Raw genomic sequence first — 122028 nt, forward strand, 5'->3', positions numbered from 1 at the left:
AAAACAGATCAAGAAAGAGGAGATGGGTATAGACCATGGAGCTTGGTAACCTAGCCTTGGTTAAGGATTTAACTAAAGACCAACTAATTCCGTGGAGAAGCCGAAAACTTGGTAGCAGATTGCTCCAAGTCTATCATCGGCCAAAATTAAGGGTCTGTTTGAGTGAAAGTATTTTCAATTTGGTTAGGGGAAAATAACTTAGTCAACGAAAAATTTACTCACAAAATAAAAAAAGTGGATTCCTAAATCGAAAGAGGTAAAAACATTGTTGAAAATTGCTCATCTTCAATTTTTTAATACATTAATATTTAATATTAGTTAATTATTTATATTTATATATATTATCTTTTATTTTCTTTCTTCTTATATTTTCTTCTTTCTCCACCACCATCTAGATCCTAGCGAGCTTGAGCTCGCCGAGGCTGTCGCCGGCTAGTCGTCAATGGAGAAAGAAGGAAAAGAAAAAAAAATAAAAATTTATTTAAAAATTTGATTTTTTTTCCTTTTTGCCTGAAATAAAGTGATGAAATTGAGATCATTTTTCAAATGAGATCCAAATATTAGAAAATATTGTCTATCGTATATCATTAAATAAAAAAAAACTAACCATTTTTTCGAAAAATAATTTCTTTTAACATGAAAATTTCCCCAAATAAACGCATTCTAAATAACAAAAAATGACCGTTGCCAGTCACCTCAATCAAGAAGAGAAGAGTGGACTTATAAACAATGAAGTAATACCAAAGGTGACCCATAAAAATGGGCAGCGACTTGACTGGTCCGTCCCCACCATCAATAATATCTCAGTCTCAATTCTTTTCCTGCCACTAAAGGATGGATTGCGCACTAGTCGTAAACCTGCTCCTTGTCTGCCATTACTAGGAGAAGGCAGTAAATAAAGTAAGAACTTTTAACGTGCAAGTCGCCAATCACCGCTAATGGGTGAAGCATGCTGACTCGGCGAGACAGAGACGTTGAGGAAAGGAGACCCTCGATTTGCATTATTTCGGTAGAGTACTTTTAGGTTTAAAACAACAAATTTTTTATGCTGGTGTCCTGAAATCAAGTACTTCGGTTTCCTCTCCGCTCAGTACACTTCGCTTCAACCATCCGAGCGCTCTTGCTTAATCCTCCGCCGCTCCCGAACCAAGCCACGCCCATCGCAGAGCTCTTTCTTGGAGCCTTCCTTCAGGTGCTGTTCGATAGGTTGGCCTCTCGCGAGCTGCTCGACTTCGCACGGCGCGAAGGGATCGATGAGCTGCTGAAGAAATGGGATAAGTTGCTGACCAGTATCGATCAGGTGCTGGTTGATGCAGAGGACAAGCAACTGACTGGCGATCGCGGGGTGAAGTTGTGGCTTGAGGATCTCAGGGACTTAGCCTACGACATCGAAGGCTTACTTGATGAGTTCACCACAGAATCCGCTGAAAACAAGTCCAAGGCAAAACCCGGCACTAGCAAGGCCCGTTCCCTTCTTCCGAGTTGTTGCTTCAAATTGAGCCCGAGAGCTATTATGGTCGACCACAAAATGAGATCCAAGATAAAAGATATGGACCGCAGATTACAGGACATCATAACTCGGAAAAATAGTCTCAACCTCAGAGAGAATAATGGGCAGCGATCAGCACACTGCCGACTAGATAAGCTGCTTCCCACTACGCATTTGTCAGAGCCTTGTTTTGTTAGTAGGGAGGTCGAAAAAATGGAGATCCTCAGATCACTGACCGGAGAAGAAGACAATAGAACATGTGCAGATCTACAAGTGATTCCCATAGTAGGGATGGGGGTGTTGGGAAGACAGCTCTGGCTCAGCAAGTCTACAACGATCCTAGAGTCACTTGCTATTTTGAGAAAAAAGCTTGGGCTTGCGTTTCCGATGAGTTCGATGTGCTTGCTATTACAAAGACAATACTAGAGGCAACCAACGGCCAATTGCCTTGCGAAGGTAAGGACTTGGATTGGCTTCAAGATAAGCTCAGGGAAAATCTTTCGGGGAAGAAGTTTCTTGTCGTATTAGACGATGTTTGGAACGAGAAGTATGGACATTGGACTTCCCTCTTGAAGCCTCTTCAATCGGGAGCAAAGGGAAGCACGATAATCGTCACGACTCGTAACCACGGTGTTGCTTCAATGACTCGTAACCACCGTGTTGCTTCAATGGCCGGTGCTCTACCGACAAATCTCAAAGAGTTGCCCCTACATGCTTGTATGACTTTGTTTGCATTTCATGCTCTTGGAGTCGAAAATTTCGATCAGCATCCCGATCTTGAAGTACTAGGTCGGAAAATAGTTGAAAAATGCAAGGGGTTGCCATTAGCGGTGAAGACATTGGCCGGGATGCTGCGCACTGAAGTCAATCCACATACATGGGAAGCAATATTGAACAGCAAAATTTGGGACCTACCAGAAGAGAGAAATGAGATCCTTCCGGCTTTGAAACTTAGCTATCTCCATCTCCCTTCCAATCTAAGGAGATGTTTTGCTTACTGCGCTATATTTCCCAAGGACTATGAAATCCAACGGGACGAGTTGATTCGCTGGTGGATTGCAGAGGGCTTGGTGGAGGCAAAAGGAGGAAAGAGCCGTTGGAATGCAGGTTTAGATTATTACAACGAGCTAGTGTCTAGATCGCTATTTCAAAAGTCGAGTAGTGATGGGTCACGATTCTTGATGCATGATCTTGTGAATGGCCTTGCAAAGCTAGTTGCAGGTGCAACTTATTTTGATTCGGGGGAGTTTGAGGGTGATCACACTAATGCATCTTTAACTCGTCACGCTTCATTCATTCGAAGCAATGACATTGTGCTAGAAAGACTGAAGATATATCATCAAATGCAGGGACTTAGGAGCTTCATATCGTTAGAGAAGGAATCTGGGTACTATGATAGGTCCTATTTGTCCCAGAAAGTGCTATCTGACTTGTTGTCCGAATTGAAGTACTTGAGGGTGCTTTCTTTAAGCCGCTATTACATCAGCGAGGTACCGGATTGCATTGGCAGATTGAGACACCTACGGCACCTTAATTTGTCGTATACCGATATTGAAACGCTTCCAAAGTCAGTTGCTGCATTGTACAACCTAGAAGTTTTGATATTGCGGGGCTGTTACAAACTTGTCGAATTACTTGAAGATTTGGAGAAACTGATCAATTTAAGATTTCTCGACATCACTGACACTCCAAGCCTAAGAGCGATGCCGTTGTGTATAGGCAATTTGGTGGGTCTTGAGATGTTGTCCAAGTTTATAGTGCGAGCAAAAAATGGCTCGAGGTTGAAGGAGTTAAAAAGCCTTGGGAATCTTGAAGGGGAACTGTGCATCTCTGATTTGCATATGGTTCAAGAAGCCAAAGATGCCAACGATGCCTGTTTACACACGAAGAAGGGACTACGCCGATTAACCATGCGATGGACTGAAGATTTTGCTGGTTTCCGAAACGAAGAGCTTGAAGCAAAAGTCCTCGACTTTCTTCGCCCTCACAAGAACCTTGAAAACCTCGCAATATCCTACTATGGTGGCCTACAATTCCCGTCGTGGTTGGCGAGACCCTCTCATGTTAACATAGTGCGTTTACGTTTACATGGGTGTCGTAGGGCCAAAGCATTACCGTCACTCGGGCAGCTATCTTCGCTCAGAGAACTGGTCATCGAAGGTCTAAATGCTATACACACGGTAGGGCCAGAATTTTACGGAACTAAGTGTCCTTTTCCGTCCCTAATAACTTTGGAATTCAAGTACATGCCATTGTGGGAGGACTGGTCTGATTACTTCGGCACTGAAGATGTCGGAGTTGTATTTCCCCGTCTTGAGCATCTCGTCATTACGGATTGTCCTAAGTTGATAGGAAGATTGCCTAGTCAACTGAACTCCCTCGCAAAGCTCGAAATCGACTCCTGCCCGTGTATGGATGCCACGCCCTCTGTCATTAGCCTTCCATCTCTCAATGAATTGAAGTTTGGAGGTTGTAAGGAGGGGGTGCTGAAGAGTTTGGTAAACCTGACGTCTGTAACCGCTCTTTACATAGAAGATGTGGTTGATCTGACTTACTTAAATCATGGATTTACAAGCTCCTTAATCAAGCTGGAGAAGTTGGGGATGGAAAGATGTGAAGAGTTAATTTACATGTGGCAGGACAGAGATGTAATTCGAGATCTCACTTGTCTAAAGAGCTTATTCGTCCAAAGTTGTCCTGGACTCGTATCTCTTGCAGCTGGAGAAGAAGATATAGAGTTGCCCGTCAACCTCGAGACTATCAGTGTGTGGAGTTGTGACAATTTGGAGAAGCTACCAAGCAAGATGCACGCCCTCTCCTCTCTGAGAGATTTGGCCATTGAGGAGTGTCCAAAACTCGCATCATTTCCCGAAACAGGTATACCGACCTCAGTGATATCATTAAATATTACAGACTGCGAGATTTTGCAATCTTTACCCATCATAGGAGGATTAAGTAGTCATCCGGAGGAACCAAGCAGCAGCAGCAGCAGCAGCAGCAGCAGCAGAAATAACCACGTTGACATGACGTCTCGTCTGCAAGACTTAAGAATCAGCGAATGCGATTCTCTGCCAGCCTCTCCATTCAGCGAGGGTAGATTTTTACCTACGACCCTCAGGACACTTGCAATTGGGGGATGCAGGGGAGTGGAGTCGCTGGCGGAGATAAATGTAGACCGTCTCCAGTCGCTTCAAGAGATTTCCATTAGCTTTTGCGAGAATTTGAGGAGCTTACCCCAGGGCCTGCACACACTGTCCCACCTCACTTCCTTGACATTGATGAGATGTCCTGGTCTGGAGCTGGAGTGCTTCCCTCCTCTTCCACCCGGCATCACGAGCTTTCGTCTTGAGGGGTGTCCGAAGATCAAAGCGTTACCTAATCAGTTGCATCGACTCACATGTCTCCGTGATCTGGAAATTCAAAGGTGTGAGAGTATGACTCGATTCCCCGACGGAGGATTGCCGCCCCAGCTACAGAGACTTTGGGTAAGGGATTGCGGGAATATGAAGCACCCGGTGAGGGAGTGGCTGACCCCCCTCACCTCCCTTCAATTACTGTACATCGACGGCAGCAGCATTGGAGGAGGAGGAGTGGGAGAGGAGGAGGATCTTGTGCTTCCGCTCCCTTCCTCTCTGCTCGACCTCAGTATCTACGATATGCCTAACCTGGAGAGACTGTCCATCACTGTCCCTCCCTCTCTACGGAGATTATGGATCTACGATTGCCCGAAGCTGAGGGAGTTGCCCAAGGATGAGGATGGTCATGGCCATGGCCTCCCTCCCACCCTTGAATTTTTGTGGATCTCAGGATGTCCGATCCTGGAGGAGCGATGCAGGAAAGGGACCGGCTGCTATTGGCCCCTCATCCGCCATATCCCACAAGTTACATTCGACTATAGTGGGTCCTCCATTACTACTTGAAAGAGTCGGAGGTGGGGGGGTTGTTGGTTGGTTTGTGGACACAAATCATGTTTGAGCAGGCAGGTGCGTGACTGGCAATTGGCATCAGATCAGATCAATACTTGTTGATGTCATTCATTCCCATCTCACTAACTTTGGATTCCTTCATTTCTCTTCTTCTCTTTTTATTTTGTAAATTTATTTAAAAATATCGCAAAAAGTAGCGCAATGTTTACTTATTGTCCCCCCCCCCCTTTCCTTTTTTTCTTTTTGTGGTCAAAATAAAACAATGCAACTGATGTTTATTATCAAACTATTCAAATATTCATTTTTTTCTTTTAATGACGAACGAACAAAAATTCCAGACCTTATTTGGGGGGTTGGGTGGGTTCTTTTTTTTTTGGACAACAGTGGTGGGTTCATTTTGAAGGGAAAATAACCCAAATTAGGTCCTTTAAAAGTAAAGTTCTTTTATCCTTTGGTGTCAAATTTTCTCTCCAATAATAAAGAATTGGAGTGTTTTCAGAATCTCATTTCCGATTACGAAAAGATTTTTCTTTTCTTTTTTTTGCATTCATCTTAATGGATTATACTGGATTTTTCATTTTGAACTATCGACTTATCAATAACCATCCAAATAATGTTTTCGTGTAAAAAAAAAAAATGATTTCCTTTGCCTTCCGTAAACAAAATGAAAAGAAAATAATTGTTATTGTGCGTGTAACCCAACAGCCTCGTGGTTATTAGGGCATAGGGATTTGTTCAACATTTTCCCCGAGCGAGGAGAACAGCCCATTTGCTATTTTGACGGTAAATATCAATCTACATAACCATGTGAAAACCGACTCACATTTTGGTGCTCATGGGAGGGGCCATTAAGTCATAATTGGATAACCGATACTCAGTATCGACCCTTAGATATCTCAATGTTGAGCAAACGCCCCCGATATTAGATGTCGGCAATCTAATTGCTACAAGGGCTCCGCTAGCAGCATAGCATTCTTTGGGTGATTGTAAGAGTAACAGCACGTTGGCGAGCTACAAATTTTTTAAGGAGCGGACCTCATAATAATTTCTAATCCGTTATTACTCTTTTTTTTTTTTTTGGTAGCCCAAAACAAGCCGTTAATTTCACGCGATTCCCCGATGGAGGATTGCCGCCCCAGCTACAGAAAATTAGCATACGGAAATGCGGGAGTATGAAGCAGCCGGTGAGAGAGTGGCTTACCCCCCTCACCTCCCTTGAAGTACTGGACATCGACGGCAGCAGCATTGGAGGAGGAGTGGGAGAGGAGGAGGATCTTGTGCTTCCGCTCCCTTCCTCTCTGCTCCATCTCCGTCTCAAGACTGTCCATCACTCTCCCTCCCTCTCTCCGGACCTTGAAGATCAACAATTGCCCGAAGCCGAGGGAGTTGCCCAAGGATGAGGATGGCCATGGCCATGGCCTCCCTCCCTCCCTAGAAAGACTCGAGATCGATGGATGTCCAATTCGTAGGTGTGAAGGCGAAGTAACATTTTTTGCCCAGCAGTCACCTTAGTGAGAATTGTAATCTTCATTGGTTTCAAATAGAATTGCCCAGCAGTCACCTTAGCGTTCCATTTGTTCTAAACAACTCAAAAATGTCCACATGGGGTCCTCCCGTGCTTAAAGTGTAAATCATTGAATTTGCGGCAGCCGTTGTAACCCTCATTATCAAGCCATTTCGAATATACTCTGCTCGTCAATTTCTGCTGCTATGATAGACAATTGCTTTCACAGTTGTAACTTGTGAGTACACTCCTGTCGATTGTCGCATATCCTTTGTTTATTATTCAACATTGCTAATAAGACTATGGCAGTGATTCGACTAAAGGGTGACTAAAATCGGAGGGATTACGGCGTGAAGCGATTTGGCATTCAATTTTGAACAATTGCATTCATGCATGATACAAGTCATACTTCCTTTCTTTTGAGTTTCTTGGAAGAAATTGAAATTACACAAATACTGGCTATTGATATAGAAATGGAGAGAGTGCGGCTACAAGATGGACCTGCTAGTTGAGGATGTTAAAATTCCTAGTTTCATCTTCAGGATTCAAAAAGATACCATGGATTCATCTTTGTTTGATGCCTTTCTCTGTGATGGACCATCCGTTGTCTACAATTTATCAACTTGGTCTGTGACTAATGTTGATCAACATCAGAATACTTCTGTGAAATTATGTAGAGATGATGCAATGAGCCTAGCTAAACACAAGGAGTGTCTACCCCAAGACACCACTCTTTAATTTGAAAAACAGTGCTCTACCTAGAGATGACGTCCTTCCGTTCATTTAAGTCCGGGGATAATATTGAGCATTTTCATATAGTCCAGAGATTGAATTGAATATATACCAAAAGTGCGAGCATCATATTAAACAAATTAAAAATTCAGGAATAACATTATATATTGAGCTACAATCCGGAATGCATTTGCCGGTCCATCCATGTACAAATTCCCATTTGCATCGATGTTGAGTTTATGATGGACGCTCAAATTGACCCCGTGAATTCCAAATCGAGCATCAAAAAATGAAATCTCAAATCATTGAAATCTTCAAATGATGCCAAAATTTAGTACTCCATTGAAGTCACGCATCATACACATATTGTCCAATGGTCGGAGACGCAACCAAGCGCGTAAGGCACTGTCGGGTACGGCATCGTTGGGGGCATATGGCGGAGGAAACTTCAAGGACTCTGCCATGATAATGTCAAATTTTAAAATCAAGAAAGCTCTGTTCTTTGGACTCCCCTGTTCGACTCCTACTGTAACGTCAAAGTCCAGACCAGACACCAAAGCCAATGACTCCAAAGGGTAACTTAGGTAATTGAACGAGCAGAAAAGAAATGGAAAGTCCCCAGCACCGAACTTACAACAATCCCCTGCTCCAAACTAGGATGACATGTCTTTGATTCGATCATTAACCTACATCTAGTCCCGACGAAAACTACCGCCTCACTGCAACATAAACATGAAAGACAGCCAGCCTCGTCCGCTTAAGATCAGTTTCATGATTCTTCTATCTCACGTGGCAACAAGCCAAACAAAATAAGGTGAAATAGACTAAGTATAGTAAAGTATCTTCATTTTGCATACTTAAAGAGGGAGCTGAAACATTCACAAGAAGGAGACATGGATGCTTCAATCAAATTCAAGAGCGGCAGCATTATCTTCCTCCTGCTAACAGGAAGCTTCTTTGCCCTGGTTTTCTCAGAGGTCCAGGTCAGCGTCAAGAACCGGCTGGGAGCAGCAAGAACATGACCCCCCATTGCCAGTCCAAAGATGACAATCTGGGCCAGCAGGCTGTTGCAGATGGAGGAGAGTTCGGGTGGGGTTTCAATGTGAATGAGTGGGGTATAACTCTGTATTATTGTGACATGGGATGGGAAAATTTGCAGGACTACAACTTCGATGTGTATTCGCATGCTAGAGACTCGGTTCACGGTGATACTGTGTTTGTGGCATGTCTCTGAGGAGGGCATGTATGGCTTGAATGGGCAAACTGGGTTTTGGCAGTACATTTACCAGTGGCCAAGTTGACACGTTTTGGCGAAAAAGAAATTGCAATTGTGAAGGAGGATTCGGTAAGTATTGAATTTGACCCTTCTATTTTGCCCAAATAAAGTGACTTTATCTTGAACTCAGTTTGGATCTTTCATTTCACATATGAATGTCTGAATGCTCTCTGAACATCATAAGTAATGCTGCATCATCCTTTGAAAGAGCATTGCCATAAGAATCACCAAAACTTTTTATTCAGAATATGTCAAGTTCAGCAAAGCCACCATGTTATTTTTCAATCCACCCCCCTAGCTATTACACTGTGATCTCAGAGAGAGGTAAGTTCCACACTCACAGACCACAGCAAAAGACTTCAGTTAAATCTACTTCATTCTGTTTGACAGAAGGTGCGGAAATCATTGCTGCATCTCATTTGCAATGAGCTGAAAAGGGAGCAAATCCAATACATATACTGATGTATTCGCATTTGAATCGAGAGTTCTCTTGACAAAGACAAGACGATCAGAATGAACAAAAACCAGAATTCAAAATTGAAGACCATGTTCTCGGGCTGCTTCAGCGAGAGCTTCCACACGTCCATGATAGGGATATCCACCCCGGTCGAAGGCTACCTTCGTGATTCCTTTCTCCAAGCATGACTTCGCGAGGATTTCACCCACTCTCCTTGCCACTTCCTGATGCCATCAAGTTACAAGGATGAGAGTTTCTTTAGCAAAGCACACAAAGAAAAGCAGTTCAAATTGATTTCACAGAGGATCTACATTCTGGAAAGAAATAAATCACAAGCTGTGGCAGAATTTCTTATCATACTTAGTGTCTCAAAATGCACATGGATTGCAGAAAGAAATACACAGGAGACCAGGCACTTCTTTATCTGAGTCCCACATTTTTTTTTTCTCTTTCGTTTCATTTTGAAAATCTATAGTTTTCTATACAAGGACGGTGACAGTACATGCAGCGAATTAAAGTTCATTTGGATACTCACGATGGTAGGACCAGAACTGCAGTCGAATTCCTCGGAGACGGGCTTCTGCATCGTTGATACTGCAGCAAGCGTGTGCATCTTAGTGTCATCAATCACCTGGACATAAAGGTGCTTGTTGGAACGGAATACACATAATCTCGGCCTCTCCGGGGTCCCCTGAACCTGCAACACCCGGAATACTTCAATTTCAAACTTAAAAAAAAAAAGTTACTGCTTTGATTTCACGACTTGCCAGAACAACTCCAGTGCTTTAACCATAATGCCATAGCATGGTCTCCAACAAGTAGAAACTCAGAATCACTTGAAAATTTGTCATGTGAATCCAACACCCAATGATGTAGGAACACAGGATAAGGTATTACCACGACACATCTAGTTGAAAGAAATTAAACGACTAATCAATAAACCCCCAATGCGTAGACTGTGTGATCAAGTGCTCCGTTTGAATGTGGCAGCTATCGTGATCCAATCACAGCATCTTTCACTCAAAGCAACTTTGAGGTCACACCTGCCCATGGTGGCTAGGAACCTTAGCCTATGTACATTGACAAGACGGGTTTGCACGGCGCAGAAGATCCAGATAACCATGTTAACCTCAGTGGAGGATGAACTAGTACATTTTCCTCTTCTTCTCGATTTCTTTATCCTAGCTCAGCAACCCTATATGCCATTCACAGAATTGACAAACAAAACACCAAGTAGAATTCGACAGCGCAAGCTCAGAGCTATCATTCAGATTCTAGCCCACAAGAACACGCTCTCAACGCTCTCATCCTCAAAATCACTCCTCACCCCAAACGAAAACCACATGAACCCAACTAATGCCCGCGGCTGCACCCACCGATTGGAACAGAGACTCGCCAGGAAACCAAATCGAACCACCCGCCTAAAAGCAAATGAACCCAACCAGTGCCTTACTAGAGGGCCCAACCATCCTGAACTGGGACGGGGCATCATTTCAATCAGTGTATAAAAGCAGGAGACCGAGAAGACACCTTCTTCCTGATGCGAGAATGGCGGGCGAGCCGGTCTTCTCTCCTGGTTCTGACTTGGGCTTCGACGGCGAAGAGAGACTGGCGCTGTGGCCGCTGCATTGGGACTGTTCCGACGGATTTAGGGCAGTTTGAGACCGAGAGAAGATTTTGGGAGGAACCCAGAAAGGGACTCTGGTTGAGGAACGATATTGAAGTAGACGCAGCCATGGCTTATCGCTATGCAAGTGCAGGAGAGAGCGATAGTGACGAAGAAGAAGCACTTTTCGCTCTTCGTTTCCGCGACGCCTTATCCTTTTTGACGCATTATTTTCGGATTTAAAAATTCATTAGGGAAAATTGCAGTATGGTCCTCCTAATTTTTTGTGGGTTCAATTTTGGTCCTTGTGCCAATTTTCGCGACAAATTTGATTCAATTCCATCTAACATCTATCACATTTCCATTCAAATCTTACTTATGAACACTGAATTGCCAAACGAATGCTTGAGGTAAATGCTAAACGATTTGACCCAAAGAAAAAACTCCTAGGAAAATTCTAGAGTTGAGCAGCCTACTCAACACTACAGGCCATCAGATTTGAAGTAAAAAAGTCCCATCCGTTGAATCAATAATAATAGACAGGTGTCTCTCTTATAAACGGAAAAAATTATAAAAAAAAATCATAAATATATTGTACTATTACTAATTTAGTTCTAACACTTTTAATTTTGTCAATTCAATCATAAACATTTTTCATTTGGGCCAATTTACTTATAAATCTTCTTTTTGTGTCATTTCAATTCTAAACCTTTAGTCCGTCCAACCAAATTTGACTAACCGGCCCTAATAGGGCAGCTTTTAATAATATTTAAATTTTTTTTTCAAATTCTTTTTTTCTTTTCTTTATTTTCCTATTTTTATTGTTCCATCTTCTTCCTCCAACCGATGAGGCTCTCACCGGCCCTAGCCTCTCTCGGATCGCCGATCCGACAATAGGCTAGAGGAAGAAAGATGAACAAAAAATCTAAAAAGAAAGAAAAGAAAAAAAAAATTAAACTATTATTAAAATTGCTCTGTTAGTGCAATCGAGTTCATGTCAACGCCAACCGGCCAAAGTTGGCCAAATGGACTAAATTGGCCTAAACGCAAAATATTTAATACTTGAATTGGCACAAAAAAAGGTTAGGATTGAATTGACACAAATGAAAAAGATTTAGAACTGAATATGTAAAATTAAAAGGTTTAAGACTGAATTGGCAAAAGTGCAATAGGTTTCGGACTTTTTTGACAATTTTCCCATTATAAAAGGCATCACCGGTACATGTGACAAGACAAATTACTATGGTTAGAGGTGTAATTATCAAGAACAGTATTGAGGAAAATTACAATATTGTTGGATAATTAAAAGGGTTACTAAGAGTATTACGGAAATTTATCATGAAAATTTAATTAGTATAATAAGCTACTGATTTTGACCATTTGAGGAAAATAATGGTATTCTTGAATAATTACTAGCGACAACATTCGAAAGTTACAAAGTGTAAAGCGATCCACGATTATTGAGGTCGGTACAGATTACAAGTCCCTTTTGCTGCCGAATACGTGAAAAAGAAGAACACTAACTATAGGTGCAGTCCAGAGACTATACCAAGATCAGTTAAATCACAATTGCTGGAGAGGACAACGACTATGACAATAAGGTATGACCTTTAAGGGGAAATTACAACACCGTTGAAGGGAATAACATCTCTTAAAGACAAAGTAATTTACCTTAGAGTAAGTAATATAATTTACCTTTGAAACGAGTAATTTAGCTCCAAAGTACCTTTGAAATAAGTAATTTAGCTTGAAAGTAAAGCTCGTAAACCAGCTTATTTGTATCGTAGATGCAAAATGAAGTTCATAAATTATATTTTGTGTTTGTAAGTTTATACGTTCATGGCATACAGCAGGGGATACTGTCCCGTCCTTTCCTATCATTGCTTATTCATTAACATAATAGAGCAACTTCAGACAATAGACAATAGATGCCTCTGAGACTTCTTAAGCCGGTCTGAATCCTCAAGAGCATCGATCTTCCCCGACAACGAACAGAATAAAGACCGAGAAATAAGGGTTTCCAACCTTGACAAACTCTTCATTGCATGAACTCTTCTGTGATTCTCACACAACAACCCCCCCAACTCCCCCCCTTCCTCCCCCTTTTCCCCCTTCCTCTTTCTTCTTCTACATGTAGATGCAAAATGGGAGAACCAGAATCTCACCGAACAACCCGCTTTCCTTTTTCACTTCTTGCCGGGCACTGTTCCTCTGTCGCCTGCACAAAAGAAAGAATGGACTGATGGAATCTGCTGCTGGCACTACTACAGGCATGACCTCCATCCCTCTAAGAGCATGGATGTCTCAACTCATCGACTCATAAGCAGCTGGCACGTCATGCAAGGGATGGCCTTTCTGGTTTCTCTCCATTATCCTTCTCGCCAGGGAGACTTGCTTCCCAACTGCAAAGACGAACGCTTTGCCTTTCCCTCCGGCGCCTCTCGCTGTTCTTCCAACACGGCGGACATATTCACTCGGATCGCGCGGGAAGTCGAACAGAATGACATGATCCACTCCGGTAAAGTCAATTCCTCGTGACGCCCTGCCACGTGGTTGAAAAATCATCAGGGTCTTGCAAATATTTACGGAAAGATGAGATTGACATGTCTTTGGTAAATTCGTATGTGCCTAGCGACCCCGCCAAGAGTTAAAAGCAGCCGCCTTTCATTTGACACTGTCACAAACAGTGCTGTTAAAAGCACAAGGCGCTGTTAAGAGGCTCAGACCCCACACAATGCCTCAGGCGCTACGCTGAACAGTGAAAGGTGCAAAGTAAAAAGTCGGGATTCATCTATCAACAAACAAATTATTAGGTCTTTCATACTTAGAAGTTAGAATCACAAGTTTGAGGTCTGCATCGTAGCACATACTACACTGGTGCAAGATGTTGCGAGGGTCTACAAGTCAACGAGGAATTAGAACGGAGAGACTAGAGATGAGTAGATCGACCTTCATTTTTTGTTTCTGTCCTTCTTCACGAGCTTTGGAGGACAATGGAACAAGAGAGAACAACTGTGGCCGTTTTGAGATAAAAGAAGCTAAAAATCTCTCGGCTTCTCAGAGTCTAGTAGCTGTCCTCCACTTCCAACAGCTCTTTCAGAAAGACAGATACCTATTCTCTTCTTTATTTTTGCTAGGGATAAAAAGGTCAAAGAAAAAAAATGTTAAAACTAGACAAATCTTTTCTGAGGCAATACCTCAGAGGAGGAGCACCGCACCTCAGGTGCTTACCTTAAACGAAGAAACCTTGCTTGAGATGAGGCGAGGAGCAGAGGCTTCCTATCTCAGTCATTACTATTTTCATCTAATTCTTGTTGACACTGACTACACTATTAAATGTGCAAGCTTGAACTGAGAACTGAAGGCCTGGTTCTTGGCAGGTCATGCATGGTTTAACTAAAGGCTTAATTTTAGGGATCAAGCTCGGCCGCTGACCAGATCTATCTCTAGAAGTATAGGTTGATTGGTATCGAACAAGCAACAATAAATACCTGTCGGTACAAACCAAAAACAAGGAGACCTCTTTAGATGGAGAAGCAGCAAACTCTTTCATATTTGCCTGTCGCGACTCTTGTGAAACAGCAGCATGAAATGGTAGAGCTCGTGTACTAGCGCCTTTCCTGTCAATGCGTTTCAATGCATTTTCAACTTTTCGACATGTCTCAATCTGCACATGGAGAAGGAGAAGGATGAGTTAAAAGTGATGATGAGTCCTCATCCAGGGAGCTTCGGAGCCTTCTCTTAAACTCCAGGTCAGGAGTGAGAGAGAAGTAAAGTAATGATGAGTCAATTTCAAGCAGCCTATACTCAAAAATCAACATACCTTGTTACAAAAGACAATTGTTTTGGTTACTGGGCTTTCTTCCGCAAGCTGAATGAGAGCAGACTTCTTATTCAGGAATGCAGTATCTGGAGTCTTTTCACTGTCTTCGTTTCCACTACAATCTATGAGAAACTGGACATGACATGTAACAGTTAAATTCTCCTCTATTACAATGGTATTCAGTTAGTTTGTACACTACGTCTGCACAAAGTTAAATTCTCAACAAAAAGGCAAAATGAAATAGAAAGAATTTTCGGGAAAACTGCATAAACTCTTCTGCAAATTGATGAAAGAATAGGACCCTAATTTAATCCTCAATCAACTCAGCACAATCAATGAACTTTCAGAGACTTCTCCTGATTTTATTTCTCTTCACCTTCAAGCAATTTTAATGGCTTACAGAATGCTGGTGGCTTCTTTAGATAGTATAGACAGCTTTTGGCTAAAAGAATAGTATAGACTACCGATACACGTGCTAAGAGTCATTGAAGGAAAAAATTTTGTTCAACTCTTCATCGACTTTCCATCTACCCCCATCATATGCAGTAACAATCCCTCCAAACACGCCCCCCCCCTCCTCCTCCTCCTCCTCCTCCTCCTCCTCTCTCTCCTCCTTCACCAAAATCCAAAGAATCAAGATAAAAACATGCTCCATCACTTTAGGGAGCATAAACGACAGATCAGTTTTGAGTAATATATGGTCCAAAAGCATCCAGAAAAAAGTACATACACGGAAGTGAATCTTTTTGTGCCTAAATTAGATAGCACTAATGTATCCATCGGCAAATAATGGAAAGGGAAATAATACAGCTTTAGACCAACCTCTTCAAGGTGAGGGCTTGTCCGATGAATGCCAGGTCCCATGATCACTTCACAGTCGGGAAGAATTTCAACTATATTGTTATATATATCTACTGGCAATGTGGCTGTCACAAACAGATACTGTGTGGTGACAGGTGAAGAATTGATTATGCTTTGAAAAGCTGCTTCAAACTCCTCATCATTGCAGAGAATGTCCACCTCATCCAAAATCACGCTGCATCGTAAAGCCATAAATTATAGCAGCAGTTGCAAAACAATCTGCAATGTGTATAAAGAAACCATTCTGCTCTTTCTCTGTAGTATAGCATGTACCAAAATCCGCTGAATGCCAAAATCATCCAAGCTTTGATGTCATCAAATTCTTAGGGGGCGAATCCATTAACAAAAGATTTTTTTAACTTCAGATCCTATATCGAACAATACGATGAGTGGAGCTTTCTGGATTTATCGCCAGTCATTTCTCAAGGAAATCTATTGGGGCTAACGAACAGCGATATATCTAGCATTTTTGTAAATCAAAGCAAAGGTCTCCATAACTCAATCCAGAAAATCAAGATTCAGCTCTATGCATGCAAGAATAGAAATTTCGCTAATCTTTTCCTTTCTTCAAAGAATGGTGATGATACATGGTGGAAGTACTGATTCTAGAAAACAGTGGCATGATCACATTCGTTACTCAAAAACATATGACAAGACAACGATTTTGAATAGCTCGTGACCCAAACTCATTCATGCAACATTACACGATGCATAGGCTTACCATCTAAGATCCTTCAACTCCAAAAAGCCTTCTTTAACAAGAAAAATAAAGCGACCAGGAGTGGCTATTAGGACGTCAACACCTTCTTCTATATTTTCCAACTGAGTTTTCTGCCTGAAACCCCCCGTTGCAACCATAGACCGGAATGGAGCCCCAAACTTTGATATGGATCGGCAGTTACTCAAAACCTGCATAAACTGACTATAGATATTACGTATCAATCATGGGGGTGCAAAAATTACGTTATGTTTTGTCATCCGCTAGCAAAAACAAGCATTGCTGTACATAAAACCAACTACAGAGTATCTCCAAATTCAGAACACCTCCATTTTCAAAAGCTCCAAGGAGATTATCAGTTTTGCCACATGAGTGGATTACGCACATCATATAGGCAACTGTGCCACTCAAATTGATATATGTCTTTCTAGGAACCCAATACAATCTTTCAGATTGCAACACTTAGGAATCTCTATTTCTCTTTGAAAGAAGAGATGACAATTGGAGCATTACAGGTAAAAGTTGTTAAAAACAGGTTGACTGCCACTGAAAATGAATTGGATTACTTTTTTACCACGAATTTGCTGCTTAAGCAATAGCCTATCACAGTACAGGATGAGAGCTTAAAATGGCTATAAACTAGTAAAAGTTGGTGCTCTGCTGGGCTTGCTCAGCAAGTAAGGGTAAAAGAAAAGGCACAAGAAAAGATACCAACCACCAACCTGTGAAGCTAACTCAGCAGTTGGCACCAAAATGACAACTCGAGGTCTTCTTGAGAAGGATTTACTAAGTCCTTGCAGCTCTTCTTGCCTGAGATGTTGGACTATTGGCGCAAGATAAGCCAGCGTTTTTCCTGAACCACTCTGATCAGCTATAATACAAGTCTTTCCCTCAATTACTGGTTTGAATGCCATTGCCTGCAGTCATTCATAGTTAGCATCAATCTGAGCTGCAGTACACTAGGAGAAAATCTTCCTTTTGCCAAGGTGTAGATAGAACATCTTGATGTAATTACTTATCAATACCCAATGCAAAGGAAAAGACAAAAACCAATCCTATAGGTTGGCCCTTCAATGACTTCCACATCCATCAACTCCAAATTCACACTTATAGATCAAATATTAATGATGACAAACGCAAGCTTACCTCTAAAATTATACAGAAACAAGGTCATCATTGATTTGAAGCTAAATGCGGATATCATGCAGACAGTAGATAAGAAAATGATTAGAACGTGCTCAAGTTTAGTATATTGCCAACTAAAACAGCAGTAAGGAAGTAACAACCAAGTTCCTTCCATTTGCCCAGCAAAAAAAGAGAAAGAAACAAGCTGAAACCTTTGAGTAGGTCATACTATTGATGTACCTGAATATGCGAGGGGCGCAGAAAACCCTGCTTACTCAAAGATTCAATCATATAGTCACTACAACCCAAATCTTCAAAGGATTTTCGACTGTGGAAGACACTATTGGAGGGAACTTTCCTATGCAAGTTTAGATCTTTTGACTCAGATCTAAAGTCGTCCAGGGAAACCCCCCTGCCCCATCCTCTGAAATCTCCATTAGAACTACGAACTGAATGCTCTGTTCCAACTACTCTGGTGGAAGATATGCCATGTTTATCGGACTCCATTCGGCGCGCCGAATGATCAACATCTTCAGTGTCAGTCCTTGCAGCAGCGTCTCTGGCAGCTTTGGATTGGTAAGCACCTGAATCCTTTCCTCCAAGTCCAACGATAGCTGCTTTATTCTTTTTCCCCCGTTGTTCCAATTTGGCATAAGAGCAATCAGGCACATCAAAAGGTACATTTTCTGCTGCTGGTTCATAATCTTTGTGACTTGGTTGCTTTAGCTTGGAAGATTTTTCAGCAAGAGCCTTGACTCTCTGCGATTTCAATCGTCCAAAACTTCTGCCTAAACCACTTGCACTTGCTGCAGGAGAATCATCTTTTGGCAGGGTTGACCCATGATGATTGCCTGCAAAAGAAGAAATGATTGTCAGACTTCACTCTATCGCTGGAAAAACAAAATCATCTCCAAGCTCTGACTGTACACATTACACATAGGGATTGAGTGCGCTACAAGAAAGTCTAACACAGATTGAAATGGGGAAAGAAATTTCTAACTTGTTCACATATATTCGTTTTCAACCCAAACTAAGAAAACCAAAATCATTTGCCCAAGACTCTATGATTCGGATGAGCTCCAAAAGAAAATCTAATGTTGGATTTCTTATACATCTGAACACAATGGTTCAGCCGTGGCTCTTGTGCAGCACGAAAACCTCACGACAAATTGCTCGAGTTGCTCCCAGCGGCTAGGATACCGATCATTAACAATGTAAACACAAAAACCCAACAAATAAAAGAAAAGTCATCATCAGACCAAACCACATTAGTTATTCAACTTCACATTCACTTCAACCACGTCTACAGCTGAATGCAAACTATACAAGCTATAGCTCAATTACTGAGATAATCTAACCTAGCATTCAGCTTCCACTGTCGATTTTTTTTTTCTTTCCTTTTTCTTTTCCCCTTTTCGCTAAAGCTAACAATGAAGTTACCTGCCACGCTCTTAGAACCAAAATGAGTACGAAAGTAAGAAACAAATCTCCTTCATCTGCCACGCTCTTAAGACCAATACCCATCATCACATGAACAGAGACTCAATTCGCAGCGAAGCATCACCTCCACTAGAACCGCCACGGCCCCCGCCCGCGCTCTTCCTCAGGGGCTTCCACCGGAGGACATCCTCGGACGGAACAGGAGAGTCGGCCGGGTCGTCGCTACCGCCCCAGACGATGAACCGCTCGCCCGTCTCGTCGTCGATCAGCTGGTAGGCCCCCGGAGTCTCCAAGGGCGTCCTCGAGTAGCCCCCCGACCGGACAGCGAAATTACGGGTCCCGCCACCGGGAAGGCGGCGAGCGCCGAAGGCCCGAGAGGCGAAGGGACGGGGACGGGGACGGAAAGAGAAAGGGGACGCGACTGAGTTGGAGCTGGAGTTGGAGGGGAAGGGTGTGGAGTTAAGGCTGATTGGAGGAAGAGCTTTCGCTAGCATCATTGTGCATGCCCAGAAGGAGATGATGAAGATGATGAAGAAGAAGAGAAGATAGCGGGAGACGCCCAAGCAAGCACTGCCGGGTCGGGCTAAGGTCCGAAAAGAAATTAAAAGCGGGTTCGGATTAACCTTATCTCTCTCCTCCTTATTTAGGTTCTTTGACGAAAATTGACTTACAAAAAAATATATTTCGAATTTTCCTACATTCGATTCGTGAAAAATAAATAAATCAAAGAAAATATTTTTCACTTATAAAAACGGTACCTTCAAAAATAAGAAAATATGGAAACATTTTACTTATATTTCTTTCCTCTGCTCTTTCAAATTCATTTTCTTTTTAATTATTTTAATTTTTTCTTTTTATTTTCTAACTTTTTTCGATAACTTTTATTTTTCATGTGTATCTTTTCTTTTATTCTTTTTTTTTCCTCTGCCAATTGTCGATCAGAGTTGCCGGCTACGGGCGAGGCACATGCTCGCCCAAGGCAGCTGAGAATTTAGTAACAAAATATAAATGAATAAAATAAGAAAATATTAACAAGAGTACACGGAGGAAGATCAAATCTGATTTTCCATATTGGATGTTGGAATATATTTTCTAGTTCATTTTCAGGTTTAAGCCGAATATTAAAAAATACTGTCATTTCCCTAAAAAATGATTTCTCATCAAATATTTTCTAGAAATATCTCATTTTTCATGAAACGAACCGAGCCTTAATTTAATTTTTTTTATGCAAGGCACTTTGATGTTTTCTTAAACCCGAAACACCTATAAATCTTAATTTTTTCTTATATTGAGACATGAAGTTACATAAAAATTATCCATAACTTTCTTTTATGAATCTTGGGATATATTAGAAGGACTCGTAATATATAAAAATCTAAAAGGATCCATTGTATTGTTTAAATAATTAATCGATGAAAAATGGTTGCATTATCAACAACAATTATTTTTAAATATTTTCGTGAACAATGAAAAAAATCAATTCATTCATTTTTGTAAGTAATATAAGCGATTATTTTTAGGAAAATATTTTCCAAATCATTTACTTTCCGCTAAACAAATGGAACCAAACTCAAATAATAAGTTATGATGATTTGTATTGCTTGAAATAATTAGTAGGTGAAAAATATTTTATTATGGATGATAATTTACTTTAAACGTTTTCGTCAACGATGAGAATGATTTCCTTCGTTCGTTTTCGCAAGTTATACAAGCAATTATTTTTTAAGAAACTAATTCGAAAGTAATTAATTTTTGGTGAAACAAACGAAGAGACTATAACTTTTCTGAGAGTATTTCCGCAAAATTTATATGTTTTCCCTCGTTAGTCGAGGACGCGATTGAATAAGTTCGAAAGTCTGGGGTCTCTCCTAATACGGAGTATTCCGATTAAAGAAATACGTTTGTAAAGTACCCTGCCCTTGCAAAATTGGAACGTGCACTCATTTTTGGATAAAAGCTCGTCTTATGTCCCTACTTCATCGGGGTTAACGTATTACATCGAGTGATTACACGGAGGGAAATGAGCCGATCAAACGTAAAAAGATATCAAAATGCGAATGTAAGATCGAGAGAGATGCATTATCTATGAGTGATATGATGGATCCCTGGTCATATATTTATTGTAATTGTGTCATTCAATTGTAAACTTTCTTCTTTTTATCAGTTGAGCCTTAAATCTTTTTACAATTGTGTTAATTCAGTTTATTTGATAGGCCAAGATCGACGTGGCAAATTTGTAATAATATTTTAATATTTTTCAAAATTTTAATTATTTTTTTATGTTTTTATAATTTTTATGTCTTTTTTCCTTTTCTTTTTTTATGGTTTGGACCGGCCAATGGCCGACGACCTCCACCAGTCCTTGAGCGAGGGCTTGCGGCCAGAGCCCAAATCTAGGTGAGGGTCACAAGCCCTCGGTCGATGGTCAGCCGGCCCAAACCCTAAAAAACAAGAAAAGGAAAAAAAATTATTAAAATATAAAATAATAATTAAAAACTTTGAAAAAATATTGAAATATTATGAAAAGTTTGCCACATCGATCTTGATCGGCCAAATGGATTGAATTGATATAATTGCAAAAGGTTTGAACTCAATTAGTAAAAAAAAAAATTATGACTAAATTGACACAATTATAACAAACTTAGCACTTTTTTTTTTTTTTTTATAATCCTCCCATGGGTCCTGTATCTTAAGGTCATAGATTCGAAAAATTTCCAAAGAATTGAGTGATTTGTTCCCAAGGCCCATTGCCAAAGACCTCGTAGATAGGCCCAATGCCTTTGAATCTAGTTCAGAAGATGAATGACCCCAAGAAGGCCCTCAACGAGTGGAACGGAATTTTCTCTCCAAACAAAATATTCACAGGAAAAAATAGACCATACAAATCGAGCTAATGGGGAACCGAAAAAATTATACTATTTAATATGTGATCGAAGTAGATAGAGTTGATTAAAATGCAAAAATTATAAAAAAAAAATTGAGTATTTTCTTGTATTACATAGCATACATCTCGCTATTTTCTTAATTTATGACCGACGTGATGTCTTGGAGTGAACTTACGATCTAGACTATCAGAGAAACTGTACATAATGACAGCAAGTTATGGGGATTGTTTGTTGGTATGTCTTTGATCATTTTTCTAGCCATGCTCCCCAGTTTGATATGGAGAATTTTATTTTGATTATCCGAAGTTAATTACCATCATTGTGAAACGGAGTACAATTCAAACATAAAAAAGTTCGTGGGTCCAATGAGAGTTGCACCTTGCTCTACTAAAGAATGAAACGAACTATACACGACACAAAATCTATCCGGCTCTCTTGAATTTTAATCAAAAACCGATCAGGTTGCGTTTGGGAACCACAATTTCAAAGGCCTTTAGGCCGCTAAAGATCCTTGAGCAAATGCCAGGGTGTTTTGCAATTTATTTTTTATTTGGAGTGCTTTGGGGAGATGCATTGCATTTTCAAGGTACTCTAAAATCTCCCTCCCTAATGCAGTGGAAGTCTTACTCAACTTTGGGCTTTCCTATTTCTAGGAATGGTAATGCATTTTCTTCTTCCAATTTGTTCTATCTAAACTTCCAAATTTTCGGTTTTACCCTCGCCATTTCCACCTTTTGCAACGTTGCCGACGAGCTTCGCCCGAGGTCACACAACTCCTACAAGGGCCGTTGACCCTAGGCGATGGTTGCCGGTGCCAGATCCGGCTTGTTAGCGTCCGTCTGTCACAAGTAGATTTTATCTTTATTTGTTTTTCATTTAAAATATACAGCTAAAGTCCTTTGCAAGGCCAATTCTTTCTAAGTAGGATCGGTTTGTTAGAAAGAAGATTGTTTCATGAAAATTGTTTTCCGGCTTCCGAGCGTTTGGATGACAAAAAACTAATCTATCTATCGAGAACATACTAAAAAACAATTAAGGTTAGATCAAGGAAAAACAACTTTCTTTTATGATAAGAAGCAGAATAATTTCTCCAAACCACCAAACAAATGAAAACTAAAAATTTTCTTAATACTAATTTTAATGGAAGATATTTCCTTTATTACGGATTTTCCAGTGAAACGAACTCGCCATTAAATCAACGTTGATTCCCAATACACTTTTCAATTGCACTTCACGAAATACTATTTGCGCTCCAAAGACCTATTAACATACATGTTTTTACATTCCCCCGAAAATCGAACCAAACGCGATTTCGACTTTCAAGCACATATTTTCATCCTCATGGCGTCCCCAATCCAAGCGCAAATGCCTGTCTTTGAGCTTATCGGGAAGGTAAATTGGTCGAGATGCACGTAAAACGTAACCAAGTTTCGCAATGAAACACGAGAATTAAAATTAGCCCAAAAAAAGAAGAAAAAAAAAATCAAAAACACCATCTTTTCAGAGAGAATAAAATTCATTTCCGCGATGGGCCAATAAATCCCTTTTCTTATGAAAAGTTTCAAAAAGTTCAAACCATGATGAGTTCCCATTTTTGTAAATGGGTGTGGGGGGGCCTAAATTTTCCACATCGTGTGGTCGTTAATTCCGACATGCACAGCAGCTGTAAGGCACGAGGAGCGAAAATTAAGGAACCTGATATTTGTCTGCGCGTGACAGTATTACATCTCTATAGAAATAGAAAAATCAACTTGAGAAGAATTTAATTTCTATGGTGAAAGTGTTGCCATGCGCGCCCTTAGCTTTCGAAAATAACGAACACAACGTTGGTTATTGCTCTCGAGCCACCATCGGGTCTTTCTCTTTGAAGTAGACCTAGTAAAGGAGCACCGCTGAGACAACGTTCGTAGACCTCACGGGCTGGCTTTTCCGGACATTGATGGCAGTCGTGGTCCTCTATCTTTCTCTAGCAAGTGCACGCACCATGAGATGTGAGGATCACAACCGCCATGGGCTAATCACAGTCCTCGTGCAACCGTCACGAAACGGTAATGTGTATTAAAACATCAAACAAAGTGCATAACAAGCTGGCTTTGATACCGTGTCAGAATGTCCGATTTAAAAGCTCGAGACTACGTGTATATCAAAAGTATATTAAGTCGTGGACAAAAGACGCGAGATGCTTTGACCATTTGATCACATCCGTTCATGACATATCAATAGCAACATTTCTCATCTCCTTCCAAAGCTTTTACAGATATCGGTGACGGCGACGTCTTCTGAGCGATCCATGTCCCATCAAATTGGAGCCGCCCGAGCAGATGGAGCGAGAGTGACGCTCAACTCTCTCCCTTAAAAAAGCGTTTCCCCCTAATCTGTCGGTGCCCCTTGTATGTTCCTCTCCCTCGAGTTTATGCCGTAACTTTATTTTCGCATTTTGGCGGGAAGTTATAATTCTTTTTTCATGTTTGTAACACTTTTCTCTTTTATAAATGATAATTCATCATGAAAATTAACTTCTCACCCAAAGAGTTGGCGCCTTTGGATACGACCGACGATTTTCGGCACAACTCTTGTCCACAAACCCGGTTAAACGCATTTGGAATGAGTTTAATCTTAACTGCGACACAAATGATGCACATGTGATTGGCTCGTTCATCACATATCAATCATATTTAATTCGACGGCTAATGTATGCATCATCTATACCGACACATTTAAAAGAACGATTTTCTGCTTCATTAAAAAAAAGGGGGATTATTTTCACCATGCAGCAAGAGAGTAAAAAAAAAATTGTTGTTAGTTTTCGGGTAATTTGGTAGTGACTCACCCACATCTTATGAAATATCAATTTTTTGGCGGTTTGCAAATTATTAATTGTCGTCTTTTATTAATTTTTGTTTGCCTTACTCAGTAGGGTCTTAAATTTACATAGTCTCCTACAAATTTACCAATCTTTATTTCAGCAACTTACCAAGTTTTTTCCTCCTAAATTACCGGTTAGTTGTGGGCTACCCACTATCATTTGCATCACTTATCAACTTCTGTTTATCTTTCTTACGAACGTTTTGAATTTATCAAACTTGTATGAATTTATAACTTTTATCAATATGACTTACCGGTTTTTCTCTCATTAGGTTGTCCATTAGTTTCAGTTTGCCAATTCTTATTTAAATTTTGTTGCCCACTTTTAGTTCATTTATTTAGTTTACCAATTTTTTGTATCAAGTTACCAATTTTTAATTGCCTTACTTGCAAAACCGTCAAAATTTATCAAATATTTTTACAAAAATAACAAACCTTGCTAAATGTCAAGCTAAATAAAGTCTAGATATTTATTTTTAAACTTCGAAAACATAATGGGTTCTTTTAATAATTCGCGATCATTTCATTAAAATAGGATTGACTCGCTTTTTCACGGCAACGGTATATTAATTAGCAAAAATAGACACATAAGGAAATGTGGTTTTAATCGAGAAATAAGGTTCTGAACATATGACTGGACTTTAATTCTTATATGACTAAATAATATCATTCTATACAAATACACTACTTCCACACATCTTTTTTTTTTTTTTTTCCCTCTTTCTGTCCATCTTGGAGCTTCTTCAACCATGTAAATAGCACTGTGCAAGAAACGTGACATCTCATCCGATCCCAACCCACCCCCGCCCCCGCCCCCCCCCCCACCCTCACCATCATTTTCAACAATTATTACAGTCCAAAGATCCCGTGCTCGCATAATAATGCCTCGTAGACTCCAGTTATGTCCTAGCCATGTAAGGGGCAAGCGCGAGATCACAGCCACGAGGTTGCACGATATCAGCTCCCTTCTCTCTCTCTCTCTCTTTTTCTCTCGCTTGTTGTTTTCTTGCTCGCTACAGTCTTGTCTGTCAGCTCTTTTTCTTTGGTATTCTGTCCCAGAAAATGTCAATGTAAGAAATGGGTGTGCTTCTTGATCGCCTCCCTCAATTTGTTTGCACTTCACAGTCATTTTTGAGCTGATGTTTCCCCTTTTCAATGTCGGTTTGGCTGCATTCGATGACAAAGTCGTCTTTATCAAAGAGGAACCTCTGGTTCAAAACAAGAGACCGCCATTTTTTTGGCCACTGTATCTCGCTCGCTACTGTCACTGTTACAACACGACATTGCTCTTTCTCTCTGTCTCTGTCTCTGTCTCCAGCTCAAAAGCAAGTGAAAATATGATTAAAAAAAAATGGCCTCTGCTCTTAAATAAGCAGTTGGACATTTCCTTATATAAAGCAACACGGCTTCACTCTCTCATGTCCGTGTGCTTTGTTGCAGAGTGAGAATCGTAGGGTTCCGACAAAGAAAGATGAAGCCTTTTGGCTCTGTGATGTTCATGGCATTGATGTTCATGAACTGGGCAAATGGGTACGAGGACTTGAACATGACAGGGCTGCTCTATAACTACAGTGACGCCAAATATGGCATCAGTGGGAGGCCATTGATGGTGGGTCTTACACTTATTTATGGTGCTGCTGCCAAAGGTGCAGGTAGAGAGAGTACTGGATTCGATTTTATTTATTTACTTTTGTTTGAATTTTTGAATTCAAATACCTGTTGTTGCTTATTCTTTTCAGATTGTTCAAAAACTTCTAAAATTTGCAGGTAGAGCAAAAACCCTTTTCCCATCTCAAATGTTCCCTTTGCTAAATTTTGGTTTGTATCTCTGTTTGAGTGCTTCAACCTTGGGAAGTATGTTTGCTAGTTTCTTGCTTTTCTTGTTTAGATGGGAACAATGCATGGGTTTGGAATTGCTGATGCTTTGGTTGCCTGTGAAAGTAACTAGCTTCGGAATAGTTCATGATTAGATTGAATGGACGTGCTGCATTGGTGGCGAATAGTTGAATGTGGATGAATTTAGATGACACATGCACATTTGAATGGTTTGATTTACATGAATTTGAACATGGATTATGCAGTCTGCCTTGATGGGAGTTTACCAGGTTATCACCTCCACCGAGGATACGGATCGGGTGCTAATAGTTGGCTCATTCAGTTGGAGGTATGTCATTAATCCTCCACAGAGCAGTAATGGGTTAGCTCTTTCTTTTCCCCCTCAGAATCACTATTGCGGTTTATCGGTTCAGCGACTTGTTGATGCAGATCGATATTGTCCTTCTGTGTTGATTCGGGCGGCTAAGTTTTGTTTCTTCATTTTATTGGTCTGCATGTTATTACCTACCTAAATTTGTTCTGCTTTACCAGTTGGTCTTATCGTTGAAGGCAAGGTTGGCGGTGTTTTGACATCATTGAGTGTGGTTTGCGGGTCGAATTATGAAACTTGAGATGGAAATTTATTAGTTGGCGTGGCAGATATTATGGCGCTTCTTCTGCACTTGATTTGAAGTGTTTTATACGGTGTTAGGCTTAATAATCCGGAGAATTGCCTGAGCCTGTGATATATTTTCGCACACAAGTGTATGAACATCAGTTCACAAACAAGGGCATTGATGTGAACTTTCACAATTTAGAGCCTCTGTGATGCCAGTTTCAATTCTTGCTTGAACTTAGGCATTCTCTTTAGGCCCTTATTTGAGAAAACGAATGCACTTCGGGTCCTTATTTGGAATTTTCCCTCTCTTTTATGTGGATGACAGGGAGGAGGATGGTGCGACACAATCAGAGACTGCGTCTACCGTAAGAAGACCCGCCGTGGTTCGTCAACATACATGGAGCGGCAGATTCCATTTACTGGGATATTGAGTGACAAAGCTGCTGAAAATCCTGGTTATTTCTGAATCTCATATTTAGTTTGTCCACTTCCAACTCTTTTTTCTGTATGTCTCTCTTTTCTTAGCAAAAGAGTTACTTATGAGCAATTCTCGATTCAAATATAACCCTTGCAGATTTTTTCAATTGGAACAGAGTCAAAATCCGTTACTGCGACGGAGCATCTTTTAGTGGGGACAGTCAAAATCAGGTCAGTACAAATGTATGAGCATGAAAATCTTCAGATTTAGCTACAGCACAGAGAACTCGACGAATTGCCCATGATATGGCTTTCGACTACAGACTTTGAGAATGTCCTTTTATCCTTTTTATGAACATAAATTTTGAAGAACAAAAGAACAGAATTTACATTTATGGGCACTGCTGCTGATTCGTATTCTCCTATTGAATGGTTTTTTCTGCATGTGCACGCAAACAATGTTACTGCTTGTTCCTTCGTGTCCTTATTTGCCTAAAGTTTCACAGGCTTAACTTTTCTGCTGCATAAACTCTTATTGAACTTTCCTCCTTTGAGTAGAGGAATCAAATTCGTTTTCTCATACATAATGTTTTTTAGGATTTCTTAAACATGATGGCTTAATAAGAAGTATTTTCGATGTATTTGCGGTCTCAGGCAGCCCAATTATATTTTCGAGGACAACGCATTTGGTCAGCTGCAATGGAAGAGTTAATGTCGGAGGGAATGCACTATGCTAATCAGGTTCTCATGAAGGGTCTCGCTAAATCACCTTTCCTTCTTTCTTGCACATCTTATGAAGCCTTTTCTTTCTGCTATTCTGTTCTTTTTCCAATTTTTTTACCTTTTTGGCACTCCAGGCTCTTCTTTCCGGGTGTAGTGCGGGTGGCGTGGCTTCTATACTGCACTGTGATGAGTTCCGGAATCTTTTCTCCAGTAACACAAGAGTCAAGTGCCTGAGTGACGGTGGAATGTTCCTCGACGCGTAAGTACAGTCTCCCGACTTTTTTTTTTGTCTCTAGTCTTGATAGATTTTCACTTTGCTACCGAATGCTTGTACTGATTGCGTTGCAAATTCCAGGATGGATGTGTCGGGGCGGCGCACTTTAAGAAGAATGTTCAGAGGAGTGGTCAACCTACAGGTGCCCTTTTTGTGTTTCGGTTATCATTGCATCATACTGCTTTCCACTTTAAAGAGTGTCCTAACCATCATCATGTCTCAAGAAGAAAGCAGCTCTTTTTGCTGGTAAAATAGACTTATGCTCATGGACCGCAAACTTAGAAAGCCAGAGAGATGATTATCTGTGCTAAAGAAATCGAAACTGAGATTGCGGAAAAAAGAGGGGGTGATTGTTTCCTCTTCCTGGAATTCTGGAACACGTCAAACTGTCAGATGGCTGTGATCTGTACTCATACACAGTCCTGTGTTTTCTTTCATGATGCATCTTTAAGTTAATTGGACAGTACTCAGTGTCGGTGACATCATAATGAGGAAACATTGGCTTCCTGTGTTTTTACAGGGAGTCCAAAAGAACCTACCATGGAGCTGTACCGACCGTCTGAATCCCACCTTGGTCATTTTCCGTCCCTAGTTTTACCGTACACGTTGGTTCGGCGATTCCTATTCGTGATCCAGTCGTTCTTAAATGTTTCCCTCTTTTTTCAGTGTTTCTTTCCACAGCATCTGATTGGCACTGTCAGGACCCCGCTGTTTCTCGTAAACGCAGCTTATGATACCTGGCAGGTACGTCCCAATTCAAAACAAGTTGTCCAATTCAGCCATACCTTTCTATCTGTGCTTGTTCTCTCTTGCTTAATCCGTGGTCCGACATGCATCTTCTCACAGATGATTTGAGGACCAATTCATCAGGTTGCTATAGCTTTCTGCCTCCGATTGGACATGAAGTCCGAATAACCAACTTTGGTTTCTTGAATGATGTTCGTTGGTTTAATCAGGTCTTGGCCAGTCTAGCTCCTCCATCGGCAGATCCTCGCGGCTACTGGAGCCAATGCAGAAAGAACCATGCCTATTGTACCGCCCCTCAGATCAATTTTCTGCAAGGTCTGCCCTCATACCGTTATCTCCGTCCTTGCATTTTTGTGTCTTCCCCCCTTCATATGATGTCGGAAAAATGAATGCTTTCTAGTATGCATCATTTCAGCCGGCTTCAATTGCTTGAAGTACAATAACGAGAGCTCTGTTGCGTGATTTATCCGACAAAGCAGATTTTCGGTATCAAATGCTGAGAGCCCTTACCAGCTTCTCGAGGTCCAGCAAAAACGGGCTCTTCGTAAATTCTTGCTTCTCTCATTGCCAGACCGAGAGGCAGGACACGTGGTTCGCCCCGAAGTCGCCCCACATTGGAAACAAGGTACTTCGACTCGTGATACGATTGCTCTTTGCTCAATTGCAGCATGTCCGCCTAACAAAATCACACGATCTGCTCACCAGCATCCCATTCTCGCCTCTTAGTTTCTAGATTATTAACCGTATTGTTCACGCATCGGGCGTTTCGTGGAAGCAGGGCATCGCAGAGTCGGTCGGGAACTGGTATTTCAATCGAGGCGGCGTCAAGGCTATCGACTGTCCATACCCTTGCGACAATACCTGCCATAATCTGGTGTTCCGCTGATCATCGAATCGCTAGCTGTCGGCGCTTCGACATGTCGTAACTCTCGATTTGACATCACTTCGAAACAACTGTACATCGCGAAAGAGAATAAGAGAGCTTGCTAAGAGGCAGGTTCAGTGATCAGCAAGCTGATGCATTGATTTGAACACTTCTTGTGATGAACACTAAGATTGTACTTTCAAATGACCTCTCCGGATTACTTATGAGCCCACTTTGAGTAATTCATGCTATAAGAATTTATTTATAATGAGTAATTTTTTTTATAACAAATTTTGAAAAACCAAAAAGAAAAAATAAAGCCAAAACACGTCATTCCTCTTCGTTTGCCCGAGATTCAAAATCGTCCATCTGTTTTTTTTTTTTTTTCAAAAAGGATGATTACACCAATGATAATGTAATTTTTATTTTTGTGATAATTACAAAATTTGTTACAAAAGAGACAATTACACAATATTTAATTTGTTTAATATGATCCTTGAGGTTTTAGTACATGTTCAATATTATCTCCGAACTTTTAATTTGTTCAATTTGATGCCTCAACTTTTGATACATTATCAGAATAGTCCTTGTACTATGTCAAAATGTTTGATGTTGTCCTTGAAGTGGAATAATTACATTGCGCATTTTCATGTAGTCCAAAGATTAGATTGACCATGTACCAAAAATTGAAGGACCAAATACAACAAATTAAAAGCTCATGAATCATATTGAACAAATTAAAAAGGTGTTACGACATTGCATATCAAATCAAAGTTAGGGATCTTTTGTGTCTGTTTTGCTGGAATTTCTCCGGAGCACACTATCTTTCACTGAAATTTGTTCTTCAGCATTAAGTGATAAAGGTCCTGTGGAGATCTTAGACAGCAAAGATCTAGATAATCAGAAAATTAACACGTGAAATTTGCAAAGATTTCGATAGAAGTATACGAATATGGTCTCTGCCTGAGTTTAACTCAATGGAAAGGCTTAATAAGTACGACTCAAAGGATATCGGTACATGGGAACTTGAAAGAAATTACACAAACGTAAATCAAACCCAAGTTTGACTCGAGAGGACACCTTGGTAAGCACAATTCATCTCAAAAGATAACGAATCAAAAGTACCCAAAACTATTTCGAAGTTTAACTTAACGACAATGCCTAAATACGCATTGATAATATGCTAGAGTTTGACTCGATAGTGTAAAATCTAAGATAAAGATAAACGTCGGAATTTGATTCGACGACGAGAATTTGAAAGCTACGGTTAATGAAAGTAAAATGCAGTGTGATAAGAAAAGATAGGATAAATTTTGTTGATTTATTTAGGAGCCTTCTTCTATGGATGCTTGGTGGTATTTATAATGATAAGAAAGGTAATTGCCCTTCGACGGTTATAGCTTTTGGTGTGTTGAATGATAGCTATCACGTTTATTGTTTCCCCCGAGCTCTCTTGACCAGTTCCTCAAATAGTTATTGGATTTGGGCATAGCACTGTTGATAACTTCAGACCTTTGCAGCAATTTTAACCCTTTTCTCGGACTTGTTGTGCCCATGTTCTCCATCTACGTATCTTTCGAAACGAATTTTCAATAACTGTCGACAGCGTCTAGGTTCTTGTATTGACTCAGCTCCTTCCTTTTCGTCCATGTACTCACGTCTTGCGCGCTTTAAGGATTCCCAATTCGTATTTTCAGAAAACTATCTATCGATCGATAACCGCTCTTCCGCTAAATAATTCAAGAGCAAATATTCATCTTTTCTAGCGCTCTTTGGAAAGTATTTGGATCTTAAGTAGGATTTCCTTTTGGAATCGATGCTTGAAGTTTGCATATTCTGCTACTCTGGACACGTGGCATTGTTCTTCATCGGTCTTGGTGATTTGTTTAATGTTTCTCTACTAATCGATATTTGTAAAGATCCTCACATGTTTTGCATATGACTTCCATGTTTCTCGCCACTGTCGAGGCGCTTGCTCCTCACATGTTTAGTGCGTGTGCCGATTTCCGACGTGCGTAGCACATTTATCGATGGATAGATTGTTTTGAGTGCCGACAGTATCATTTTCTCTTATAAAAACGATCTACCTACTTTTGAAAAGCTAAATATGGCCGCCGACATGCTAAGTTTGCAGTCAGAAAAGTTAAGGTGGCGATTTGTGAACACATGCATAGTTTTTTTCTAGATATATTTATTGCTGAAGCGGTTACACAAAATTAAACAATACAAAAGTATTACCTTGTTATAAAGTTGAAGCAAAAATTTAAGAAAAAAGTAAAAAAAGAAAATTAACGGAAGTGAGTACCACAATAATTCTCTCCACTCAATTGTGACCACTGCGGTCATGATCTCCCGTTCACGGTGGCCACCACGATAGAGAAACGGCAAAACGAGATCTAGATCTCAGGACGGATCCCATCTCCGAGGTGGCTACTGCGACAATAGCAACGGCCGATCTCAATGGCAGATCATTCAAAATTATTTATTTTTTCGTGGACAAGTGTGTAAAAGAGGAGATTTAGAAAAAGAAATGCAAAAATTATAATAGAAAGTGCGAGCAAAATCGATTAAACTCAGAATCGCTTTTTCAGTTAAAAGAAAGAGTCCAATTCAATGAGTTTAAGGCGTTTAAGTGACAAGTCCGTGGCAGTAAGTAGTAACTAGTAAAATCGGTCATTAGAATTTAGCACAGTGCCCAAAAAAAAAAAGCAGTGGTAATTTTTCGGAAAAACAAAGGGTTCATCTCTTAATAAAATAAAACATAGGGACTATTTCCGAATTTCGGAGAAATGTAAATTAGCCCGTGCTCCTTTTCACATCCTCCATCTTTCTCCTACTTGGGTAAAAGGCCACATTCTTACCCTAATTGCAGTTCCAGTCCCTCTGAAGTCCCAACTTCAAACTTGAAACCCCCGAGCTTCCGCGGAGATCCAACTCCATCTCCTCCGTCTTCCCAATTCTCTCTCTCTCTCTCTCTCTCTCTCGCCGACGAGACGAAGACGACAACAATGGCGTCGCCTCTCTCCCTCGCCCCGCTCGAGGAGCCTCCGGAGGACGCGCTCTCCTCGTCCTCCATCCACTTCGGCACCCCCGAGGCCCTCGCCCACGTCCGGACCCTCACCGACGTCGGGGCCATGACCCGCCTCCTCCACGAGTGCATCGCCTACCAGCGGGCCCTCGACCTCGACCTCGACTCCCTCCTCTCCCGCCGCGCCGACCTCGACCGCCACCTCCTCCACCTCCAGAAGTCCTCCCAAGTCCTCGACATCGTCAGGTCCGACTCCGACCACATGCTCTCCAACGTCCGCTCCACCTCCCTCCTCGCCGACCAGGTCAGCGGCAAGGTCCGCGAGCTCGATCTCGCCCAGTCCCGCGTCAACTCCACGCTCCTCCACCTTGACGCCATCGTGGAGAGGAACGAGTGCATCGAGGGGGCGAGGAAGGCGCTGGACCACGAGGACTACGAGTCCGCCGCCAAGTGCGTCGAGAGGTTCCTCCAGATCGATGCCAAGTATGGGCGGGATCCGCGCGGGTGGGACCAGATGATGGCCTCCAAGAAGCAGCTCGAGGGGATCGTGAGGAAGCGGCTGGCTGCCGCGGTGGATCAGCGGGATCACGCCACGGTTCTACGCTTCATTCGGCTCTATTGCCCGCTGGGGTTGGAGGACGAAGGGCTTCAGGCGTACGTTGGCTATTTGAAGAAGGTGATTGGGATGCGATCAAGGATCGAGTTCGAGCAATTGGTGGAATTGACGCACGATCAGCACAACAATCAGGTTAACTTTGTCGGGTGTTTGACCAATTTGTTTAAGGATATTGTATTGGCAATCGAGGAGAACAATGAGGTTTTGAAGAGTCTTTGCGGAGAGGATGGTATTGTGTACGCTATCTGCGAGCTCCAAGAGGAGTGTGATTCGCGGGGTTTGCTGGTTTTGAAGAAGTATATGGAATATAGGAAATTGGGGAAGATATCTTCTGAGATCAATGCACAAAACATGAACTTGCTTGCTGTTGGAGCTCCGCAAGGGCCGGATCCCAGAGAGATTGAGTTGTATTTGGAGGAGATATTGTCCCTTATGCAATTGGGCGAGGATTACACTGAATTCATGCTTTCGAAGATCAAGGGGTTGACTTCAGTTGATCCCGACTTGCTGCCACGGGCAACAAAGGCATTTAGGAGTGGGAGCTTTAGTAAAGTCGTTCAAGAAATCACCGGGTATTATGTCATTCTAGAGGGCTTCTTCATGGTAGAGAATGTGAGGAAGGCTATCAGCATAGATGAGCATGTTCCTGATAGCCTTACCTCTTCTATGGTCGACGATGTGTTCTATGTTCTTCAGAGCTGCTTGAGAAGAGCCATTTCAACTTCGAATATCAGCTCTGTTGTGGCAGTTTTGAGCGGGGCCTCTAGTTTGTTGAGCAATGAGTACCATGAAGCTTTGCAATTGAGGATGAGAGAGCCCAACCTTGGTGCTAAGCTTTTCCTGGGTGGTGTTGGCGTGCAGAAAACTGGTACCGAAATAGCAACGGCCTTGAATAATATGGATGTAAGCGGCGAATACGTTGTCAAGCTTAAGCATGAGGTTGAAGAGCAATGTGCACAGGTAATTTGCAGATGTAATATGTGTCCACTTACTGTTTAGTAATGATATTTTCTAATGAAAATTGAGCAATAGAATAAGTTCAGTCTTTAAGTGATAATAAAAGAGTGACATCTGGATAGACCAGAATGTTTATCACATGTAGAAAGAGAGACATTGAAACAAATAAAACTTTTGGCCCGTAGTTGTATAAGGTACTGATGTGTTCTGGATGTCGACTCGCTTCTTTGTTTAATTACATTAATATGATGCTTTTTTCTAATATGGCGATGTCTCTCTAGTTGCTTGGGGGGCTGCGAAGCTTGGCATATTTCCCTCCGATTTTAATGTTCGAGGGAGCTGTTAATATTTTATGTCGGTTCTCTAATTCCTCTGTTCTGTTTCATGTAGTATGGTGCATTGCTTTCAATTAGGATTAAACCATTAAAGACTTCGTTAAGATCTAAAAGAATCTTTCGTGAAATGGTTTGATGTTGAGTTCAGATATAGCCTTTACAAGATTTTGTAACCATGGAATATGGTGGAAGCTGTCATAGTTCCTCTTCTTGAGGTTTCAGATGAGATGGAGCAGCTTTAAAACGTATATTATGTTTGTATCAGGGACACATCCTTTGGTCTTAGAGAAGAGATATATCTTCTTTTATAATTCATGGAATTTGCATGTTGCGGATGTGAGATAACTAAGTAAATGTGGGTACAACTTACCTGGGCATGTTATAATTGATCAAATAGATGCAGAAATAGACTATGCATGTAGTAGTTTCTTTAGTTAGTCAAATGGTGTATTTAGATGTCTACTGCTACCACTTCCTATCATTTTAAGAGGCTTGTATGATGATTGATAAAACTTGAATTCCTGATTCGGCCCTGACCTGAAGAGAAATGTTGATGATTGCACATATCATATTCATGGGGCTTTTGCGAGAAGTTTAGATGTTGCTATTTCTGCGAGTTAGGGTTGGAGGAAAGCATGAAGTTCAGTGCACAACTGCTGTCATTATGTCAGTGTTTGCTTGAGGGAGTTTTTTGTGGAGAACTAGATAATGATATACGCGGTTTCTGCAACTAGTTCGGGGAAGCTGTTTCAGTTGGTGGGGTCACAGACCAGGTGTTAGACTGGTCTGGTTAGAGTAGTGGTCCTAGTGGAGTATGGAGGCAGCTTTGCCGAAGAACCGGATTGAGCTGGTTTTACCTGAGGTTCAACTGTTGAAGCAGACAGTTTGTAGAGTCTTTAGACCTGCATCGACCTGGTTTGGTTGGACTGATTGGTGAAAGTTATTTGTATGAGCTGCTATATGGAATTGAACCTGTTGCCAAGGCTTGCAGAAGTCTTGAGGTTTGAGCTGCTGAAGAGACCAGGCCAGTAGGAAGCAGCTTGGAGTTAAAGCTAGTGAGCAAGTGGCATAGACTTGTTTTATAAACATGGCCAAATATTGTGGGGGTGATGCTTCTCATACCGGAAGGGGCGGCGAAACTTATATTAATGTGTTTGCTGAGATTATATATCACAGTAACAAATGCTTTATAAAATCACCAGTTGACCTGGTGGTTCCAATCTGCCCTACCGTTTGAGCTTCCATCGGTCACTTGATAGGGTCTTTCATTCATCCACTTTTAAGAACACTGGTGATATGTTGAGCAGTAGTTTGGTGGCTTAGTTTTTCAGGAATTTTGAAAGTGTTGTGTATGTCTTACCTATAAGATTTGTTTAGATCATTACTAGGACTGCCGTGTCTTTATATTTGTGGCATTCATGCATTGTACTATAATTTTTTATCCTATCAAGGCCTTAATGTGTGGACCAAATGGAGAGTTTCATGAATATACAACTTTGAAAATCTGTCTATGTGCGCCATTTCAGTGGTAAACAACACTATTCACTGGTTTGAAGGCCTTCTTATTCTTCTCCTTCTTTTGGTGTTCTTCTTAAACGGGTGACATAGGTCTGTCAGTACGTCGCAGTAGCAATGGCGATATTCAAACTTTTGTTTTCTTTTCCTTCTGCTGTGCCGATCTTCTCTATCATTGTTGTGAATTAGCTCTTTTCTCCCCTTTTTATGTACTGGTGGCTCGAAGTTGCTGACTGAACCTCTTCCTTCGGATGTCCAATTTTAGCACTCTATTGGTAATATTTGTTTTGTTTAAGGTCCTTGCGGCTTTATGTCAAACGAATTGACTGTTGCTATTGCTGATTTCTTGGAATTCTGATGAGTTGGTGGTTGTCGCACCAAGCTGTTGTAGCTAGCTTGAACAGTATGGTGAGCTGTGACAATGCATGTAAATAGTTATCCAAGATTTGGTTTTCTTATTTGATGGACTGAGCAGCACTATTGAACTTTTAAGCTTTATTGTTTAGGTAACTATGCTAAACTTGAAAATTTGCAGTCTGACATTTTGAATTGGTCGAACTCTCAATTGGATCCCTGAAAACATTAACTTGCTTGCCCAGTTTAAAGACTTTTGATTGCTATTTTGAATCACCATGACATGTGTAGCATCATATTATATTTTTTCTTTGCATTTTGCATGGCTTCACGATTCTTGAGGTTGACTGGTATCTCGGTTTAATGGTTCTTGAAATATAAATTATCTTGTGACAGGTATTTCCTGCTCCTGCTGATAGAGAAAGAGTGAAATCTTGTTTATCTGAGCTTGGTGAGATGAGCACCACTTTCAAGCAAGCTCTGAATGGTGGGATGGAGCAACTGGTAGCTACTGTGACACCGCGGATCCGTCCAGTGCTAGATAGTGTGGCGACTATCAGTTACGAGTTGTCGGAGGCTGAATATGCCGACAATGAGATAAATGATCCCTGGGTGCAGAGGTTGCTCCATGCCGTAGAGACCAACGTGGCATGGCTCCAGCCATTGATGACTGCCAACAACTATGACTCATTCGTGCATTTGGTTATTGACTTCATTGTGAAGAGACTTGAAGTGATCATGATGCAGAAGAGATTCAGTCAGCTTGGAGGTCTTCAGCTCGACAGAGATGCAAGGGCACTTGTAAGTCATTTCTCTAGCATGACCCAAAGAACCGTCAGGGATAAGTTTGCGCGTCTGACTCAGATGGCTACGATCCTTAATCTGGAGAAGGTTTCAGAGATTCTAGATTTCTGGGGTGAGAATTCGGGACCAATGACTTGGAGGTTAACTCCAGCTGAGGTGAGGCGAGTATTGGGGTTGAGGGTGGACTTCAAACCGGAGGCAATAGCTGCTCTGAAGTTGTAATTGTCAGGTAATATTCGAAATGCTTATGGCGACCGACTTGTTACAGCAAACACTACATGAATTTAATTGAAAATAGATGCAGTGCATCTTCGTCTTTGTATGAAGTTGGATTCTCATGAGATTAGACGCCGATGAGGACCAATACATAGAAGTCCATCTGGTTGGTGGAGTTGTGGTCTCGGGGTGACTATGAAATGGTGCATCATGCGTGCTTTGTTACAGATACTATTTGACATATGATAAGTGTGTGTGGGAAAAGAGAAATAGGGGTCCGGGTCTAATAGCTCCTACTGCATCATCCCGAGAAACCAAGTCTCGGGACAACTAGTTATTAGAAACCGGCAATGCTTTGTTGAGCAATTCAGGGCTTGTTTGGTAACAATTCTATTCCTAGAAGCAATTTCTAAGCAGAAACGATTTTTTCTAATTATGTTATCGGGAACAGAAAAGTAGATTTTTTTTGCTTTTTGTTTCTATTTCAAGTCTGTTTCCTGACCACCGATCCATTCCCAGGAACATGAAAACTAACTGACGATGACGTTACAAAACAAAATTTTGATCTTTTTCTGTTCTCAGAAATAAAAGAACAATAATTAGAGAAATAGGGGCGTTACCAAACAAACCCTTAGCGACCGGTGCTTCCCAGTTACGCATGCGGAGTTGTAGTCATAGTGTGACTATGAAATGATGTATCATGTGTATCATTTGACATATGATAAAGAGCGAGGGAGAAAGGTAACAGGAATCGTGGTCTAATATCTCCTCCTGCGAGCACCGTAATAGGTTATGAACTTATGATAGACATCTAATGTGATAGCCTCTATTGTAACCAAATATATCATAAAGTGTTCTCTTGTCTCCCAATTACAGTCAATGTTTATTTGAATTGCCCGGTTGCAACTGGTAGACGAAAAGAAAAGAACTATTGTGATCAGGAGAAGTAAACACCTCGTATGTCGAATGAAACAACCACAGGTTGACGAATGTGATCCTTAAGTTTATTGTTGAGTGACATACCCGTTGGCTCAGATCTGGGATATACCGATCTAAATTGTGCACATGTAGTGCCCCGCAAAGCCCGCTGCCAATAAGAAGCTGTAAATGTTAGTCGCGGTTCAGGTCTGTATGGTATCCAAACATGTGTTAGTTCGAGGTGCCATAAGGTTTATCTACCGGCAAGATACTACGTACAGAAACTTGAGACGAGATTCGTAGCTAACACTCAATATAGATCGAGAGGTTAACCACTCCACTGGATCCTTTATGGTCCGATTAGAACTAATCTATACTAGAGTTCTTTGACTAATTAAGCGCCGAACCAGATGGACCCGACCGATCTGGCAAAGTGGCATTGGACAAGCTTCTTTATTGTCCTGTGAATTGAGTGCGGCAGCCAAGGAGATTTAAAGACAAATTGTCTAGTCGTACTACATTTTTTTTTGGTATGGAAGTCAACCTTCCCGCACGTCCTGTCCACAACGATTCCCTCTCGTCATTTTCAAAATTTCATGTTGGCCACTGGAAAATTTTCTATGAAGTAAAACATGTTAAAGATTCATGGCCCAATAATGCAGTTCACTATATATATATATAGAGGGTACACGTGTCGCCCTCTCCAGAGCTCTTCCTCCATTCAGTTTTCTCTTTTGGCTATTCTTCTTCTTTCTCAATTTTTCTTTACCCTCCTTTTTCCATTTGCTCTTCTTTTGTTCCCTCTCTTTTTCAAACTATTGGTATTTAACTATTCACTCTATTTATCAAATATTTATCAAGGTCATAATCTCACATAAGTTGTAACATGATAAAAAAGTTGGACTTGCGTTATATAGGGAAATAATATATATAAAAGCCGTAATCGTATTGTAATTAAGTCGTAAATTTTTTGATAATTTATTAATGTAGTTATTCCGATCGATTTTGCTCGGAAATCACTAACGTGGACATCGGATGTTCTCGTGGCACAATCAACGTTCATGCAACTCAATTTAGTCATAAACCTTTTGACAATTTGTCAATGCAATCCTTTCGAGTAAATTGTCAAAGGTTTATAACCAAATTGACCATATTGTAAGGTTTAGGATTGAAATTACATCCGTACAAATAGATTTAAGATTTTTTTGGTAGTTTTTCCATGATTTAGAAGTGTTGAAATTTATCTAAGTCCTAAGAAAAATTATTCATATGTTTTTTGTAGGTTCAATTTATTCAACAAACCAAAAAAGCATGTGTGATTAAAGATTTGCTATCATTCGCTAAATTGGTTGTAGACTTGTAGTGATGTAGATGTTCCCTTGTTCAATCATCGATAGCCTTTCCATTATCGGATCAGAGAAGGGGAGTCAGTTTGATGTGTGAAAATCGGAAAAGCTCATCGATCATAAAAGTTAACCTCCAATTATTGCAACATTATATTGTTTTTATAATAGTACGAGAATGAGTTCACTTAAGAACAAGCTCTCTAACCGGTTCAAGTTACTTATGTCACCCAAAAGAAGAAATTACCACATGTACAGTAAAATCTTGGAAGTGTCACGTTTTGGCACAAAGAATAAACCAAGCAATTCCTGCTATAGAAAGAGCCAGTAAGGACAAAATAGAGCCGCCCCTTACTTTTGGTTGGATCTTTCTTGGTCGATTCTTCTTGCTCTTGATGTCCCCCCAATTTTCACCCCCATGAAGATAATGTTACCACGCATGGGAAGCTGAAAGGATATGGAATGTATGGCTGTCAATAGATGAAATGTCACCATACAAGTAACAGAAAAAAGAACAAGAAAAAAAAAAAATAACTAAGATGTTCCTTTTGTTCGTAGGCATTTGAGTTTGAATTAGAGTTAATATCACGAAAAATCCTAAACTAATATATCCGTAACAAATTTATCTGAAATTATTTTTTTGACCACCAAAATCCCAAATTGATATGCTTGTGAAAAATTTTCTTCAAATTATTTTTTTGACTATCAAAAACCCTAAATTGGTACAACTGCGACAAATTTATCCATAACTAATTTTTTTATTACAAAAAATTCTAAACCTGGTACACATATGATAAATTTACCTTCTATTAGTTTCTGTTAAATTGAGTTAATACTACAAAAAATTCCAAATTGATATACATGTAGCAAAAAGAGGGTAACGTGTACACCCCATAATTGTCACGTGTCATCGAGTGATAAAATTTAACAAAAACTAACGGAGTGTAAATTTGTCATAGTTGTATCGATTTAGAATAAATTTGTCATAGATATATTAGTTTGGGGTTCTTGATGGTAAAAAAAATAATTTGAGGTAAATTTATCACGGGTGTACCGGTTTGGATTTTTTGTGGTATTAATTCTTTGAACTATCTATCGGGACTACTTTAGTAGGTACGGTGTATAAAGACTGAGAAAATGTATATACATTGCTCAGAAAACTCGATTTTCACGACACTATGATATCTTATTTGTGAAAAACGAAGAAAAAAGTACTTCACAGAGGAGGGAAAAAAAAAATTCACGCAATGTTTAGAACATATAAAGAGGGATTATTAGATGGGCAAAAATAGAAAGGACCTACGTCGGCATTTCTAGTTATAAATCAAACAATTAAGGTAGGAATCATGACGGCAACACATGTTGGTAGAAGTTGCACACGAAAAGTGTTAGTGAGGTGAGAAACTATTATTGCCACAATATATTGTGCAAAATATTAATAACCTCCATGATTGCATGAAAATGAAACATGAAGATGAACATGGCCCGCATTTTTGCACGAATAATGATTCAATTTCGACTTAATCACGTCGGATCCAAGGTCGTGTTCGAATCGTACTATCGTATCGTATTAGAGATTGCTGCTCCTGAGGAATAGTCAGCCAAAGAAGCCTCTTATTTCACATTTGTCCCACCCAAAATTAAAAATCTGTCAACTACATTGGCTACACAAGTTAATTACAAAGCCTAGTAATTCCCAAAAGCTGCAGCTAATCTCCTGATACCCTTGCAGTAAATATCTGAACCCTGTGAGGGCAGCTCTTGCTGCTGCTGGTTATTCCCTTCAACACAGGACAGTTCTGAGATGAATCTTGCCTCTGACACAACCCCATTTGGTGGAGTCTGCTTATCTTGACCTTGAACTGGGTTAGCAATCAGGAATGGCATGTTCAGATAGTCTGACCATTTCAAGTCCTCTGGTTCGTTGCCACTGAAATTGGGTTGGTGGGTTTGTTCTTCTTCTTCTTCTTTCTCAGCATGCGAGTCCCAAGAGAAAACGTTGCTATGCAGTTCATTGTTCCCGATCTTCCCATTGGAGAAGAGGCTGAAATGGGGCTTCAACCTCTCTTGGGGTTGTGCAGTTAATGAGCTAAAGCTGTGGGGTTTTGGTAAAATGGCAGGTCCTGAAGTGGAGTGGAAGGCGGCCTTCGAATCAGAAAGCATGAGGTTGTGGTTCAGATATGAATCAAATGAATATTCAGCTCCTGAACCATAGTTCAGTTGCTGGAAAGGGAAAATACGGGTCGGTTCGACCGGGCTCTTCTCGCTGAGGTCCGAGAACAATTTTTTGGCGGGCGCGGTAGACATACCGGCCTCCGGATGGTGAATTTTCAAGCTTAAAGAACCAGTGAGTGAACATGGCTCTGCATTTTGTGAAATTGGCTTTCTGTCCTCTGATTTGTGAGTGTCGACTTCGAGATTGTGCACAGAACTAAACCCTTCTGAGGTTCTGTCGCCAAAATTGCCGGCTTCCAGCTTTGTCTCGCCTTCTCTTCCGTTCTTAACCTCCGAAAGCTGCTTGTGAGTGTTGGGGTCAATGCCTTTGTGAATGAGCTTCTTCTTGATGCTGGAGTTCCACAGGTTCTTTATCTCATTGTCTGTTCTTCCTGGTAACTGTGATGCAATTTGAGACCACCTGAGAAAAAAATTAAAAGTTGAATATTTTTCAAGACCTCCTCCTGGAATTACAGGGTTTAAGAACCCATTGAACGAAAGATTTCTCCCCTTCTAAATACCTGTTTCCCAGAACAGCATGAAGCTCAATTATCAAGTCCTCCTCTTGTTGTGAGAATGTACCTCTCTTCAAATCAGGCCTCAAATAATTGATCCACCTCAATCTACAACTCTTCCCACACCTCTGCAATCCTGAAGGTGCAAATGGGTTCTCATCAAATTGAAGGAATAAAGAAATCAAACCTAAAAAAAAAGGCAAAAAAGCAAAAAAACAGAAAAAAAGAAGAAACCTTGGCTAATTACCGGCTAGTTTAGGCACAGAGCTCCAGCAACCATGCCCATACATGGTGATATGTCTAACAAGCTTCTCATCTTCCTCTGGAGACCACAACCCTTTCCTTAGCTTCTGCTTGTAACAGCAAGAGTGCCTCCCCATGTGAGGCAAATTGGTGACTGCAAAAGATAAAAAGAAGACAATAGCAACAGATTCCTTAAAGGGACTTGTCAGGAGCAATCAGACCCTGTTTTGTTTGGGAACTGCTACGTTCTTTTTTTTTTCTTTTTTCTTTTTGGGGGAAGGGGGATGGTTGCTGAATTGGAAAGGAAGGAAACGTTAAAAAGGGAAAAAAGTAACAGCAACAGTGATGGTGGTGTTCAATCATACACGAGAGAAGTGAGAGGTCATGGTCACGAGGGTGATAGGCTTGCACAAAGGGCATTCCCAGTTTAAATAGTGTTCTCTCTCTCTCTCTCTCTCTCTTAATGGGTGCACAGTGAATCACACTTCCAAATGATAAATGGAAGGAAGTGATTTTGGTGGTAACTATCTGGGTTCTCACTTTCATGCCCCTTCCAACAAGCCAGGAGAGGTAAACAGCAACGCATCCCCCGTTTGGCGGACGAATATCGAAGCCGCACGCCATGTTGCTGACACAGTGTCACCGTCCAATCACGATGCACCGACATGGCAATAAAAGTCCTTCCCTATGGCGCTTCGCCTTCTCCGAGTTCTCGTTGGGATTTTCATTTGAAAACGAAGTTACACCTACTAAATTCACGTTCTTGGACTCCTTATCTAATGAGATTGTTTATCAAGTTAGTAGTACTAAGCAGGGGAGAAGGAGAGGAGGCTTATGGAATCAGCAAGGAATATTTGGACTTCAATTTAGGCTGCTCCAATGATTGGAAATGTCCACCAACTGCTGAGCTCAAAAGATTCCAGAGAGTTGCATTCAATAGAGAGATAATTGTTAATCAAGTTGATGATGAGAGAGGATTGAGTAAAATATCAATTTCTAATTTGGATTCTTGTGGGAAAGTTTGATGCTCTTGGAACCTCAGCTGCTCCTTTTTCTGCTCTCAGCCTTCTCATCTTTGCTGTGGCCAGCTATACACGATTACTCTATCTCATCTCTAGAAGCAGAAAGCGAGCTCTTGCAATTTTGGCTAAACAAATGAAGACAAATTCACTGTACCAACCTTGAGTTTTTTTCCGCAGAATTGCACAAACAGCCTTGTGCTCTTTAGAATGTGTTAGGTTAACGAGTGTTCCAACTTCCAAGGCAATTATTAATAAAGGGATAATATGACGAAAAATTTTAAACTGATACATCTACAATAAATTTATCCCAAAACTATTTTTTTGACCATTAAAAGCCCTAAACTTGTACACTTTTGATAAATTTACCCCAAACCGATACACTTATGATAAATTTTACCATCCGTTAATTTTCGTTAAATTTTATCGTCAAATTATTGTGGTGAATGATATGTGGCAATTATCGGATGTACAAGTTTAAAATTTTTACCCTCTATTTATTACAAGTATATCAATTTGAAGTTTTTTGTGATATTACCAATTTAACGAAAACTAACAAAAGGTAAATTTATCATATACGTACCAATTTGGTATTTTTGGTCGTAAAATTAATTAAGTTCGATAAATTTATTACAAATATATCAGTTTGGAGTTTTTGGTGATTGAAAAAATAACTTAGGATAAATTTATCATATATTTATCAATTTGAGATTTTTCATAGTATTAATTCTATTAATAATGCTTTTCAAAATGGGTTGAGAGGTTCACTCCCTTGGGTTAGCTCTGTTCTCAAGCACTGCCCTTGCACTACCGGAATCATACGATTCACACGCAACCGCAACCGACATGATCATACAAACGGCTCGTAACTAGATTAAAACAGCATGGGCGTCTGCTTGCCCCGTCGTAATGTTCGTTTCGCAGTTTGGAAGATCTATCATGAGGTCAATTCAAGCTTCACTTCTATGTCTAGGCTAGAGCTGTAATAACTGCTGATCTGTTCTTGCGGTTCCGGCTACAACGTGATGGGTTGGAAACAGTTAATCTTGAGCTTCTAATATAACCCAGATGAGAACACTACTGCGACGACTCTGCACCATCGTCGACCTTAGGCCGGGTGTTCATGAGAATCTGGGATAGAAATAAAGAACAACGAAATCAGTAACACATGGGATGATGCTTTCAAAAGGAACAGCATGAAGATCGCCGGCAAAACAGAAAAAAATGGGGGATGATCCGACCTTCCTGAGCATGGTGTTTTCGTTGATCAAAGTCGAGATCTTCTCCTCCAGCTTCGAGTTTTTGTCTACCAACTCGCCGGCTCTCGATTCCAGCTCATTGACATACACCTTCTTCCTCTCGCGTGCTTGCTGAGCAGAGACTCTGTTCCTCAGTAACCTGCCATGATAAAAAAGAAGAGGAGTCTTTGAGGCAACAAGCTCTTTTCTCAGGCTTAAATTCAACAAGTGTTAACCAGCCCTCGCCGCTCAGCAACCATAGTCAAATCAACTCGGAGAAGGGCGCTAAAGGAACATAAACCGCCACGAACAATTGTCGTCGCATGATACTTGGTGACTAGGGTGGATACATCATATACATCATATTCAAAAGCTAGCAATTCGCCCTATTAATCTTCCAGGGCGCAAATAGCTCGATTTTCTTCTATGATCTATTTGTGTTAGTGGATTCATCCGATCCAAAACCTGAGACAATGCGTGTAATCGCACAAAATATTCTTAAGCAGTTGTTAATTTAGTTGAAGACAACAAATTGTGAGGAGTTGGTATCAATTTATGCCTAATTGCTCCATAGATAATTCCTCCAACAATATTTTCTGGACGGACCAGAGACAATCCGAATTGGTCTTGTAAGAGATGCGCTATAGAACATACAAGTTTATTCTTTAAACAATTCATTCCTTAGCGTACGAATTCGGGACAATTTCAATGAAACCTTGCGATTCCTTATTTTGAATGTTAAACTCTATCTATTCCTCTATGCGAAGAGTACATTGAATGTTACGCAATGGCTATGACAAGTACACAATGGCAAGTCACAAATTGTACACTTACTTTCGCACATGCTTTTCACTACAAAAATCTTTCCACTTAGGCTTTATTGACTCATTTCATAACATGGTTCGAGAGTCTAAATAGAATGATGGGTTTTCCAATTTTGTTGTTTGTTAACCTATACAAAGGAATCCCGCCTAATTCACTAGTTCGTGGGAAGATACCGCACTTTTTTTGAAGTAGATGATGATTGACAGAGTGATCATGGATCATAATCTCCAGTATGAATGTTGAGATAGGAGCTGCAGATTCACTTGTGATTTGCTTCTCTATTAGCTCATTACCAATCAGAATTAGTCTCCTAACTGGGATTATTTTTTCCAACCGGGCCTCCACAAGGCTACGAAAACGAGATTAGGAACTTCAACAATGAATATGTAGCCACTTTGACAGGAAGCAAGATTAAGATGATACATTGGAGCCATGTTTAAACATACGACTACACATTCTTCTTCGCCAGATACAAATCAGCGCAAGTTGCTAGCGAAATCATAATCCTGTACGGTGTGTCAACTCAATCGATGCATCAAATTAAGCAACTAAGGTTGCTTTGCCACTAGATTTCACTGGGGAACTACTCCGAGCAGACCACCGAATCAAGCGAAACCATGGTCATATTCGAACTCAACTATGTAAAAACCAGCAGAATCTATGATCCACAGAGGGCACAGAGGGACATACCTCTTGAGCCTCTTATACTCCTTGTCAACAGGATTCCGTCCCCTTCGTCGCTTCCCCGGAATCGCCGTCTGAGCATGGTCGGCTTCCTGCTGCTCACTGACATGCGCGTTGCTGTTCCCCGTAGAATTCACAGCTGGTCGAGCCTCCATGTCCGGAACCATGAACAAGTCCTCGTCGTTCTCCTCTGAACCCAACCAAATCGTCAAAAGAAGAAATGGAATTTTCTAGCACAAAATTAAAATTCTAGCATTGATTGAATGCTAACCACCATTGTCGATTAGGCATAAATGTAGTGGTCGAGACAAGATACACGTTAAGATTTCAATATAGACCGCAACCCCAAATTTTGAAGCCAATCAACTATGCAGTGTTCAACACGGCATGGAAAGCAGTAGAGTTCATGTCCATTTCTTCGATTCACCTGATACTCCGCCGATCTCATTGTTCGGCGATCACACGGCCATCAGCTGATCTGTGCATTTCGGATACCAACTATACCCTAAAATCAGAACACTTCTCATAAATCAGCTGCTACTGCAATTACACGGGCGATCTATCCTCTTCCATGCATAAGTACACAGACCTGTGCTCTGATTACGAGTCAGCGAGAGATTATTCCGGTGCTCGGAAAAAGCTGAACACCCCCCCACTATCAAGAAACTACTGACACAAGATGCAAGCCCGAAACAATCTCACCACCAAAAGGGTCCTAACCCAACACGTTCAACCAAGAGACGCCCACATGGAAAGGAAGGAAAATGCAAATGACAGAAGTAATTATGACAGACCTTTCTCGTTCTTCTTGAGGGCACAAGAAGGAGAGGTGAGATCGTTGCCATCTTGCCTGGTCCTCCAAGAAGAAGAAGAAGACGAACCAGTTGGCTCCATTCCCGCTTGGACCGAAGAAGCTACGTCGCCTCTGCTGCCGTCTCCATGCCTTTCCGCAGACATTTTCAGCAAGCTCTGCTCCAGTGTTTGGGAACAATGCGATGCGATAGTAACAGCATTCGAAAAACTCTGGAGTTTTATCTGACTTTTCTCTCTTTTTGGAGCATTTATTTCTTACTGGGGAAGCGTTCCGGAAAGCGGGAGAGAGAGTTTGGCTCAAGAACGAACACGTTGATGCATGGAGAGCCGCCACTTTTGTTTCAGCTACTGCTCGACACTTCCTTTCAGATTAATCCAGAATCCATGTTCCGTCCACTGTTTATGTTTTCTTGTCATTTTCTTTCCTGGAACTTATATTGGAAAAAATTACTGAAAAATGAATTCAATCTTATTTTCTTTTTTTTTTATGAATTGAGTCCTAAATCTTTTTCATTTATTTTCATCCAGTCTAACCAACTAATTTTAATCGAAAATCGCCGACATAAATGCAGGCCGTCTTACGTGGTGCTGGCGACACGGACATCACATCAATCATGTCATGTAAGACGATAGACGTTTATGTCAATGATTTTCGACTAAATCGGCTGATGGACTAAATTATCATAAATATAAAATATAAAAATGATTTAAAATTGAATTGATATAATTATAATAAATTTATAACTTTTTTTTTTTGTGATTTTCCCCTTATATGGCGTGCATGCAATAGCTTGAAAATTCCAAAGCAAGTGGAAATGTAGCTGACGATGGTGTCCTTATCAATTTTGGCGCACCGAAAAATTGTAAGCACAAAGCAAATTTTCTTGCCATTTAAATGGACATTTTTATTGATTCATGAAGAGTTTTGGCTATAATCATTGACACTTTTATAATGTTTCTATCAAATTTAGAGCGTGAATGATAACTATTATGTTTCTATATTTCTATTTAATCCTGTTTTACATATTTGAAAAATAAATCTATTTGATAACGCAATTTCATTTTTTCTATTTCTAAAATAAAAATTTATTCTAGAAATTGGATTGGAACAGATATGAGAAGTTAAAATTTTCAATTTCTCTGTTTCTAGAACAAAAATCAGAAATAAGAATTTTTCTTATCGCTCACTTCCTATCTCTCGCATCTTGGTCGTTGGTCCTTCGGTCGCCGGTTCCTCGTATGTCGGTCACCGATTGCTAATCCGCTAGTCACCATCCGCCGATTGTCATTCATCACCTGCCGGCAGCCCATCCGTCTGCTAATTGCCGGTCCGCCGATTGTCGGTCGGTTGTCTGTCGATAGCGGGTCCACCGGCCCTCGATTTGCCGGTCCACCGCACGTTGGTTGCTAGTTTGCGGTCCGCCCTTCCGTTGTCCGCCCTTCATTGTCCATGACCCCTTATTGCCAATTGCCAGGTTGCCGGTCTGTCGGTGGCCGGTCGCTGTCGTCGGTTCGCCGTCCGTCAATGGCCGACAACCCTAGAAATTTTATACTATTATCAATCGAATTTTTGTTCTTGGAACATAAATTTTGTATAGTTATCGAACACAATCATTTGCTCAGAAACTCATCACAAAATTAGAAATAGAAAAACCTATTTCTAGCAAGACATTAATTTCAGAAACAAAATGGTTATCATTTTCGAATATCCTTTCAAATTTTCATGATATTACATTTTGAGAAATTAATCTGACGTCCCTTCATGAGATCAAAGAATTTTAGTAAAATGCGATGGTGCGACTAGTGAGTGTGTTTTGTATTTAATTAACAAATTAGAGTAATCAGCTTCATTAGATAGTACTAGTTCATAACGTTGATTCTAAGTAGTGAAGGGACTCATCATCAGTCTGCTAGGACATCTTTGATGGCTCTTGATCTGATTCTTTATCCACTATAATGCTTGTGATTCTGCAGCCCCGGATTTTTTTTTGTCTGCTAGGAAATCTTCGATGGTTGTTGATCTGATTCTTTATCCACTATAATGCTTGTGATTCTGCAGCCCCGGAATTTGCCAGCACCTGATTCAGATCAATTTCCTGATTTAAGAGGATTGGAGGGACAAGTGATCCCACCATAATGCTTTTGAAATCTATTCACAAAAATGATTTAGACGTCGTAGTCTTTTATTAAGTGATTAAACATAGTTCACTTCCTTTCAGACTTGCTAATGATGCGTCATAATGTTAGGTTTATTGCAATTTATCAACAACACTTCATCACTGTTTATGGCTTTTTCTCTGAATCTAAAACCCAATATATCATTTAAGATTAAGAGAATCATAAAAGAATATGAGTTTTTACATTCCATATTTGTACTAAAAAGTTTAGATTTATCACCTTTAGAAATTCAATATGACGTAGGGTCGCGCTTTTTCCACTCCTTATTTAGCTAAAAGAATTCATATCATAATATTGTGATTATATTATCCTTTAGGTGGCCCACCTTTTAACATTATTCTTCACTTTTTATTTGGTCAAATATGCTGTCCTTCTTCTTCTTCTTCTTTTTATTGTCTACTTTCCTCGCGAGTCCACTTTCCTGTCTCTTCTCATATTTCCACGCCTTTGGAGTCCTATCAACAATACTGCCCCTCTCTTTTCCCTTTCCCACTTTTTCGCTTCAGACACGCCTTTAATGTCTCCTTCTCACCCATTTTTTTCTCGTACACCATTCGAATCAATGCTAAGTTAAATGCTTATTGGGAGTTCCCAGCAAAAGCACAATAGGGAGACAAATCATGATGCAAAATGTCAAACCAACTTGTTAGCGTTATTGTTTGCCCTTTACCATCAACTTCTTCATCATCAGCTACAGCTAAGCAATTCGAAAATAGAAAAGCCCCGTACGTCTTCCCAAATCCCTCACTTCCTCCGCGTCTCAAGAACACGTGCTTGTCAACATGACGTCAAAACTCCTCCCAATTCCCCTCGACGACTCCTCCGATCGCCACACCAGCTCCCGCACCTCCACTCGTTACCTTGTGCCGTTCGATTCCGCGTTCCTCCTCAGCCTTGGAGGATCGACACGATGTGGGTGACGACAACACCGCTGGCAAGAGCCGAGCCGCCATGAGCCGCGGAGGCTGGCGGATTCAATGCTGAGCTCGATGGTGGACGCTACTCAGTACTTCGACTTTTCATTAAATTTGGGGAGCTTTTGGCTCAATTTCTTTCCCATGAATTCTTCTTCTAGAGTCTTTACTGCTCTTAAGGCTTGTCTAAAGCGGAAAATGGAAAAAGAGGGAACAGTTAGGGGAAGATAAGTAGAAAAAGAAGAAAAGTTGCACCCACAAGGAAAGAAATCAAAAAATTAATAAAAAGAGGGAATAATACAATTGACCTAATAAAAATAGGAGAATAATACTAAAATGTGGGCCACATAAGGATAATATAGTCAAAATACTATGACAGGGAGTGTTGAAGTCAAATGAGGAATGGAAAAACCGTGGCTCTTTGACATATTGCTTATGGTTTCATTGGTTTGATTTTCAACTGGTTATGGATGCTGTCTGTGGGCATGAGAATCTAAGAATTGGGATGGACATTTTTGGATAAACACGGCATTTTCGTAAATGGTAGCACAATAGTAATTGTTATGAAAGTGCAAAGTGGTATCCAAAGGTAAAACTCATGAATGTATTTGATATCTCAAAGTGCAGTTATATTAGAAATCATAGGGTAAAATGCAAACTCATGTTTTTAAGAGGAGAGTTTCTTAATTATGTTTTGTACTTTCGTCGCTGTGCGCTTTTTTTACGTGAAAAAGAGAGGAAGCAAGGAGAAATAACTTTTGAGCTCTAGGCCGGACTGGTCCCAAGTAGCCTAGTCCCGTTTGGTCTTGCTCTAAGTGCATTGTTCGGCGACGTGTTCGGGTTGTGCCAATTTTTTTTTTTTTTGGAATATGTGCATTAGAAGTCCTAAAACTTGTTATTAAAGTGCAATTGAGTCTTAAAACTTTAAAAAATATGAAAATAAAGTCTTAAAACTTGTCAAATTGGTACAATTGAGTCATTTCGTTAACACTGTCAATTTGACTAACGAAAAATGCTGGCGTAACATTTTTAAATTAATTTCTCTATCTTACGCAGTGTTTTTTATTATATTTTATTCATACCTTAGTTAAGTCATATTAAAAAATAAAATACATTGTTTTTAAAAAAGACAAAACTTACAAAACAAGGAGAAAGACAAGGCTTACTGGTAGGGGGCTGCTGCCATTGCAACCCATCGTTGGAGGGGCCAGCGGCCTCACGGGCAAAGGCGAGGATGGCTGGCCCTTCCTCGGTTTGGGCAAGACCTCACTAGGTATAGGCGAGGGCACTCGGATCTAGGTGACACTAGCCTTCACCCGGGTCCGGAGACCATTGTCGTTATTGGGTGAGGTCTCGCCGGGCTCGGGTGCCTAGATCTGGTGAGCCCTTGCCTAGGGCCAGTGGCTAGGGCTGGCCACCCTCGCCCAAGGCCGGTAGAGGTCGCCAGCCCCTTCGTCGATGGGTGGTGGCAATGCTCTACCTTTGACTTTTTTTTTCAATTTTGTTTTTTAAAATAAAATCTTTAGTTTTCGTTTTAAGTTTTCTAATATGTTTAAGAAAGATTTGCATAAAAATGATGGTGGTCCAATAATGCCACGTAGGATAGAGAAATTAATTTAAAAATGCCACGTCAGCTTTTTCATTAGTCAAATTGATGGTATTAATGGAAGGACTAGATTGTACCAATTTGACAAGTTTTAGGATTTGATTATTTTTTTGAAGTTTTAAAATTTAATTATACTTTTGTAATAAGTTTTAGAACTTTCCATGCACATATTTTTTCTTTTGGAAGCCGGCACCGTCTGATCCCATACTCGACTCACCTTCGCTTTCTAACACTTTTTGAACCCCTCGATTACACTCAATTAACACGCGAAGAGCGCTCTTCATATGAATTTTCCAAGGAAACTTTTTGACTCCTATACTGGCGAACGCCTGTCTCAAACCCTCCAGACAATTTCGCCCCAGTGCAAATCTCTGTCTAAAACAAGAATTGGGAAACCTAGTACGGTTTTCTTTTTAATCCGTGCGCGTGCAAGTATTTTCCCTTCACCAAGTAGGCCCGTTGCTTTCTGCAGTTGCCGCTTGGAGCGAGCTCCCTCGCGCGCGGGTCTCTGTTTCTTTCCCACCACCGAGTAAAGAGAAGAGAGCGAAGCAGAGAAGAAGAAAACACTTGAAGGTCTACATATTCGATGCCAATGAAACCCCTGCCTTCTTCTTCCTCGAGAGTCCCCGTCAAGTTCAAGATGTGAGTCAGTCCCTCTCTCTTTCTTCTCCTCTCAGTACGAATCTTTGTGTCGTTCAATTAGTGATCTTTCGGACGCGTGAGGCTAAATCAGTCGTGAAAATTGAAAACCCTTTTGAATTTCTCCTTCTTTTTTTTTTTTTGTGGGTTGCCGCCTCTAGCCCGACGGCTGACAATTTGGTGCCGATCCGACTGGACATTGAAATCGACGGCCAGCGTTACAGAGATGCTTTCACTTGGAACCCTTCAGGTGCTTTTTTTTATTTTTAATCTCGGTTTTATTCTGAAATTTCGAATCTTGAAGTTGTTTTCCTTCAAAATTGGGTTGGCTTGAAGAGGGTTGAAGTTGGTTTAAGCCCGGTAAAGGGTGTTTTGGATTTGTGCAAGGTTAAGTGTGTTGTGTTGAAGCTACAATTAAAAGTGACTGGACAAGAATAAATAAATGCAGCTCCATTGTCTGAAAATGAAGACAGTCACTTAGCTGAAAGACATAATATTTTTCGAGAATCATATTGCTGGCTTTTCGGAATTCGCTTTGGCAGAACTAGGCTTGTCGCAGTTCCGCTTGTTGAACCATGAATTATTCAACAATTCTGCTCTATAGTGCTTGTATACATTGGTATGTCACGGGTGTTCTGCAATTTTCATTTTTGTAAATTTGACATTCTTTTCTATATGCAACTTTGCGTAGCTCTTGGAAACTGATCTTTTGTCAGCTATAGTGTGCGACCCTGCAGCTAATCCTACATGTAATGTGAGGTGAAGTGATGAATTTCGTGGACAAGTAGCCCTATTTCTCTCACGTGCTTTTTCCTTTTTTTTTTTTTTTTTTTTCTGATGGTGTAGATCCTGATTCGGAGGTGGTAGTGTTTGCGAAGAGAACAGTGAAAGACTTGAAGCTTCCTCCAGCATTCATAACACAAATTGCTCAGTCCATTCAAGTAAGCAAACTATGGCAGTATTTCCTTTCGTTTAGTTTTATTGAGACACTTGTCCAAGATTTGACAAAAAAAATTTGTCGATTGGCATTGTTAATCAGTCTCAGTTGGCTGACTTTCGATCATATGAGGGCCAGGACATGTTCGCTGGAGAGAAAATAGTGCCGATTAAGGTTCTTCCCATCATGTTTAAGCAGTGATTTACCTGTTTGGATGATAAGATGGTATTCAAGCATGACAGTGCCTTCATTATTTGCCTTTTTCCAGCTTGATATGCGAGTGAATCATACTCTCGTAAGAGACCAGTTTTTGTGGGTAAGATTAAGAATCTTCATTTAGCATTGTAAGGCTGATGCGGTACTCGCTTTGTTGTGTTAGAGGTTCTGTCTTCATTATTTGTTTTGTTTTTGAGACTTTTTGTAGTGATTTTGATCTTGATGGATTTCAGGACTTGAACAATTTTGAAAGTGATCCTGAGGAGTTCGCTAGAACATTCTGTAGAGATATGGATATTCAAGACCCAGAAGTAGGGGTAAGAGAAACTAATCAACTGCAGCTGTTTGATCAATTAAAGATGGGTCGTCAGATGTAGGTGTGCATATGATAAAACCAAGCTTCAAAAAGGAAGATAGATGAACCAAAGAGGGAGTTGCGTGGAATAATTGTCTGAAGTCTTCACATCTCATTGGTTGCAAGTTGATATAATTTACAATGGATCTGAGTATGTTTGTTTCAGGGTGGAATTTAGATTATTTAGATATTTCCCTTTGCCCAAATTGGAAAAACCTGTGAATGAGAAGAGATCTCTTTGCTTCCTTTTGGCTGAATAAGACACGATTTTCTGTTCTAACTCTCTCTCATATACAAACATCTGCATTGGTTTCATTTTGATTCATGGTAATATACCAAGTGTTGTTTATTTCTTTTCCTGCAGCCAGCAATTGCCTTTGCAATTAGGGAACAACTGTATGAGGTAATCTTTATGTGGTTTGACGATCTGTTACATGTCTTTTTCCTGCTTTCATTTTTCATGTTGAATGAGAAGGGTTTTTTTCGATGCATAAGCACGGTAAATTGTCTAATGTGTCAGATTGCTATTCAAAATGTCACTTCAGCCAGAGAAAGTAGAATAAGCAAGAAGGGCCGCCGTGGTTTTGAATATGTTCCAGCCAGGTTGGTTGTTCATGTCCTGTTCTCTCGTTGGTGTCATCACAGATTCTTTCCAAGTGCAATATCAATGCATTGTTTCTTGCTCATTCTCTACCTCTCTCTCTCTCTCTCTCTCTCTCTCTCTCTCTCTCTCTCCATGACAGTAAAGCAGGTGGTATCTCATTGGACTTGGTTAAATATTTCGGACAAAAAAATAGTGTCGTCCGGTAAGTCTTTTATCCTCAACTTAACTCTTGTAAGGAGCCTTTTCTGTTCCAATCCACATATTATTGGTAACTACTAAGTCGTGTCCAAGTGTTTTTGGCATTTTGTATGTCCTGTTAGTATCCAAAACCTTCCTAGATCTGACTGCGCTGTATTATTCGAGCTCCTGCAAACATGAGTGAACATGTTCTTTCCTCCAAATCCTTTTAGTTGGCACTGGAGTATGCGCTAACAACCTCTTTATTACTTGCTTAAACTGTACTTCTTTGAAAAGTCAAAATCTTTGATCAACGTTGCTCCAATCACTACTTAGGTTTAGATGACCAACTGATTCGATTGCTTAATTATTTTTGCAAGCTTCCTATGGGCAGATTTTCACTGCTTTCTCTTCTAGAGACCTACCAGAAATGAGCAAAGCTGAACAAAGAGGAAACTTGCCTTTCCTCTGATCCTTCTGCTTGAGGCTGTAATCACTCTTGCACTTGAGCGATATTCATAAGATTTGGTAGCAACCTTAATGAGGTCTTTCCTAAACATGTCACTGTCATTTCCTTGTATCCAACTTAGTCCTTCAAAGCTCTTGATCAGACCATGCATCGTCACCTGATTTTGAAACTGTCCGGAAGTAGCCCTTCACTTTTTATCTTTCGAACTGATGCGCGCGCGCGTGCGTGCGTGCGTGTGGTTCCTGGGTCTTGGAAACCAACCAAAGTGCATTTTATGATGTTGACATAAGCAATAACTAAAAAGCTCTGCTTTAAACGGGTCTACTGCTGGCAACTCTCTTTGGTATCAAGAACTCATCCCTTACACCTCAACTGGTTCAATTGTGGTTGCTGTAACATTATTGTCTGCGGTTGCAGTTTGATGATTGGAAATTTTCATTATATTGGCCCGGAATATACTTATGGTGTTTGGTCCCTTTATGCTTCAGGAAAAGAAAAGACTGGGATGCATTTGAGCCCATTGTCGATATACTCTCGAGCGAGGAAGTAGATGCCCTTGAAGTGAGAGAAAAGAAGAATACTCGGTGATGCATTATTGACATTGTGCGTTCATTATCAAAACGAATGCTAGATCATGCATTCGAGAGGCTATCTGTTTATTCTTGAGTAGAGATTTTCTCCAGTTCAATGTGCACAGGTTAGTAAGCCCATTCTCTGTTGGCCAAGCTCAAAACTGGATGAAGATCAAGTCACTGGATGAAGATCCATCTAGACGAGCCATTTCATTGGCTTTGGACTTTTGATCATATGGTCTTGCCATTTTGGACAGAGAGCCGAATCTACATTCACATTTTTCCTGCATCGCCTGTACTCTTTAACATCCATATCCAGTTTATGTGTCTTTCTTTGATTTTATCCTCAATGGTCCGCATCTCGGCCATGGCTAAGTCGGCAATTGGCTTCGTGTATATTAGGAAGGTCGACTGTACATATTTAGAAGACTAGTTCAGTACTCATTTCGAGGGGAAAGTGTGAGACGGGAATCGTATCGTTGACCTTAATGGCTATGATAATCCGATTCATACTCACAGCCTAAAAAAATTACGTTGAGGAATCATTAGCTCAATTAGTAGCTCTATTATATAGTGACCAAGTTTGATCGATCCATTATACATTTCCATGTGACAAGAACATGTGCATATGTTTGATGTACTATCTACTGGTTCAACTACCAAAATACTTTCTGAGGAAAAAGGAAGAGCAACCTTCCACACTTTTTTGTGAGGAATTGTCTCTGTCTGGTCCAACCCTCATCTTATCATCCCAATTCCTCCACTCTCTGTCTGGTCCAACCCTCATCTTATCATCACAATTCCTCCACCGAACGAACTGATCATGTGGGTCTACGCAATTCAATCTTTCCCTATGCATGTTTCATGCACGGTAAGATAAGGACTTCCAAAATTCAATTAAGGTGGACATGGACCATTAACAATTTTTGGCCCCAAAAAGACAGAAATGGTAACCAAAAAGAGAGAGGAAAAGGAAAGAAAAAAAAAAAAAGGAGAGAGCATCAACCGGGTACATCAAAGATTTAAAATTCTCGATTAAAATCTCGCCATGATCTTCACACTAATCATGGGGATTCTTTCCCTAATCACCTAACATGACTCCAATAACAACAAAATCACCCCCCAAGAAAACAAATATCATCTGCAGAATCAGGCACTACATCTCTCCCTCCCCCTCCCTCCCGTTTTTTTTTTTTTTTTTTTGTGAGTTTTTTGTGTTTGGTTCTCCTTCAATTTGGGTCTTTGTTCATCTTGCCACACCTTCTAAAACATACCCAAAAGGTGAATTAAGAAGCACAGCAACTACAGACACAGTTCAGAAAAAGAGTGATTTGAAGGGGATGGGGGCAATGGAGAGAGTGGCTGATCAGGAAGTCATGTTGCAATGTGTGGCCTCCTTGGACTTGTCCAAGATCGACCACATCACCTGAACATCCTCGTATGCGCATGCCATCACCTCCCCCTGCAGATCCACCACACTCTTCTCCTGCCCTACAAGTGACAGCACAGGAGCATCAATCCAATGAAGAGAGAGAGAGAGAGAGAGAGAGAGAGAGAGAGAGAGAGAGAGGAGTTCTTGTTTACCTTCTTGGGGCTTCTTCTGTTTTGGCTGTTGGTTGAAGAAAGTGCAGGCTTTCCTAAATGGGGTGGTGATGGTTTTCTTCCAAGAAGCCATTTCTTTGGACTTCCTTCCTTGTGTTTCTACAGGAACAATATATACACAATAATTCCAGAGAGAGAGAGAGAGAGAGAGAGAGAGAGAGAGGCAAGATCCGTGAGATGAGCTTAGAGGAACATCACTCCTTTTCTTAATTTCCTTATCTCAAAAGGTTATGAAGCCCGACCAGTGAGAGGGCACATGGAGGGAAGCTACTCAGAGAGAGGCAGGGAGAGAGAGCCAAACATGTGATTCATTTTAATATCTTCTGTCTGACTGTGACGTATAAAGAAGATGGGCCTCTCACTCCTCTGCCGTATGAGGTCAAGAAATCAACTTATCATTGTTTTTTAACCCATTTGCTTCCGTCACTGTCCTTCTACTTCCATCTCCACAATCATCACCTCTTTGATCTAAAGTTTATTACATGGTTGTCCTTTTAAGGGCAACGTGGTTGTGCTTGCTTTGATTTGAAGTTAGAGTTTCGAATCTTTATTGGACCTCAATTCGGTGAATCCATAGGATTTCAAGGTTTTCATTTTTGATCCTCTACCAATCCCCATAGGATCTTGATCCTGAAAATCTCTCACTCAGCATGTGTCGCAAAGCTGTCGTGAAATGACTTTTAATTAGATGCATTATTGAAAGGCAAAAGTATGTCTTCAATCGAACATCATTTGGGTTGAGTGATTCTTTGGCTAAAAATATAAAACAAAAAAAAAAAGTGATTATTTTGTCTTTTTTGCGACCTAATTCCATGATGAAACAAGTAAAAAATTCTAAAGAAGTTACTTTCTCGAGGAAAAAAAAAAGGGATTAATATCATGAAAAATCCCAAATTAGTACACCTGTGAAAAATTTATCCCAAACTATTTTTTTGACCATTAAAAATCCAAAATTGGTATATCTTGGACAAATTTATCATAAACTATTTTTTCTACTAAAAAAATCTAAACTGGTACATTTATGATAAATTTACCATATGTTAATTTCGATTAAATTGGATTAATATCACAAAAATCTCAAAATAATACACTTATGAAAAATAGAGAGTAAAAATCCCAAATTGATACACTCGTCAACCGTAATGTGTCATCCAATTAAATAATTTAAACGTAAAATTTAATGAAAACTAATGAAGGGTAAATTTGTTACAAGTGCACTACTTTGTGGTAAATTTATCACATGTGTATCGATTTGAGATTTTTCTTGATAAAAAAATAATTTGAAATAAATTTATCACGGGTGTCTTGGTTTGAGATTTTTCTTCGTATTAACCCAAAAAATAAAAATAAAAATAAAGTACCATCAGATTCGCTGATGTCGGGGCACGGATCTGCAATAAAAATCATTGGCCGGCTCTTGATTTTCTTTCACATTAGAGGCTCATGTGATCTCCACATGTTTTGGCATGAAACCGAAGACTGCAATTGGACAGGGACATCAATGTGGGCGCCCAATATGTTCTCCTAACAAAAATTTAGAAACAAAATAAATCATGAAATAACAAAAAAAAAAATTACAATTTTAATATATTAAATTTTCTCAATATTGCATTATCAAGTTCAGAAAAAAATCGTTTATAAACTATGTATTATATAGTTTCACATGTCGCGCCTAAACATAACTTAAATATGAATAATTTTCACTACTCACTTGGGATAGATTCAATGATATGGACGTTTTCATACTCTCAATCCAGGATTCGATGATCGTGAGCTTGATTCCTGCTTTGGAGAACTCAAATTTTACGTAACGTGAGTTGCTGTCTCGGTTTTTCTCTAGATGGCTTGTTATTTATAATCGATCGATTCATAAGATAAAAAGAATATTCTTACTATAGTCCACTATTTTGGGCTATATTTCACCGTGGACAGTTAAGGGAGATTCACTTAAGAGTTAAATGACAAAAATAATACTTCGAGAAAATAATATAATTTTCGTGAAAAGCATTGTTATTTAATAAAGATGCCGGTGATTCTCAATCATGATTTGACAATGACATTCACTTGCTTCGACGTTCCACCACGTTATATTTTAACAATCTAATTAATCTTCTCGAGGCAAACATAACAATGAAAGTTTCCAGCATATCCCTGACATTACGTTGTACTCATATGTGCTCTAAACTTTTTAATCCTATTAATCTGTTTCTTCCAAACGAGAGACTTCTTTCTATATGTCACAAACTCTATTTGAATTGGAATTTGTTTTTAGTATTTTTCTTTCTTGGTATTAATTATTAAAATAATGTGAAATGCTCGAGATCTTTTAAATATTGGGATGTAAAAGTACAAATTTTTTTCCTGTATATTGATTTTTCATCAGTTAATAACTCCATTTCGAATAGAATTTTTTTTAAGTAATGGGGAGATGTCAATCTCTAATTTCTTAGCTGTGCGTCAGTTTGGTCCATTACCTGATCATTTATGTTGAACATGTCTTGTTGATTTCGTGCGCTGCCCAAATTAATAGTAAGGCTACATTTGGTTCAATATTTAAAATGAGTTTTGGGGAAATGTAAATGCTTTTAATCTAAAGGGGTTTATGGGAACTCGGGCGATGGCACGCGCTTGGGTTGTGCTACCGCAAGCACTGTCGCTTGGGTTCGTGCGACCTAGGTGGCCTTCCGCGGCCAGATCTAACCTCCTCAATTCTCATCGGTTGCCCTCGTGAAGAAGATGAACAACAACAAAGAGGGGCAAAATCGAAAGATTAGAGAATTGGTGAGGATAGTTTTGGAAGGAAAAAAATTCTTTAGCATTTCGCCAAATGCTTCAAACCCAATGTCGGTCACTATCACCATTGAACTTTAAGCTTTTCTAATGATAGCATTTGGTCAAATGCTGGCCTTAAGCTGAATTAGATCCTTTAGCATTTTCTCAATGGGTTTTGGAGAATATCTAAAATGAAACTTTATGAACTAAATAAAAATCTCAATTTGATATTACAATTAGAGTTAAATTCAATGTTTAGTGAACGTAGTAGCTTCCAATTATGTCTAGATTAAGGCTGCGTGATCAAGTTTCTGGACATCTTATAAAAGTCTACTGAAATAACAAAACATCCTTTCTTTTGTTTTTGTTTTGCACAAACAATATTTCAGATAAATTTTGTTCTGTCAATCTCATATCGAAATCAACAAGGAGATTTTTAGATGCTCGAATTATCATGTCACACGTGTACCTAACCAAGGAGCAAGCACGAGACGTTTGCATTGCACTATCATCTCTACCAGTAATATGTTATCCAACTAACATTTATTTTTTTGTTATATATTCTCGCGCGCGCATATATATAGACAAGATTAAGATAAAACCGAGTTCACTGATATGGTTGCAGACTGTGCTTACTCAAGTACATCAACCCTAGAAATGAAATTAGGATTTTACTAATTCGATAAAATTACTTAAAAAGTTTTAAATTTATTGTATTTGTGTCAATTTAGTCCTAAATCTTTTCGCAGTTTGCCAATTGAGTCAATCCATCTAATCTTGACATGGACGCTAATTTTTCTACATGGCATGACCGACACTAACGTGGTCATTTTCAAATATTATTTAAATAAATTTTTTGTAATTTTTTTTGTTTTTCTTTTTTATTTTATTTTATTTTTTTGACCTAGTGCCGTCGAAGGCATCCCCCCCCCCGGGTGATGCCCATGTCGTCCGGGGGCTAGGCCGTTCCTCGCCTAGATCTAGCGCGGGCGACCCTAGTCTAGGCGAGATCGGGCCTCTCTTGATCCTAGCCAACAAGGGTGGCCCTCGCCAAATGGGCAAGGGTGACTTCGCCCAGCCTTTTCTGGCCATCACTTGGGACTGGCCATCCACCGGCAAAAAAGAAAGAGAAAAACATGAAAAGGAAAAAAAACTCAGAAAAATGTCAAAAAAAAGTAGTCCACGTCGGTGCCGGTATGCCATATAGACGGCCAACACCGATTGGACCGTCACTTCAGCTTTTTCCGATCAAATTGGCTAAGTAGACTCAATTGGTAAAATATGAAAATGATTAGGACTCAATTGACACAATTGGAAAATTTAGAACTGAATTGGAATAAGTGCAATATGTTTAAGACTTTTTTTTGAAAACTATAACGGCTCCAAGAAATTGATTTAGTGGTTAAAGAATTAACATGCTTTTCAATCATAAATGCACGAAATATGTTTTGTTTCTTACGCCCTCTAGTGTAAAATAATCTTTTGGTTGGGCCACATATATATTGGCTTAAAAAGTTTCTAAAAGCATATGAGAAAACGATGGAACCGAAATGATAGCAGAAGATGGTAGCGAATCCGTTTGTCGTGGCTGGTGACAATGTGAGGCCATGGAAGGACCCACGAGGCCAAAAATTTTGATCAGAAATTGCACCTAACAAGTGCAATATGCGAATATGGAGTACGGACAAAGAAACATCTATAATTATATATATATATGCCGAACTGTATGCCTCCCACATGAAATTGCATTATGTCTGATGATCTAGATTCATCGAAGCCAATTGTGGTATGTGCATAGTGGATGTTCTTCGGGTACGACCATCTCATTCACCAAAGCCAATTGTTGTATGCTTCGCTCTTATAAGAAGGTTAGGACGGATTCATAATACTCGACATGTGATGATATACTTAAATGGGAAGAGCCGATTGTACTTACAAAGTACCAGAAAATTAAAAATATTGGGAGAGTGAGGAGGGGCCAAAACTAGCTAGTAGCATATGGTTAGGTTCACCAATGTTGAAATTAAATTCCGTGGGTCCCACATTAAGCTGCCAAACGTTGTGGCTCTTGCCCCTTCCAAAGTTCATATCACTTTATGATCTTGTGGCCCTTTTGTGTGGAAGGACCTTCTGTTTTGGCATTCAATGTTCACATTGCCCCACTTGGCTTGAAATCGTTATGGGCTTGGGGAATTTGCCCTTTCATCCTGCCATGAAGGAATCCCATGCCAATCATAGTAATGCCTAATCTATAGATCACCGTCGATTTCCATCTACCCATTTGTTTTTGATATGAGCTTGATTTCCGTGTGGTGAGAAGAAAGTCGCCACCCATTATTGATTTCTCTCTTTTTCTACTTTCAAGTTGATAAGTCTGTCTTTAATTTGAAGGAATGCGATTGGAAGTCAAGTTATTAATATCCTTCCACTCGAAGGACACAGCCTCAAACACAAACTAATAACTTATTATTATATATACATGTATGTATACATGCACACATACACATACGTACATATGTGTGCATGCCTGTATGTATGATAACCATCAAGTTTTTGACTATCAGAGTTTCTATACTAACTGACAATTAGACCCGGCAAACTCAACTCATTTATCCTCAATATAAAAATATACAAGTCACTAGTCTCATACCCATAAGTCACTCTTTCAAAATGCCATGGCGATAATCCAAACGCTCTCATTCTATTTGCTGCTAACAAATGAACATGAAAAACGTTTAATATGAATGGTATGAGCAACTACATCACAATGAGTAGTACATCTCTTCTAAGTAAATCGAGCATCCGCTATGCACATAGAAAGCAATACCATAAGCTCAAAATCCAAACCCAAGATACAATGTACATATTGAATCAAATATGAGTTGTTTCATTTCAACAAAGCTTTATAAAAAAAACGAAGTACTCGTTTAATCCACCATCAAAATTCAAACATCAACTGTCAAGTCTATTAATTTATCTCTATGAAAAACACACATCAATGGTCTATTCATCGGACAAATCTATTGCTCAATATCCAACTATGGTCACGACACATACTTGGTAGGGGTGAGCATGGTTCTAGGGTAGAACCGAGAACCTAGAACAGGGAACCCGTAGAATCCGTCTGGTTCCGGGTTCCAAGGTATGTAGGGTAGGTTCCAGGTTCCAAAAATTGAAGAACCTGTCTCAACGGGTAGGTTCCGGGTTCCACTACCTAGAACCTAGAACCCGAACCCTAGATCCTGAAATAAATTTATCTATTTTTCTTGATATATATTTTTGTATGATCCTATAATGTTCTATGGTATCCGATGATGAGTGTATAATCTGGAGCCAAACAAATTTTTAGGTTTCGGGTTTCAAAAAATGATAAACGTGCTCCAATAGATTGGTTTCGGGTAAAATATAACATGTACGGAATCTAAAATCACTCACCTCTACTTTCTCTTAGATGTTATAGCGTTCACTCTCATTTTGCTTAACTAAAAATGAAAAAAGAAAATAAAATAAAATAAATTGATAGGTTCTCGGGTACCCTGGAACCGACCCTAGAACCTATGATAGGGTAGGTTCCAGGTTCTAAAGTATGAAGGGTAGGTTCTAGGTTCCAAAAAATGATGAACTTGTTCCGACGGGTAGGTTACGGGTTCCAAGTGGAACCTGTAAGTAACCTGAAACCGCTCAACCTAATACTTGGCAACAAGACAATCAAGATTTTTTCTTGGCAAGGTCTCCACTTATTATCAGCTAGTGTCTCGACCTAGAATGATATCCTAACATCAGTGTGCATACCTAGAAATGCCTAATCGGGTTCAAGGCGAGATCGAACATCAAACCCTAATCGTCCAAGGATCCACAAAACCAAATCCGAACACTTCTCATACTTAGAATACATTTTTTCAACTAAAGCATATATTCTTTCCTAACTTCATAAGTCAAACAACATACATTTGATAAGAAATTTCTCAAATCGTTTTAGAAGACATTTCCTAAATCGGATTGGCAAAGCGGTATATAAATTGAAAATGCTCGATGTAAATTTATATGCAACAAATATCCATTTTCATAATTCATAAAATATCAAATCTCTACCAGCTTCTAAACACGAGTTTACAAATTCATAACATAGATAGCAATACTCACGTGGGAATGCCCAAACCAAACAACGAAAGTTATTCAAACCATTGAACTTGCGATCTTATTAAATAAGCGAGGAACAATGTCAAAATCGAGGAAATCTCTACCTCAACTATGAATCGGCTAAACTCAGCTTAATCACTAACAAAATGACTCCCATGGGTTAACAAAATGACTCCCATGGGTTAACAAATTGCTCGCCCACATGATTAGTCAAAACTTTTCGCAACAAGGAGCTTGAGCGCTAAACTTTAGAATTCCACTCCGAGTAAACTGTAATTCCGAATCGATTTTTGTCAAACCCACGGTTCCACCACGCCATAATTGATCATTTTTTCATGTAATTAAATAACTTAACAACTTCAAAATCGGACCTAGCAATTCAAATTTCACATAACTTTGAATTTGTGTCCTAACTCAGAAATTACTTTGATTAGATGAATAAAGGGAAATTACCAAAAAAGTCCTGAAGCTATTGTAATTGTGTCGATTTAGTCCTAATTTTTTTTTTTTGCGGATTTAGTCATAAGGGTTTTATATTGTGCCAATTTAGTACATCCAACCAATTTTAGCAAGCCGATGACATAATATTTAGATTTTTTTATTTTTTGAAATTTTATTTAATTTTTATTTGTCTTTTCCTTTTTTTTTTTCCTTCCATTTTCTTCCTCTAGCTGGTGGTCGGACCTCGATGACCAGCCAGAGGCGAAGGCCCGACCTCGGGTGAAGCTTTTCCCCGCCCGGCCTTGGTGAGGCTGAACCTCTCTAGCCCAAATCTGGCAAGGTCAAACCTTGTCTAGCGATAGGGAAGCTCGACCTTCTCGGCTGGAGGAAGAAGAGGGAAAAAAAGGAAATTCTAAATTCTAAAAATATTAATAATATGTCACCGACGGCCGGCAAATATTGACTGGATGGACTGAATTGACACAATTGCAAAAGATTTACCACTGAATTGACATAATTGCAATAAATTTAAGGCTTTTATGATGATCTTCCCAATGAATAAAGGACTTAATTCCTTGTTGGATGTTATGAAATGGAAGTTAATTCGGCTTGGCGAGACCTCATGGCGTGTACCCCTCCTGTTTCCTTTCATTTTCATTTTCCTTCTTTCCCTTTCTGTCCATGCGTACACTTTTCCCTTTTAACACAGCTGGACATCCACTTTCTTCCTTTTATTGACTAGTCAATTTTTTTTTGGCTACCAAGTAAAAAAAAATATCAATGCCATAATTTGCCTTTCTTAAATGAAATTTCATCCTTGAAATTTGAATTTACCTCAACTTTCAATTAAATGAATTGTGCCTTGCCTCCTCCTCTAGTTCCCAAGTGGCCTTCCTCTCAAGGTGAATCTACCATTGGATCTTCACAAATTAAATAGTCTAACGTTGTAAGACTTGATCCTTCTTATCAATGATATAATGCTCCTTACGTGTTAGGTTCAATTTGCCCAAGAATTAAAATGAAGTTAGATAAGACTAAGCTAGAAATGGCGAAAAGCTTTGAGCTTCAAGTAAATGAGAATAAATTTGTGGATGACTTGGCTGGGAGGACTTGTGCTTATACGTAATGGGATATCTCTGGAATACAATGTAGACACACCATATGTTGCATTAACTTCATGAAGTTAGAAATAAAAAAATGACATTGATGACTGCTTCAAGAGAGATGCTTATGAGAGATGTAATCAATTTCCCTTACTAGAGATGAATGGACAAAAAATGTGGCCCAAAGTCAGTATTGAGCCAATCAAGTCCCCCTAGCCCCCCCACCTTGTAGTAGGAAAATGAGAAGAGAAGAAAAACAAAATCAGGACAAGAATGAACGAAGCAGTGATGGGAAGAAATTAATGAAAGTTGGAGTCAAAATGTGATGTTCAAATTGCCTTTATTATGGGCATAACAAGAAAACATGCATGAATCTTACAGCACCTTGGCCACCCAAAGTAAGTTTTACTTGACAAATTTGTAAATTTTAATTATAATTTTTTGGGGGCTATCATGACTGTTAACGTTGGTGTTTCTTGTATTTATTCACATACAGGCAAAAAGAAGAAGACCAAAGAATGCTACTAGTGCATATGATAGTGCACAGGACAATAGACCCTCTAATTGGGACACTGCAATAATCACGAAGAAGAGGGCACATGTTAGTGTTTTTTCAGGGGCAATGTACCAAAAAATTCTTAAATCTATTGTGTTAGTGCCAATTTAGTCATAAATTTTTTGCATTTTTACTAATTGAGTCCATCCAATCAATTTTGGCCAAAAATCATATACGTGGATGTTGACCGCACTATGTGGCGTAACCAACATTGTCGCAGACAATTTTAAAAATATATTGAATTTCTTATAATTTTTTTTTGGTTTTCTACTTTTTTTCTTTTCTTCTCATTTCTTTGTTTGTATAGGGGGAAAAGGGTTGATAAGTGTCGCCGACATTGGGTGAGGGTGTCGTCGCCCTAACCCAAATCTGGCAAGGGCCGTGATGCCCTCACTGTGACTGGTGAGGTTGGGCAAGTATCACCATGCCCTCGCTAGCCATAGCGAGGGTCGTGACCCCCTTGCCATATTTGGGCCAAGCAATGGTGCCACGACTCTGGTCCATAGCTAACAAGGGCCGCGATGTCCTCACCCTCACCGAATGTCGGTGAGGGTCGTCAACCCTCGACCCAAAAAAATAATAAAGAGAAGAAAAGAAAAAATATTAAAGATTCAAAAGTACTATCAGAATATTATTATAAATACTGGCATTAGGATCGGCCTCAACACGTAGGATTGTTGGTACTCATGTCTGCAATTTTCTGTCAAAATTGACTGGATGAACTAAATTGGTCTAATTGAAAGGTTTATGACGGAATTAGTACAAATGTACTAGGTTTAAGAAATTTTTGGTACTTTTCTCCTTTTTTTGGCCACATTTTATTTTCATAACACCTGTGTATATTGTGATTAATGTTTTATGATTATTTTATATCTTTAGGCTTGACAAGAATATTTACATCTTAAGTTTGAAGCTGGGAAATCAAATCTAAAGGTAATACTTTTGTCTAATGTTTTATATGTGTATTGAAAAGAAAAACAAGTTCATATGTCACAACTTTTTTTTTATTTACCGTAGATGCCTCATAGTGATAGAGTTATTGACTTCGGAGGTCCATCCTTCTCCAACAAACAAGAACAAGGAATGTTCAAGTTTAACCAAGTCAATTTTCAATTGATATCTCTCAACCTCAATGCACTTAAGAATCCGGAATCAGTGGTGGATTGTGAAATTGTGGACCAAAAATTGTTAGTGGATGCTCAATGTCTGCTGTTAGATGTGGATATTTTGTGGCAGACTGAAAAGCGCTAGTTTTTATATTATTGTTAGTGGATTTGGCCGTGTACCGTGTCGGGTTTGGGGATTTGGTAATGTAGCTTTGTATCCGAGATGTTTTGGCTATGTACTATGTGTTGAGTCTTGATATGTTGGGATGTCTCTCTTTTCCAGCACACGTGGATCGGTTTAAGTTCATCTAATGCTATTTAGTCGAATTTTGACTTCATTTGAGTTGTGCCTGCTGTGGTGCTGGGTTTGGTTGAAGGCTCTGGGGTGGATCATTATCTGTAGTTTCAGCAGGTCCTTTCAGGAAAGTTATGGTGATACAAAAATCTGATGTTGTACAATCTGATGTGCTGATTTGTGTGTCTATTGTGTAAACTCCAATCCATCGGCTTGATCAGTTTACACCTCACTTGAATTAGCGATTTCCCCAAACTTCACATGTAGCTTTGGAGTCCACTACTAGTCGGCTCACCGATCTTCTACAGCTTTGGAGCCACTACTTAGTTGGCTCACCGATCTTCAATTAGAGCTCGACGAAGAATGATTTCTTTAATTTCGCTAATCTCAGTCGCATCCTCACCAAGCGACCGAGCATGAGCCTTGGCGAGAGTGCGAGATAGGAAGAGATCGAGTGCATTGGAGTCCAGTAATTTGTCAGCTCACCGCTCTTCAATCAGAGCTCGGCGAAGAACGATTTCTTCAATTTCTCTAATCTCGGTCGCTTCCTCCTCGAGTGGTCGAGCACGAGCTTGTGCAAGAGTGCGAGATAGGAAGATATCGAGCGCTTTGGAGTCCACTATCATGATTCACAGAGGAATTCCTCCTGTCCGTGACTGATTCCTTCGAGTAAGGTGAGTCAAGAGGCTAATGCAGTGAGAGGGGCTGATGGGCAAAGGATGGAGAAGCTTGTTGGCTCCGACTTCGTGTCATCGAGAGCGAATTTGATATGGAGGAAGCGACTGAGCGTTCTCTCTCTTTGAGCCCTAATTGAAGAAGTGAAAAGTAAGCCCTAATTACTTCTAATTTCCCCAATCTTCAGAGCAAGTAACTTTGACAGTATTGTGGAGTTAGCTGACTTGGATTTACTGGTGACATGGAATTGCCACGGGTGCATACAACGCTTTTGGAGCAGTAGTGCTTTTAGAGCAGAAATTTATTTGTTTATGCAACTTCATATATATATAAATATATATTACATTTGGAGCCACCTGAAGTAGTAAAAATAATTTACTTCTCTCTAAAAGTAGAAAAATCAACTTTTGCTAGAAAATAGCAGTAGAAAATCAACACCTGGCCAGAAGTTTATTTTTAGAGCAAAAGTGTTGCATGCTCCATGTCGATTTTTGGACGGAGGGTTAATGATGGCAGATTTGGAATTCGAGTGAAAATTAAGAGTTTTGTCTTTTAAGACAAAAAGAAATTTAGGGGATATTCGGAATTAAAACTGAAGTTCGGGGTTTTTTAAGGAATTAGAGCTACTACTTCAGCATTGGAATCCATTAAAATTTGGAGTGAAAGAAGGCCCAGTGAAGCCCCTAAAAGGTTTCATCGTGCCGAGATAGAACGCCCCAATTTGCGCTCGCATGCACTCGAGAATTTATAGAAAGACCGGACTTTTGGAGACAATTTGCGCAAAGATTCTGTAAGTCTCCGGAAACAATGCTCTGATGCACAAAACCTTAAGCGTATTGCAGCAAAATAATACTTTCTGGGGGAGCAAAAACAGTGACTTACATAGTGGTACTTAGACGATATTATGCGACAAGTACGACGATATGTTGAAGCCCCTAGCGGGTCTGACCGTAGCTAAGATTTTGCTGATTGAATGTATGCTTTGATTCTTATCTTTCGGATCAGGACCCGGAAATGATCCGAATCATATCAGTACTGGTATGGAAATATTCACAACAATACTACTGATTGACACTGTGAATCCCGACAGAAATGGCGGCTTCACAGAGCATTCACCACGCCCAGGACCGCGACATCTGCTTCGGCAACGCAAGTGCCATTCTCCAGAAAGCCCCTGAACAAATGTAAGTTGGCATGCGAAATGCATCTCGCCCAACTGGACTCCTGGCTCGAGGCACTGAACCTGCGATTAGCTGCATGAGAGAGTGAGAGAGAGAATGCGTTTCCAATGTCAAAAACGAGGGTTCAATCGCTCGTGGCTTGTTTTCTTACAAGAAATGGTTACCTTTTCCAACAACATAATTTCCTTCAAGCCAATCCGAGATGAGCAGCGAGAAGCCTGCAAATACTTCGGTACCGGGAGGAAGGGTGTCTGCATCGACAGAAGTCCCGGAAGGGTGTCTGCATCGACAGAAACTAAGTACAGTGAAACGAAACCTCTGAATCTGCTTCCCTTCCCGTCCGGACAGTGTTGTAGTAAAAGTTTTGGACAGTGTTTCCTCCATCTCCGGCAGGAAAAAAATGCCTCTATTGTTGAGTTCCAAATGTTTTAATGTCCATTTTTTTAACCTACCAATCGGAAGACTCGTTTAACAAACACTATCGGAGATCAAATACATTAGTCAAGGAAGTTCATTGTTCTCCATGATCGGTATAGCGACATTTCACAAGCCAAGTGAGCAGAGGAGATCAACATCCAATTTTTAGCCGCATGTCTATCTGAGGAACGTCGAAAGCAATGCCATTTATGGTTTTCCGCTACAAACACTTCCGAGTGGTAGAATTCCTTGTCCAATTTCGAGAATTTGTCGACCGTCTGCACGAGCTTCTGACTGATCGCTTCCCTTATCATCAACAGGTTCTCTTCTCAGCCGGTGCTCTTTTCCCTCATGACAAAAACTTCCGCACCGAACACACAAGTATCGTCCATGAGATATCCACTCTGCGCGTCGTTAAACTCTTCAGAGGAGTGAATCGGTCGAAACTGCATTCGAGCCTCGTACTGTGAAAGTGCCACTCCTTTCTCACGGCATCTGCGGGAAGGACAAGAATTGAATCAACCAACCAATTCTCGGCGCTTATCTACCGTGAACATTCATTGCGTAATTGTTTGTGCCCATTAAGAGTACACTTACACGAACACACTCAAACTCAAATAGATGATGAAGTGATGAGATAATATCTGGTTTGAAGCTATACCTTGGATTTCCAAATAGTTGTCTTTGTCCAGGTCGCGCAAAAAGAATCTAACTAGAGCACGAAATTCCCAACCTGAGGGGAGCGAGCTTGTCTCCGCCATGGACAGGTGAAGCGAGACATGCTCTGTCACGACCCGACTCTCTCGAGTACGCGGCATCCCTACCAAAACGCCTCCGGTTATAAAAGATAACGTCCTAGGTACGTTATTGACCGTCCATACTATAACGCACATGGGGAAACGCGAATTCTCCCAAATCAAGAAAAAAAAGAGGGATAGAAATAAAGTCAACAACATCAGTCATATATTATAACAACTGTCAAGATAAGATTAAAAGCAGATGATCATTAACCCTACAGAGCTATAGTCACATACAACCCCATTCTTCGGGGCGGCTCTCTAAGACCAACAAAAAGATATAAGGGTTAGGTAGGGTTAAATTCTCATCTACTCCCAAAAATCCACATCAGTACCTATCCAAAAGACTACAACCCCTCAAAGTCGGGGTGAAGGATCGCAATCAGAGGTAAGTGATCGCTCTGAAGAAGGCTCAACGACATCTTCCTCAATCGGGTCGGGGTCGGGGTCGTGTTCGGGGTCTACGATCTCACCGTCCGGCGTATCGAGCTCCATCGGAACCCGGGACGGAACAGGTGGAATCGTATTAGGTGGCCCCTCGAAGCCACGAAGTGGGCTCCAAGTTTCCACCCCATCATCCAAGAACCAGGCTTTGAAGACATGTGCCACACGTTGCGGCAAGCCTTCGTCCACCCGGATCGTGGTGATGTGAAGTTCCCAGGTCCTAGTCGTACCTTGGTTCGGACGGTACACGATATCGTAGGACCGGTTAACCAGGACCCCAAACCCGACGGATCGCAACATCACTGTGAACCCGAAATGGTTAACACGGGGTGAGTTAAAAAATCTCCGTGAGTCAACGCTTAAGCCCGGCTAAGGCGTTGATTCATCCGTAGATTCCTAACAGTCAATCACATATAATATATATTTATTCCAATCACATGCAGCTCACCTGCTGGAAATCACGCATTATGCAATATTAGACATAATATACCACACTAATCAATCATGATTGTTACGTCAATCACACACGCCGACACCACACGTGATCCGATTATTAATGGCCATCCGGCCCAATTGCACACGACCGGTGTGACTTTACACTACGATCGGCAGTGTCTACCGGCAGGACCGAGCTTCGTCCCTTACTTTCGGCGACGGCATCTAATAGCCCGTGTGACTCGTACGACCGGCACGACACGGCACTATCGGGAATCCTTGTAGGGGCTTCGGTCCGTCACAAGCTGCGACCGGCATCCGTCAATCCGTGTGATCCGTACGACCGGCACGGCACGAATTGATGTGCATCCGACAAGTCGTATGATTCCGCATAACCGGCACGGTACGAACTTAACGGGAATAGTCCATTGTGTGACCACTCAAGCACACTCAGCAAATAGCCAATTTATAATCCACATTTAGTCAAATGCTCATACGATATGCTCATACAACGAGACTTCTTGAGTAATCACACAAATACACATGTTATCCATGCGACCTCGCATCCATAAATCGAGCGATCAAAACTCAACCAATTAATTAATTTGACTAGCCATCTACCAAGGCATCTCATCAATTAATTCATATAAATTATAATAGAGCGTGGAAAAGTAATTCAATGGCAAGCAATTAATCCAATCGTACGTAATTAAATTCGGACATCGATCGGTCATACGCTCATCCTTGATCTATTATTCGCTCGCGATCAAACAAAGCCAATCAATCAATCAATCAATTATTTGGCCCAAACTAGCCATAGTCAAATTACCCAATTAATTAGGGTCATTTAACCTAAACCGAGTTTCTAGCCTACACCGACCCTAATTAATTTACCTAATACCCTAATAATCTAATTAAACTAATTCAAACGTAATTAACGACTTAGCCAAGGATTAGAGGTCGACTCATTGTTAATTGCGCAAGGTTAAGCCAATGACGATCCTCCGAAAAATCCTTAGTGCGAACTTTGGGCTCGAACGGATCGCGAGCCAAAATCCTCAAACTACGGGCCCAACTTTTGATCTAATGAGTCCACGGGCCTAATAGAAGGCCCAACTTTGTGCCCAAATTGATTGGGTCTCAGCCTAGCTCGCGGGCCCACAGAATTGGCCCAAACAGACCCGGCCCAGCTCAAAAACAGGGCACTCACAGCAGAAACAGGGCAGGGCAGGCGGTGGGGTGGCTGTTCGTGGCTGTGGTGGCTTTTCCGGCGGGCGTTGAGGCGGCGGCAGGTGACAGGAAGCTTGAGGGGACCTTGAGGTAGCTTGAGGTGGTCGGCGGTGGCTTGAGGTGGCCGGAGCAGGGGTCGGCAGCAAGCAGAACCGGTGCAGGGGAGCAGAAACAGGGGAGGTGGTCGGGGGCTGTTCCGGGGCTCCGGCGGCGACGGGGCTTCGCAAGGCTGGTGGTAATGGTTCAAGGGGATATAGGGGAGTCTATAGTGGTCGGAGTTTGGCGGAGGAAGGCCTTGTGGTGGCGGATGGTGGGTGAAAACAGAACCAATGCAACTGAGGGCCAAAACAGGGCAAACCGGGGTTTGGGGCTGTTCCAGCCTTTCCGGCGGCTTCGCGGCGGTTGTAGGAGGCGCAGGATGGTTGATAGTGGTCTAGGGAAGGCTGTAGTTGCCGTAGAAGGCGGCGATGGCAGCCGGAACTCAAGCAGCAAGTGCCGAGCAACTGCAACAGCAGATTCGGCCCAAAACAGGGCAGCCCGCCCGACGTGATTCCAGCCGGTTCTCCGGCGACTCCGGCGGTGCGGCGACGGTCCGGTTGTGTCGATGGGATTCTGTGAGTGTCATAGTTTGTCCTGGTAGCTTGTGCAGTGGGTGTCGTGGTTGAAAAATGAAGAACGAAGAGGAAGAAAGAGGAGTAGTGCAAGTCGGTTTGGGGGGGTGGTGGGGGCTAACGTGTGCAAGAGAGAGAGAGAGAGAATTCTGGAAATTTTGACTAAGGCTGAGCTGATAAGGTGGGGTCCACTGAGTTAATAGCCTTGTCTCTTAGCTCATAAAACCCTAGGGGTATTTTCGTAATTTCACATTTTGGCCGGGGGTATTTTCGTAATTTCGCACCCTAGGTAATTCGGACATCCGGAAACCCGACGGTAGGTTATTTAATCCGAACTCGAGTCAAATTAGTCCGAACGAGGATTAATATGGAATTTTCTAATTCTAAGACGCAATTACTCATTTAATTGGAATTTATTCCAATTCGAGTAACGGTCCCGGAAATTCCCGATTTCCGATTTCTAATTTCGTAACATCCAAACTTTGAGCATCAAATTAAAATTTTCTAGTCGTTCCATAGACTAGACTTCACTAATTTCATTGCCCAAAATTTAGGGTGTTACATGCTCTTTCCAATTCTTGCTCTCGTTATGACCAAAAAAAAAAAAAAAAAAATTCTTGTTCTCGTTCGCACTGGGGTAAAGAACCAGCTTCCTTTGAAAAATAAGAAAGAAGAAGAAGAATCACTGTCCAGTAAAACCCAGATATGGATGGGAAAAGGTGGCCGATTGCTACCATTACCATTTGTAGCCTCCAGCTGGGAAGACCCCCGACTCATACTTGTCCACAGAGTTTTCCGAGAGAGATGAGCATTACTGTATTCTGACCACGTAGTGAGCTGGTGGAGCTTCTAACGCCATTCTCTCTGCTCCTGCAAATCAAACACAGGGCAAAAGATTGATGACTGTGGAGCACATTTTCAATGTTCTTCTGTACAAATTAAGAGAGAGAGAGAGAGAGAGAGAGAGAGAGAGAGAGAGAGTCACATACCCTGTAGATCATCAAATGCAGGATTAGCCATTTCCAAATTAAAGAGATAGATGAGAGGATCAGTGAAATTCATTGGCTCATATATGGTGAACATCTGTTGCTAGCCCTTTTGAAGTCACTTTTATTCTTTGCTTTTAAAGATAGTTTCTTTTCGATGTATTGGATAGTATCCAGTCCTTTCCCTGATTCCACTGAAGAACCGTGAAAGCAAAAACACGAGCAAGGAAAAGAAAGTTCCGATCCTTGCCCTGATTTCTCTGCTTGCTGGTCATGGCATGATCATCCGCCCCCCCCAAAAAAAAAAAAACGAAATATTTGGATAAGTGCACCCGACGTACTAATTATTTCTCAAAATGAAGTCAAGTCACGAAACTTCCAATAGCACAATCGAGTCTTAGAATTCGTAGATATCTTAGAAATCAAATGTTTGTGTAAGATCCTTATTTTAGGTGACGGTGATATTAAATCGTGGCATTTTTTATTTTTACTCAACACTTTTAAAAGTACCAATTTTTTTTTCTTCCAAAACTAAGTGGATTCAGCTCAACATAGAGGGTGTAACTGCATCCGATCAGATAGAAGGGTGCGTTTGTTTAGTAAAAATTGAATGATTTGAAAAATAATTTATTTTTTAATTACTGCTTGTATCGTTTACAAAAAAGAATCTACGAAAAATATTTTCATTGTCCGTAAAAATATTTAGAGATATATTGTTGTCAAAACTTAAAAGATTTTTCATTGACTTTTTATTTCAAGTTGTACGAGCAAGGATTATAGGTAAATGGGATTGCTTAGGTTGATAACAAAAGCAAACCCATAGTGATCATATCAAGCTGGCTGACATGACTTTAGCACTAACATAGTTAGGAATCCACTATTTTAATGTCAAATTAAATTGTCTGATCTTTTTTTTTTTTCCTTTTCTTTTCTAAAAATGCAATTAAAGTCAGCATAATTTTGTCAAGTTGAATTCGGGATCAACCTAAGTCCACCGCCACCATTCCCCATTGCCGGAGACCCCATCATCTCCTACCACCCCTCCAGCACTACGCCGCTCACCGTGGCCATGGTCGTGGGTTCAGATCTGGCGTTCCTTTGGAGACAAAATGGAGGCAGATTATTTCTCGTGGAACGACAAAATTTGCTGTTTTGTGAGGCAATCGAATGCGCTTTACCATTCGAACAAGCAACTAAAAAAATCATAGGTTTCGTTGTGCCCCCGGCTATGACAACACAAATTTGTGCGCGCGCTCGAGAATTCGCACAAAGACCGGCCTTTTGGAGACGATTCGCGCAAAGACTGTCTTTGGAAGCGATGTGCCGGTGCACAAAAATCTTAAGCTTATTGGAGCAAAAAAAAAAAAAAAAATTGGGGAGGAGAAGAAGTGATTTGACGAATACCAAGTTCATCATCTCGCAAAATTGATTTATGTAGCTATACTTAAATGAAATTTTGCGAGAAAAGTAGAACGATCTGTCGAAGTGATTAGCGGGTCAGACCGTAGTTAAGATCTTGCAAAGAAGAAAAATGTTTGCTTTGATGCATGTCCTTCGGATCAAAGGTTCAATTTTTCACTTTTCCATTGAGTCATGTATTGATATAAAGCAACGAATGGAGACCGAAAAGAATGAATGGATGGGTTGAGAATCAGGATGCTGGAAATAGTCTGTATCATTTCACAGCCGGTTTTGCAAATATATACAACATGAATGGCGACTTCACAGGGCATTCACCATGCCCAGGACAGCGACCTCGACCTCAACCAAGCAAGTGTCGTACCACAAAGTGCCTGTTTTGGGATAATAGAAGGTGGCGTGCGAAATGAATTCCGCCCAACCGGACTCCTGGCTCGAGGCGCTGAACCAGTGATTAGCTGCATAAGAAAGAGAGAAAGAGAGCGCGTTTCCGATGTCAAAAACAATAATTCAATCGCTTGTAGAGTGTTTTCTTAGAAGAAATAGTTACCCTTTGCAATGAAATTCCTTCCTTGAAGCTGATCCACGATGCGCACCGAGAAGTCTGCGAGTACTTTAGCACCGGGAGGAAGGGTGTATGCGTCGGCTAAAACTACATATAGAGAGATGGAAGTCCCGAGGCCGGTTCCCTTTCCTTTCGGATAGAGCCGAAGTTTCCTGAATGAATGACATACACCACATTTGATCAATCAAATTGATTCTTGTTTGCTAGTCGTCACAGCGCTAATGGAAGAATAAAGCGAGTCAGCTCGCTAAAATGCTCAATCCTATTCCTTCCTGGAGGAACAGATGGTACCGAACTTGGTGAGGATATTTTCAGTTTTGTAATTCCTTGAAAAATGTGACAGCAATTTTTATTTTTGTCAAGATAGTTCATTCTTCTCCATGAAAAAGATGCTTATATCTGGAACGTTGAGAGCGATACCATTTCTGGTTTCCGGCTATGAATACTTTCGACTCGGAGAATTCCTTGTCCAATTTGGAGAAGTTGTCGATCTTCCAGCTGCACTTTTGAACGACTCTGTCCTTTACCATTGACAGATTCTCTCCTTTGCCAGTGCTCCTTTCCCTCGTAACGAAAACCTCCGCGCCGAACACACAAGTATCGTCCACGAGATATCCGTTCCGCGCGTCGTTGAGTGTCTTCAGAGGAATGAATTGGTCGAAGCCGCGTTCGATCTTCATCCCATGAAAGCGCCATTCCTTTCTCATGTCATCTGCGAAAAAAATGATCAAAAATAGAATGGAATCTATGGACGGACAATCGCTGATTAACTAACTAGCTAATCGAAGAGCTTACTTTTACTAATAATCTCATCAAACTACGTAAATGAGGACAACATGACGAGACAACATCTGGTTTGAAGCTATACCTTGGATTATCATGTAACTGTCTTTGTCCTGGTCAAGCAGAAAGAATCTAACTGAAGCATGAACTTCCCAACCTGGGGGAAACGAGCTTGTTTCCGCCGTTGACAGGTAAAGCGAGACATGCTCTTTCACATTCTTGCTCGTGTTCCCATTGGGGTAAAGAACCAGCTTCCTGTGGAAAAGAATAAAAAGGCCAGAAAAAGGGAAGAAGAATTACTGTCCAATGAATGCAAAAAGATTGGTAAATAAATTAGGCACAAGTGCATTTGAAGTCCTAAAACTTGTCGCGACAATGCAATTGAGTTCTAAAACTTGCAAAAAGTATGCAATTAAATCCTAAAACTTGTTAAATTGGTGCAATCGAGTTATTTCGTTAATTCCGTCCAATCTTTGCGGATGGAGAAAGCGAAGAATTGTCACCATTTGTAGCCTCCAGCTTGGAAGACCCCGGACTCATACTTGCCCACAGAGTTCTTCGAGAGCGATGAGAATGCCTCTATCTTGACTATGTAGTGAGCTGGTGGAGCATCTGACATGATTCTCTGTTCTCCTGCAACTGAAACAGGAAGCAAAAGATTGGTGATGGTCAAGCCCATGTTTGGGATTAGTATGTTTCGCGAAAAAATAAATAATTTAAAAAATATTTTTTTAAATGATTACTTATATCACGGATAAAAATGAACGAATAAAAAAAAATCATTGTCCACGAAATATTGAGACATAAATGACTGTTCATAATGAAATTATTTTTATTGGCTAATTATTTCAAGCAATAAAAGCTAGCAATTCTAAGAAAATATTTTCTAAATCATTCATTTCTCATAAAACGAACGGAACCTTAAAACTCTTTTATACAAATTACGAGGGAGAGAGAGAGTCGCGTACCCGGTCGATCATCAAATGCAAATCTATCCATTTGAAGAGTAAAGAGACTCACGAGAGGATTCGTGAAATTTGCTGGCTTAAATACAATATTTCATATGCATTCCTTGCTAGCCTTTTTGAAGTTGCTTTACAGGACCGTCATGCTTTGCTTAAAGATGGTTTCTTTTTGCTCTACAGAAAGTATCCAATCCTTGCCCTGATTCCTCTGCTTGCTAGTCTTGGCATTATCCTACGTAGAAATGAAATACTGCTTACGCGCATTTGCACGTGGAAAAGTAAGTACACCAAAAGTATGGTGTTTGTCTCAAAGCGCAATCGAGCCGTGATGCTTCGGATAATACGACCGAGCCTTACAATTCGTGAACATCGTGCCACCGCGGCGATTTGTGTCGTCCATTATAGATGTGATTGAGCGCGTCTTAAAGCAAGATTTGAGATTTGGTCACTGGACCCTGATTTAGAAGCCCTAGGTTTGGTAAAAGAGTGTACAAGCGATTGCAAGATGCGCAGTTGCCCCTCCAGCTCTCCACAAGCTACTCTCCCTTGTCCGGAGAGAAAAATCTTTGACTTCCGAATTAGGAATTCTTCAATGGTTCTCGAGGAGAAAAGGTACTTTGGCCGATGATGTTGAGGTTCCCACGCGTGCTGAAAGAGAGTCTTTGCATCGGAGATGTAGTTTAATATGAGGCAATTAATACGTCTTAAATGGCTCGTAACTTGCTAGTTTAAATTTTTTAATGAATGTGAATCCAATTGACTCTATTCATAGATTCGGATCTAAGCTTCCTCTTGAGAATCCATCCCGGTGAAGGTATTGAGTTCCCATTGCTTGTCTTAATCTTGGGAATACGATGCTTTCTTCTACATGGTGTTCGAGATTGAGAACAAGTCCATGCTATAGGATTACGTCGTTAGTGATTCGGTTGGTGGCAATTAAACCAAGATCGATAGACACGGCAAAAATTGTGAATCTAGCATCTTTCGCTTGCTTGTCGTATGGGGATTACTTTACTACACACTTCTACTACACACTTCGACATCCCTTTGTTTTACATCTAATTCGGCAAAATTAGTTTCTCGAAAGTTGCTTTACTTTCCCGATTGTTTGGGGTGAAACATTCATAATTAGAGCGTCAGATCGAGATGCAATATCATACATTATGTCTGTCACATGTCATGCAAATAGGACTTTCCGTCATTGAGAGATCTTCAATAAATATCATATCGACCGAACTTTGGCCAAGCATGTCTTGTAAATAAGATTTTATCAGAGATAAGCCTGATGATCTTGAAAAGGGATTTTCACAAGTATTAGTTTGAATTTTCTCAGTAACTATAGAGGGAACGCATACTTAAAAGTTCCCGATAAAATATTGAAATTTGGACATTTAAGTAGGAGGAGAATGTTGTTTACATCTCCACTACTCTCGCACACATATGTCTAGTTTTGAAAAATCCGAATAAACGATGTTGACTGACAAAGGTAACACATAGAATCAACTCAACTATGGATTAATCGTACTATTTTATGTTAATTTTTGGCTAAGTGGTACTTGCAGCGGCTCGTGGTGTCTAATGATGAAGTGTCGCCGATAATGGATCGAGCAATATTGCTTGTTCATATGAAATACCGAAGAGTCCGCCTAAGACCCTGCGGGGGATTGACCATTTCCATGAACCTCCAAAACTTCGTCATTTCTCAGATAAATTAGTGCCTAAGAAAGGAAGGAGTGAAGAAGGTAAACGACAAATGGAGGAGATCATTTGAAAGAACTAGCATTTGAATTTACAGAAGAGAAGCCAAAACTTAACAACATATTCGCAGATAGCCATCTTCTGTTCCAACAAGAAACAAACGGGAGAAAGGAAGAATACTTATACTGGATGTTGACAGATTTTTAGTTCCCTGATCTCCGACATGGAGTTTCTGAGGTAAAATGCGGTGCACCCCATCCTGCGGTGGGCATTTACGTGAATTGTCAAAATGTAAATCATGCTACAACAAGAAAATGAATCATACACCCTTGAAAGACAAATCAGTGGTATCAAATTATGTTTCCCTATCGATCAGGTAATGACCGTAGAAATCGAAAACGTTCTTCCTTCACATAATCGCAATGCACGATGTCTCAAAAACTGCAAGCGGACTTTTGATGTTACTTTTTTCATCAATGACGATATTTATATAAAAAGCATAGGAACTGAAGAACTTGAGGACATACTTCCATTCCTTAGTAGCAGAACCCACAATGTGAAAACGACTTTATATGTGTGTAAAAAAGTCAATCTATCTATCAAAAACTCCTAGCTGGAGTACTGACTCAGTTATTCCCTTCTCGTTTCACTTATCTCGTTTCCACCTTTCTGGTTCATACCAAACATGCTCTGAATAATGTTTAAAAACCAGCTGCCCGCAAAAAGTAGCTTCTCAAAGCCACTTTACTCTCTTTCCGATGGAGGAAAACAAGACAAAAGACGGATCACACAACAGGTTCACAGAAGTATTGAGTAAGATGTTGATTAAAGCTACTAATGAAGGATTTATTAGTGGTTTCAGTGTTGGCAATGCCAGTAAAGAAGTTTCCGCATCTCGTCTTTTATGGGCGAATGTCACCATAAAATTCTTGGATAATGACATTCAGCAAATTCAGCACCTAAGAGGGATACTGTACTACTAAGGTTTGAGGTAGTTTCGGGAATGAAAGTGAACTTGTATAAAGGTGAATTAAGTCCTCTGGGCGAGAATGTACATGCGCAAGGAATGTCCTGCATTCTTGGTTGTAAGGTTAGTGTTACCGAAAAAGTACCTGGGATTGCCATTGGGATCCACTTTGAGTCGGGCATTGGAAGCACATAAGGCAAGGATGGATGCTTTCAAGAACAGAACTTATGTTAGAGTGGGAAGTGGTAGGTATACCATGTTGTGGGATGACAATGTTGTGGAGACACTGCTTTCAAAGATCTATTTCCAGGTATGTTTGCACTAGCAAGAAAAAAGAGAGCTGGGGTGGCTGATCGTTGGAAAGACTAACAATAAGCGAATGGTGGGTTGAGATTGACATTTTAGTTAGGGCTCAAGATTGGGAGCTCGAAGCTTACTCAATTTTTTCAAGATTGGAAGCTCGAAGCTTACTCAATTTTTTCTTTTTTTTTTAGTATTGAGCAATGTCAGATGTGGGAGATGGTGATAGACTACGGTGAAATTGTTGCACCCATGGAACTTTTTTCTGTCAGATCCTATTATCCAGACTCATCTCTACTCAGATGCAACTATAACAAAGCACACTCTGTGTGAATTCTATCTGGAAACTCACATTCCGTTCCCTTGAAGCTTCCTTTTTCGCTTGGAAGCAGCTAGGGAACATAATGTTACTACGGATAACCCTCAGAAGTAAGGAAAAAACTGATTAATAGATAAAACTTTTTTGCACAAGTGAAAAGGAGAGTGCAAATCACTTACTTTTACATTGTGGATGAACAAAAAAATATTTGGACTACGATGTTTGCAGTTTCAGGAGTATATTGAGCGATTTCGAGCATTGCGTGACATGAACTTTGGGCTTGTAGAGAGACTCAGTTTATTTATTTATTTATTTATTTGGTCAAATAGAGAGACTCAGTTCATGTGTTGGAAAGAAGCATTTTCCTAAGGTGATTCCTCTGCTTATTTTTCGGGCTAATTTGGAGAGAGACAAGGAGTCAAATCCTCTTGGGAATTGCTTTTGGGAACCATTGGTTGTGCATTCTTCACTAATGGTATAGCAGGAAAGTTCAATTTCATATTTTTAGTTTGTTGGAGATGTTACAAAAAGTCTTTTACCCTAAACTAATTTTTTTGACCACGAAAAACCTCAAATTGGTATACCAATGACAAATTGACCTTTCGTTAAATTGGGTTAATATCGCGAAAAATCCCAAATTGATACACCTAAGGGTTTTATATTGTGTCAATTTAGTCCATTCAACCAATCTTAGCCAACTAGTGACATAATATTTAGATTATTTTATTTTATTTTATTTTTTATTTTTCTTTTCCTTTGTTTTTTCCCTTCCCTTTTCTTCCTCTAGCCGCTGGTTGAACCTCGATGACCAGCCAGAGGCGAAGGCCCGACCTCGGGTGAAGCTTGTCCCTACCAGCCCTTGGTGAGGCCGAACCTCTCTAGACCAGATCTAGCAAGGTCAAACCTTGTCTAGCGATGGCGAAGCTCGACCTTCTCACCTAGAGGAAGAAGAGAGAAAAAAAGAAGAAGAAAATTCTAAATTCTAAAAATATTAATAATATGTCACCGATGGCCGGTAAACATTGGTTGGATGGACTGAATTGACACAATTGTAAAAGATTTACGACTAAATTGACATAATTACAATAAATTTAAGGCTTTTATTATGATCTTCCCAATGAATAAAAAACTTAATTCCTTATTAGATGTTATGAAATGGAAGTTGATTCGGCTTGGCGAGACTTGATGGCGTGTACCCCTCCTGTTTTGGATTTTTTTCCAATTTATTTTTTTAAAAAAATATTTACAAAAATATTTTTAAAAATTACCGATTTGGATCTCGCTTGACGGTGGGGGTGCGGAGCGAGGCCCGCTTGGCAGCCGGGCTACCGAGCCGGACTTGCTCAAGAGCCCAACCGCCCCTGACCCTCATTCGGTAGTTGAACCGGCGAGCGGGCTTGGGGGGGGCCACGGCCCTCTCCGTCTTTGCGGGAGGGCCTCCCTCCGCCACCCTCGCTTGCTACACCGGGCAAGGGGGGGTCCCCACGCTCGGCAATTCTACTGCCAAGAGAGAGTGGCCCCTCGCCCCCCACATTTTGCGCATCGTAGCGAATTGCCGAGCATGGAGATCTCCCCTCCCCCACATTTTGTGCACTGTAACATCGGGCGCTGCAGCCTCTGCGCCTGCCCCCTCTTCCCTCTCCCCTTCTTTAAAATTTCATCTCCGTCTCATTCTCTCATTCTAAAAATTTTCTCTCTTTCCGAGCGCTTTCTCACTCTCCCTTTCCTTCAGACGTTCTTCCTCCATCTCAGAACGTTCTATCACTTGTTACGTCCTTCATACGCTCTCCCTCTCCCTTAGACGCTCTTGCTGTCCTTCAAACGCTCTCTTTTAGACACTCTTGCTGTCCTTCAAATGCTCTTCCTTAGACGCTTTTCTTTATAGTTAAGTATGAATTTTTGTTTATATGATTTATATGTTGTTAGTACTACATTTTTATGTTAATATTTTCGTAATATTTAAATTAATTCGGTATTTTTTCTTGACAGTTTGAGCTCCTTATTCGGTGCGTGCGCGCTCCCTTGATAATTTGAGGTAAATTTCGTTTTCATTATTTTTGCAGTTTTGCAAGTATAGATTTATTTATGTGATTATTATTTATATCTGAATCATCTATGTTACATATAGGTTGTTAGCAATTTGTTTTAAATTTTTGCGAATGTAAATATTGTTTAAAAATATTTACTGTTTTAGGAGTTTAAAATGAATTTTTGGGAAAATAACAAAAAAAGGTTATCGGATAAATAACACGAGAAGGGAGGGCTGTATTTGACCTGATTAAAAAAAAATTTAACAAGATTAGGGAAATTTTTTTTATTTACCCTATCTCCAAATACGCTATCGTGTTCTCCTTCATGGCTTTCTCTAGCGCCCCTATTTAAAAAAAAAAATTTGACAGCTAGAGCCAGTATAGAAAGCCATGAAGGAGAACATGATAGCATACTTGGAGACATGATAAATAAAAAAATTCGCCCTAATTTCGTTAAATTTTTTTTGGATATGATTTCTCTCCTTTTTTTCGATACCCTCCAACAATAGGATATATAGCGTGCGGGCGCGGCATATTTTCAGAAGATATGCATTCTTCATTTACACGTCCTACTCATCCGGATTCTCGTCCTTCACCTCAGTACAATACTAGACCTGCCGAACAACAGAGATAACCCGCTTGCGGAATATGAGGTTATATAGGAGGACGACATCATTAGTAGATGTAATTGCGGTTGACGATTGTTATTTATTATGAAAATCTCATTTTTTCATATATCTTGCCAATTTTATTTTATGAATATTTTTAATTAATTACATAATTACAACATTATTTATTAATTATATATCTTAATAAATTTTTACATTAATTATTGCTAATTATGTTATTATAAAGATAAGCTTCACAAGAAAAAAATTATAAATAAAATAAATATTATTAGTATCAATAATTAAAAAAATATGAAATTAAAAAAAAAAAAAACCTAGCCTTCTTGGCAGCGAGGCTATCGAGCGGGTATGGGCTTGCTCGGCGGTTGGGCCGCCGAGCAACCCTTGCTTGGCAGCCCAGCTGTCTAGCGGGCCTCGCTCGGCACCCCAATCGCCAAGCGAGGCCTAAGTCGGTAAATAATTTTTTTTAAAAATATTTTTGTAAATATTTTTTAAAAAAAAATTAATTTGAAAAAAAACCATCTTGTTTCCTTTCATTTTCATTTTCTTTCTTTCCCTTTCTGTTCATGCGTACACTTTTCCCTTTTAACACAGCTGAACGTCCACTTTCTTCCTTTTATTGACTAGTCAAATTTTTTTGGCTACCAAGTAAAAAAAAATGCCAATATCATAATTTGCCTTTCTTAAATGAAATTTCATCCTTGAAATTTGAACTTACCTCAACTTTCAATTAAACGAATTGTGCCTTGCCTCCACCTCTAGTTCCCAAGTGGCCTTCCTCTCAAGTTGAATCTGCCATTGGATCTTCACAAATTAAATAGTCTGGCGTTGTAACACTCGATCCTTCTTATCAATGATATAATGTTCCCCACGTGTTAGGTTCAATTTGCCCAAGAATTAAAATGAAGTTAGATAAGACTAAGCTAGAAATGGCGAAAAGCTTTGAGCTTCAAGTAAATGAGAATAAATTTGTGGATGACTTGGCTGGGAAGACCCATGCTTATATGTAATGGGATATCTCTGGAATGCATTGTAGACACACCATATGTGGCATTAACTTCATGAAGTTAGAAATAAAAAATTACATTGATGACTGCTTCAAGAGAGATGCTTATCGGAGATGTAATCAATTTCCCTTACCAGAGGTGAACGGACAAAAAATGTGGCCCAAAGTTAGTATTAAGCCAATCAAGTCCTCCCTCCCGCCCCCCTAATATAGAAGGAAAATGGGAAGAGAAGAAAAAAAAAATCAGGACAAGAATGAAAGAAGCAGTGATGGGAAGAAATTAATGAAAGTTGGAGTCAAAATGCGATGTTCAAATTGCCTTTAGTACGGGCATAACAAGAAAGCATGCATGAATCTTACAGCACCTTGGCCACCCAAAGTAAGCTTTACTTGACTAATTTTTAGACTTTAATTATAATTTTTTGGGGGCTATCATGACTGTTAACGTTGGTGTTTCTTGTATTTATTCACATACAGGCAAAAAGAGGAAGACCAAAGAATGCTACTAGTGCATATGATAGTGTACAGGACAGTAGACCCTCTAATAGGGACACTGCTATAATCATGAAGAAGAGAGCACATGTCAGTGTTTTTTCAGGGGCAAGGTCCCAAAAAATTCTTAAACCTATTGTGTTAGTGCCAATTTAGTCAAAAACTTTTTATATTTTTGCCAATTGAGTCAATCCGATTAATTTTGGTCAAAAATCATAGACTTGGACATTAGCCGCACTATGTGGCGCAACCAATGTTGTCGCAAACAATTTCAAAAATATTTTAACAATATAATGAATTTCTTATAATTTTTTTTTTTTTGGTTTTCTACTTTGTTCTTTTCTTCTCATTTCTTTTTTTTTTTTTTTTGTATGGGGGGATGAGGGTTGATAAGGGTCGCCGACATTGGGTGAGGGTGTCATGGCCCTAACCCAAATCTGGCAAGGGTCGTGATGGCCTTGCTGTGACCGGTGAGGTTGGGCAAGTATCACCACGCCCATGCTAGCCATAGCGAGGGTCCTAACATCCTCGCCATATCTAGGCCAAGCAATGGTGCCACGACTCTTGCCCAAGCTGACGAGGGCTGTGACGTACTCACCCTCACCTAATGCCCGTGAGGGTCGTCAACCCTCAGCCCAAAAAAATAATAAAGAGAAGAAAAGAAAAAATATTACAGATTCAAGAGTACTATCATAATATTATTACAAATACTGGCGTTAGCATTGGCCTCACCACGTAGGATTGGTGGTACTCATGTCCGCAATGTTCGGTCAAAATTGACTGGATGAACTAAATTGGTCTAATTGAAAAGTTTATGACGGAATTAGTACAAATGTACTTGGTTTAAGAATTTTTTGGTACTTTCCTCCTTTTTTTAGCCACATTTTATTTTCATAACACTTGTGTATATTGTGATTAATGTTTTATGATTATTTTATATCTTTAGGCTTGACAAGAATAATTACATCTTAAGTTTGAAGCTGGGAAATCATATCTAAAGGTAATACTTTTGTCTAATGTTTTATATGTGTATTGAAAAGAAAAACAAGTTCATATGTCACAACTTTTTTTATTTACTGCAGATGCCTCGTAGTGATAGAGTTATTGACTTTGGAGGTCCATCCTTCTCCAACAAACAAGAACAAGGAATGTTCAAGTTTAACCAAGTCAATTTTCAATTGATATCTCTCAACCTCAATGCACTTAAGAATCCAGAATCGGTGGTGGATTGTGAAATTGTGGACCAAAAATTGCTAGTGGATGCTCAATGCCTGGTGTTAGATGTGGATATTTTGTGGCAGACAGAAAAGTGCTATTTTTTATATTATTGTAAGTGGATTTGGCCGTGTACTGTGTCGGGTTTGGGGATTTGGTAATGTAGCTTTGTATCCGAGATGTTTTGGCCATGTACTATTTGTTGAGTCGCGCTTGCTATGTTGGGATTTCTCTAATCTCGGTCGCTTCCTCCCCGAGTGGTCGAGCACGAGCTTGTGCGAGAGTGCGAGATAGGAAGAGATCGAGCGAGCGCTTTGGAGTCCATTATCATGGTTCACGGAGGAATTCCTCCTGTCCGCGACCGATTCCTTCGAGTAAGATGAGTCAAGAGGCTAATACAGTGAGAGGGGCCAATGCGCAAAGGATGGAGAAGCTCGCTGGCTCCGACTTCGTGTCATCGAGAGCGAATTTGATATGGAGGAAGCAACCGAGCTTTCTCTCTCTTTGAGCGCTAATTGAAGAAGTGAAAAAGCAAGCCCTAACTGCTTCTAATTTCCCCAATCTTCAGAGCAAGTAACTTTGACGGTATTGTGGAGTTAGCTGACTTGGATTTACTGCTGACATGGAATTGCCATGGGCGCATACAACGCTTCTGGAGCAGTAGTGCTTTTAGAGCAGAAATTTATTTGTTAACGTGACTTCATATATATATATGGAGCTAACTGAAGAAGTAAAAATAATTTACTTATCTCTAGAAGTAGAAAAATCAACTTATGTTCAAAAATAGCAGTATAAAATCAACTTCTTGCTAGAAGTTTATTTCTAGAGCAAAGTGTTGCATGCTCAATGGCGATTTTTGAACGGAGGGTTAATGAGGGCAGATTTGGAATTCGAGTGAAAATTAAGAGTTTTGTTTTTTAAGACAAGAAGAAATTTAGGGGATATTCGGAATTAAAACTGAAGTTCGGGGTTTTTTAAGGAATTAGAGCTACTACTTCAGCATTGGAATCGATTAAAATTTGGAGTGAAAGAAGGCCCAGTGAAGCCCCCAAAAGGTTGCCGAGATAGAGCGCCCCAATTTGCGCTCGCATGCACTCGAGAATTTATAGAAGGACCGGACTTTTGGAGACAATTTGCGCTAAGATTCTGTATGTCTCCGGAAACAATACTCTGATGCACAAAACCTTAAGCGTATTACAGCAAAATAATTCTTTCTGAGGGAGCAAAAGCAGTGATTTGATGAGTACCAAGTTCATAAACATTTAGCAGGCGAGTAAGTGACTTACATAGTGGTACTCGGACGATATAATGCGACAAGTTCGATGATATGTCGAAGCCCCTGGCGGGTCTGACCGTAGTTAAGATTTTGCTGATTGAATGTATGCTTTGATTCTTATCTTTTGGATCAGGACCCGGAAATGATCCGAATCATATCAGTACTGGTATGGAAATATTCACAACAATACTACTGATTGACACACTGAATCCCGACAGAAATGGCGGCTTCACAGGGCATTCACCACACCCAGGACCGCGACATCTGCTTCGGCAACGCAAGTGCCATTCTCCAGAAAGCCCCTGAACAAATGTAAGTTGGCATGCGAAATGCATCTCGCCCAACCAGACTCCTGGCTCGGGGCACTGAACCTGCGCTTAGCTGCATGAGAGAGTGAGAGAGAGAATGCGTTTCCAATGTCAAAAACGAGAGTTCAATCGCTCGTGGCTTGTTTTCTTACAAGAAATGGTTACCTTTTCCAACAACATAATTTCCTTCAGGCCAATCCGAGATGAGCAGCGAGAAGCCTGCAAATACTTCGGTACCGGGAGGAAGGGTGTCTGCATCGACAGAAACTAAGTACAGTGAGACGAAACCTCTGAATCTGCTTCCCTTCCCGTCCGGACAGTGTTGTAGTAAAAGTTTTGGACAGTGTTTCCTCCATCTCCGGCAGGAAAAAAATGCCTCTATTGTTGAGTTCCAAATGTTTTAATGTCCATTTTTTTAACCTACCAATCGGAAGACTCGTTTAACAAACATTATCGGAGATCAAATAGATTAGTCAAGGAAGTTCATTGTTCTCCATGATCAGTATAGCGACATTTCACAAGCCAAGTGAGCAGAGGAGATCAACATCCAATTTTTAGCCGCATGCCTATCTGAGGAACGTCGAAAGCGATGCCATTTATGGTTTTCCGCTACAAACACTTCCGAGTGGTAGAATTCCTTGTCCAATTTCGAGAAGTTGTCGACCGTCTGCACGAGCTTCTGACTGATCGCTTCCCTTATCATCAACAGGTTCTCTTCTCAGCCGGTGCTCTTTTCCCTCATGACGAAAACTTCCGCGCCGAACACACAAGTATCGTCCATGAGATATCCACTCTGGGCGTCATTAAACTCTTCAGAGGAGTGAATCGGTCGAAACTGCATTCGAGCCTCATACCGTGAAAGTGCCACTCCTTTCTCACGGCATCTGCGGGAAGGACAAGAATTGAATCAACCAACCAATTCTCGGCGCTTATCTACCGTGAACATTCATTGCGTAATTGTTTGTGCCCATTAAGAGTACACTTACACGAACACACTCAAACTCAAATAGATGATGAAGTGATGAGATAATATCTGGTTTGAAGCTATACCTTGGATTTCCAAATAGTTGTCTTTGTCCAGGTCGCGCAGAAAGAATCTAACTAGGTGACGGTGATATTAAATGTTTGTGTAAGATAACGTATCCGCCATGGACAGGTGAAGCGAGACATGCTCTGTCACGACCCGACTCTCTCGAGTACGCGGCATCCCTACCAAAACGCCTCCGGTCATAAAAGATAACGTCCTAGGTACGTTATTGACCGTCCATACTATAACGCACATGCGGAAACGCGAATTCTCCCAAATCAAGAAAAAAAGTAGGGATAGAAATAAAGTCAACAACATCAGTCATATATTATAACAACTGTCAATACGATACTAAAAGCAGATGATCATTAATCCTACTGAGCTATAGTCACATACAACCCCATTCTTCGGGGCGGCTCTCTAAGACCAACAAAAAGATATAAGGGTTAGGTAGGGTTAAATTCTCATCTACTCTCAAAAATCCACATCAGTACCTATCCAAAAGACTACAACCCCTCAAAGTCGGGGTGAAGGATCGCAATCAGAGGTAAGTGATCGCTCCGAATAAGGCTCAACGACATCTTCCTCAATCGGGTCGGGGTCGGGGTCGTGTTCGGGGTCTACGATCTCACCGTCCGGTGTATCGAGCTCCATCGGAACCCGGGACGGAACAGGTGGAATCGTATTAGGCGGCCCCTCGAAGCCACAAAGTGGGCCCCAAGTTTCCACCCCATCATCCAAGAACCAGGCTTTGAAGACATGTGCCACACGTTGCGGCAAGCCTTCGTCCACCCGGATCGTGGTGATGTAAGTTCCCGTGTCCTAGTCGTACCCGGCTCCGGACGGTACACGATATCGTAGGACCGGTTAATCGGGACCCCAAACCCGACGGGTCGCAGCATCACCGTGAACCCGAAATGGTTAACACGGGGTGAGTTAAAAAATCTCCGTGAGTCAACGCCTAAGCGCGGCTAAGGCGTTGATTCATCCAGAGATTCCTAACAGTCAATCACATATAATATATATTTATTCCAATCACATGCGGCTCACTGCTTTGAAATCACGCATTATGCAATATTAGACATAATATACCACACTAATCAATCATGATTGTTACGTCAATCACACACGCAGACACCACACGTGATCCGATTATTAATGGCCATCCGGCCCAATTGCACACGACCGGTGTGACTTTACACTACGACGGGCGGTGTCTACTGGCGGGACCAGGCTTCGTCCCTTACTTCCGGCGACGGCATCTAATAGCCCGTGTGACTCGTACGACCGGCACGACACGGCACTATCGGGAATCATTGTAGGGGCTTCGGTCCGTCACAAGCTGCGACCGACATCCGTCAATCCGTGTGATCCGTACGATCGGCACGGCACGAATTGACGTGCATCCGACAAGTCGTATGATTCCGTACGATCGGCGCGGTACGAACTTGACAGGAATAGTCCATCGTGTGACCACTCAAGCACACTCAGCAAATAGCCAATTTATAATCCACATTAAGTCAAATGCTCATATGATATGCTCATACAACGAGACTTCTTGAGTAATCACACAAATACACATGTTAACCATGCGACCTCGCATCCATAAATCGAGCGATCAAAACTCAACCAATTAATTAATTTGACTAGCCATCTACCAAGGCATCTCATCAATTAATTCATATAAATTATAATAGAGCGTGGAAAAGTAATTCAATGGCAAGCAATCAATCCAATCGTACGTAATTAAATTCGGACATCGATCGGTCATACGCTCATCCTTGATCTATTATTCGCTCGCAATCAAACAAAGCCAATCAATCAATCAATCAATTATTTGGCCCAAACTAGCCATAGTCAAATTACCCAATTAATTAGGGTCATTTAACCTAAACCGAGTTTCTAGCCTAAACCGACCCTAATTAATTTACCTAATACCCTAATAATCTAATTAAACTAATTCAAACGTAATTAACGACTTAGCCAAGGATTAGAGGTCGACTCACCGTTAATTGCGCAAGGTTAAGCCAATGACGATCCTCCGAAAAATCCTTAACGCGAACTTTGGGCTCGAACGGATCGCGAGCCAAAATCCTCAAACTACGGGCCCAACTTTTGATCTAATGAGTCCACGGGCCTAATAGAAGGCCCAACTTTGTGCCCAAATTAATTGGGTCTCAGCCTAGCTCGCGGGCCCACAGAATTGGCCCAAACAGACCCGGCCCAGCTCAAAAACAGGGCAGGGCAGGCGGTGGGGTGGCTGTTCGTGGCTGTGGTGGCTTTTCCGGCGGGCGTTGAGGCGGCGGCAGGTGACAGGAAGCTTGAGGGGACCTTGAGGTAGCTTGAGGTGGTCGGCGGTGGCTTGAGGTGGCCGGAGCAGGGGTCGGCAGCAAGCAGAACCGGTGCAGGCAGATTCGCGGGTGCAGGGGAGCAGAAACAGGGGAGGTGGTCGGGGGCTGTTCCGGGGCTCCGGCGGCGACGGGGCTTCGCAAGGCTGGTGGTAATGGTTCAAGGGGATATAGGGAAGTCTATGGTGGTCGGAGTTGGGCGGAGGAAGGCCTTGTGGTGGCGGATGGTGGGTGAAAACAGAACCAATGCAACTGAGGGCCAAAACAGGGCAAACCGGGGTTTGGGGCTGTTCCAGCCTTTCCGGCGGCTTCGCAGCGGTTGTAGTCGGCGCAGGATGGTTGATAGTGGTCTAGGGAAGGCTGGAGTTGCCGTAGAAGGCGGCGATGGCAGCCGGAACTCAAGCAGCAAGTGCCGAGCAACTGCAACAGCAGATTCGGCCCAAAACAGGGCAGTCCGCCCGACGTGATTCCAGCCTGTTCTCCGGCGACTCCGGCGGTGCGGCGACGGTCCGGTTGTGTCGATGGGATTCTGTGAGTGTCATAGTTTGTCCTGGTAGCTTGTGCAGTGGGTGTCGTGGTTGAAAAATGAAGAACGAAGAGGAAGAAAGAGGAGTAGGGCAAGTCGGTTTGGGGGGGGCTAACGTGTGCAAGAGAGAGAGAGAATTCTGGAAATTTTGACTAAGGCTGAGCTGATAAGGTGGGGTCCACTGAGTTAATAGCCTTGTCTCTTAGCTCATAAAACCCTAGGGGTATTTTCGTAATTTCACATTTTGGCCGGGGTATTTTCGTAATTTCGCACCCTAGGTAATTCGCGCATCCGGAAACCCGACGGTAGGTTATTTAATCCGAACTCGAGTCAAATTAGTCCGAACGAGGATTAATATGGAATTTTCTAATTCTAAGACGCAATTACTCATTTAATTGGAATTTATTCCAATTCGAGTAACGGTCCTGGAAATTCCCGATTTCCGATTTCTAATTTCGTAACATCCAAACTTTGAGCATCAAATTAAAATTTTCTTGTCGTTCCATAGACTAGACTTCACTAATTTCATTGCCCAAAATTTAGGGTGTTACATGCTCTTTCCAATTCTTGCTCTCGTTCGCACTGGGGTAAAGAACCAGCTTCCTTTGAAAAATAAGAAAGAAGAAGAGGAATCACTGTCCAGTAAAACCCAGATATGGATGGGAAAAGGTGGCGGATTGCTACCATTACCATTTGTAGCCTCCAGCTGGGAAGACCCCCGACTCATACTTGTCCACAGAGTTTTCCGAGAGAGATGAGCATGACTGTATTCTGACCACGTAGTGAGCTGGTGGAGCTTCTAACGCCATTCTCTCTGCTCCTGCAAATCAAACACAGGGCAAAAGATTGATGACAGCGAAGCACATTTTCGATGTTCTGTACAAATTAAGAGAGAGAGAGAGAGAGAGAGAGAGAGAGAGAGTCACATACCCTGTAGATCATCAAATGCAGGATTAGCCATTTCCAAATTAAAGAGATAGATGAGAGGATCAGTGAAATTCATTGGCTCATATATGGTGAACATCTGTTGCTAGCCCTTTTGAAGTTACTTTTATTCTTTGCTTTTAAAGATAGTTTCTTTTCGATGTATTGGATAGTATCCAGTCCTTTCCCTGATTCCACTGAAGAACCGTGAAAGCAAAAACACGAGCAAGGAAAAGAAAGTTCCGATCCTTGCCCTGATTTCTCTGCTTGCTGGTCATGGCATGATCATCCGCCCCCCAAAAAAAAAAACGAAATATTTGGATAAGTGCACCCGACGTACTAATTATTTCTCAAAATGAAGTCAAGTCACGAAACTTCCAATAGCACAATCGAGTCTTAGAATTCGTAGATATCTTAGAAATCAAATGTTTGTGTAAGATCCTTATTTTAGGTGACGGTGATATTAAATCGTGGCATTTTTTATTTTTACTCAACACTTTTAAAAGTACCAATGTTTTTTTCTTCCAAAACTAAGTGCATTCAGCTCAACATAGAAGGTGTAACTGCATCCGATCCGATAGAAGGGTGAATTTGTTTAGTAAAAATTGAATGATTTGAAAAATTTGAATGATTTGAAAAATAATATTTTTTAATTACGACTTGTATCATTTACAAAAATGAATCTACGAAAAATATTGTCATTGTCCGCAAAATATTTAGAGATATATTGTTGTCAAAAATAAAAATATTTTTTATTGACTTTTTATTTCAAATTGTACGAGCAAGGATTATAGGTAAATGGGATTGCTTAGGTTGATAACAAAAGCAAACCCATATTGATCATATCAAGCTGGCTGACATGACTTTGGAACTAACATAATTAGGAATCCACTATTTTAATGTCAAATTAAATCGTCTGATCTTGTTTTTTTTTGTTCTTTTCTAAAAATGCAATTAACGTCAGCGTAATTTTGTCAAGTTCATGTCGGGATCAACCTAAGTCCACCGCCACGATTCCCCACCGCGGGAGACCCCATCATCTCCTACCACCCCTCCAACGCTGCGCCGCTCACCGTGGCCATGGCCGTGAGTTCAGATCCGGCGTTCCATTGGAGACAAAATGGAGGCAGATTATTACTCGTGGAACGACAAAATTTGCTGTTTTGTGAGGCAATCGAATGCACTTTACCATTCGAACAAGCACCTAAAAAAATCATAGGTTTCGTTGTGCCCCCGGCTATGACAACACAAATTTGTGCGCGCGCTCGAGAATTCGTACAAAGACCGGCCTTTTGGAGACGATTCGCGCAAAGACTGTCTTTGGAAGCGATGTGCCAGTGCACAAAAATCTTAAGCTTATTGGAGAAAATAAAAAAAATTTGGGGAGGAGAAGAAGTGATTTGACGATTACCAAGTTCATCATCTCGCAAAAGTGATTTATATAGCTATACTTAAATGAAATTTTGCGAGAAAAGTAGAACGATCTGTCGAAGTGATTAGCGGGTCAGACCGTAGTTAAGATTTTGCAAAGAAGAAGAATGTTTGCTTTGATGCATGTCCTTCGGATCAAAGGTTCAATTTTTTACTTTTCCATTGAGTCATGTACTGATATCAAGCAACGAATGGAGACCGAAAAGAATGAATGGATGGGTTGAGAATCAGGATGCTGGAAATAGTCTGTATCATTTCACAGCCGGTTTTGCAAATATATACAACATGAATGGCGACTTCACAGGGCATTCACCATGCCCAGGACAGCGACCTCGACCTCAACCAAGCAAGTGTCTTTCACCAAAGTGCCTGTTTTGGCATAATAGAAGGTGGCGTGCGAAACGAATCCCGCCCAACCGGACTCCTGGCTCGAGGCGCTGAACCAGTGATTAGCTGCATAAGAAAGAGAGAGAGAGAGAGCGCGTTTCCGATGTCAAAAACAAGAATTCAATCGCTTGTCGCGTGTTTTCTTAGAAGAAATAGTTACCCTTTCCAAGGAAATTCCTTCCTAGAAGCTGATCCACGATGCGCACCGAGAAGTCTGCGAGTACTTTAGTACCGGGAGGAAGGGTGTCCGCGTCGGCTAAAACTACATATAGAGAGATGAAAGTCCCGAGGCCGGTTCCCTTTCCGTTCGGATAGAGCCGAAGTTTCCTGAATGAATGACATACACCACATTTGATCAATCAAATTGATTCTTGTTTGCTAGTCGTCACAGCGCTAATGGAAGAACAAAGCAAGTCAGCTCGCTAAAATGCTCAATCCTATTCCTTCCTGGAAGAACAGATGTTACCGAACTTGGTGAGGATTTTTTCAGTTTTGTACTTCCATGAAAAATATGACAACAATTTTTTTTTTTTTTAGTTCATTCTTCTCCATGATCAGCGTAGGAACACATCATGAGGCAGAGGAGATTAACATCCATTGTTTAGCGCATGCATATATCTGTAACGTTGAGAGCGATACCATTTCTGGTTTCCGGCTATGAATACTTTCGACTCGGAGAATTCCTTGTCCAATTTGGAGAAGTTGTAGATCCACCAGGTGCTATTTTGAACGACTCTGTCCTTTACCATTGACAGATTCTCTCCTTTGCCAGTGCTCCTTTCCCTCGTAACGAAAACCTCCGCGCCGAACACACAAGTATCGTCCACGAGATATCCGTTCTGCGCGTCGTTGAATGTCTTCAGAGGAATGAATTGGTCGAAGCCGCGTTCGATCTTCATCCCGTGAAAGCGCCATTCCTTTCTCATGTCATCTGCGAAAAAAATGATAAAAAAAAGAATGGAATCTATGGACGGACAATCGCTGATTAACTAACTAGCTAATCGAAGAGCTTACTTTTACTAATAATCTCATCAAACTACGTAAATGAGGACAACATGACGAGACAACATCTGGTTTGAAGCTATACCTTGGATTATCATGTAACTGTCTTTGTCCTGGTCAAGCAGAAAGAATCTAACTGAAGCATGAACTTCCCAACCTGAGGGAAACGAGCTTGTTTCCGCCATTGACAGGTAAAGCGAGACATGCTCTTTCACATTCTTGCTCGTGTTCCCATTGGGGTAAAGAACCAGCTTCCTGTGGAAAAGAATAAAAAGGCCAGAAAAAGGGAAGAAGAATTACTGTCCAATGAATGCAAAAAGATTGGTAAATAAATTAGGCACAAGTGCATTTGAAGTCCTAAAACTTATCGCGAAAGTGCAATTGAGTCCTAAAACTTGTAAAAAGTATGCAATCAAATCCTAAAACTTGTTAAATTGGTACAATCGAGTTATTTCGTTAATTCCGTCCAATCTTTGCGGATGGAGAAAGCGAAGAATTGTCACCATTTGTAGCCTCCAGCTTGGAAGACCCCGGACTCATACTTGCCCACAGAGTTCTTCGAGAGCGATGAGAATGCCTCTATCTTGACTATGTAGTGAGCTGGTGGAGCATCTGACATGATTCTCTGTTCTCCTGCAACTGAAACAGGAAGCAAAAGATTGGTGATGGTCAAGCCCATGTTTGGGATTAGTATGTTTCGCGAAAAAATAAATAATTTAAAAAATATTTTTTTAAATGATTACTTATATCACGAATAAAAATGAACAAATAAAAAAAAAATCATTGTCCACGAAATATTGAGACATAAATGACTGTTCATAATGAAATTATTTTTATTGGCTAATTATTTCAAGCAATAAAAGCTATCAATTCTAAGAAAATATTTTCTAAATCATTCATTTCTCATAAAACGAACGGAACCTTAAAACTCTTTTATACAAATTACGAGGGAGAGAGAGAGTCGCGTACCCGGTCGATCATCAAATGCAAATCTATCCATTTGAAGAGTAAAGAGACTCACGAGAGGATTCGTGAAATTTGCTGGCTTAAATACAATATTTCATATGCATTCCTTGCTAGCCTTTTTGAAGTTGCTTTACAGGACCGTCATGCTTTGCTTAAAGATGGTTTCTTTTTGCTCTACAGATAGTATCCAATCCTTGCCCTGATTCCTCTGCTTGCTAGTCTTGGCATTATCCTACGTAGAAATGAAATACTGCTTACGCGCATTTGCACGTGGAAAAGTAAGTACACCAAAAGTATGGTGTTTGTCTCAAAGCGCAATCAAGCCGTGATGCTTCGGATAATACGACCGAGCCTTACAATTAGTGAACATCGTGCCACCGCGGCGATTTGTGTCGTCCATTATAGATGTTATTGAGCGTGTCTTAAAGCAAGATTTGAGATTTGGTCACTGGACCCTGATTTAGAAGCCCTAGGTTTGGTAAAAGAGTGTACAAGCGATTGCAAGATGCGCAGTTGCCTCTCCAGCTCTCCACAAGTTACTCTCCCTTGTCCGGAGAGAAAACTTAACTTCCGAATTAGGAATTCTTTAATGGTTCTCGAGGGGAAAAGGTACTTTGGCCGATGATGTTGAGGTTCCCACGCGTGCTGAAAGAGAAGTCTTTGCATCGGAGATGTAGTTTAAGATGAGGCAATTAATACGTCTTAGTTGGCTCGTAACTTACTAGTTTAAATTTTTTAATGAACGTGAATCCAACTGACTCTATTCATAGATTTGGATCTGAGCTTCCTCTTGAGAATCCATCCCGGTGAAGGTATTGAGTTCCCATTGCTTGTCTTAATCTTGGGAATATGATGCTTTCTTCTACTTGGTGTTCAAGGTTGAGAACGAGTCCGTGCTATAGGATTGCGTCGTTAGAGATTCGGTTGGTGGCAATTAAACCAAGATTGATAGACACGGCAAAAATTGTGAATCTAGCGTCTTTCGCTTGCTTATCGTATGTGGATTACTTTACTACACACTTCGACATCCCTTTGTTTTACATCTAATTCGGCAAAATTAGTTTCTCGACGAAAGTTGCTTTCCCGATTGTTTGGGGTGAAACATTCATAATTAGCGCGTCAGATCAAGATGCAATATCATACATTATGTCTGTCGATTTCCATCTATCCATTTGTTTTTCATATGAGTTTGATTTCCGTGGGGTGAGAAGAAAGTCGCCACCCATTATTGATTTATTTCTTTTTCTACTTTCAAGTTGATAAGTTTGTCTTTAATTTGAAGGAATGCGATTGGGAGTCAAGTTATTAACATCCTTCCACTCGAAGGACACAACCTCAAACACAAACCAATAACTTATTATTATCTATACATGTATGTATACACGCACACATACACATACATACATATGTGTGCACGCCTGTATGTATGATAACCATCAAGTTTTTGACAATATCAGAGTTTTTATACCAACTGACAATTAGACCCAACAAACTCAACTCAGTTATCCTCAATACAAAAATATACAAGTCACTAGTCTCACACCCATAAGTCACTCTTTCAAAATGCCATGGTGATAATGCAAACGCTCTCATTCTATTTGCTGCTAACAAATAAACATGAAAAACGTTTAAGATGAATGGTATGAGCAACCACATCACAATGAGTAGTACATCTCTTCTAAGTAAATCAAGCATCCGCTATGCACATACAAAGCAATACCATAAGCTCATAATCCAAACCCAAGATACAATCTACATATTAAATCAAATATGAGTTGTTTCATTTCACAAAGCTTTATAAAAAAAACGAAGTACTCATTTAATCCACCATCAAAATTCAAACATCAATTGTCAAGTCTATTAATTTATCTCTATGAAAAATACACGTCAATGGTCTATTCATCAGACAAATCTATTGCTCAATATCCAACTATGATCATGACACATACTTGGCGACAAGACAATCAAGATTTTTTCCTGGTAAGGTCACCACTTATTATCAGCTAGTGTCTCGACCTAGAATGATATCCTAAAATCAGTGTGCATACATAGAAACCCCTAATTGGGTTCATAGCGAGATCGAACATCAAACCCTAATTGTCCAAGGACCCACAAAACCAAACTCAAACCCTTCTCATAATTAGAATACATTTTTTCAACCAAAGCATATTCTTTCCCAACCTCATAAGTCAAACAACATGCATTTGATAAGAAATTTCTCAAATCGTTTCAGAAGACATTTCCTAAATCAGATTGGCAAAGCGGTATATATATAACCTTTCACAATACCTTTCTAAAAACGTTTCTCAAATCATTTAAAAAAAATAAGAAAATTGTAAATGCTCGACGTAAATTTATATGCAACAAATATCCATTTTCATAATTCATAAAATATCAAATCTCTACCAGCTTCTAAACACGAGTTTACAAATTCATAACATAGATAAAAATACTCACGTGGGAATGCCCAAACCAAACAACGAAAGTTATTCAAACAGTTGAACTTGCGATCTTATTAAATAAGCAAGGAACAACGTCAAAATCAAGTAAATCTCTACCTCAACCACGAATCGGCTAAACTAAGCTTAATTGCTAACAAAATGACTCCCATGTGTTAACAAATTGCTCGCCCAAATGATTATTCAAAACTTTTCGCAACGGGGAGCTTGAGTGCTAAACTTTAGAATTCCACTCCGAGTAAATTGTAATTCCAAATCTATTTTTGTCAAACCCACGGTTCCACCATGCCATAATTTATCATTTTTCGTGTAATTAAATAACTTAACAACTTCAAAATCGGACCTAGCAATTCAAATTTCACATAATTTTAAATTTGTGCCCTAACTCAGAAATTACTTTGATTACATGAATAACGGGAAATTGCCAAAAAAGTGCCAAAGCTATTGTAATTGTGTCGATTCAGTCATAATTTTTTTTTTTTTTTTTTGCGGATTTAGTCCTAAGGGTTTTATATTGTACCAATTTAGTCTATCCAACCAATTTTAGCCGCCCGATGACAAAATATCTAGATTTTTTTATTTTTTGAAATTTTATTTAATTTTTTATTTGTCTTTTCCTTTTTTTTCCCTTCCCTTTTCTTCCTCTATTTGGTGGTCGAACCTTGACGACCAGCCCGAGGCGAAGGTCCGGCCTCGGGTGAAGCTTGTCCCTACGGGCCACCGGTGAGGCCGAACCTCTCTAGCCCAGATCCGGCAAGGTCAAACCTTGTCTAGCGATGGCAAAGCTTGACCTTCTCGGTTGGAGGAAGAAGAGGAAAAAAAGAAAATTCTAAATTCTAAAAATATTAATAATATGTCATCGACGGTCGGCAAACATTATCTTGATGGACTGAATTGACACAATTATAAAAGATTTACGACTGAATTGACATAATTGCAATAAATTTAAGGCTTTTATGATGATCTTCCCAATGAATAAAGGACTTAATTCCCTATTGGATGTCATGAAATGGAAGTTAATTCGGCTTGGCGAGACTTAATGGCGTGTACCCCACCTGTTTCCTTTCATTTTAATTTTCTTTCTTTCCTTTTCTGTTTGTGCGTACACTTTTAACACAGCTGAACGTCCACTTTCTTCCTTTTATTGATTAGTAATTTTTTTTTTTGGCTACCAAGTAAAAAAGAAAACGCCAATATCATAATTTGCCTTTCTTAAATGAAATTTCATCCTCGAAATTTGAACTTACCTCAACGTTCAATTAAACGAATTGTGCCTTGCCTCCTCCTCTAGTTCTCAAGTGGCCTTCCTCTCAAGGTGAATCTGCCATTGGATCTTCACAAATTAAATAGTCTGGCGTTGTAACACTCAATCCTTCTTATCAATGATATAATACTCCTCACGTGTTAGTTTCAATTTGCCCAATAATTAAAATGAAGTTAGATAAGACTAAGCTAGAAATGGCGAAAAGCTTTGAGCTTCAAGTAAATGAGAATAAATTTGTGGATGACTTGGCTAGGAAGACCCGTGCTTATATGTAATGGGATATCTCTGGAATATAATGTAGCCACACCATATGCGGCATTAACTTCATGAAGTCAGAAATAAAAAATTACATTGATGACTGCTTCAAGAGAGATGCTTATGAGAGATGTAATCAATTTCCCTTACCAGAGGTGAATGGACAAAAAATGTGGCCCAAAGTCAGTATTGAGCCAATCAAGTTCCCCCACCCCCCCACCATATAGAAGGAAAATGGGAAGAGAAGAAAAACAAAATCAGGACAAGAATGAACGAAGCAGTGATGGGAAGAAATTAATGAAAGTTGGAGTCAAAATGCGATGTTCAAATTGCCTTTAGTATGGGCATAACAAGAAAACATGCATGAATCTTACAACACCTTGGCCACCCAAAGTAAGCTTTACTTGACAAATTTGTAGATTTTAATTATAATTTTTTGGGGGCTATCATGACTGTTAACGTTGGTGTTTCTTGTATTTATTCACATACAGGCAAAAAGAGGAAGACCAAAGAATGGTACTAGTGCATATGATAGTGCATAGGACAGTAGACCCTCTAATAGGGACATTGCTATAATCATGAAGAAGATAGCACATGTTAGTGTTTTTTCAGGGGCAAGGTACAAAAAATTCTTAAACCTATTGTGTTAGTGCCAATTTAGTCATAAACTTTTTGCATTTTTGTCAATTGAGTCAATCCGATCAATTTTGGCCAAAAATCGTGGACTTGGACATTGGCCGCACTATGTGGCGCAACCAACATTGTCGCAAACAATTTTAAAAATATTTTAAGAATATATTGAATTTCTTATAATTTTTTTTTTTGGTTTTCTACTTTGTTCTTTTCTTCTCATTTCCTTTTTTGTATGGGGGGATGAGGGTTGATAAGGGTCGCCAACATTGGGTGAGGGTGTCATGGCCCTAACCCAAATCCGGCAAGGGTCGTGATGCCTTTGCTGTGACCGGTGAGGTTGGGCAAGTATCACCACGCCCTTGCTAGCCATAGCGAGGGTCCTAACACCCTTGCCATATCTAGGCCAAGCAATGGTGCCACGACTCTAGCCCAAGTTGACAAGGGCCGCGACGTCCTCACCCTCACCTAATGCCGGTGAGGGTCGTCAACCCTCAGCCCAAAAAAATAATAAAGAGAAGAAAATAAAAGAAAAAATATTAAAGATTCAAAAGTACTATCAGAATATTATTATAAATATTGGCGTTGGCATTGGCCTCACCACGTAGGATTGGTGGTACTCATGTCTGCAATTTTCGGTCAAAATTGACTGGATGAACTAAATTGGTCTAATTGAAAGGTTTATGACGGAATTAGTACAAATGTACTAGGTTTAAGAATTTTTTGGTACTTTCCTCCTTTTTTTAGCCACATTTTATTTTCATAACACTTGTGTGTATTGTGAATAATGTTTTATGATTATTTTTTATCTTTAGGCATGACAAGAATATGTACATCTTAAGTTTGAAGCTGGGAAATCATATCTAAAGGTAATACTTTTGTCTAATGTTTTATATGTGTATTGAAAAGAAAAACAAGTTCATATGTCACAACTTTTTTTATTTCCTGCAGATGCCTCGCAGTGATAGAGTTATTGACTTCGGAGGTCCATCCTTCTCCAACCAACAAGAAAAGGGAATGTTCAAGTTTAACCAAATCAATTTTCAATTGATATCTCTGAACCTCAATGCACTTAAGAATCCGGAATCGGTGGTGGATTGTGAAATTGTGGACCAAAAATTGTTAGTGGATGCTCAATGTCTGCTGTTAGATGTGGATATTTTGTGGCAGACTGAAAAGCGCTAGTTTTTATATTATTGTTAGTGGATTTGGCCGTGTACTGTGTCGGGTTTGGGGATTTGGTAATGTAGCTTTGTATCCGAGATGTTTTGGCTATGTACTATGTGTTGTCTTGATATGTTGGGATGTCTCTCTTTTCCAGCACACGTGGATCGGTTTAAGTTCATCTAATGCTATTTAGTCGAATTTTGCCTTCATTTGAGTTGTGCCTGCAATGGCGCTGGGTTTGGTTGAAGGCTCTGGGGTGGATCATTATTTGTAGTTTCAGCAGGTCCTTTCAGGAAAGTTATGGAGATACAAAAATCTGATGTTGTACAATCCGATGTGCTGATTTGTGTGTCTATTGTGTAAACTCCAATTCATCGGCTTGATCAGTTTACACCTCACTTGAATTAGCGATTTCCCCAAACATTACATGTAGCTTTCGAGTCCACTACTTAGTCGGCTCACCGATCTTCAATTAGAGCTCGACGAAGAATGATTTCTTCAATTTCTCTAATCTCGGTCGCATCCTCACCAAGCGACCGAGCATGAGCCTTGGCGAGAGTGCGAGATAGAAAGAGAGCGAGCGCATTGGAGTCCAGTAATTTGTCAGCTCACCGCTCTTCAATCAGAGCTCCACGAAGAACGATTTCTTCAATTTCTCTAATCTCGGTCGCTTCCTCCCCGAGTGGTCCAGCGCGAGCCTGTGCGAGAGTGCGAGATAGGAAGAGATTGAGCACTTTGGAGTCCACTATCATGATTCATGGAGGAATTCCTCCTGTCCACGACCGATTCCTTCGAGTAAGATGAGTCAAGAAGCTAATGCAGTGAGAGGGGCTGATGAGCAAAGGATGGAGAAGCTCGTAGGCTCCAATTTCGTGTCATCGAGAGCGAATTTGATTAGGAGGAAGCGACCGAGCGTTCTCTCTCTTTGAATGCTAATTTTTTTTTTTTTTTTGTCATAAGATAAACTTCATTACTAACTCACGGATGAAAGACATTAAGTTCAGAATCAAAACACAATAAATCCCATAGTGGGCGAGGGGGCATAGACAGCCAATTCTTGGGGAGAGCATTCCTTCTGTGAGCTTTCACAATCCAATCCACGGCTTGATTTTTCCCACGGTCCTCATGAACTATTGAGACACCAGCGAGTTGGGCCAAGAGCTGTTTACTATCTTCCAAGATGGGCTTGGCATTCCATGGGCAGATAACTTGGTCTGATAAGCACTCTTTAACTGATATGCTATCAGTACTAACTATTACCTTCAGATCAGTTGAGTGTACTTCTCATGTCTTCGCTATCCTCGACAGAACCTCACGAACAGCTAGGGCTTCGGTCTCCAGAGCAGATCCAGCTTCAACTTTCGCGGCGAAGCCGTCAATAATTAGTCCATCGGAGTCCCTGCAGATACCAACCATCGATCCCTCCAAGGCATCGCTGATCCAAGATCCGTCAACATTATATTTCATGGTCCCCTTCTCCGGGGGAACCCATCGGACAGGTGAATCGTTCTTGCCTTTCTTGCGATTTTTCACGAGTGGGTTCCATCTCCTGAAAAGAAATTGGTCTGCTTCTGCATCTTCTGAATAGGTTCTCGGACATGGCTTCAGCCCTTGGAAGACCAGGTTATTGCGGCCCTTCCAGATCCGCCAAAGTATTCCAGCGAAAAGCTCGTTCGACAGTGAAGTAGAGTCCGAGGTAAGTATCTGTGAGATCCACCTTTCGATTCTGGTAATTTTTCGAGGAGAGGAGTTAATACTGAACTAAGAATCTGTCCATACCGGTTTGGTGCCTTCGCAGAGGATGAACAAGTGTTCCAATGTTTCTGGTGCTCGACCACAAACAGGGCACAGTGGGTCAGGTACAATATTTCTCTTAAAGAGATTTTCTTTCGTGGGGAGGGCATTGTTGCATATGCTCCACAAGAAAAACTTGATCTTTGGGTAAGTGTGCAATAGCCAAATTGAATTCCACAACTTTCTGGGAGGCTGGTAAGATGAGGATGCGTGGTTACTGTTATTGATAAAAACTACTGAGTGGACTTTGTTGTACCCACTTTTAACTGAATATTCCCCAGAGCCATTGCCAGTCCATATTAATTTGTCTTTCGTCATGTTGGAACTGAGTGGAATAGCTAGGATCTCCCTTTTCAGGTTTTCATAAAAAAAAAAATTGTCAATTTCTGCTCATCCCATTGTTTGGACTCCTGATCTATCAATTCAGCTACAAATTGAGGCTCTCCTTGGTTTCCTGGCCCTCCAATGCAGCCCTGCTGCAACCATTTGTCTTCTCTAATTCTAATACTAGATCCATCTCCCACTGACCATTTCACATCTTGTTTTATAGTCTCTCTGCCCACAAGTATGCTTTGCCACCCCCACGATGGTCTAGATCCTTTGTTTGCATTTAAAAATTTCCCTTCGGGGAAATAAATCCCTTTCATTAGTTGACTCCAAAGGGCCGAAGGGGATTGTAAGAGTCTCCGGGCTTGTTTCCCTAACATGGTGTTAAGAGAATAGTTGATATAGCGAGAACGAAAGAGGGAGAAGGAGAAAGAAGGAAGGGAGGTAGGAATAGAATTGTGATTGCTTGATTCTTTAGTGTAACGTAATGGCCTCTTAAATAGCCGAGTACACATATGAATATCAATTATAGATAGAAACTAATTGATAAATGTAAACTAATTGATGGCTATCCTTCTAGATAGAAACTAATAGATAACTATCCTTATTAATGCCGATTACTATCCTCGACATAAATGGAATGTGAATCTCCTTAGCCTTGTTTAGGCATGTTTTTGCGCCGTGAATATACTTGCAATCCTTGAGACGTAACATTCCTTCCCCCATAGAGAGACAACTTGTCCTCAAGTCGAGTATTATCCAAGAGATGCTCATCCTCCCAACTAGAGTCTTCGGGCGCAAGGTCCCGCCATTGAACTAACACCTGTGGGACCGGCTTAGAGTCCTTCATAATAACTCGTTGACCCAAAACTGCTAGTGGCTTGTGAATGGGTTGGTGATCAACATGTGCATCTGGGAGTGGGTGCACCATAGTGGATTGTGAAGCAAGATATGGTTTGAGTAGTGAACAATGAAAAACTGGGTGTATGCGATCGGAAGCCGGCAATGAAAGTCGATAAGCCACTTGTCCTACGCGTTCCTCCACGGGGAATGGACCATAGTAGCGAAGTCCAAGCTTGTGGGCCGAGTCTTTGCGAACCGACAGGTGGCGATAAGGATGAAGGCGAAGAAGCACCATGTCGCCCGGTTTGAAAGAAATATCAATGCGGTGCTTATCTGCCTGGGTTTTCATGACCGCCCGAGCTTTGGATAAATTGGCACGTAATTGAGATAAGATTATATCATGTGAGCGCAAGTCATGATCGACCGCTTCGATGGCACCGGTGCCGGCACAATAGGCCAAGAGGGAGGGAGGTTTTTCGCCGAATGTCACCTCGAAGGGCGTCATACCCATAGAAGCCTGGAACGTGGTGTTGTAGTGGTACTTCGCCCGACCAAGTATCTTGGACTATTTGGAGGGTTGATCATGAACAAATGAACGGAGAAACTGTTCAATGCGGCGATTAACACGCTCCGTTTGTCCGTCCGATTGCGGGTGGTAAGCGGATGAGAAGTGTAGCTTTGTTCCCTGGAGTTTAAACAACTCCTTCCAAAAGGCACTTTGAAAAATTGGGTCACGGTCGGAAATAATGGATTGAGGTATACCATGCAATTTTCCCACCGTAGTCCGTAAAACTTGGGCTACCTTGGTCGCAGTGTAGCGTGGCGGCGGTGAAGCGAGGTGGGCCCCCTTGGAAAAACGATCAACGACCACTAATATGGCCGTATATCCAGCAGATGGTGGTAAATGTGTGATGAAGTCCATAGAGAGATCGGTCCATAATGAGTCGGGTGGAGCAATGGGCTCAAGTAACCCGTAGGGGTGATGGTTGGTTGGTTTGCACTTTTGGCAAACATCGCATGCTTGGACAAACTTGGCGATGTCCTTGCGCATGCCTTCCCATTGAAAATGCGCGGAGATGCGTTGAAAGGTGCGTTGTACCCCGGAGTGGCCACCGTGTAAGCTTGAGTGATAATCCGTCAGAAGTAAGGGCACGAGGGAGGAGTCCGCCGGCAAGAACAAGCGGCCACGGTGGTGGAGCGGATCTGATGAGTAAGACCACCCGGGCTAGGAGTCGGGTGCACGCGGGAGGTCGTCGATGATGCTCTTTGTATGCTGGTCTAGCGGTAGCTCGGCACGAAGAGTGTCGAGGTCGGTATTCACGGGACGGGACAATGTTAAAAGTGCACATTCTTGGTTGACATCATCGTAAACCCTTGACAAGGCATCCGCATTGCATTTTTTCTTGCCCGGCTTGTATTCGATAGAGTAATCAAAGCCGACCAATTTCGAGAGGAACTGGCCGCCGTTACGGTGTTTGGATGGTTTCTTTCAAGAAGATGGTGCTGCGGCCTATGATCCGTCCGTATAATGAAATGAGCCCCGAGCAGATATTGACGCCACTTTTGGATGGCCGATCGTATTGCGAACAACTCACGCACATAAGTTGACTTGCTACGCATGAGGGGGGAGAGTTTGCGGCTATAGAAGGCCACCGGATGCTCGGATCGCATCAATATTGCGCCAATTCCTACGCCGCTGGCGTCGGTCTCCACGATAAAGGGAATGGCAAAATCAGGCAATGTTGACACCTAAATTTTGACTATCTTTTTAGTCATTTATTTTGCATAAAAATGAGGAATTAATTTTAATTCCTACCAAAAATAATCAAATCATTTTTCATATTTATTTTTAGCATCATGTTGCATTACATTGCATTTACATTCAATCGGATGGGCGGTGGAAAATGGATTCCAATCGAAGAGCGGTGGACCAAAGCTCAAAGAGCAGAATTCGGCTAGCTAGGGGGCAACTCCGAAAAAATTCATCAAGGTCTTGAGGTCTAATTTGAGTTTAAACCAGCCCATTTAATGTTTTATTTGGGAAAAAAACATTTTAATTAAGGATGCTCATTAATTGAGAAAAAGACTTTATGAAATGGAATAATTTGTCTCTGGATCAAATTGCGATTACACGAAGTTAAGGGACTACTTCGTAATTAAACGAAGGTCGCGAAACCCTAGTTTGTTCTATAAATAGGGAGCTTGTTCACAACACGATGGAGGGGGGGAGGCCACACAATTGACAATACACGGCACAATATTGAGAGAAAGGCAGAGAGAGAATCGGGGGAGAGAGCTTCCTGTCTTTTTCCTTCGGGTCCTCCGTTCGGAGAACTCAAGGTTTTGAAGAAGGAGCTCCACATTCTGACATGCATGGATGAGAGGGAGTACACGACTATACAAGAAAGAATTCATGCTATCCACACTGAAGCTTCCTCTTTGGGTCACTACATATCCAGCCCTCTGATGCTTCCTCCTACGCGTCCAATTTCCCAACGACTCTCCGCAGAGCTCGCAACATCGGTTTTTATCGAACGAACCAACCCGGACTATTCATTCATTCAAGGCAACGGAGAGTGGAAGAAGATTCTTGAGGGCGACATTAAGAGGAGGTAGCCGCAAAATACACAAAAGGAAAAAGATGGAGAAAAGTAGAAGAGAGAGAGTTCACACACTTCACATTCATGGCCATGGAGTGCACGATCAGAAGCTACGCCAGAGATCTCTTGGTGCTTTATTTGCTGGAGAGTTATTGGTACAATAAAAAGAACTGTTTTGTCTTGTGCAATTGTGATTCGTGAGTCCAAGAAGTGAGATTTGTTTTGTTTCTTTTTCTCTCTTATCAATGTTGAGAATGTGTAGTCAAGGAAAGAGAAATCTACGGTATGATGCGAGCAATGTGGAAGTCTCTAAAGTCGCAGCTACGGTCGAGCTACTCTCCTTGGTCGAGCACCACCGAGGCTATGCACGAGCGTGCTCGAAAGTCCCTCCTCCATGATCATCCGTGTGCATGTGAGCCCTACCGATCCAATCCTCCGTGCCAACGTGATCCACAAAGCTTGGTCCACAAGATTGGAGCAAAACATCAAATTCGGAAAGACGATCTTTGAGTATAATTTCCTATTCTAAATTTAATATTATTTTCCTTTTTTCGTCATATATTTGCATATCTCGAGTATATTGCATCAAAGTGGATATTTTTTTCAAAATACGAGTTGATTAGGAAAATTTCTTTTCCTAATCCACAACTTGTCATACGATCGAGAACGTCCATCTTTAGGATTATTGATGGAATACTTGATTAGGCAAGGATTTGGGTTCAATCGTTAATCGTAGGATTACGAATTAAAGATTAACTCAAATATTCGCGAAATATTCCAAGACTTGATTGATATATCCACTTTCTTGTTTAATATTGATTGGCATATTCACTTTCCTCATTTGATTTGAATTGCTTGATTGTCATATTTTTTTTAGAATATACCCGTCGCATGATGTGATCTCAAAAAATTCTAAAAAAAATTGCATTCATTCACTTTGCATATCTGAAAATTGCATCTTTTAAAAAATAACATCATGTGGATATTGCATATCTAAATTTTTATTTAGGTTAGATTGCATACTAGAATAGAAATTGCATGTTTAAATAGAATCTTATGTTTAAAATAATATATCTTCAATATATTAGGGTTTAGGTCAATGTAAACTCTAAAATATACAAGATAAAAATTGTTTTGGCATAGTTCTATTTTAGGAAGTTAATTCATCCGAAAATATAAAAAAAAATCATTTATCCTTGCCATGTCATCCATGCCACGTCATCCATGCCACGTCATTATTTCTTGCCATGTCATATTAGGTTGCATTTTAGCTTATATTGTGTATTAAAATTGCATGTCTAGGTTTTAATTAATTTACATGTCACGTAGTTAATTTAATTAAACCACGGTCTCACTTGCATATTAATTTAATTTGCATGTCATCTTGTTTAGTCTTGCATTTAATTCATAACATTGCATTGCATATAGTATAGTTTTTCATGCATTCATAAAAAAAAAAATCAAAAATAAAAGAACTATCTTGTGTGGCGCATGCTCCTTTGATTATATTGATTTCTGGATGTTCATTAATTGATTGCGCACCCGTATGATAACCTTTGCTAGTAACTTAGGTTAAAATCAATTAATGTTGCCTTCTCAAATGATTTTTCATGAAATAAAATGGTACCGCAAGGGCGTTAGAGTAATCTGGTGTAATCAAGTCCCCGAATTCTTAATCTACGGTTCGTAGGAATAAAATAGTTCTCCCACTATTTTATTTAGGTTTCTAATCGACCTACCATAAATGATTAGTGGCGGCTCCAAAATTAAAATACATTGCATGTTAATCAATTGAACCTCAAGTTGCGATTTGGTATGGACTTGGGAGAGTCCGAGTTAGGTTAGTTAAATAATTAACCCGATAATCCATTAGCCTGGAAATTTTTCTCAATTTTTAGGTCGCGACAGCAAAGCACCAATACGGGGCATGACTCAAAGCATCTTTGAGGGAGGTGAAGGCATGCTCAGGCTGTGCGCACCACGCGAACCCGTCTTTGGTGAGGAGGTCCGTGGGGGGGGCGGCTATAGTCGCGTAGTGGCGGATGAAACGACGATAATAGCCGGTCAACCCCAAGAAGCCGCGAACCCGCTTGAGCGTAGTTGGGATTGGCCGGTCTCGTACGCCTTCAAGCTTTGCGGGATCGGCGGAGACACCATGCGTTGAAACAATATGTCCAAGGAATTCGACGGTGGGCGTGGCGAAGTTGCACTTCGAGTGTTTGACCGCCGGGTGGTGGTGACGCAGAGTGGCAAATACTTGGCGGAGATGATCAAGATGAAGGGCCAAATCCTTGCTGTAAATAAGAATATCGTCGAAGAATATAACAACAAACCGACGAAGGAAAGGCCGGAATACCTCATTCATTAATGCCCGAAAGGTGGATGGTGCGTTGGTGAGTCCGAAGGGCATTACCGGGAACTCGAAGTGGCCGTGGTGTGTTCGGAAGGCTATTTTGTGAATGTCTGAGGGGTCCATCCGAATCTGATGATATCGGGAGCGCAGATCCAATTTGGAGAAAATGACAGCGCCGTGCAACTCATCCAATAGTTCATCAACCGTTGGAATGGGGAATCGATCTCGAATAGTGGCGGCATTAAGCTCCCCGTAATCGACGCTTGAAGCGCCAAGAGCCGTCCTTCTTTTTGACCCGGGAGGACCAATGAACCCGAAGGTTGAGCGACTTGGACGAATGGTTCCATCCCGAAGGAGTTCGGTGACTAGGCGTTCAATCTCATTTTTTTGGTAGTGTGGATAACGGTAAGGCCGGACATTGACCGCCTCGGTGCCGGCTTTGAGGGGAATCCGGTGGTCGACATCACGCGCCGGTGGAAGGCCGGTTGGGTGGGCAAATAGGTCGTCGTACTCTTGCAAGAAGCGTTTGTCTCGATAAAGGAATGTCAAGCATTCATGTCCGTTTGGAGGTTGGTCTGATGAAGAGGCGGATAAGCACATGTAGCATGCGCTTGCACCATCGGCCGCCATGAGTTTGAAAAGGCCCGAAGAGGAGACTGCCGGTGCACGCAAAGAGGGGTCACCTTGCGGCCGTCTTGGTTGACCATGGTGCTGGAATTCCATCGTCATATTTGCGTGGTCCGTTAGGACGGCCCCAAAGTTTCTAGCCATTGGACACCCGGAACAATATCAGGTCCCCGCAAGTCAAGAACAAACCGGTCCATGGTAAATAAATGGGTCTGAAGGAGTACGGGTACATCGCGACATATGGCCGAGCATCGTAGGGCATCACCATTGCCTACTAACACCTGGAAGGGAGTGATTGGCGACAACGGCAAGGCAAGAAACTTGGACATGCGCGTAGAGAGGAAGTTATGTGTGCTTCCCCCATCAACCGCAAGACTTGAACCGACCGACCTCGCACCGTTCCCGTCATGCGCATGGATTTGGCCGATCGTTGACCCGGGGAGAGCATGGAGGCGATTTCGGGTTCGGATGGAGTGGTTGCGGTGGCCTCACTTTCGGTTGGCAGCAAGACGTCATCCGAGTCGTCAAAACCCTCCAAATATAAAAGGGTAGGACGCCCCTTACAACGATGCCCGCGGACGAATTTTTCATCACGGTTGAAGCATAGACCTTTGTCACGTCGTACTTGCATCTCTTCGGCGGACGGACGTTTAACGGGAAGCCGTGGAAGCGGTGGTTGTGCGGTACGAGATGCCGAAGGGTGCGGTGGAAATGGCCGGTTGCGCGGCTCGCCGACCCGGGCCTCATACATGCGCGCTAATGCGAAGGCATCATGTAAGTCCACCGGGCGGTGAGCTTGGACAGCCATGCGCACCCGAAGCCGCAGGCCTGAAATAAACAAGGCTACGTAAGTGTGCCGGAGTGAGTCCACGTACCTTCTTTGGCAAGATTTTCAAAGGCGGCCCGGTAATCAAGGACGGAACCCGTTTGAGATAACTTGGCAAGAAGGGCGTTGCATCTTCATATTCGGAGGGGCCAAAGCGATGACGGATAGCGCGGGTAAATGCATCCCAATCCGGTAGAAGATTTTCAGCCACCAATCCTTGATACCAAGTGGCGGCGGGAGCATCGAGGTGCATTGCCGCTAGCGGGAGTCGATCCTCGGGGTGAGTATGATAATATTGAAAAAAGTGGCTTACGTTGAAAAGTCAAACAGACGGATCACCCGAAGAGAAACGCGGAAATATGAGGCGTGGTGTCGGGCCCTACGTTGGCCTCTCATCCGTATGGGTGGGTTTCAATGGGCCACTCCCGAGAATTCCGACGCCGTAGGATTGGATGAGGGGGCGGTGGTGATGGTTCCGCTCGGATGATAGCCTTGAGACGCCGGGTCACGTTTGTCCAAGAGAGTCATGAGGCTCTCGGCGATCAATTGATTTGCTTGAGAGGTAACGAGATCTTGTCGCAATTGTTCAACAATTGCAGCGAGTATCATTGGCTAGTTGTTGCACCGCTTGCAATTGGGCCTCTTGCTCTTGAGAACGTGTTGCGGGCATGGTGGAGGTGTGAGTCGACGAGAGCACCAATTGTTAAGAGAATAGTTGATATAGCGAGAACGAAAGAGGGAGAAGGAGAAAGAAGGAAGGGAGGTAGGAATAGAATTGTGATTGCTTGATTCTTTAGTGTAACGTAATGGCCTCTTAAATAGCCGAGTACACATATGAATATCAATTATAGATAGAAACTAATTGATAAATGTAAACTAATTGATGGCTATCCTTCTAGATAGAAACTAATAGATAACTATCCTTATTAATGCCGATTACTATCCTCGACATAAATGGAATGTGAATCTCCTTAGCCTTGTTTAGGCATGTTTTTGCGCCGTGAATATACTTGCAATCCTTGAGACGTAACACATGGCTTTGTTGAAAGTAACCAGGTCTTTAAAACCTAATCCTCCTCTGTCCTTCCCGCTTTTAAGCACCTCCCACTTCTTCCAATGGATCCCTGTGTTTGCCTTATTTTGATTCCACCAAAATGATGCAATTCTTTGTTCAATCGACTTACGGATCGACATGGGAATTTTGAACGCTAATTGAAGAAGTGAAAAAGCAAGCCCTAATTGCTTCTAATTGCCCCAATCTTCAGAGCAAGTAACTTTGACGGTATTGTGGAGTTAGGCGACTTGGAATTACCATGGGTGCATACAACGCATGAGAAGTAGTACTTTTAGTGCAGAAATTCGTTTATTTACGCGATTTCATATATATATTTTACATTTGATGCCACCTGAAGAGGTAAAAATAATTTTCTTTTCTCTAAAAGTAGAAAAATCAACTTGCTAAAAAATAGCAATAGAAAATCAACACCTGGCCAGAAGTTTATTTTTAGAGCAGAAGTGTTGCATGCTCAATGTCGATTTTTGGACGGAGGGTTAATGATGGCAGATTTGGGATTCGAGTGAAAATTAAGAGTTTTGTTTTTTAAGACAAGAAGAAATTTGGGGGATATTCGGAATTAAAACTAAAGTTCGGGGTTTTTTAAGGAATTAGACCTACTACTTCAGCATTGGAATCGATTAAAATTTGGAGTGAAAGAAGGCCCAGTGAAGCCCCCAAAATGTTTCATCGTGCCGAGATAGAACGCCCCAATTTGCGCTCGCATGCACTCGAGAATTTATAGAAAGACCGGACTTTTGGAGACAATTTGTGCAAAGATTCTGTATGTCTCCGGAAACAATGCTCTGATGCACAAAACCATAAGCGTATTACAGCAAAATAATACTTTCTGGGGGAGCAAAAACAGTGACTTACATAGTGGTACTTAGACAATATTATGTGACAAGTACGACGATATGTTGAAGCCCCTAGCGGGTCTGACCGTAGTTAAGATTTTGCTGATTGAATGTATGCTTTGATTCTTATCTTTCGGGTCAAGACCCGGAAATGATCCGAATCATATCAGTACTGGTATGGAAATATTCACAACAATACTACTGATTGACACTGTGAATACCGACAGAAATGGCGGCTTCAAAGAGCATTCACCACGCCCAGGACCGCGAGATCTGCTTCGACAACGCAAGTGCCATTCTCCAGAAAGCCCCTGAACAAATGTAAGTTGGCATGCGAAATGCATCTCGCCCAACTGGACTCCTGGCTCGAGGCACTGAACCTGCGACTAGCTGCATGAGAGAGTGAGAGAGAGAATGCGTTTCCAATGTCAAAAACGAGAGTTCAATTGCTCGTGGCTTGTTTTCTTACAAGAAATGGTTACCTTTTCCAACAACATAATTTCCTTCAAGCCAATCCGAGATGAGCAGCGAGAAGCCTGCAAATACTTCGGTACCGGGAGGAAGGGTGTCTGCATCGACAGAAACTAAGTACAGTAAGACGAAACCTCTGAATCTGCTTCCCTTCCTGTCCGGACAGTGTTGTAGTAAAAGTTTTGGACAGTGTTTCCTCCATCTCCGGCAGGAAAAAAATGCCCCTATTGTTGAGTTCCGAATGTTTTAATGTCCATTTTTTAAACCTACCAATTGGAAGACTCGTTTAACAAACATTATCGGAGATCAAATACATTAGTCAAGGAAGTTCATTGTTCTCCATGATCAGTATAGCGACATTTCACAAGCCAAGTGAGCAGAGGAGATCAACATCCAATTTTTAGCCTCATGCCTATCTGAGGAACGTTGAGAGCGATGCCATTTATGGTTTCCCGCTACAAACACTTCCGAGTTGCAGAATTCCTTGTCCAATTTCGAGAAGTTGTCAACCGTCCGCTTGAGCTTCTGACTGATCGCTTCCCTTATCATCAACAGGTTCTCTTCTCGGCTGGTGCTCTTTTCCCTCGTGACGAAAACTTCTGCGCTGAACACACAAGTATCGTCCATGAGATATCCACTCTGCGCGTCGTTAAACTCTTCAGAGGAGCGAATCGGTCGAAACTGCATTCGAGCCTCATACCGTGAAAGTGCCACTCCTTTCTCACGGCATCTGCGGGAAGGACAAGAATTGAATCAACCAACCAATTCTCGGTGCTTATCTACCGCGAACATTCATTGCGTAATTGCTTGTGCCCATTAAGAGTACACTTACATGAACACACTCAAACTCAAATAGATGATGAAGTGATGAGATAATATCTGGTTTGAAGCTATACCATGGATTACCAAATAGTTGTCTTTGTCCTGGTCGCGCAGAAAGAATCTAACTAGAGCACGAAATTCCCAACCTGAGGGGAGCGAGCTTGTCTCCGCCATGGACAGGTAAAGCGAGACATGCTCTTTCACATTCTTGCTCTCGTTCCCACTGGGGTAAAGAACAGCTTCCTTTGAAAAATAAGAAAGAAGAAGAATCACTGTCCACTAAACCCAGATGTGGATGGGAAAAGGTGGCGGATTGCTTCCATTACCATTTGTAGCCTCCAGCTGGGAAGACCCCCGACTCATACTTGTCCACAGAGTTTTCCGAGAGAGATGAGCATGACTGTATTCTGACCACGTAGTGAGCTGGTGAAGCTTCTAACGCCATTCTCTCTGCTCCTGCAAATCAAACACAGGGCAAAAGATTGATGACTGTGGAGCACATTTTCAATGTTCTTCTGTACAAATTAAGAGAGAGAGAGAGAGAGAGAGAGAGAGAGAGAGAGAGAGAGAGAGAGAGAGAGAGTCACATACCCTGTAGATCATCAAATGCAGGATTAGCCATTTCCAAATTAAAGAGATTGATGAGAGGATCAGTGAAATCCATTGGCTTATATATGGTGAACATTTGTTGCTTGCCCTTTTGAAGTTACTTTTCATTCTTTGCTTTTAAAGATGGTTTCTTTTCGATGTATTGGATAGTATCCAGTCCTTTCCCTGATTCCACTGAAGAACCGTGAAAGCAAAAACACGAGCAAGGAAAAGAAAGTTCCGATCCTTGCCCTGATTTCTCTGCTTGCTAGTCATGGCATGATCATCCGCCCCCAAAAAAAAAAAAAAAAACCAGAATATTTGGATAAGTGCACCCGACATACTAATTATTTCTCAAAATGCAGTCGAGTCATGAAACTTCCAATAACACAATCGAGTCTTAGAATTCGTAGATATCTTAGAAATCAAATGTTTGTGTAAGATCCTTATTTAAGGTGACGGTGACATTAAGTCGTGGCATTTTTTTATTTTTACTCAACACTTTTAAAAGTACCAATTTTTTTTTCTTCCAAAACTAAGTGCATTCAGCTCAACATAGAGGGTGTAACCGCATTCGATCCGATAGAAGGGTAAATTTGTTTCGTACAAAATGAATGATTTGAAAGATAATTTTTTAAATTACTGCTTCTATCATTTACAAAAATGAATCTACGAAAAATATTTTCATTGTCCGCAAAATATTTAGAGATATATTGTTGCCAAAAATAAAAATATTTTTCATTGACTTTTTATGTCAAATTGTAAGAGCAAGGATTATAGGTAAATGGGATTGCTTAGGTTGATAACAAAAGCAAACCCATAGTGATCATATCAAGCTGGCTGACATGACTTTGGCACTAACATAGTTAGGAATCCACTATTTTAATGTCAAATTAAATTGTCTGATCTTGTTTTTTTTTTTTTTTTTTTTTGTTCTTTTCTAAAAATGCAATTAACGTCAGCATAATTTTGTCAAGTTCAAGTCGGGATCAACCTAAGTCCACCGCCACCATTCCCCACTGCCGGAGACCCCATCATCTCCTACCACCCCTCCAGCACTACGCCGCTCACCGTGGCCATGGCCGTGGGTTCAGATCTGGCGTTCTTTTGGAGACAAAATGGAGGCAGATTATTTCTCATGGAACGACAAAATTTGCTGTTTTGTGAGGCAATCGAATGCACTTTACCATTCGAACAAGCACCTAAAAAAATCATGGGTTTCGTTGTGCCCCCGGCTATGACAACACAAATTTGTGCGCGCGCTCGAGAATTCGTACAAAGACCGGCCTTTTGGAGACGATTCGCGCAAAGACTGTCTTTGGAAGCGATGTGCCAGTGCACAAAAATCTTAAACTTATTGGAGAAAATAAAAAAATTTTGGGGAGGAGAAGAAGTGATTTGACTATTACCAAGTTCATCATCTCGCAAAATTGATTTATATATAGCTATACTTAAATGAAATTTTGCGAGAAAAGTAGAACGATCTGTCGAGTGATTAGCGGGTCAGACCGTAGTTAAGATTTTGCAAAGAAGAAGAATGTTTGCTTTGATGCATGTCCTTCGGATCAAAGGTTCAATTTTTTACTTTTCCATCGAGTCATGTACTGATATCAAGCAACGAATGGAGACCGAAAAGAATGAATGGATGGGTTGAGAATCAGGATGCTGGAAATAGTCTGTATCATTTCACAGCCGGTTTTGTAAATATATACAACATGAATGGCGACTTCACAGGGCATTCACCATGCCCAGGACAGCGACCTCGACCTCAACCAAGCAAATGTCGCACCACAAAGTGCCTGTTTTGGGATTATAGAAGGTGGCGTGCGAAATGAATTCCGCCCAACCGGACTCCTGGCTCGAGGCGCTGAACCAGTGATTAGCTGCATAAGAAAGAGAGAGAGAGCGCGTTTCCGATGTCAAAAACAATAATTCAATCGCTTGTAGCGTGTTTTCTTAGAAGAAATAGTTACCCTTTGCAATGACATTCCTTCCTAGAAGCTGATCCACGATGCGCACCGAGAAGTCTGCGAGTACTTTAGTACCGGGAGGAAGGGTGTCCGCGTCGGCTAAAACTACATATAGAGAGATGAAAGTCCCGAGGCCGGTTCCCTTTCCGTTCGGATAGAGCCGAAGTTTCCTGAATGAATGACATACACCACATTTGATCAATCAAATTGATTCTTGTTTGCTAGTCGTCACAGCGCTAATGGAAGAACAAAGCAAGTCAGCTCGCTCAAATGCTCAATCCTATTCCTTCCTGGAAGAACAGATGTTACCGAACTTGGTGAGGATTTTTTCAGTTTTGTACTTCCTTGAAAAATATGACAGCAATTTTTTTTTTTTGTTGTCAAGATAGTTCATTCTTCTCCATGATCAGCGTAGGAACACATCATGAGGCAGAGGAGATTAACATCCATTGTTTAGCGCATGCTTATATCTGTAACGTTGAGAGCGATACCATTTCTGGTTTCCGGCTATGAATACTTTCGACTCGGAGAATTCCTTGTCCAATTTGGAGAAGTTGTAGATCCACCAGGTGCTATTTTGAACGACTCTGTCCTTTACCATTGACAGATTCTCTCCTTTGCCAGTGCTCCTTTCCCTCGTAACGAAAACCTCCGCGCCGAACACACAAGTATCGTCCACGAGATATTCGTTCCGCGCGTCGTTGAATGTCTTCAGAGGAATGAATTGGTCGAAGCCGCATTCGATCTTCATCCCGTGAAAGCGCCATTCCTTTCTCATGTCATCTGCGAAAAAAATGATCAAAAAAAGAATGGAATCTATGGACGGACAATCGCTGATTAACTAACTAGCTAATCGAAGAGCTTACTTTTACCAATAATCTCATCAAACTACTTAAATGAGGACAACATGACGAGACAACATCTGGTTTGAAGCTATACCTTGGATTATCATGTAACTGTCTTTGTCCTGGTCAAGCAGAAAGAATCTAACTGAAGCATGAACTTCCCAACCTGAGGGAAACGAGCTTGTTTCCGCCATTGACAGGTAAAGCGAGACATGCTCTTTCACATTCTTGCTCGTGTTCCCATTGGGGTAAAGAACCAGCTTCCTGTGGAAAAGAATAAAAAGACCAGAAAAAGGGAAGAAGAATTACTGTCGAATGAATGCAAAAAGATTGGTAAATAAATTAGGCACAAGTGCATTTGAAGTCCTAAAACTTGTCGCGACAATACAATTGAGTCTTAAAACTTGCAAAAAGTATGCAATCAAATCCTAAAACTTGTTAAATTGGTGCAATCGAGTCATTTCGTTAATTCCGTCCAATCTTTGCGGATGGAGAAAGCGAAGAATTGTCACCATTTGTAGCCTCCAGCTTGGAAGACCCCGGACTCATACTTGCCCACAGAGTTCTTCGAGAGCGATGAGAATGCCTCTATCTTGACTATGTAGTGAGCTGGTGGAGCATCTGACATGATTCTCTGTTCTCCTGCAACTGAATCAGGAAGCAAAAGATTGGTGATGGTCAAGCCCATGTTTGGGATTAGCATGTTTCGCGAAAAAATAAATAATTTAAAAAATATTTTTTTAAATGATTACTTATATCACGGATAAAAATGAATGAACTAAAAAAAAATCATTGTCCACGAAATATTGAGACATAAATGACTGTTCATAATGAAATTATTTTTATTGGCTAATTATTTCAAGCAATAAAAGCTATCAATTCTAAGAAAATATTTTCTAAATCATTCATTTATCATAAAACGAACGGAACCTTAAAACTCTTTTATACAAATTACGAGGGAGAGAGAGAGTCGCGTACCCGGTCGATCATCAAATGCAAATCTATCCATTTGAAGAGTAAAGAGACTCACGAGAGGATTCGTGAAATTTGCTGGCTTAAATACAATATTTCATATGCATTCCTTGCTAGCCTTTTTGAAGTTGCTTTACAGGACCGTCATGCTTTGCTTAAAGATGGTTTCTTTTTGCTCTAGAGATAGTATCCAATCCTTGCCCTGATTCCTCTGCTTGCTAGTCTTGGCATTATCCTACGTAGAAATGAAATACTGCTTACGCGCATTTGCACGTGGAAAAGACTAAGTACACCAAAAGTATGGTGTTTGTCTCAAAGCGCAATCGAGCCGTGATGCTTCGGATAATACGACCGAGCCTTACAATTCGTGAACATCGTGCCACCGCGGCGATTTGTGTCGTCCATTATAGATGTGATTGAGCGTGTCTTAAAGCAAGATTTGAGATTTGGTCACTGGACCCTGATTTAGAAGCCCTAGGTTTGGTAAAAGAGTGTACAAGCGATTGGAAGATGCGCAGTTGCCCCTCCAGCTCTCCACAAGCTCCTCTCCCTTGTCCGGAGAGAAAAATCTTTAACTTCCGAATTAGGAATTCTTCAATGGCTCTCGAGGGGAAAAGGTACTTTGGCCGATGATGTTGAGGTTCCCACGCGTGCTGAAAGAGAAGTCTTTGCATCGGAGATGTAGTTTAATATGAGGCAATTAATACGTCTTAGTTGGCTCGTAACTTACTAGTTTAAATTTTTTAATGAACGTGAATCCAACTGACTCTATTCATAGATTTGGATCTGAGCTTTCTCTTGAGAATCCATCCCGGTGAAGGTATTGAGTTCCCATTGATTGTCTTAATCTTGGGAATACGATGCTTTCTTCTACTTGGTGTTCAAGGTTGAGAACGAGTCCGTGCTATAGGATTGCGTCGTTAGAGATTCGGTTGGTGGCAATTAAACCAAGATTGATAGACACGGCAAAAATTGTGAATCTAGCATCTTTCGCTTGCTTATCGTATGGGGATTACTTTACTACACACTTCGACATCCCTTTGTTTTCCATCTAATTCGGCAAAATTAGTTTCTCCACGAAAGTTGCTTTCCCGATTGTTTGGGGTGAAACATTCATACTTAGCGCGTCAGATCGAGATGCAATATCATACATTGTGTCTGTCACATGTCATGCAAATAGGACTTTCCGTCATTGAGAGATCTTCAATAAATATCATATCGACCGAACTCTGGCCAAGCATGTCTTGTAAATAAGATTTTATCAGAGATGAGCCTGATGATCTTGAAAAGGGATTTTCACAAGTATTAGTCTGAATTTTCTCAGTAACTATAGAGGGAACGCATACTTAAAAGTTCCCGATAAAATATTGAAATTTGGACATTTTTAAGTAGGAGGAGAATGTTGTTTACATCTCCACTACTCTCGCACACATATGTCTAGTTTTGAAAAATCCGAATA

At 40.8% G+C, this 122028-nt stretch overlaps 12 protein-coding genes and 1 pseudogene across 18 annotated transcripts; 5 read left to right on the top strand and 8 right to left on the bottom strand.

Moving 5' to 3' along the window:
- Nucleotides 1–974: 974 nt before the first annotated feature.
- On the top strand, nucleotides 975–5442 carry LOC115729653 (putative disease resistance protein At3g14460). The gene has a single exon (XM_030660278.2). The coding sequence runs from the start codon at nucleotides 1747–1749 to the stop codon at nucleotides 5407–5409; it is 3663 nt and encodes a 1220-aa protein (XP_030516138.1). The 5' UTR covers nucleotides 975–1746; the 3' UTR covers nucleotides 5410–5442.
- Nucleotides 5443–7414: 1972 nt separating this feature from the next.
- On the top strand, nucleotides 7415–9173 carry LOC125315539 (annotated as a pseudogene).
- Nucleotides 9174–9321: 148 nt separating this feature from the next.
- Nucleotides 9322–11204, bottom strand: LOC115734387 (50S ribosomal protein L18, chloroplastic). The gene is made up of 3 exons (XM_030665139.2): nucleotides 10915–11204; nucleotides 9920–10081; nucleotides 9322–9608 (listed from the first exon to the last, which is right to left on the bottom strand). Exons 1-3 carry the CDS (start codon nucleotides 11119–11121, stop codon nucleotides 9459–9461), a joined length of 519 nt encoding a protein of 172 aa, XP_030520999.1. The 5' UTR covers nucleotides 11122–11204; the 3' UTR covers nucleotides 9322–9458.
- Nucleotides 11205–13125: 1921 nt separating this feature from the next.
- LOC115734385 (DEAD-box ATP-dependent RNA helicase 50) lies at nucleotides 13126–19535 on the bottom strand. Its single transcript, XM_030665137.2, has 8 exons — nucleotides 19082–19535; nucleotides 17758–18368; nucleotides 17115–17309; nucleotides 16396–16583; nucleotides 15636–15849; nucleotides 14814–14945; nucleotides 14482–14657; nucleotides 13126–13532 (listed from the first exon to the last, which is right to left on the bottom strand). The coding sequence occupies exons 1-8, from the start codon at nucleotides 19452–19454 to the stop codon at nucleotides 13295–13297; spliced, it is 2127 nt and encodes a 708-aa protein (XP_030520997.1). The 5' UTR covers nucleotides 19455–19535; the 3' UTR covers nucleotides 13126–13294.
- Nucleotides 19536–25573: 6038 nt separating this feature from the next.
- Nucleotides 25574–30387, top strand: LOC115734513 (pectin acetylesterase 10-like). Of its 3 annotated transcripts, none has more exons than XM_030665343.2 (13): nucleotides 25574–25653; nucleotides 26148–26359; nucleotides 26789–26871; nucleotides 27467–27596; nucleotides 27716–27789; nucleotides 28213–28299; nucleotides 28416–28540; nucleotides 28637–28697; nucleotides 29076–29129; nucleotides 29222–29299; nucleotides 29512–29617; nucleotides 29782–29927; nucleotides 30081–30387. In XM_030665343.2, exons 1-13 carry the CDS (start codon nucleotides 25589–25591, stop codon nucleotides 30186–30188), a joined length of 1329 nt encoding a protein of 442 aa, XP_030521203.1. In that variant the 5' UTR covers nucleotides 25574–25588; the 3' UTR covers nucleotides 30189–30387. The 3 variants fall into 3 exon arrangements, with proteins under 3 accessions (XP_030521203.1, XP_030521204.1, XP_030521202.1); XM_030665344.2 differs by lacking the exon at nucleotides 25574–25653 and adding an exon at nucleotides 25670–25788; XM_030665342.2 differs by lacking the exon at nucleotides 25574–25653 and adding an exon at nucleotides 25834–26032.
- Nucleotides 30388–33055: 2668 nt separating this feature from the next.
- Nucleotides 33056–37998, top strand: LOC115734195 (conserved oligomeric Golgi complex subunit 4). The gene is made up of 2 exons (XM_030664818.2): nucleotides 33056–34771; nucleotides 37369–37998. The coding sequence occupies exons 1-2, from the start codon at nucleotides 33176–33178 to the stop codon at nucleotides 37996–37998; spliced, it is 2226 nt and encodes a 741-aa protein (XP_030520678.1). The 5' UTR covers nucleotides 33056–33175.
- A 3828-nt stretch (nucleotides 37999–41826) lies between these two features.
- LOC115734196 (transcription factor MYB61-like) lies at nucleotides 41827–43482 on the bottom strand. Its single transcript, XM_030664819.2, has 3 exons — nucleotides 43230–43482; nucleotides 42989–43118; nucleotides 41827–42888 (listed from the first exon to the last, which is right to left on the bottom strand). Exons 1-3 carry the CDS (start codon nucleotides 43360–43362, stop codon nucleotides 41940–41942), a joined length of 1212 nt encoding a protein of 403 aa, XP_030520679.1. The 5' UTR covers nucleotides 43363–43482; the 3' UTR covers nucleotides 41827–41939.
- A 1586-nt stretch (nucleotides 43483–45068) lies between these two features.
- LOC115734198 (transcription factor HY5-like) lies at nucleotides 45069–48128 on the bottom strand. 2 transcript variants are annotated; one of them, XM_030664823.2, is made up of 4 exons: nucleotides 47786–48128; nucleotides 46998–47181; nucleotides 45483–45642; nucleotides 45069–45372 (listed from the first exon to the last, which is right to left on the bottom strand). In XM_030664823.2, exons 1-4 carry the CDS (start codon nucleotides 47946–47948, stop codon nucleotides 45322–45324), a joined length of 558 nt encoding a protein of 185 aa, XP_030520683.1. In that variant the 5' UTR covers nucleotides 47949–48128; the 3' UTR covers nucleotides 45069–45321. The 2 variants fall into 2 exon arrangements, with proteins under 2 accessions (XP_030520683.1, XP_030520681.1); XM_030664821.2 differs by having other exon boundaries at nucleotides 45075–45375; nucleotides 45486–45642; nucleotides 47786–48121.
- Nucleotides 48129–52777: 4649 nt separating this feature from the next.
- On the top strand, nucleotides 52778–56923 carry LOC115734197 (chromatin structure-remodeling complex protein BSH). Its single transcript, XM_030664820.2, has 10 exons — nucleotides 52778–53144; nucleotides 53303–53391; nucleotides 53988–54082; nucleotides 54181–54252; nucleotides 54347–54394; nucleotides 54528–54611; nucleotides 55014–55052; nucleotides 55170–55252; nucleotides 55393–55455; nucleotides 56388–56923. The coding sequence occupies exons 1-10, from the start codon at nucleotides 53089–53091 to the stop codon at nucleotides 56485–56487; spliced, it is 729 nt and encodes a 242-aa protein (XP_030520680.1). The 5' UTR covers nucleotides 52778–53088; the 3' UTR covers nucleotides 56488–56923.
- A 545-nt stretch (nucleotides 56924–57468) lies between these two features.
- LOC115734199 lies at nucleotides 57469–58376 on the bottom strand. The gene is made up of 2 exons (XM_030664824.2): nucleotides 58056–58376; nucleotides 57469–57962 (listed from the first exon to the last, which is right to left on the bottom strand). The coding sequence occupies exons 1-2, from the start codon at nucleotides 58144–58146 to the stop codon at nucleotides 57838–57840; spliced, it is 216 nt and encodes a 71-aa protein (XP_030520684.1). The 5' UTR covers nucleotides 58147–58376; the 3' UTR covers nucleotides 57469–57837.
- Nucleotides 58377–76718: 18342 nt separating this feature from the next.
- Nucleotides 76719–94109, bottom strand: LOC115732650. 4 transcript variants are annotated; one of them, XM_048280972.1, is made up of 6 exons: nucleotides 94066–94106; nucleotides 93826–93955; nucleotides 78115–78284; nucleotides 77667–77958; nucleotides 77232–77398; nucleotides 76719–77139 (listed from the first exon to the last, which is right to left on the bottom strand). In XM_048280972.1, exons 1-6 carry the CDS (start codon nucleotides 94094–94096, stop codon nucleotides 76985–76987), a joined length of 945 nt encoding a protein of 314 aa, XP_048136929.1. In that variant the 5' UTR covers nucleotides 94097–94106; the 3' UTR covers nucleotides 76719–76984. The 4 variants fall into 4 exon arrangements, with proteins under 4 accessions (XP_048136929.1, XP_030519194.2, XP_048136928.1 ...); XM_030663334.2 differs by lacking the exons at nucleotides 93826–93955; nucleotides 94066–94106 and adding exons at nucleotides 78533–78662; nucleotides 78998–79128 and having other exon boundaries at nucleotides 76725–77139; XM_048280971.1 differs by lacking the exon at nucleotides 93826–93955 and adding an exon at nucleotides 78533–78662 and having other exon boundaries at nucleotides 76726–77139; nucleotides 94066–94109.
- A 1596-nt stretch (nucleotides 94110–95705) lies between these two features.
- On the bottom strand, nucleotides 95706–116858 carry LOC125315540. Its single transcript, XM_048280732.1, has 6 exons — nucleotides 116786–116858; nucleotides 97383–97512; nucleotides 96965–97134; nucleotides 96517–96808; nucleotides 96038–96204; nucleotides 95706–95943 (listed from the first exon to the last, which is right to left on the bottom strand). Exons 1-6 carry the CDS (start codon nucleotides 116856–116858, stop codon nucleotides 95789–95791), a joined length of 987 nt encoding a protein of 328 aa, XP_048136689.1. The 3' UTR covers nucleotides 95706–95788.
- A 1652-nt stretch (nucleotides 116859–118510) lies between these two features.
- LOC125312569 lies at nucleotides 118511–120694 on the bottom strand. The gene is made up of 6 exons (XM_048280733.1): nucleotides 120576–120694; nucleotides 120110–120239; nucleotides 119692–119861; nucleotides 119244–119535; nucleotides 118756–118922; nucleotides 118511–118665 (listed from the first exon to the last, which is right to left on the bottom strand). The coding sequence occupies exons 1-6, from the start codon at nucleotides 120604–120606 to the stop codon at nucleotides 118511–118513; spliced, it is 945 nt and encodes a 314-aa protein (XP_048136690.1). The 5' UTR covers nucleotides 120607–120694.
- Between the last annotated feature and the right edge of the window lie 1334 nt (nucleotides 120695–122028).

Source organism: Rhodamnia argentea, chromosome 6 (genome assembly GCF_020921035.1).
Source record: "Rhodamnia argentea isolate NSW1041297 chromosome 6, ASM2092103v1, whole genome shotgun sequence".
In the NCBI taxonomy this organism is placed as follows: Eukaryota; Viridiplantae; Streptophyta; class Magnoliopsida; order Myrtales; family Myrtaceae; genus Rhodamnia; species Rhodamnia argentea.

Bases quoted from the DNA above. Each gene is read 5' to 3' on its own strand.
- LOC115729653 (XM_030660278.2), top strand. From the start codon at position 1,747: ATGTGCAGATCTACAAGTGATTCCCATAGTAGGGATGGGGGTGTTGGG.
- LOC115734387 (XM_030665139.2), bottom strand. From the start codon at position 11,121: ATGGCTGCGTCTACTTCAATATCGTTCCTCAACCAGAGTCCCTTTCTG. The intron at 10,082-10,914 runs GTGTCTTCTCGG...CGGGTGTTGCAG, and splicing joins ATTCTCGCATCAGGAAGAAG to GTTCAGGGGACCCCGGAGAG. The intron at 9,609-9,919 runs GTGAGTATCCAA...TGATGGCATCAG, and splicing joins GCAGTTCTGGTCCTACCATC to GAAGTGGCAAGGAGAGTGGG.
- LOC115734385 (XM_030665137.2), bottom strand. From the start codon at position 19,454: ATGATGCTAGCGAAAGCTCTTCCTCCAATCAGCCTTAACTCCACACCC. The intron at 17,310-17,757 runs GTACATCAATAG...GAATGACTGCAG, and splicing joins TGCGCCCCTCGCATATTCAG to GCAATGGCATTCAAACCAGT. The intron at 13,533-14,481 runs GTATTTATTGTT...ACCACGTGGCAG, and splicing joins TTTTTGGTTTGTACCGACAG to GGCGTCACGAGGAATTGACT.
- LOC115734513 (XM_030665342.2), top strand. From the start codon at position 25,863: ATGTCGGTTTGGCTGCATTCGATGACAAAGTCGTCTTTATCAAAGAGG. The intron at 29,300-29,511 runs GTACGTCCCAAT...TGGTTTAATCAG, and splicing joins CAGCTTATGATACCTGGCAG to GTCTTGGCCAGTCTAGCTCC. The intron at 29,928-30,080 runs GTACTTCGACTC...TCGTGGAAGCAG, and splicing joins CGCCCCACATTGGAAACAAG to GGCATCGCAGAGTCGGTCGG.
- LOC115734195 (XM_030664818.2), top strand. From the start codon at position 33,176: ATGGCGTCGCCTCTCTCCCTCGCCCCGCTCGAGGAGCCTCCGGAGGAC. The intron at 34,772-37,368 runs GTAATTTGCAGA...ATCTTGTGACAG, and splicing joins TTGAAGAGCAATGTGCACAG to GTATTTCCTGCTCCTGCTGA.
- LOC115734196 (XM_030664819.2), bottom strand. From the start codon at position 43,362: ATGGGGAGGCACTCTTGCTGTTACAAGCAGAAGCTAAGGAAAGGGTTG. The intron at 43,119-43,229 runs GTAATTAGCCAA...TTGCACCTTCAG, and splicing joins CTCTGTGCCTAAACTAGCCG to GATTGCAGAGGTGTGGGAAG. The intron at 42,889-42,988 runs GTATTTAGAAGG...TTTTTTTCTCAG, and splicing joins CATGCTGTTCTGGGAAACAG to GTGGTCTCAAATTGCATCAC.
- LOC115734198 (XM_030664823.2), bottom strand. From the start codon at position 47,948: ATGTCTGCGGAAAGGCATGGAGACGGCAGCAGAGGCGACGTAGCTTCT. The intron at 47,182-47,785 runs GTCTGTCATAAT...GGTTGGGTTCAG, and splicing joins CCTCAAGAAGAACGAGAAAG to AGGAGAACGACGAGGACTTG. The intron at 45,643-46,997 runs GTATGTCCCTCT...TTATCATGGCAG, and splicing joins GAGTATAAGAGGCTCAAGAG to GTTACTGAGGAACAGAGTCT.
- LOC115734197 (XM_030664820.2), top strand. From the start codon at position 53,089: ATGCCAATGAAACCCCTGCCTTCTTCTTCCTCGAGAGTCCCCGTCAAG. The intron at 54,253-54,346 runs GTTCTTCCCATC...GCCTTTTTCCAG, and splicing joins AGAAAATAGTGCCGATTAAG to CTTGATATGCGAGTGAATCA. The intron at 54,612-55,013 runs GTAAGAGAAACT...CTTTTCCTGCAG, and splicing joins TTCAAGACCCAGAAGTAGGG to CCAGCAATTGCCTTTGCAAT.
- LOC115734199 (XM_030664824.2), bottom strand. From the start codon at position 58,146: ATGGCTTCTTGGAAGAAAACCATCACCACCCCATTTAGGAAAGCCTGC. The intron at 57,963-58,055 runs GTAAACAAGAAC...TGTCACTTGTAG, and splicing joins ACAGAAGAAGCCCCAAGAAG to GGCAGGAGAAGAGTGTGGTG.
- LOC115732650 (XM_048280972.1), bottom strand. From the start codon at position 94,096: ATGGCTAATCCTGCATTTGATGATCTACAGG. The intron at 77,959-78,114 runs GTATAGCTTCAA...TTTTTTTCGCAG, and splicing joins CAGTTACATGATAATCCAAG to ATGACATGAGAAAGGAATGG. The intron at 77,399-77,666 runs GTATCGCTCTCA...TCATTCATTCAG, and splicing joins ATAGCCGGAAACCAGAAATG to GAAACTTCGGCTCTATCCGA.
- LOC125315540 (XM_048280732.1), bottom strand. From the start codon at position 116,858: ATGGATTTCACTGATCCTCTCATCAATCTCTTTAATTTGGAAATGGCT. The intron at 97,135-97,382 runs GTGACAATTCTT...TCTTTTCCACAG, and splicing joins CAAGCTGGAGGCTACAAATG to GAAGCTGGTTCTTTACCCCA. The intron at 96,205-96,516 runs GTATCGCTCTCA...TCATTCATTCAG, and splicing joins ATAGCCGGAAACCAGAAATG to GAAACTTCGGCTCTATCCGA.
- LOC125312569 (XM_048280733.1), bottom strand. From the start codon at position 120,606: ATGGATAGATTTGCATTTGATGATCGACCGG. The intron at 119,536-119,691 runs GTATAGCTTCAA...TTTTTTTCGCAG, and splicing joins CAGTTACATGATAATCCAAG to ATGACATGAGAAAGGAATGG. The intron at 118,666-118,755 runs GTAACTATTTCT...TTTCTTATGCAG, and splicing joins AAGGAATGTCATTGCAAAGG to CTAATCACTGGTTCAGCGCC.